The 144,179-nt window shown below is 38.4% G+C and overlaps 1 protein-coding gene across 2 annotated transcripts; it reads left to right on the forward strand.

The window, feature by feature from the left end:
* The first annotated feature begins 37,585 nt into the window (after positions 1-37,585).
* On the forward strand, positions 37,586-94,838 carry KITLG (KIT ligand). Of its 2 annotated transcripts, XM_074827097.1 has the most exons (10): positions 37,586-37,836; positions 63,544-63,657; positions 72,089-72,151; positions 76,773-76,952; positions 78,869-79,031; positions 79,926-80,021; positions 87,300-87,409; positions 87,910-87,986; positions 89,464-89,547; positions 90,771-94,838. In XM_074827097.1, exons 1-9 carry the CDS (start codon positions 37,822-37,824, stop codon positions 89,501-89,503), a joined length of 858 nt encoding a protein of 285 aa, XP_074683198.1. In that variant the 5' UTR covers positions 37,586-37,821; the 3' UTR covers positions 89,504-89,547; positions 90,771-94,838. The 2 variants fall into 2 exon arrangements, with proteins under 2 accessions (XP_074683198.1, XP_074683199.1); XM_074827098.1 differs by lacking the exon at positions 79,926-80,021.
* Positions 94,839-144,179: the final 49,341 nt, after the last annotated feature.

The raw sequence follows: 144,179 nt of genomic DNA on the forward strand, positions 1-144,179 counted from the left end.
CGATAGGAGAGCAGATTATTTGCTGGACTCAACCTTGTACCAAATTTGGGTTGGATTTAGCTTTAAAGCATCGGTCAGGACTTTTTATTTGAGAAATTCCTTGCTTAAGGACAATGCCCCTGCCCTTTATTCAGTAGTCATTATAAATAGAAACTCATTCAACACATTTTAAACTAAATATATGGGAATTATACTTTATGTATACTCATTCACAAATATAAAACCCCCTAATATTATAGGCCTGCTTGTGTTTTCTTTTTACAGCATATTATAATGGAGATATTTACATTGTTGACCTTTAAATACTTAACCCTGATACCTAATTTCAGAGGCTAATTTCCCTGGGCTACCTATCCAGCAAACCAAAAGAATTTGTGTGGAAACCTTACCTTAAAGATCCCTAACTTAATCCAGTCACAAAAGGGTCAAGTATTGCAGTCCCTGCTTTGGGGAAATTACTGTAGTCCAGACATACCGTGGAAGAGGAAGAGAATGGCACCCCAGGCCAACCTCATTGCTCTACAGTGCCCAGTGTGACATGAGAGCCACATGTATTGGAGTTTCAAGGTCCTTCTGTCCTGATGTCTCTCTTAGTGTTTGTATTTGGAGTGTTCTGATTTAGTCTGCTCTTAGCAGAAGAAGAACCATCTACTTTCCATCATGATAATATTCCTTGGTGGAATTGTAGACAACACATTAGTTTAGTGCATTAATATTTATATTTGAGGGTCTTATTTAGAGTACATCTTTTTGAACACTGTTCAGACTTGCATCCAGAAAATATTTTTAATTTAAATCCAGTTCTTTCTTAGAATATAAACACTTCTTGTTCTACAGTGTTCATAAGCTACATAAATACAAGACCTCTGACATTTCACCTCTGACATTTCTTGTTTTAACACATTTCTCACTGTTATTAAGAAAATTTAATATGGTTTACCATACGCTAGCTACTAGCTATAGACTGAGAAATGCTCTCATGTCCCACACAGACATATTTTTAAAAAATTATGTAAGGGAGAACCTTGTAGGCTGTAGACCTGAGGTTTACAGTGTTCATGACTGAACTTCCTAGATGAAAGGTAGCTCTGTCTTTACTCAATACTACGAATGAGGCCCTGATCTTGCTTTACATTACCTTTGTCCGATCTGCAAAACTATATTCCTGATTTTAATGATGGGCTTTTTCTCCTCAAATAAGCAAGAATTAGTTAAAAATGAATACAAGGTTGCTGCAGGTCAGGATAAAGAGTGTTGTATTAAACAAGGGAGATGAAGATTTTACTGTGCCTATTCATATACTTCTATGAAACTTATATTACAACTCTTCTACTTCTTCAGTTATTAAAGCCAAAGAAGTTGAAAAAATGTTTTTTCAAATAAAAATGTCTTTTAGTTTATGTGCTCCTTACTCCAGATACTACATACAGAGGCTAATAAATGCTGTGTTTTAATATTTTCTTCTTGGGTAAGTGTTAGATATATGATAACAGTAATAGTCTAGCATCAAAAGTATATGCTAAATAAACACGGAGTTAATTTTCAAACACATAAAAATACTTGCAATGTTTTGTCCCTCATTAGTTATTTCATCTTCTTCAGTTTAGCTAACTGTAGATGTCCAGAGGCTTATGCAGGCTTATTGACTTCTTTATCAAAGGTTCTGCAAGAACTTGTTTAAAAAGAGTGTTGGCAATATATACTTTAAAGCTTTTTCTCATTTAATAATCCTGGAAATGACAGCCAGCTTTGGTTATGCAAATAAAACTGAGAGCTTTGTTTCATAATATATTCCCATGGTTATTATTGATAGCAAATAGTAACTGCATCTCAAACAAATTTTCTACCCTTTATTTTACTATGCAGTTCACTACTAAATTATTATTATAATATTATAATAATTATGAGAATATTATAAATTATTTATACTAAACTATTACCTTTTGCCTCTTTTCATGTTTCTTCCACATACGGACTTGGTCTTCCTGGAGGGAATCATTGTTCTTAGCTGCTCCTTGTCAGCATTTTTTGGTGCTGTGTAAATGAAATAATGCTAAAATAGAGACCAAAACAATGTTTTTTCTTGCATACATTGTATTTAGAATAGGACAACAGATATCAAAGAAACAAGAGCAAGGAACCCAGAAGTATCACCTAAATCAGACCACTGTCCCAATGCCAAACCAAACATCCTTAAAATGATTCTTGATGTATATTCTTCCAACCTGTTTTGGGGAATTGTCAATTGCATAAATTTTACCTTTGCTAGTAAACGGTCCCATTGTTTAGGTATTTTTAACAATTAACACATCTTCCTGCTTCCTGACTTGCCGCTCTTTAATTCTTGTGCACTATCAACTGGTCTCTGGGATTAAGTAAGGACTATAATCTGTTTATAGTGGAAGTGCAGATGAAATAGGGAACATCACTGCTCTTTTAGAAAACCAAAGACATAAAATCCAGACAGCTGCTTCTGCAGCACCCCTTGCCAGCCCACAACAACACATGTATCCCTTTTAGTGACATTCTAAAATCCTAATTTGTCCTCTTCCATCCACTCTGCAGTAAAACCAGTGGACATGACATGAGAAAGGCTTGAGGACACCAAGGATGGGCCTTCCTCTCCACCTGCAGACTGGGGTGACCAGAGGCCTAGATGGGGCCCTGCTCTTACTCCGTTCTCCTCAAGAATGGGTTTAGGTTAAGTAGGACTGTGCAGGTATATGGGACTCTTGCAAAATGAGCTTTGGTAAGTGCATTGCAGTAGATACTCTTGTACTGGGGCAAAAACATATTAGAAGCTCAAAAAGCTGATGACATGTAAGCTTTGCTTCAGGGACACCCACTGAATGAGTCATTGAACAGGTCTGGCAACCAGGAGGTGAAAAGCAGCGGCATCCTGGCAGAGAGAGAACACATCTGGTACACCTCACTCCCTTCCGCCTCTCACCACCACTCCCTTCTTGCTGCTGGCTCTAAAGGGGAAATGCAGACCCAACCCAAGAGGGACTAGGCACTGTCTGTCTCTTCCTCCTGGTAACTAAACATGCCCCATCCTCAACTACTGCCTGTCAACCACAGGCCACACCATCCATACACAAGGTATGGCATCAAAGTGTACTTGGACAGTTGTTGACAACTCATCCTGTCAACAGCCACCCACATCCAGTGGCAGTTTCCAATAGCACTGATGTAACCACACTGTGTGTTCTCCAAAACAGCAACCTTGGCAGAATTGTTGTTTACTATGCTGCACCCTAGTTGTTCCCCTGCATGGTCCTTGTGTGTGTCTGTCTCTCCCTCTTCTCACAAAAACAAGTGGCTGACTGAAGCATGCAACCTTCTCCTCTACCTCCCTTTCCTCACTAGCAAATGTTTGCCCATAGTCCTGGCCACACACTGGGGGTTTTTCCCACTCCATAGCAGTCTGTTACAGGATTCAGAAAGGGGTGACTTGCACCACAAAATGGCTGCCACTCCAATAGGTATCAGAGCACTTCCAGCCACATTCTGGACCAAAACTGTGTCAAGGACCTTTCTGATTCCACAGAAGAAGTGAATGGGTCCCTGTGTCCTGGAGTGCTCCTGGGACTGTTTAGTTTCCGAATACTGGCATAGACTGATTTTCCAGGAAGTGCCTCTTCCACAGTAAACTTCTTCAAGTTATACATTAACACTGAGTCTTAGGTTTGCTACACACAGGCACACAAAGACCTTAATTTGTGGATGTGTAATAGAAGATATGAGCATAAGTATGCTTGTTTTTCTCTCAACTGATCAATATCTAGATATTTTCAACATTTTATTTCTCAATATATACCAGCTCTAGAAGTGGGCCCGTGTGAACTTCATGAGGTTCAACAGGGGCAAGTGCAAGGTCCTGCATCAGGTTTGGCACAACCCCTGGTATCAATACAGACTGGGAGATGAAGGGATTGAGAGCAGCCCTATGGAGAGAGACTTGGGGATGCTTGTGGATGAAAAGCTGGACATGAGAGGCAATGTGCACTCGCATCCCAGAAAGCCAACCGTAACTGGGGTTGCATCAAAAGGAGCGTGGCCAGAAGGTTGAGGGAGGTGATTCTCTCCCTCTACTCCCCTCTGGTGAGACCCCACCTGGAGTACTGCATCCACTTCTGGAGTCGTCAGCACAGGAAAGACATGGACCTGTTGGAGCAGATCCAGAGGAGGGCCACAGAAATTGTCACACGGATGGAACACCTCTCCTATGAGGAAAGACTGAGGGACTTGGGGTTGTTCAGCCTGGAGAAGAGAAGGCTCCAGGGAGACCTTATTGTGGGCTTTCAATATTTAATAGGGCTTACAAGAAAGATGGGGACAGACTTTTTAGTAGGGCCTGTTGCAATAGGACAGGGGTAATGGTTTTAAACCAAAAGAGAGTAGATTCAGTCTAGAAATAAGGAAGAAATTTTTTACAATGAGGGTGGTGAAACACTGGAACAGGTTTCCCAGAGAGGTTGTAGATACCCCATCCCTGGTGAGGTTATACAGGATGAGGTTATACAAGGTAAGGTTATACAGGGCTCTGAGCAACCTGATCTAGTTGAAGATGTTCCAGCTCATTGCAGCGGGGTTAAACTAGATGACATTTAAAAGTCTGTTCCAACCCAAACTGTTCTATGAATCTATGATTCTATATTCTACTCAGAGAAAATGGATCAATAGTGACATACCTCCCCTCTGTTTCCTTATAAAGAGTACTTAAACAATCTGTACTGATATTTATGTTATTGTAGTCATGTGATACATTCCAATTGTGTTTTTTTCTTAGTCAATTAAATAATAAAAATACTAATGTATCAGGATCATCAAACCCTCTTGTATAGTGCCTGTGCTGCTTGAACACTGAGGATATTTTAGATTCTCATACTGTTTTCCTACTTGTGTCTTTTATAACCTTATTATGAGTATCCACAGCTCCCTTAGTTCTTAGTCCTGTTTACCCATTTGCCTAGTTAATATTGATTGATGTTGTGTTATTGGAAACCACTAATCTTAAAGCCATCTTCACAAGTTTAGCTAATCTGTGTTCTTCCTCTTCTTCATGGCATGATCTGTCTCTGCTACTTTTCTTAGAATTTCACTCTTGATTGAGGAAACCAAAGCCTTTCCCAGTACCATAATCTAAGGAGTCATACATTCATGCTCTAGGTTGTGCTTGTCTGCTCCTGGGCCTTTTCATCTGTCACCAGGGATGGTGACTAGTAAAAGGTGACTAGTAACCAGTGCCTCCCTGTCAAGAAGCTGGGTCACCTTCTGAGATTGTGCAGCAATTGTCCTTCTAGCAATTTATCCTTGTGCTTTGCCATTGTTGTGGTTTGAGCTCAGAGAGCAAGAGAGATCCACACAGCTGCTCACTCCCCCCCTTCCTCACCAGCGCTGGAAAGGAGAAAATAAAGCAAAAGTCTCAGGAAGAGAGATAAGGACAGAGAAGGATGATTCACCCATTATGGGTCACAGGCAAAAGACAGACTCATTAAGGGAAGAAGAAAAAACATAAATTTAATTCAGACACTAACAACAACAATTAATAGACAGAATAGGACAGTGAGAGGCATTACCACATCTTAAAAACACCTTCCCCCCCACCTCTCCCTTCTTCCCAGGCCCAGCTTTGCTCCCAATTTCTCTACCTCCTTCCCCTTAGTGGCACAGGGGGCAGGGAATGAGGGGTGTGGTCATTCCTGCTGCTTCTTTACCCTCGGTGGGAGGGGTAACTCTCTGCATTCTTCTCCTGCTCCAGTGTGGTTTCCCTTTCACAGGATACGGCCTTCCACAACCTTTCTCTGCCACAAGTTCTTCCCATGGGCTACAGCTCTCCCTGAGACGCTCCAGCGTGGGTCACCCCATGTGTCGCAGTCCTCCCAGTGCCAAACTACAGCAGTGGGAGCTTCTTCCTCTCAGAGTCCCGGCCTTCTTCGCGCAGTCACCTGCAGTGGCGTAGCTCCCTCCACCAGCCACAGGTCAATAGCTGCTCCACCGTGAACCTCCACGGGTGACAGGAGCGGTGGCCCTGCCATCTCATCATGGGCTGCAGGGGGGGTGCACCGGTGCACCTTCCACCCACCTTCTCCTCCTTTCTTGCAATGACCTGGGTGTTCTCATAGATGTTCTTGCAACTCTTCCTCATAACTCCAACTCCTCCTCCCAGATTCCCCATCCCTTAAATACGTTATCACACAGGTGCTGCCACCATGGCTAATTGGCTCAGTCTTGTCACAGAAGCAGGTCTGACTTGGAGCTGGGGGAGCTTCAAGAAGCTTCTCACAGGGGGACACTGCTGTAGCCCCCTCCCTCACTACCAAAAGCCTCACCACACACATAAACCCAGCATAGCCATTATTTACACTTTGTTGATTATATCACATACTCTTGAATGCCTTCCAATCTAACTTATGCTATTGGTATTTTTACTCTTACATCCTGAGAGATTTGAGTAGGAGGCATGCTAGACAGTTTTCTATTCCCAGCTTTCATTGATAGAAACCTTTGGCTGTAGTGTCCAAAAGCAGACAGAAGACCAGGATTAGGAATGGGTGGCAAGAAAGGGGGAGCGAGCACTCAGGATCTTTGTGTGGATGCAGAATTCATGCTAAGAAAATCTTTGTCATCATTGGCTGTGATGATAAACATGTGGTTTGGCTTTTTCTCATCTCTGCAGACTTTTCTTTACACTCTTTCCCAAAGCTCCCTTGTTGTTCATAGTTTATCTCCCACTTCTGCTAATCTGTTAATTTTAAAGCTCTTTTTTGCTTACATCAAGTCCTGTGCTTTTGTTACATATCACCAGTAACCAAAATCAGTGATGACAGGACACCCAGTTACACCTTTTCATTCTCAGTCTCCCTGCGACACCCACTCAAGCAGCAGGTCTGACACTGCCAATCACCCACACTCTTCAATATCTTTTTGTCCTTCAATTACTTTTGTGGCACAAATTACAATTTCTTACACTATTCCAGGAAATTTTAGGAATGCTAATACTACTTTAGTTTTTCATTCCCTCAGTAAAGGATTTTTCTTCTATCTTGGCAAAATTCCAGAAATCCTTACCTCTAGCTGACAAGCAGCAGATGAAAAAAAAAAAAAGGCATGCTGTTCTACAAATGAATATTATGTCATAATGTGAAGTCAAAAGGGGAGAGAAGGGTGAATTAAGTGTCACAGGAACGTTTGCATCTATAATTTCATAACTTTTGAGCACGGACTTTGTCACCTTAGCTATTTTTAAAACAAAATTTTTAACAAAATTTATTAGTCAGGCTGAAACCACTGTTCTCTATTAAAAAAGTCTTGTTCTTTTACTGCACAGTGACTTCAATTACCTTAGAGAAGACAGTTTTTATTTCTTCTTGAATGCACTGAGCTTTGTTCAAATCTTCATCTCTGAAATTGTTTACTCAAACAAGCATGTTTTTCTTTTGAATTTTCTGACACCCATCTTACTCAATCTAAGTAAAAATTTTTTTTTTCTACCATTCTGACCTTCCTATGCCTACTCTGAATTCTCTACTGAATAAAATTCAAGCTGCTGCTTCTCAGCATCAAAGGTTTTACTCCTGTCTGCTAGTCTAGTGTCATGCCATACCTTAAGACACCTCCTGCTCTTCCAGAAATGCAACATTTGATTACAGATGTCTTTCTGTTTTCTATATTTCCACTTAAAAAAAAATGAATTCCTTTCAATTCATTTAACTCATTACAACACCCAAATATTCTTTAAAGAATCCATCAACATTTTCCTTAAGACTCCTCACGATATCTTCAAGAAAGTGGACAGCCCAGAAGTGGTTAAAGGGCAGTCATATTATTATTTTGTCATGTACACATAGAGACAACATATAAAAATATATAATCATACATCTATTAATTTATCTGTATTCTCTAGCTTTTGTATATTACATCCTTCTCAGTCTTTTGAGCTCTCTATAAATACCATTTACTGGAATATCAGCAATATATAAAAGCTAAAATAAAAGTCATAAGTTATACTTACTTAGGAATTCCAACACATTTGAGAATAATAGATTACTATAAAGATCTGTGTAAGGGTAGAAACATGGATAGAGTATATCAAGAAACAGATTGTTAGACTTTCCAACATTGAATATCATCTTATGTTACTATGTTACTGAAATAAAATGCTAATTGTTCCAACTTTATTAGAACTATCAGAATCTGATCCAAACGCATATAACTACAATAAATTTTGGAGAAGAAAATATAGAGACAAGATACTTGTTGAGATGTGCTGTATGTCTAAAAGACACCATGTTCAACAAATTAGATGTGAGAGATTTGGCAGCAAAAATGCTAGCACAATTTAGGTTTCACACAGAGGAGAATCAAGTCACACTACAGGGAAGTGACAGTTACTTTCTCCATTACTATGGTGACACTACATGTGGAATAAAATGTATGTCAGAAAAATAAAAACATGGACAAACTGGAAAGTGTTCAGAGAACCACAAATTTTTGAAGTGCTTAAAGGAGGAAGATTTATAAGAAGAAATTAATGGAGCTTTTTTTTTCTTTATTAAGATACGGTTAGAGAAAAGGACTATTATTCACAGTTATTATTTACGTCCAAATGCTTGGAAACAAAACCTCAGCTAGTATAAATCACTGCAGTTTATTTAAGAACAGAGTAGCTATACTGATTTATATTAGTGGAGGACAAGACATGAAGAACAGAAGCAAAATTTAGGTTGATATGAGGATGTAGTAAGAGAATTTTAGTAGAGTATAAAGAAAAAAACCTGTAAAGAACCATTACATTTTAGAGCAGACTCCCAAAAGAACTGGAACAGTGGGGACCACTATGACTAACGAAGTGAATAGTGTTATAAATTGTAATTCTTAATGGTGCAGATGAAGACCATCACCAGTGTGACTGGCTTTTTCTTTTCCTATTACAAACTTGTGGGATCAAATGAAAAGACTGAATTAGAAGATTTTAAGGCTGTGATGTGTTTTTCTTACTTTTATACACATTTTTAGATGGCAACAAACACCACAGATTTGTGGTCTCTGGAATTATTATTCTGACATTTATACAAACAATAACAGATGATCATGTTTTAGAAAATCACAATGAAAATATTTTAAAACTTCACTAGACACTATTGTCTAATACCTGTAAGAAGTGTTCTGCAGCAGCACTGTTGCTTGCCATAATCTGAATTCTGCCTGCAAAGGAGGGCACTCTCCCCTTGTGACAGTCATATCACTTAGTCATTTATATTGTGTTGCATATGTATTATGTTCTTTTTGGTATGCTGCCATTCCAGCTGGCAGACTCACAAGTTTGGAAGACATTCTCTCTTTCACTCACTCATTTCTTCCCTCTCTGCCCTTGTAAAATATAACTGTTTCCTACAAAATGGAACAGATGCAACAGGAGAGACTGAGAGAGTACCTCTACTCTGCCATGTTAGCACAGACTTCCAGCTCACATTTGAGTCCAAATTCTCTCATCGTGCACACTGTTTATGCATGGAATCAAACTGCGGGCTCAAGGCTAGCATTAACCAACTGGCTCAGCAGCAAGGAGAGCCTTACTCCTGTAGGGCTCCAGAGACTGGGCCATAGGAAGAGGTGTGAATTGAATCCAGGTGTCCCACATCCTGGACGAGAATTTGGACTACTCTGCCCTTGAGCAAGAAGATGGGGAGGTTCCATTGTGTGCAAGGCTAACTACAAGAGGTGTGGTCTGGGAATGCACAATGACCTGGACTCTACAGGGGTGAAGTGCAGAGGGACACTCTGATAGATTATCTCAGGTGAGCACAGCAACCAGCTACTCAGTCCTATCAACACTGTAGCAATTCTAAAGGACTGGTACCCAGGAACCTCACTCAGGAGACGAGAGAAATGTAAGCACACACAGTTTATAAATACCCAAATATTTAACTAGCAGGTAATGCTAGTTATGTGCCTACTAGGAGAGTACTTGGGCAAGTACTCACATTTTTGTGAACCTCTAGTTGAGTAAAAAAGGGAAAAGTGGAATCAGGATCTATGGACTTTTGGAAGTCTGGCACTGGGACAGATCTACAGCTGCAGTTGGGGGAGCGTGGTACAGAGAGATGGGAAGGTTTGGGGGGCTGGAAGTAAATGACAGACAACTCTCAAAGCAATGGGGACAAGGCAAGATGTGGTGGTGACTAGGAATATCATCTGATGACATGAAGAAGGGTTGATGAGGGGTAGTGTGAAGTCTAGAGAGAAAGACTATAAGCAGAAGACAATTGTAAGGAAGTTATATGTAGATGAGAAGAAAGACAGAAAGAAGGAAATAGAGTTGTCTGTGACAGAAAAGTGGGACTGGGAAGAGAAACCAAGGGTAGGAAAGAGATAGGAATGCTCCTGGCTTCAAGTTAGAGAACTTACGAAAAAAAGAAAAGAGAACATGTTTTGAATGAATGGGCAGAAACATATGCATTCATAAAAGACATCTTTCTGAAAGCCTGAAGTGGAGCTGGCACAGCCTGAGTCTCATACAACTTAATCCTGGTAATGTTTAGAATTAGAATCTTTAGGTTTAATATTGCAAGCTTCCCATAATCAGAATTTCTAAAAGTCACTAACAAAACAGATGTATAAATTCTGTTTATTAATAAATGACTGTATTGTGAAGTTCTTATTAAAAATCTATTTAATATGCCTATACAGAAACCATAAAACCAGAATGTTGCACAACTTGCTTTGCTATGCTCTTGGCCAGAGTTAAATAAAATCCCATAATGAAGTGGTTGAGTTCTAGCAACACAGCTCTGGTGGCCACACAATAAATACTAGTATGCATCTTAAAGGTTTCCACTATTTTTGCTACAAAATGCATGGCTCTATGTATGTGAACAGCGTGGTAACAGAGGTAGAACTAAACATTGTTTTAATCTCTCAGATGGCCAAAGGAGAGATCCACACAGTCATAAGTACTTTTACAGTTTTCTGTCTCTGAAGTCATTTCCAGGGAGGAAAAGCCAAGGATGATTATATTATTCTTCACACTACTAATAGGTGTAACTTCCTCCTCCTCTGATATCTGGAGGTTATATATAATATTTTTGTCATTCCTGTCTTAGGAGGAAGGAACTGAAGTAATCCCCTACACTGACAACATCAAGAATCTTAGTCTACCCTCTCCAAAAGAAAGTTATGAACTGAAGCTGTTAAAATTCACCTCAGACATCTGCACATACCTGAAAGACCTATTTTATTCCTGTCTAAATCTATTTATAAACGTGGATCTTCAGTCTTAAATGTATGATTCTGTTCTTAAAAAAATTGTGGAACTGGCATTATGCTTCTAATTTTTTGTGTTGTATCTGTTCAGTTTACAAATAATAAATGTTCTTGTAATTGTGCCAACCTTGCATACTCATTCTGAAATGTCGCACTGTGGGCTTTCTCATGTGTATGTCAAAGAACTGGCACAAACACGATCTGAAGTTAGTAGAAATATATCCACTGAAATATATTCAACAGGCTTAAGACTAGACCTAGAGATTCCAACAATAAAATTTACATCTAAAATCACAGTGTTTTCAGTGGACTATATAAATTTAAATAATCCCAGAATTTCACAGTGGAATATGAATTAATTTTTTTTGTCATGATGCACAAGATAAATATTAAATATGTGTGTGTGTATCCCCTTAGGACCCAGTTAGATCTCAATGAGCTGTCCAAGTGTCCAGAATAAACACAGAAAAATATCCTTACATACAACACAGATGGTGGTGTATTGATGTGATACATGAGCTAGCTGTAAACAAGAATCAGAACATATCTAGCCACAGTCTAGTGCACAGATCCAGTGCAAACCACTGTACTTTGTATGTCCAAGATTTAATCACCCTGAGTGCTGTGCCAGATTGCTGCTGGTATTCTTTAGAGCTGTCTTGGCTGTCCTCACACAGCATTGCAGCCTGGAGTGCAATACAACCCATAGCTCCTGTGCAAAAGTGCTTACAATCATAGGAAAACAATATGTGAAGGACAGAGGAAATGACATAATATTAATATATGATATGATTTTATCTTAAAAATTCCATCATTGAATTCACAAACCAGATACTCAATTTGCACAGCAACAGTTATAAAAACATGTAAAAAAATGGCTTTGACATTAAAGTAAACAGTTCCTCATATGCCGAGGTCAGATGCATGGGGTAAGTGTGCTGATTTTACAGTCTAATTTTAATTAAAAATCTCTCCAACACCAGTCTTCAAGACTCTGTATTTCCATGAGTTATACAAAATAATAAAATACATGTTTATCGATATCTTAAACATGGTTATGTAAAATAACATAACTAATGTCACTGTAATTCTACACTAACATTAGGAAATCCAAAACTGAAATTTAAGAACAAGCTTTTAAGCTTAATGAGAAAAAAACCCTACAATGATCAGCCTGCCACGCCTCATCTCAGTAGCTATGTTCACAGTGCCATTCATTGTTAATTAAGATTGCAGTTCTCTCTATCTCTCTCTTATGATGATAAACATCACAGCTAGAGATGGATCTCTAGCTGTGATGTCATCAAACTACAAACCAAGCCCAGCTCACCAGCAAGATACAACTAACTGGCTGTAAAAATGCTTCTCACAAGAACCAAGCTCTCCTCTTGCACCCATTTCACTCCCCGCAATATCAGGAGTCACACTTCTCATCTACCAGGCTCCTACCTCTCAGGTCTGTCTCAGACATTAGCACTGCAGCCCACTTCATTGCAAGCTGTTTCCTCAGGTGGGGTTGCTGTGGGACAGCCTTCTCCATACTGCAGGATGGTTGGCCAGGCCAAGGAATTGCAGGATGCTGAAAGAGTTCTTTCTTCTCAGAGGAATTAGACAAAGAAATTCCTCGTGAGGTTACCGCTATTAACACAACAACATGAGAGAAATGTGATCACTAATACCTCACATTAAAAATGTCCATCCAAAACAAAGGTCCTTTTTTCAACTGATTGATATTTAACAAAACTTAATGTTTGTTAGAATTTAGAATTCTTTTTTGTGTTTTGTAAAATATTGTTCCTCTTTCTGTCAGTTTTTTCCCCACTTCCAAAATTAAACTAAATCTAATGATGTTAAGAGATTTGAAGTTTTTGAATGCATCTCCCCATAAGTTTCCTTCATATAACACCTTCAGACTCGTTGCATTTCAGTCATCAAAGAAGTACCAGGAAGGTAGTTTAGCTGAAAACAGAAGCTTTTGTTTCTGGCACCACACCACAAACTAAAGTTGTAGAACATTACAATATATTTCGGGTAAGCAATCAAGCTAATCAAACTAAAATGTTTCAAATGTTTCTCATAGACATCTGGACAGCAAACTGGTCTCCTATGTGAATCTCAAATCCTAAAAACAAGGGGCTAAAGCAGACTGTTTCATTATACAGAAAAAGAGAAGGAAGGAAGATAACAGTTGGCCAAAGAACTATATTCTCTTTTCACTGCACACGAAGATCCAATCCAAAACATTTGGGAGTGGGAGCAGCCAAAATCAAAGATCAGTCATCCAGATGCTCACGGTACAAACCAGCAGTTAATGAGCTTTTACATAGTTTTATTATTTAATGGCTCCATACTTCAACCAGGGACACTGTACAGCCAACAGTGCTTTGAATGCAACCAGCTTATGTCCTTTTCTTCAGTCACTAGAGTGTTCTTTGGCTGAAGGCCCCACTCACCAAGAAAGACAAAGGAATCATCCACTAAGAGCAGGGGCAACATGCACTATTATTCCTTAAGTGTTGACTCTCATGAGGAAAAAGTGGGAAGAAGGAAATTTTGGTAAACTCTTCTCTCAAATGCTGCTCTGTTGCTGCTAAGTAGCTGCTGCTGCAGTAGGCTCTGATCCACTGTGGTCATAAAACACATAACATAAAAAAGTTAACTTTTTTTTTTTTTTTCTAAAAAAGAGAAGGTACAGATTCAATAGGCAATAAATTAAAGTAAAACTCAGAGAATTGTCACACACAATTACAAAGATAGTACATGATGGGAAATAAGAGAGACTTGATATTTACTTGCTGAGCTTCCCATCTTGACTAACAGCATTTGTAGACTACAATCCTGCTTCAGCTTCATTTTCTATGGAATAGTCTCTGTGGTATATAGGGACTTTGCCTACTGTGACACAAACAGATATGAGTTCCAGACTTGGCAGCTGATACATCACATCCTGGGCAAAAATGTGAAGATTTCATAATCATCTGAATTGCACAACTTCTGGTGGTTTTCTCATAGCTTGCTCTTTCATTGAAAGAAAATGTTTTTATTTTTTCTTTCCTAAAAATATAATACACAGTGTAAACCACTGTAGTGCCAATCCCTTCACCCTGATTTATTTAAAAATGTCTTCGGCCAACTGCAGATACAGCGAAAATAACTGTGGTGTGTCAGTGAATATATCAGTTCTAGCAAGGTTGTGAGAGAATGTGGAAACTGGGGAAAATTCCAGCTTTATTAAGCAGGTAGGAAAAACTGTAACTGAAGGCAAAGCACTTCTGAAAACTCTTGCTTAACCCTCTCCTCTTTTTGCAAAAAAAGCTTTCTTCACTCTTCAAAATACAATTTTCTACCACAGTCACTACAGCAAATATTTTTCCTGTTCATACCAGCTTTTTTTTGTTTCAGGTTCTCTACCTTTGTAGTGACTGCCACTAAGGATGGATAGATGGTGCTTTGGAAAATGGTAGTAAGAAATCTCAAAGGTTTTACTAGTGCCCATTGTTACAAAGATCTAGCTAACAGTGAAGTCAAAGTCTATATATGTTGTATATAGCTTCAGAAACTCCTACTTTTGCTGTTTCCTCCTCTGCCCTTACCACCAGTTCCCATTCTTTTCTAATTCCATAGTGATCTGAGAGCCAGCCCAGCAGACAATTAACTCCTTTTCTTTCTTTTTTTTTTTTTTTTTTTTAAAAAAAGGGAAATGTCCTTTTCTTAATGTAACTTTTTGAACTGACTCTTTGCAGTCAGATGACCACAAGTGTTGACGTGAGGGGTCTGCAATATGGAGCTGGAGAGGATGAATAGCGGGATCCTGGCAATGCCGGTACAGAGGATCTTAAAAGTTATGCTGCAGCCCTATGTTCCTGCTTAAAGTCCTCTGAATGAAATGTCTAAAACAGTTTAACTCAGACTAAACACTGTATCTTTTGTCCCTTTCTGGGGCTATACAGTGTTATCTAAGCAAGGGCTCCAGCTAGTCTGAAGAAGACTTGTTAAAAATGTGCAGTCATATTTTGATTAGCTGAAGAAGGAACTTTTTAGAGCAATAGTACTAGGAAAATATTAACATACCTTTGTGGATTTATTTTGCTGTATTATGAACTTGGAACATATTTGGGAAAAAGATGAAGCTGTGCAGTTTACCTTTTAAAGAAAAATAACGAAGGTTATTAATTCTGCAAGCAACATCAAGCAAAACAAGTTGATGTACTCTGCACCATATGTTCAGTCACCAGTGAATCACATCCCATATTAATAAAAATAGTCAGAGGTGGCCAACACTACTGAAACAACAGTTCTCTGCTTAATTAGAGACAAGAGTGAAAATAAGTTTTTTGGTGGATATCACAGTGCTTCCTAGAGTAACTTCAGCAGGTTATATCACCAAGTCAATTATGAGAGATAAGAGAAGATTTATAGAGAGGGTAAAGGTAGATAGAAGCAATCCATTCAAAAATTGTACACTCTGTTTTATGTATTTTGAACATATGTTATAATTATATTAAAATAAAATTAGTCAGATTGAATAAAGTGACACAAAAGGGCTATAACTGTGTTTTAAAGAGTCTCATGAAGATTCCTCCAGGTTAGGTGAGTCTCTAGGGTCCAAGCATCCTGTTTTATTCTACTCTTCTGACATTTACTAGCACACGACTGTGCCAAGACATAGGCAGGATGCTTCTGCAACAGAGTTTAACCAGATATACTAAGCATTTTTAAAATAATTGCCTGTATGCTTCACTCACACTCTTAAACAGATAGACACTGATGCAGTAGATTGCTGTACATAGAATCATTTAGTCTGTCTCCAGACTGGAGCTTAGAGGGAAGCTTGATTCTAAAATGAAGAATTCTAGGAAAGCTTTTAGGAGAAATGGTACTTAAGAAAAAATTTGTGTGTTTTTATCTTCTGGAGATATGTTCTATTTCAATTCAACTCAGCTGCCTTTATCATGATTTACTGACAAAGAACAACTCTGTGAAAGTGACCACAATATGCTCTAAAATATTGGCAACAGCAACAACAAAAAGTAATTATGACTGTGGTCAACTCCAAAAAGAATTACCTAAGAATAATGAAGCCTGTTAAAAATATGCTAAAAAGGGTAGCTAAAAGACGATAAAAAGTTGACTAAAATAGTTAAATCTGCCAGCAGCATGAGCACAATTTAGAGACTATACGGAAGGTAAAAAGGATGTGCATACTTCCTGTCAAGAAAGATTTGAGAAAAGCAAAAGGAAGCTAGCACGGCTAAACAACAGTGCAAGAAAGATTAATAAATGCAAGAAGGCAAGTTTGAAAACGTTGAAGTGGTGTCCAAATATGGAAACTAGAGAGGATGAAACTTTGGTAGCTTAAATATAAAAACACAGTAAGGCAAACAAGAAGACCACTTGAAGAAAGTTTGAAAAAACAACAATAAATATTTTTTCAAAGATATCAGGCACAGGAAGTCTGTCAGGGAGTCCAGAGAGCCAGCAGATATTCAGAGGGAAGGCAGGGCCATAAAAAAGAAAATTAATTCTCTATTTTTGTGTTCACTGTGGATGCACATGAAAAAACTCTCAGGCCAGAAACCCTCTTTTCTGGGAATTCATTACAGGAGTTGACTCAAATTTGTTAGTAGAAGAGGCTATGGAAGAAATAAATAAAATGAATGATAACAGCCAGGACCAGATGTTATCATTCATACCACCAAGAAACTCAAGGATAAAGTAGTTTAGCTAGTAAGTGTTATGTGCAACCTTTGAATTAGAGAGTGCTTGTGGACTGGAATGGGGCAGATGTGATGCCAGTTTTTAAAATGGGTTCCAGGACAGACCCAGTGAGCTAGGGACTAGTAAACTTATCGTCTGCACAAATTGGTGGTAATTACAGCAAAGAACAGAATCAACAGATACATGAACAAATACAGTATACTGCAGAAGAGCTCAAGGCGTTATTGGGCAGGGAGGCTTTGCCTTACAAGCCTCCTGGCATTCTTTGAGGGAGGCAACAGACTTACTCATAGGGGACATACAGTTTGTTCTGGTTTTGACTGAGGTAGAATTCATTTTCTTCATGGTAGCTAGCATGGGCCTGGTTTAGATTTGTGCTGGATAATTCAGGGATGTTTTGGTTATTGCTGAGCTGTGCTCACACAGTCAAGGTCTTTTCAAAGTCTTCTCACACTGCCCTGCCAGCAAGGAGCCTGGGGGTGCACAAGAAGCTGGGAAGGGACACAGCCAGGACAGCTGACCCCAGCTGACCCCAAGGGATATTCCATAACATATTAAACTAGGGGGAAGGTTGGCCGAGGGGCCACTGGCTGGGGACTGGCTGGGCATTGATTGGTTGGTGGTGAGCAATTGTTTTCATTTTCATCACTTGTCTTTCTTGGGTTTTATTTTTCTCTCTTTGTTAATCTCCTTTTCATTACAATATTATTATTATTACTATTAAACTGTTCTTATCTCAACCCATGAGTTTTCTCACTTTTACCCTTCCAATTCTCTTCCCCCTTAGCCTGCTGGAGGCAGTGAGCAAGTGGCTGTGTGGTGCTTACTTGTTGGTTGGGGTTAAACCACACAGCTGCTGCAGTCTACCTGGATTTCCAAAAAGTATCCAGTGAGGTGCTTCATCAATAGCCCTTGTGGGGACTTAGAATAAGAGAGAATGTTTACTCATGAATTACAGACAGGATAAAGACAGGAAACACCATATAGGATTAATCTGATCCCTGGAAGAAGGTCTACACGTATGCACGCTGGGACTGTGATGCTCAAAATTTTAGAAAATAGTAAGGTGACAGTGTTCTCTTGTGACTATTACATTATTCAAGGATAGTAAATATAAGCATCATCTATGAAGTGTAGAAGGAAAGCATGAGACATATTGACTGGATGTTAAAATGGATGATAAGATTCAGTGAAGATAAATGTAAAGTGCTGCACAAGAGAAAACAAAAATGCTAACAGACCAGTACCCCACAGAAATGAGTTCAAGGATTATAGTGGATGTTTCTATGCTCAGTGCTCAGTAACTATCAGAAGAGACTACTCATCATGAGACTACTATAGCTACTTTTATTGAAAGAAGTTTTTTTCCCCAGACTCTCCAGTAAGATATTGCAATACACTCAGGCTCACATTTTATCTTGGAGATAGAGGGAATTATTAGGGGGCTGCGGCTTAAGAGAAGACTAACAGATAGAGGAAGCCATTGAGAATATGAAAATGGACAATCATTTGTATGCAAGTGATCAGAGAATACTGCAGTACTACTCTAAAAAGAGCAAGGAAGGGAAGGAGTAAAAGCAACAAAATAATGACAGTGAAACAGATGTTATAAAATGTAACTCAGGAATTTGAATCTCCTGGGAAGGTACAGGAAGGGGAAAGTAAAGTAGGAAAGCAAGTACTTACTGAAAGAAACCTTATCAAACACACAATTAGCCTGAGACACAAAGAAGAGAGGAGGAACGGCTTTTGCTTCAGTAGGCGCAACTGAAGCAGAAGTGAATCATACAAGAGGTGGAACATGACAAAAGGCACATCAGAAAGACTCGACATAAAGGAACAGAAGAAGTGCATGGAGTAAATCAAGTGCTATTGTTAAGACAGAGAAGTAGCAAGTGAAGAGAACTGGATGAGAACAGAAAGGATTTAGCGGAGGTGATAAAAGACAAAGCAACGTGGTGCTAAATGAAGGCCAACATAGGACCATCAGACTATGAATCCCATAACTCCCAATCCTACAGAAAATTGGCTGTGCAGAATAAGAGTTGAGATGAGCAAATACTCAGGAGCTGTGTTGAAACTGCAGGCCTGGGCCATATTAAGGATATGACATTTTTCTGTCATTTCAGGATTTCTGCCATTTTGTGCAGAACGAGAATCCAGTCCGACTTGACACCCCTAAGGCACAGTAAACTAAATAATCTGTCTCGAGTTCTCTTGCACAGTTATCTGCTCAAAGTAGCCTGGGCTGGTGAGTGCCTAGAAGGATATGTTTGTCACAGAAATTATTGAACTGACCGATGAGCCTTTTGCTGGCTGAAGGCTGGAGCCCCCAGGAATGACAGCAGCATAGCTTGAGTACTCTGTGGTAGGGGCAATTATGTGATTTGGACTCGCATTTTGAAGAACACATGTAGTGTCACATCACAGCAGAAGGTAGACAATTCTGTACACATATATGGCTTCTACGGGAAGGCCACACAACAGAGTTACGCAGCAGTATCCAAAGTTACTCCAGCCCAATACAGGAATGACTCATCAAAATCCAGCAGTCTTTATTTTGTTTGTACCTGCAGTACTATTAATTATGGGACTTTTTTTGTAGACTGAGAGTCATATCCATGACTATGATTCAGTGATATGTGTCTCACTTTATGGGCACATACAAGTGTTTCGATCACATTTCTTTTAAGAAAGTTGAGTATTTTCTGAAATCTTTAATACCTCCTTCACATATATGAAACTAGCTATTAAAATTTTTCAAAGTGCAAAATCTTAACATATTCTGTAAAGTCATTGCCTTACAGGTCTCACTTAAATGTAAAATATGCAGTACTGTAAACAGCAGTATTGCATATACTTGTTTAGGAAAAGAAAGGCTTCTGGTCTTGTCAGCATCAGGCAAACAGCACTCTCACTCCTTGCCATTTCTAAGCTCTTTAATGACATTTAAAAATTCAGGAATCAGTGCCTTGTCAAAAACCTAGGTCAACATTTATGTCCCAAGTTTGTAGCTATTTGTCCTTTTTCTCTATGCTAATTATGAGTAATTATCTTGCTTAAATGCTTTTTTAAAAACACAAAGACTTTACAAAATCTATCAAATCTGAGTTAATGTAAAAAACAATTCTTTGTAAAAGAGCGTTGTTATTAAGCTATTCATTCTACTTAGAATTTAGAAGTAAAGCTATATAGTTCTTTTTCTATAATGCAATTTCTCTGCAGTCTTTTTATTAGTCTAGTGATAATTTAAAAATTTAAAGAGTCATCTTAGCTGTGAGCTAGAACTCTATTGAGAATGAAAATGTGCAACAGGTAAGGCTCCAGCAGTTTCACCTGTCTTCTTAATGTGGCCCTCATGACTGCGCATCCAGTTCTGGTTGATACTGGAACCACTCTTACTAATGTATGCATGTTACCAACATCAAAGAGTGTTTCCCTTCAAAAGAAAGGGAAAGCATTCACAAATTTAGGTCATTCACCATGACCTAAAAATGAAGCCTTATCCATAAGGAGTTTATATTGAGGTTCACACTTGCACTGAGTGGTCAAGTGATGGAGAATGTTACTGGTAAATTCATCAGCTTCTTCATAAACTCAAAAATTACATTACTTTGGATAAATCCACACAATTAAGGTTCAAACAGAGAAAGCAGTAATGCATTGGAATACATGTTTCTTGCTTCCAGTAAGTTATGTGTTCACAGACAGCATTCATGTTCTCTAGTTCATTTTATAAAAAACACAGGTTGCTAATTACAACGCTGTGAAGAACATGCAAGAGCAAGATCTCTTTTCCCAAAATGATTGACTGTTCTAGGGACAAGGTATGATTTTTCTATTGAAATAAATTACAAAAGGCTTGTGATTCTCTGATTTTCAAATCACTATTAAGTTGTTATCAAAAAGATCCATTCAGAGGAAACACAACTTGCTGGGCTATAGTCATGTCACCAGTTGAAATTTTATGCCATGTGATACATGCCATTACAGTATGTGGTTCTCTTCTCATCTGTGTGTAGACTGTAATGATGTAATGATGAAAATTATATAGAACATTATATGTTATACATTATATATTAAATATATATAACATATAGCATAAAACATATAATATATAATTTTTAACATGCAAATATGCAATACATATATGTGTTTATATAATCATATGTATTATATAAAACAGATCCAAAAGGAGAAAAACTTTCAAGCACAGCAAACATTGCCTAATTAAGTACTTAGCATAGTATGAGAAATAAGTGAGAAGACTGTGGAAACATCTGGAATTAATTCACTGGATACAACAGAAAATCAAAACAAACAAGGAAAAAAAAAGTTAAAAAGAGTAAGTTTATTCTTTCCCCATCTGTGTTTTCTTTTTTTTCCCCCTCTCTTATATGGGCTATGCAATCAGAATTTTATAAAATAATTACATTATAACAGAAATAATGTAAGTGAAAAATTCTATTTGTTTGTTCTGCATATGTTTAACACATTTGTATAACATTAAATATAACTACTTTCTAGATAAGGATAGAAAAATGGCATCATTTGTATAACTATCCAGGAGTGAAACACCAGAGCTATTCAGGACCTGTGCAGCAGAGCTTAATTATTCAGTGAATAAAAATATTGTCTTAGAACTTATTGTCTTTTATATTCTGTGACATGGTTTTCTTCACTTTCATCATGTTGAGCTCAACCAATAAACAAGATTCAAGAGTACATAAAGTATATGCTTTTTATACCCACTGGCAAGTTCAAGAACTGATCAAAGTTAGAGCTCCAATTGTGCAACGAAGGGTGTCTAAAAATGCATCTGTTTTGTGGAATGCTTTTTGCTTCCCAGGAAATGATGGCATGAAGCACGCATTCCCACCAAACAACTTTCTAAAATATAAGCCTCTAGGTGTTCCCATAGACATCATCTACCGCAGACTATTTAGACTTTCCTCCTTCTAGCTCTGGGCTAGTTCCATGGAAAGTCATCTACCACAGACTATTTAGACTTTCCTCCTTCTAGCTCTGGGCTAGTTCCATGGAAAGTCTTAAGAGCCCATAAATCTTCTTTCAGGCAGCTAAAGTTACATCTACATTAACATGTAATTCAGGAAACAAAAGCAGATTGGCAGACTGAAGCTGCTCATGCACCTATATTCACATTATACATGTTTCAGGACTTGTCCTTCAGACTAGATCTGGTCTGATGCCTTGAACTGAACATCTCCATCATGCACATGATTCATAGATGCTCCAAGGACTGGTCAGCGGTTTGAACACCCACTAGGGGTTAGAGCACGTCTGTAAGTTCCTGGAGAAAAGTGTCTGGTGTATTTTCACACAGATGGAAACCAGTACACATGCACAAAAGCTGCTCTAGAAATCAAGTCATCGTGCATTAAGTGGGGATGACTGAGAGTTAGTTTCAAAACTACACTACTGCACTGAATCAACACATTCAGGTGCATGAAGCCTACATCCATACAGGACAATCAAATGGTCTTTTCATCTGATTGTACATAAAGTAAAATTTCTGTTGGTAAAATACTAGCTCAAAACTTTAGCTGTGCAAGCAAAATCAAATTCTACCTTCATCTTCAGATCAGCAAAATTTCCTTCATATGAGAAATGGACATACTCCGTTGACAACGCCTTTCTGGCGGGTGGAGGCAAAACCCTGGTAAAAGGGCTGGTGCGGCTGCAATGCAGTCATCTGCAGGGGAGGAGGAGGGGAGAGGACTTATGGCCAGGAATCACCTGGCTTTCCAGGCCTCCCCTCCAGCACAGAAGGGACAGGGTAGAAGTGAGTGATCAGACAAGTGCAGGATCATCCCTGCAAGCAGCAGGGCTATGGCTGCCTGTTACTGGAACAAGAAAAGCCACTTGGTCCTGTCTAAGGAGGACAATGTCTGGAGAATCATGCCACTGTAGCAAGCCATGATACTTTTGCTCCTGTTAGTTCCAGGTTAGCCCTAAAACAACTAGAAGAGTGTTGCCTGTTCTCCTTAACTTACTATAATTCTGTGCTTCTCGGACCACAGAAGTCACCCTGAAGATAGCTGCCTGTGCTGTGGAAACAAGGTACAGGAAGAATTAATCTGGGGTACAACTGATCCTGGCCAAGCAGGATTGACTTGGAAACCAGGAGGACATTTCAATGCTGTACAAGGTAATGAAGTGAAAGCCCCCAATCTCTAAGTCAGGCAACTCAATTTGTGTTAACAGGCAATAAAAATTGTCAGACACGTATCACTTCAACTGTCAACAAAGTCAGGCGGGAGCTAAAGGCCAGCTGTATGATAAAATGATTGTAACTGGAAGACTTGATGGAATGAAAGCTAGGGGAGGGAAAAACAGGATGGTTGTAGAGCAGTTTTGTTTCTCAAGTTGAGTACAATGATTAGACAAATCTACAATTTATCTGTGAATCTTTTTCCAGGTCAACTGTCCTCATTTTTTTTTTTCACTCACAGCCTTATTTAGTCATTAGTAATAAGCCAAACACAATAATGTCTTTCTCAGTATATGACTCCTCTATTGCCCAGTGCAGTTAGCTTAGCGCTTACAGGTCTAACCTTGACTAAAATGAAATTGGAGAAGGTCTCAGAAAAAATGAAAAAAAAGTGAGAATGTTGTTACTACCATCAAAGTGCTTAACATTGGCCTAAACTATTTTTAAAGCACTTGTTTAAATTTTAAAGCAGTAAGGGATTAAGAACAAACAGAGGCATTTCTCATCTCCCTTGCATGTAAGTAATTTTAAAGGTCAAGCACAGCCTTTTCGGTCCCTGAAAAACCCTCTGCATTTTTGAAAATTAGAAAACATAGTTCAGATAATCAGCGAATGTAAACTAGCAGAGCTCTAACATAGTCAATACAGGAGGCCAGTTTACACTGACTGAGGTTCTGGCTGCTGTTTTGTAAAATTCCAGGAGAAAAAGATTACAATATTTTTAAAGAAAGATATCCTGAAAGAGGAGATGCAGATTTCCCTGTCTGAGTCTCTGCCAGAGGGAATGAACTCATAACTACCATAAATCAAGACAATGAAAGCAGGCAGTTAAAGAGCAGTTCTTGTGATGACAGGTATACTGTTTCTTTAGGTTTGCAATAGAAAGCCAGGCTGTGCATGCAGGAGCTCTCTACTGAGGCACAGAGAGAACACCATTGCTGGAGGATGCCATTCCATTAATTCCAGTAAGCGTCCTGACTTAACAGTCATTAGAAAAGAATCACACATGCCTCTGACACAGCAGTTGTCTCAGAAGATTTTAGCAGCCCTGTTGGTGTCCCCTGGACAGAAGCAGCAAGCCAGCACCATGGAGTTCCCAAGGACTAAATCAGGAGTTTCCTAAAGCTGACTTTAGAATATGACACTAATTACACTGTTTTCATCTTAAAGTGTACAAAGTGTTTCTTCTGGGATATCAGAGAGGAGGTTTGACAATTTTTTAAAAAAAGTTATAATTCACCTCTGAATTGCCTTTTGGCTCATCCTTGCCATGATGATGAAAAAAGAGCAGAGTGGTATTCCAGAGCTCTCCTTCCAGACCTGCAGCTAGTGCAGATCTGAAAGCTGCTTAAGACCTGATCCAATAGGTCAATCAAATCAACTATACCTGATCACTAGAGCAAACAAAATCAATATTATCAGCCTAATCCTGCTTCCATGGAAGTCAAGGAAATACATTTTCAGTGGGAACAGCATCAAATACTTAGGCTTCTTTGTAGTCCTTAACTGAATATCTTTTTAAGTAATTTCAGTAGGTACTATTTAATTTGAAATTCCTCATGAATAAAAGCATCTTGAAACATGTATGAACAAAATTAGTAACTCCTTATTATAAAACTTTGCTGCTAAAGTAATTTTATAATTTTTAATCATTTTACCACTTTGAATTATTTTCCCAGTGCTTCACAAGAAGACATTTGCAGATCTAGGAGAAGGATTTCTGAATCTGCCTTTTCTTCTTCACTCCCATGCTGTAATCACTGCAGAGTTTAAAAAGCATATTCATGTGAGAACACTTTATTTTCTAAATATGGACAACTGGTATGTTCGGGTGATTATTTTTCTGAGTGAATTTCTGAATAGGCATGATCCTGGCATTATAGGCTTAAGTCAAAAGAAACATGTTTTCTTTCACATTTTCTTTCCCATTTCAGTGCATGTAAATAATAGCTAGGTTGTAGTAAGTTTTTAACTTACTTCTATACCAGAACTGACTTATAATCACAATTCAAGGATCTAACAAAATAAACACTCATGTGATGACTCTTAACAGAAGCTGAATAGTAACAGAATAGTTACATAAGGATTACTCTCAACGAATAAAAGATAGAAAGAATAGGGACAAATACCCATACTCCATTCCTGTCTGTCTGAGAGGTTCCTAATTCCATATTTAACAGCAAGCAGGGCCAAACATTAAGCTGGTCTATACCCAACATATAATGAGTCTTTCCTAGTAGACAAGCACTCTGAGATAAGCATGAGGCTCCATACTGGAATTTAGGCCACCTGAATATAAGCCCTCAACAGAATTCTTTAAAATGTCAGTTTACATTATTGTGCATTTTAAAAATTCAAATAATTTCTACACCAGGATCAAAGTATAGGATTCAAAAACAAAGATATGAATATCAACATACAAACAAGACTCAAAATGCACTGATTTAGTGACCTTTTGCAAAAGACCACTCTTTCCATACTCAGAAGGCATTTCAAACTGTATTTGACAAACAAGGCAATTAATTCCTTTTGGTGCATTTATGTTATCATATTCTGCTCTTTGACACTCAATGTGGTAAAAATGCTGCTTGTTTCAAAATTTGTAAAATGATGGTGTTTAGCTTTGCTTCCTGGGGATTTCTGTTCTAAAGTGCTTATTTTCATTTTCTCCTCTGTTTTTACTCTGTTCAAAATCACTAATAAATCTGTGTGATAATTAACATACGCTAACTTTTTTGTTTGTAGTATGTGATACATACTAAGAGACTGGAATAAATATAAATACACACATGGGGAGGGAAACTATGTTCTGGGCAAAGCATCTTTATTTTCTCTGCTCTCTCAAGAAACACTAATAATATAAAGTGTCACTATATGAGGAACCTCCAGAATTACAAAGCTTGAGTTATCTTTTTAAACCACATGCAGAGATTGCAGCTGTTCTGGCATGCATTTTCCAGCCTATGAAATACTAAAACCAATGATACCTTGCTTTTATTAAAATATTTCTAGGATGCAAAATCGAGGACTAAGAATCTGAGGAAATGTCAAATTAATGTTTAGCTGTGCATTGGTTAGTCAGGACATTTTATCTCTTAATGCTTCTGTCCCACACATTAAATGAAAGGAGAAACAGTAGATGGACATATAATTAGACATTCAGTGCAATTAATTCATCAAAGACACATAAGTATGGTTTCAACAGACACAGTGTATGTGACATTAAATTCTGGAACATTCATCCAACACGGTCTAATGGTCACAGTTTCTGTATAGAATTTCCTACCTTTTTTTTAAAAGGGAGAGAGGGTGGAGAATTTTCTGATTCGTATATTAACTGACACGTCCAGGGAAAACCCCTAAACACATTTCTTCAGCATACAAGCAGACCTCACTTGAGCTGCCAGTCTCATTTGAATAGTTAGCAGCTCAGGCTGGCTTCTATTCCACAGCAGAAAATGAGGCACCACCGCCACCACCATTCCAGAAAGCCAAGTCCATCCTGTTTCCTTTTCTTTCCCATCATTAGAAGCTTATGCTTTGCCGAGTCTAGAAAACAAAGACAACATACCCATCTTTCTCCTTCACCTTCCACTTCTACTGTCATGGCTCCAAAAGCTTGAGGGAATTTGCAGTTCTGCATGTACCTGTACAGAGCGGAACAGATTCACTCTCAGGTTGTTTATGTTCAGGTAGTATTTTAGCAGATTGCTAAAGTTTTCCTGGGGAATACAAGGCTCAGAAAAAAAACTGCATTTCTTTCAGTTTCTAATTTGGACACTCAAAGAGATTTTCACAAGACAAAGGAAAACATGTTTTTGTAGGCTAAATTGTTGATTTGTAGCAGCCTTAGAGGAGTATTAGAGCATTTAACACAGATAAAAGAAAAATGTAAAATGAAAATGGAACATATTAGGTAACCAGGCTGTTTCCAGCTCCCTGTATAATTATGATAAACCTGTTTCCACTCAGCCTGTAGATGTTCTGTATGGCTGGAGACAGAGTGGAGCCTCCTTCCAGTATGCAAGTTCCCCTTGTATATAATTCCTTTCCTGCCAAGTAAGAAACCTAAAGACCTAAAGTGGTTACTGGATGCTTATGTGGGCCCAGAATTCCAGAAGTGAATGATGCCATTTGTCTCTTCCTAATTACCATGAATTCTTCCTTTGTGCATTCAATGGAGATTGGATTAACACAGCTATTCTGTTTAAAAATCAAACCTCAGCATCATCACTTGCAGTGCTCTAGTAGCTAAATTTATAGTATCTTATCGTGCTGAGGAATCTTTGCTGTGTTCCAGGACCATTTGTTAATGTCAGCATGGCCATTGAAATGGCACAAGTTCATTATATTGTTATTGTACATACAGCATAAGAAAAAACTAAACAGAAGGTCAAATTCTGATCATGTGACTATGTATATAAATCAAGACTATTTCCACTGAGTAAAATTAAATTGTTGGAATAGCTGGCCAAAAACCTAATTCATTATTGTGGCACCCACAGAAATAGCAATTAGAAATAAATACATGGACACACATACAGTGAATAGAATATATAATATATCTCTGTACATTTAAATTTCTCTTAAAAGCAAATGGGAAAAGATCAAGAATAGAAAGGCATTTTTCATTAGTTTACCATACAAGAAAATCCAATATGGAGCCTAAACTGCTTGAAATAAGAACTTCAGTTGGCTAAAGGAATTTTTCAATAGGATGAATATATTTTGCTTTAACCCACTTAGTTTTGCAGCCTTTTTGCACTACTCCACTTACCCCAGGAAAACTGGCAATTGTGAAAACAGATTTCTTAAAACTGAGTGCAGTCTTTTTTAATCCCATGCTTTGGCCAAAAGTTAGTGTAGATTTTATAAAATAAACAGAGGTGAGACCCTTTACTAAATCTGTCCCATAACATTTCACCCCTAGGTTAGAGATAGGATCAGTTTCCAAGACTGTTTTTAGTTCTTCTGTTTCTAGTACCCTTCCACGCAGTCAGGGCATTGAAATAGGCAGGCCTGCTTGAGGATATCTGAATGTGTGTGAAACATCCAAAGCCTGACACATGTCATATCTTCCCTAGACAAAAGAAAAGCACAGAGAGAAGGGTTTTAGACTGCTTACATCACAGCACCAACAAAGGATCAGTCTCTCTTATTATAAATGTATGGACACATTCATACATGTTTTGAAAGATCACTTCTTGCCAGCATTATTGTCTTGTGAAAAAACAAGTTTAAGATATTCCCAACTCCTTCCAACATAATATATTCCATTTGTAGCTTACTTTTACTACATAATGAGGTCTTTTTCCTGATTCAGCACATGGTAACATATGACTTACAAAGAACTTACAACGTCTACTGATCCTTACAGTAATAAAGACATGTGCTACTACCTTGTGTGGGCTAGGGAAAACTCTCTTGTGTCCTTTGTATCACCCTCTACATCCCACATAAAAATCATGTCAGTTGGTTCTATTGCTGAAAGAAGTAATAGGAGATCAAAAAGGACATCAGTGACAATGCTTGAAAGGAATATGTTCCTCATCATTGCAAAGAGGCATCACATACCTGTCTATAGGGACATGCCTGGATATTCATTTGTTGGGAAAACCGGAGGTTAAAGAATTTCATGCACTAACATTCACCAGACAGTTAGGATTATTATACTCCTACTGACAGGATAGCAAGAGACAGCCTTGGTCTCCAGCTCTTGCCACCTGCTATTCTCTCCCACAAGCACAACATCATCCCCTTCATACACTGACTAAACTCCATGTAGGTATGATTTCTTCCCCCTGCTCCTTTTGGAAGGCCAATCCAGAATATCAGTCCTGTGTGGTTTGCCTGTTTCCAGGTTAAACTGGCTATTGGCCAGTTTATATCTACACATCCTTGTGTGAATATTACTACCTTATTGTTCCTCCTTATTTCCTTGACTTCCAAAGAAAAGTATGTCCTAGCCTTTAGCTTACCAGACCAAGCAAACCAAGCACTTTTTATCCTCTTCCACAAAACAGACACTCCACTCTCCAAAATAAACCTTCTTTGCTTTTCTTAAGCCAGGGTAAAGAGAACTCTTTATCCATTATTAAAGGTGAGAACTTAGGATGGCCTTGTGCCTTGATACTTCTCTATTGCTGCAGAGTGGATGGTGGAGCAACTACCATATCTACTTTTCCACAGTTACAAGTGTCTCTGAAATATTAAAAACCACAGATGATCTTGTTTTATTTCATTTACAAAGCTTCTTTTTCATGAAAAAGTGTTATTTCAAACACTAAAGAAAACAACTGTTTTCCACATTTGTGATTTCTGCCATTTAGAACTGGATTTAATATTTCATTTTTACAAAGAAAATTAATGTGTTGTGAAAATAAATGTGCTAGAGAAGATGAAGCAGGCAGCTTGAAGCTGTCTATTTGTCACTAGCGGCAGTGTACAGCTATAGAGCTCCAGGATCATGTGCTGCCAAGGGAACAGCAACCAATTTCAGGGCCAGGGCCAGAAGGCAAGAAGTTGGCAAGGATACACTCCTTCTCCTGTACAGACAAATGAACATACAGGGAAGGGGGGGCGGCTAGGGCTCAGTCTAAGAGAGGAGGAAGAAGGGCCATTTGAGCACAGAGAGCCAAAGCTCCTGGGGAAAGGCAGCCATTAGGGGCAGCAGAATTTGTTGATGGCAATTTTTAGCAGCTGGCTCCTGTCAGATTTAACCACATTATTTCCAGTACAGCCTGAAGTGTGATGTCCACATCACTACATAAGCTTGGCTCCTGTCCGTCAGAATAAACACACGTTCTTTCAGCCTCTTTTTAACAGGATAAGCTATGATAAAAGACAGAGAAAGGAATTTATCTAAGTCATAGTATGATTTTCCTATAAAAAGGCACTAAAAAGGTTAAATTATTAGTCTAGAGAAAAGATAAGCAGTGTTAGACATGTAACAAATAATGAAACACCAAAAATATACTAAGTGCTCTTTTGTAAATTCTACAATAACTAAAGAACACAAGGTAACTAAATGATATTGAAAGGCAGTTGGTTTAAAATAGAAAAGTACTTATATTTTACAAGATGCATAGTTAGCTTATGAAATTGATAGCAATACAATAATTGAGCAATAACTTCAGAAAACTTAAATAAGACTAAAATTAAATGGATAACAAAATGGATATCTGCATTACTCTCCCATTCTCTCTCTCACTCGGTTTCCTAATGCTTTCTGAAATAATCATTCACTAAACCTAGGACTAAGGGAGAAAATATAGCAAATCATCCTTCTGAAATAGCTGAGGATGATGACTGTTAGACAGTAATGCACGATGCAGACAAAAAGAAAGGAAATTAAAGTTATTAAGTACAGTCCTCCAGAGCTGGAAACTCTGGGGAAGGAGTTGTCACATGAATCTGTCCTTCTCAAAACAGTACTTTGAAATTGTATTACCTCATAAATGAAAGCTGACTAAACTACATTTCCTTTTTATAACTACTCTTTAAAATTAGTGAATGACTTAATAGATTGAATATGTTAAATGAAAATTGCTACTGTTTACAAAATTTTAAGAATAAAGAACAGGAAAATACATCATCCTTTCACTATACATGTGGCGCTTTTTTCATGTCCAGTAGAAGAGCAATGTAGTGTTAACCCCTCATGAAACCCATCTGAGGAACGACTCAGACTTATGTACCCATCACAGCTCTCCAGTTTGGATTATTTCCAAAACTGGGTGGTGGGGGGAAATCTCATTTTCATATTTCTTGCTTATCTGTCCTGTCAGAGCTCAGGGCTTGTGTGTGGATTAGCACTTCCATCTTAATGAAAATGACAATCAAAGCAGAATAGTTTAGTTCTGTATTTTCTTATGCAAGTAAACACATAGTAAACTGAACAGTCAGTCTGGGGGATTTAAACTATTGCACAAAACTAATTTAAAACATTTCCTATCATACTAACTGGGCCTCCAGTTCTGAACAGGGTCTCTCTCTACAGCTGCACCAAAAACACCCTAGTCACACCGAGTCCTTTTACATGGAGAAAAATCATTAACATTCTGCCTTTCCTCTCTCTGTCTTTAAAGGGATATCTAAAGCATATCCATAGTCTCCTGCAAAAACTCTGGACTCTCTGCCTGGTCTCCCCATCCTCCCTTCTTCATCAGTTTAAAAGCTTTAACTGAGTGTTTCTCTTAAAACATAGGGATAACAAAAGCAGACAGTTTCTCAGTGCACCATGACCTCTTGTTGGTGCAGTGAGATCTCACTCCCTCAGTGAGCTCCAACAGCAGAGGACCTTCTAGACAATGAAAGAATACTTCAACATGAGGTCATTTCTGCATTCTCCCTTTTTTTTCATGTTAATTGAATGCTTTGATTGCATTTCAAAACCTCAAAAGGGAAGAAATTCCAGAATTAAGGTTGACTTTTACTGCACAGGTGCTGTGGTTGGGCATTTCCTGAACACCTGTTTTACCAAACTCCTTTTTTTTTTCCCAATTCAATTTGCAAATACTATTTTTAGTGTGTGCATTAAAAGAGGCAACTCCAGCCCCAGGGTAAGTGGTAGGGGATGATTTGCATCCACGCAACAAAATTTTTCCTTCCCCAGAACAGGGGGAAACTGCCTGCTGGAAATGGGTCCTGGCTTGTACTCTTCCTCTGGCTGAGCTCAGGCCTGGAGAACACCAGTTGGCTGGACCAAAACTGTGCCAAACCGAATGCTAAATATTAAGCTCCAGAGACCATTGCATGCCACTACTCGAGTTAATGCTTCAAGTGTATATATTGCCAGTAGGTTGGGCAGGAGGATCAAAAAGCAGTAGAGAAAGGAAAGAGCTATTTATGGTAAAGGATAACTTTGCCTCAAGAACAAACGTGTATAAATTAACAATGAATATATTAAGCTTCAAATTAAAAGTAGGTTTCTAACCATGAGGTGAGTCAAATTCTAAAACAACATTCCCATAGAAGAGCAAGGGCAAGAAACTCATTTTATGCTGGAAATGGATAAACCTTTAAAAGGACTGATTGATACAGCTTCTCTTGACGGCAGGGGGCTCAGCCTAGGAAGTCCTTTTATTCCTACCTACGTTTTAGTCCTTCCTACACTCCTTATGCAATCAGACTTCATCAAAGAGAGAAGTGACGACATAATATGGCTCTGAATTCACTGTACCTCTCCCTTTCTTCAGACTAAAGGCACTGTACCAAAAAAAAAAAAAAAAATCACAATTTTTCATTCAACAGGAATAATCTCAGTTCTCCCTGTAAACAGTGAATATTTATATCCAATCCCACTTACACAGTATTTTGTTTTCAAATGAACCCATTTTATCATGAAACTCCCTAGGGTTGTAATTACTGTGAATAGGATGAAATAGACTAATGGAAATTGAGAGATGTAGGTAACAAATCTGGGAGCAGAAATACTTATGTCTCATACATTTATCACCTCTAAATTACTGGAATCAAAATATGAATATAATAAGGAGCTACTTAAGTATGGTAAAAATTATAAACTATGTTATTTTCTTCAGAAATAAATTGTACAAGCAAAATAACATGGGGTTTTTTTGAGCTTGTATAACTATAATTAATGCATTAGGCTACACAATCTGATCTCATGACAGGTAAATAACTGAATTTTAGACATAATGAGCAGCGGTTGTCTCGTCCTGTAATAAACATCTAGTTGCACTGTCGATGTCCAAGATGATGGATCAGCTTGAGTCTGCCTACCTCCAACACTGCCTGGCTTCGTAATTGTAGTCTTCTTTTTTGCCCAAAGTGGAAAACAGGGAAAAATGTCAGGAAAGTTACACATCATATGAATGTTGGGGAAATAATTATTTAATACAGTAACTATAATTCCTTGTAATGCTGTAGGCGGTGTGTTTTACACTGTCTATGAATGTGCTCCTTGGAAGCATGAGCTCCAGCACTTTTGAGGAGTCATGCCAGTGCCTTCCTGTTTAAGAAGTAATGACAAATCTCCATGTTCCTTTGTGCATGGAAGCCTGTGGATACTGAAATATCTCCTAGTACAAATGTTGGGATAGAATTTCATCTCTAGAAATCATATCAACTACAGCATCTTGAAGAAATGAGTATCTGTAGGATAAATGACTGCTCTTTTTTCATCCAATATGTCAGGGGACACTCCACAGTAGATGGCTGGTGGGCTTCAGGAAAAGAGTATGCTTCAGAGTTAGGACTACTAACTTCATCTGCTGAACAGAGAATTGAGCACTGCTCTCCAGTCCTCCAAGCAAACCCAGTACAGAAACCTCTACAAATAAGAGTAAATTGTCCTTGTAGGCTGGGTATTCCACCATTTCAGAAACAGTACAAAGGTGTTGTTTGGACTCTGGTAAATTGAGCCATGATGAACACTGTTGAACTACCACTAGCAACTACCACAGCACAGTGTACTACGGATACAGCAAACTTGAGGCTTGGAAAACAGCCAATTTGTCCATCCCAATATATACTCTGGTCTCTTTCTGACTGAATGCCAAGACCAGAGTTGGATGGGCACCATTCATCCCTGCAACCTCCCTCACCATAGAAGGAAACAGAGGCCTGCCATCAGAGTAAACAGTGCACTCCAGCAGGTCTCCCTGATCTGGACAACTGAATAACTTTCAAGATCACATATGTAAGTAATTCCTCAAAAGGAGACGTAGTGTTTTTGAGTGCAATCCCAGATGAATCAGACCCCTCTTAGCACACATATGAAAAAAAGCCCATGAGTTAAGACCAAAAAAAAATCTTTGAATTGCTGTTGTCCTCTGATCTTCTTGGAACCTTAGTGGCTGCAAAATTTTACAAGACTTTCAAGGAGCCTCACATTTCTATTACATCTACTAACATCCAGAGGGTCATCAGAAGCCAAAGGGGGATTGCCAAGGATCACAGAAGTTTAGCAGCATCAGTTTTTCCCAAGTTATGTTCTCGATGTACCAGTTTTTTTCTAGCTGAGAATTCCCCATGCCAGTGAGATCTTCAGCTGCTCATTTTATACTGCTTTAAAACTGTATAGTATGTTGAAAGAATAGTAGAAAGAGGCTTTCATGCAAGTCAAGAAATGGACATTTACTTTTTAGCAGCTACAACTATATTTTTACAGGCTCTGATTGGGTTTTAACAACATCAGTGAAACTTCCTATTTGGAGCTTGTCTTCCTTAACAAAAAAATGTTCTTAGTGAAACAGAGTATCTTCTGCATGCTAACTATCCTGCTGTAAAATTTTAATGGAAATAAATCTGTCATTTAACAGCAAAGTAAACCTGCAAAGACACTAATAGACAGAAGCAGTTTTAGACTTTCAGTAAAAATCTGTCATTTCTTCTCTTCATCAGTATTTCAGACCAGGATGGTAGTCAGATGAACAAAGCCCACTTTCCTTCCAGTCAAAACAAAGACCACACTCTAGCTTTGCCGACCTGTTTGTCTCCATAGCTCCTTCTGTCTCACACACAACTGTGCAACTCTAGCCTCCTTTACTGGTATTTCTTGAACAGATTTCCAATAGTCTGAAGCCTGGCTCCACTCCTATACTACACTACTTGCTTATTCTTTATCCTGTATCTAGATGGCTTATGGAGTGCACAGTGTTTTTAAAGAAGCATCGTAATGAGGTACTGAGCTACTCATATTGTCATTTCAATAAACAATTAAATGTCATTTTTTTTTTAATTTATTTTTATTTGGAGATACCGCTATTTATCCAGAATATTGCATTTACCCCTAGCTGGTCTGCCAATCAGTCTGCCAAATGAACCGGTCAGTTAGTGATTTTACTGTGTAATAACATCACTATCCCTAAAATCCCAGTCTGTATGGAGAATCAAACAGTTACATGGAAACTGCTTTTTGCAAATTAATCTTCAGAACCAGATCATGTGAATGAAAAATATGCAGCTGAATCCTGTGCTCTTATGGTGCTCAGTGAAATAAAAGTGGCTCCATAGTGGTGTAGGTGTCCCCGTGGACCTATGTCTTGAGTCATTCACTTACTTGCTGATTAGTAATATTGAATAACTACAAAAGTTCTCCCTGTCATTTGTATAAAGCACAAAGGATGCATGGTGCTTAAAAGAAACCAACAGTCAGTTTGGTAACTGTTAAGCATAAGAAGGTTCAATTAGAAAGTCAAAAGTTGGTACTATGTTGGAAATGGGAAAGACTAATAAAAACATGCTTTCTTATGGGTTATGGACATAAGTTATGAATGAGTTTAAACTGTGAAACTCTGAATTTCATAGAAAAGACTTCCCAAACCGTACTGAGGTCAATGTCAGCAGCAATATGCTTGCAAATTGCCAGCATAAAAGGAGAGATGAAAAGGGCATTATTCCACTATAGCTGAGGTTGGTTAAACACAAGGGCAGGTTCAAGGACTCAGATCAGGGATGGAGAGAAAAGGTACATGCTGCCAGGATGGTAAAGAAATTTAATGAGGCCCAGAGAATCTTAGCCTCTCTGTACAACTATCAGTAAGGTAACTGGATGCAGGGCATCCACTAAAGCTTTCCTGTCATGACTAACGGTGGCCTGTGACAGAGCTCAAGGTGGAGAAAGACCAGAAGTGTTTTCCATAAGGTAGGTAACTGCTATGACAGACTGCTCTTTCACACTTTCCAGGGCTTCTCCCCAGGAGACTAAAGCTGTCATCTGTTCTAAGGAGGAAATATGCCATAACATTTTAATTTCCTGGCCCTATTTGCTAAACGCGTCGACTGTGGAAGCAGCTTTGGTTGATCACCACTAGGTGATATACAAACTATTCTTTCAGTGAGCGCGATCCTTGATTTTTTTGTTGTTACAGGCTTTGTCCCTTTCACTGCTTGTCTATTGCTTGAATCACAACCTTTTAGAGGAAGAGACTAACTGCATATAAAACAGTCTGACAAAGCTCAGAGGGTAACACAAGAACTCCAAGATAACTCGGCACAGTAATAATCGAGAAATGCAAAAAATTGTAATTAATTCATCAGCAGTGTCATGCTGTAAGAGAAAACTATCAACCCATTTTTCTGGATTGGATGCAGAGGCACAAAGAGATTAGATGTTTATCTGCCCTACACCAAAACCCGGATATATAGTGGAGCTGAGGATGGGTTCAAAATCTTTCTGTGCCTGAACAGCTCATCCTTACTTTAGCAGAAACCTAGTCTTTTGAAAACTTACCATTAATTCTAGGTTAAAACTAGACAAACTTTTCTAATGAAATATTTTACGGTGTACTCTGAGCATATCTGATCTCCCTTAGGAAATGACCATTGATTTAGGCAGATTATTCTTTCTTCATTCCATGTTAACGTGCTTTTTAATTTTCACCAAAGATTGCTGTCTCAGGAAATGCTAGTTCCATGAACTGCTCTTCTTTCCATTTAATGCATGCTCAAGATTTAGTCTGTGTTAGCCTGACAGCTCTCTTCTCCGAGGAGGACTCAAATTCTGTTGCTGCTGCTGGGATGGATTTGCCAGCAGGACTCCACGCAGTAAAAAAGTGACGTTTTTCCACGCTCAACACTAATACATGATTTACAGAGGATGCAAATTGTAACAGCATGTTAAACGACCTGCAGGATCACCTTTACGCAAGCATTAGGAGGCACTGCTGAACAACTTTTCTGTGGCTGGAGCAGGTAAAAGGAGTTTTCAAACTCTACTCGAAAGGCTGATTCCAGTGCCTAACTTGTACTCGCCGATTATGGAAAGGCACCACTGAAAGGAAATCGCGAATCCGGAGTTGCCTCCCGGCTGTGCGCGCCGCCGCCGCAGCTAGGTGCTGCGCTGGAAATACCGCGCACTTGCTGGGAGCTCTGTCAGTCCCCCGGGAGGGACCCCCCCCGTCCCCCTCCCCTTATCACCGGCGTGAGTGGGGGGACCCGACCCCAGGGCTTGGCTCGGCGCCGGCAGCCTCACGGATCTCGGGTGCTGGGGGCTTCCCGCCAGCTGCCGGAGCCCTCCGCGGAGGCGGCCGGAGACCCCCGTCCCGGTCGGCTGGGCCGGCCTCTCCCAGTCACCGCCCAGCCCCCGGGCACCGGGCGGAAGAAGCCCTCTGCCGCCCTCCCACCCCCGGGGGCCAGTTCCGAGCGCCCCTGGCCCGCGCCCCCCCCCCCGCCCCCCCGCCCGTCGCGCCGCGCAGGGGCAGGCTCGGCTCGCTCCTGCCTCCAACCTCCCCTCGGTTTACCCGGCTCTCCCCCTCCCCGCGGGGTCTGCCGGGGCTGCCGGTCCTCCGGGAGGGCGGGCGGCAGGGAGGGGAGGGGAAAGGCGTGTCTTGCCTGGGCTGCCGCTGCCGCCGCCGCCGCCGCTGCCGGAGGCAGATCGGAGATATAAAAGACCTGGCCGGGCGCCGGCCGTGGCTCCAGTCAGTGCGGGCGCTCACGCCGTGGGCAGCGGGGCGCAGCGGGGCGCGCAGAGCGGCGGCGGCGGCGGGGCAGGCGGAGGCATCGCAGGCATCGCGGGGCTCGCCGTGGGCAACCCCAATGCGTGGACTATCGGCTGCTGCATTATGCTGGAGCTACAGTTCCGCTGAAGGGAGTTTGCACACTGCCGGCTGGGCCGGACTGCAGCGCTGCCGTTCCTTATGAAGAAGGCACAAGTGAGTGCGGCCGGGAGGCGGGGGTGAGGGGCGGCCCGACCTACCTGCCGGGCAGGGCTGGACCGCGGCTCCTCGGCCGGCGGAGAAGCTCCGCTGCGGACCGCACCGGGGTTGGGGGGGGGGGGGGGGGGGGCTGGAGCGGAGCGGGATACGCGGGTCGGGGCAGCCGACGGGCGTGGAATGCGCACCCGCGTCCGTGGGGGTGTCCGCGGGGGCGGCGGCTCCCAGACGGCCCGAGAGGTGAGGGGCGCCGGGGATGGGACCTGCTGCCGTTGGATGAGCGGTCTGGGGGAGAGGGGTGGGGGGAGAAAAAAACCCCCAACCTACTGCCCGGTCTTACCCTCAGCGCCCGCAGCCCGTGGAAAAGTTGCAGCAAGCGGCCGGATCGGCGGCTGAGCCGTGGGAGATCTCCGACGGCGCTTGGAAAAATCGGCTTAATAAATCAGTTGCCTGTGTTGCACTAACGAGCTGAGTGCGGAAACGTGAACTACTCGGAGGCAGCGGTGCCGTGGCTGCTGTGCTCGGTGGCTCCATTCAAGCCTCTCCAGCGTGTTGCGGGTAGACCCCGGCGTTGCGCCCCTGCCCTCCCGCCCCCACTACAAGAGCCGCTCTGTACCGGGGTGGGCTCCCTGCCGTTATTTCTCCAAGTTCTGTAGAGATTACGGTGACTGTGCTAGGTATTTTCTTAAAAGGAAGGATGGGGACAGACAGGAGTGGAAAAATCTTCTTATAACAAGAAGCAGCTCAGGGAAACTCTAAAGAGAAAAAGTTTAAGGCTTGACTTTGCAAGGTGCTGCATCCTGGCTGACCTCAGTGAGAGCCGGCGCGACTCGGTGCCGAGGCTGAGCTCGGGGGGGAGAACAAAGCGTGGACTCGCACCCCGCTGGTCCTGCGCTGGGGGCTTTTGCCTTCCCCTCCGCCTCTTGGTTAGAAGCAAGAGACTTTCTGCCTTCGTCTATTTCTTGGCGGTTGCTGGGTCGCCCGCGCACCAGTAGCCTGAGGACACTTCAGCATATAGTCATTGGAAAAGACGTAAAATATATTTTTAAATAAAAGGGAAGGACCTTACTGAAGTCTTTTGGGCAGTTAAATAGTTTTTTCAAGAGATGACAGGAAGTAGGAATAGTGGCTTTTTGAAATATTTAAATCTCAGCTGGCCAAAGCACTGGAGAATGTACCCATGCTTAAGGAGTTACAACTTGGGAGACTTAATTTTTGTGATGCTGAAGTACAGTGAAGTATTATCTTAAATGATCAGTTCTGAATTCTAATAGCTTATATCCATTGCTGTTATTGCCTTTAGATGATTGAAGGTGCCTTGCACCTCAGAGATGTTGTTTTAGACCATGTATACAAATTTCCTCAAATATGCTGAAGATTATTGGTTGGGAAGGGTCTCTTAAAGTGTATGAGGTGTATTTATGTGTGCTTAGTTATATGCATTCATTTGATATCGGAGTGGATAGCAATAAAGTCACAAGATGTTATCCTAGCAGAGAAGCATACATGTAGGATTGTTTCTTCAGAGAAGAAAAAACTGTTCAGCAAACAAATGAGGATTTATGAGTGCAAGCAGTCAAGTGTTTTATTTCATACAAGCTCTAAACTTCTAAGATCAACAGAGTACTTTTGCAAATTCAGAGCAAAGCAGGAATAATCCCTCTCTCCTGATAAACTGGGAAAGACAGGCAGTCTTGGCATTCAGGACCATATGGCTTGACTCAGGGGCTCATGAGCTGTAGCCTGTGGAACAGCTTCTTGTCATGGTGGTGAAGCATCTGTCAGCCTTCAAGCAGTTATGCTTCCTGCTTTTTGGAGGCAGTGACAGACTCCTAGCTCTCGAAAGGATTGTTTCCTTCATTTTAAGGATTAGCAAACAAATATGATACCAAACCATTAATCATTCTGAGGGGATCAGAGCAGGAGATACTTTGAAAAAGACTTTCCACTAAAACCATGAAGACCCATGTGTAAAGAGAGAGAGCAAGTGAAGCGGATACAAGAAAGAGGACATAAGTACATTGGGGCACTCAGCACATTAAAGTAAATTACAGTCTTTATGCTCTCCTGTGGCTACTTTTGCCATTGTCTAGACTGGTAACTGGCATAGTGAAAAGAACAGGATTGGGAAGCCAGGAAAGAAGTTAACATTTCATGTAATAAAATAGTCTGTGACAGACATAGTACAGAAGGGGAGAACCACTACATCACTGAGCCTTAAAAACACTTAGTACCTGGATAGTGCTTCAGATAAATCAGGTATTTTGAAGTTTGAAGAAATGTTACACAGACATAATATATAACTAGTGCAGCTGAAGGAGTAGCTGAGTCATACGTCAGTGCAACAAAAGTGCTGAAAGAGGAGTGTGCTGAATGCTAGACTAGAAGTGAGCAGGTTGGTCAGTTTATTTAAATCAGTCCGGACCTGAGAAACCACAGGAACTGCAGAAGCATGTTCCCCAACAGTGTCAGTCCTGGAAGGATGGTTTCTGAAACTATACTGTTTGATAAATATATAACCTCCTGGTTTAAACATACCAACACCTCCTGGGTATTTTTTTTTTTAAGTAATAATGTCTTTCAAAATGTGATTAAACATTTAGGGTCCAGTCATACAAATCCTTTTTCAATGGGACTATTTCCATTAATTAATCTTATTGAAGGATTGCCTGTATGAGAGGATTTGCAGGCTTATATAATTATAAAAAAAAAAGGCTCAGTAATTAAAACTATTATCAGAAGTGAGTTTATGTCATTTTGCATGCTAATATTACAGCAAATAAAATATCACTGATGTCTGGACATCCTTTTACATTTTTAATAAAACAAGATGAGTGCTGCTAGTGTGATACAATCTTGCAAAAAGTAGCAGATTTCTGATTTGCTTGTTCTTTGTTTGATTTGAAGACAATCTAAATAGGATTAAGTTGCTAAGAAATATGCTACAAGAAGTTACTAAGAAATATGCTGCAAGGAGGGGTCACCCATGGGGCTAGCTCAGAAGGCTGCTGGTGTTAAGGTATCACACATGCTTGGCTCAGGCAGTGGGTTAGATGCACAACCTCTTAGAAATCTCAGTATTAGAAGTGTCTTAGATCTCAGCTGGGCTCTTTACCTCTGAATTTGTGCATTACTGCTGGTAGTTAAATGACCTTCTAAGGTTGTCCTATCCATAGTATGTTTGTGTCACTGAAGTGGGAGCCTCTGTAAAAATTATTATGGAATCGTACCTGGAAAAAGAATTAGTACACAAATTGCCCACTCCAGTCTGATATCGGCAGGCTAAATCAAAAACACAAAGCAGAAATCTGATACCTTGGTGCGAGCTTGCAGAGTCATTATTTTAGGGGAAATAGTGAGCTCTGATCTGCAATCTTTCTCATTCTGCAAAAAAATGACCTGGAAGACATTTGGAGCTCACGATAGGTATAGATCTGCTGCTTATCAGATAGAAAAAGAGAACTTGATGGAGCCAGAAAGATGTGCTGTTCACACTGAGCAGTGGACTAAGGTCTCTTTCTCTTTTCCCCTGGTTTTGACTCTTAGGGGAGGCCAGTTTGCAAGCACTGCAGCTGGAAAGAACATCCTGGAGTAAAGCGTCATATGGAGAATAAACAGCAGATGACCTGAAAGGCTCTAGGGTGGGGGAGCATTTCATAAGGCGTGTTTAGTGATCTTTTTTTTTTCCCTTCGCCTGCTTGTATTGTGCGCCTGTAAGTTTTTTATCTCCATGAACTATGCGGCACTTGGCTTGGCAGTTTAGACTGAGGCTGCTAACCCTGTCTGCTTCTGACCCAGTTCTGCCATCACACTGAAATCTAGTTTCTCCTTTTGTGCACCGCATGTCAGTCGTTCAGGTACAGTTCTGCAAGCTGACAGTACCATTCTCCAAGTTTTGTTATGTGACTTAATGGTATGCTGGCTCATGTAATCGCCATATTGTACGAAAGTTAAGAGTTGGCAAGATGCAGCCCTTGGCTTCGGGTGTGCAATGCTCAGTATGCAGTATGTAAACACAACACCCATTTATTTGAAGCAAGGCAGGAAAAATCTCCCTACGCAATTCCATTTGAGTGGTGTGGGAGCTGACAGATGAAAACGAAAGCGTTTGTTCTCTCCCTGGTCTTTGGTATGCCAAACCTGAGGTTGGTCAGCCTTTTAAACACCCTGCAAATCTGCTTGTTTTTTGTTTTGTTTTGTTTTTTTTCCCTGTGCACTTGTGGAAAAAGGACATGGACCAATGTAAGGTGAGTGAAGAGGGGTAGCGCTCTTTATTTCTGTGGATTGGCCCATGTTTGCATTGCGTACTGAGTCATATGTAAACCTGCAAAACCAACGTTCATAAATATTACCGATGCTGAAATAACTGACTGCCAGGAGCACGTAAAATGTAGATTTTGCTGGATGGTTTTAGTTATTGACAAATGTAAATAGTATCAGACATTTATTAGTATGAGAGCGAAAATTGAAAATAGAGTTACAAACGGAGAAAACAAATACAGTGTTAAGTATTTTATTTGATTAAAGCTGGTAGCATGCATAATATCTGATGTCAGTGAAAGTAGATACTCTAATGAAGAGATTATTTCTACTGTATGTCTAAATAAAAGCCAGTTTAGGAGTTCAGATAAATGAACACTTTGGATCACAATAACACAGGAAATAAATTATCCTCTAATTTCCTATTGTTATCTAATAACCACTGGGTGAATGATTGGTTGTTGTTTCTGTTTAAATAATGTTTAAATTACACAATGTAGATAGATGTGATAACCATTTTAAATCTGATTAAGACTTTTCTGCTTTATACATACTTTTGCGTTATCATTGCTGCATGGACCAGACTTAAGTTTAGGTGCAAGGCAACAATAGTATCAGGTCTAAGATGTCACTGCAGGTATTGCCTGAAGGAGGCCACTGCAGTACTTGCTGCTTTGCAGTCATGCTTTGGAGCACACAGTTCTGCAAAGTGGGTAAGTCCTGAGCTTCCAGCTATTCCATCACCACTTGAACAAATGCTAGAAGTGAGACCAGGTGCTGCAGGCTGGGGGGGGGCGGGGGGTGAGTGCTGGCTCCCCCCTGCAGGGCCAACTGTGCTCATTGGCAGTGGTCGGGGCTTCTGGAAGGCTCTCTCAAGCAGGTCTGCTATAGACCCACCTGCTAGCCCCAAACCTTCACTGCCGTTGAAGAGCACTTGTAAGCATGCAGGAACCAGAGCATTTGGTTATTTTTCTTTTTCAGCATTTTTGCTGCAAAACCTACTGGATGGAGAATTTCAGCTTCAGGAATGACCCTCAAGGTCATATTTAGCCTAAACCTCAAGAGCTATCTCTTCTCTCATCTGTGACTTGGCGCCTGTTTATAACTGCCATTCACATAGTATTTCTTAATGTTCCAGTAAACAGTTTCTAGAAGTCAGGCTGGGTATCTTGGTACTCCTCAACCTTCACTGGCTTCTCACTGGTTTTGGGCAGCAGAGTTGGGAGGTCAGAGAGGAGAGTGTGCTGGCAGCCTTGGCACCTGGACAGGGGTGGGTTGCACACTTCAGCTCAGATGGATGTTCTGCAAAGCCTGCAGGTTTGGGCTGGACTGTCACAAGAGGATGAGTATACAGTCTACAGAGATTACCTCTGAGTTTGCAAACAGCCTTGATTCAATCCAGACAGAAAAAGGCTAACCTAAAAGAATTTACCTGAGCATACTCACTGGAGTGAGAGAGACACATCTTTTCTTACGTAGGAACTTATGTCTCCAGGAAGGGTCTAACCATCCAGTCTGTCTTGTTGAAGCTGTTCTGCTTTGTATAAGAAATTTTGCATTATGCCAGAGGGAAGAAAAGAAAAAAAAAATCAAGTCCAGACTCTGAATCTGAAGTATAACTTCAGTGTTGCTCCAAATCTGAACTGGGTCCACGCAGATTAAGATTTTAAGTCCCCTGAGTGAAATCATACTTTAAAACCAGATTAACTGAGCCGGTATGTTTATTTGTTCAGTCTTGAGGGTGGCTGACACATGAACTAAGAATGTAGGGGATAATGTATTTCAGGCCACAGGTCCAAATCCACAGATTGTGAATTATGCCAAGCTCTGAACCTCCATTTAGAAAGATTTAGGCACCTGCAAATCAGAGTCTGAAAACATCAGTCTGCCAGTCCTGTCTATGTAGCTTGGTGCTTCCAAGCATGGCCATCCCATGTGACTGAACCTGGCTTCAACACAATCACATTAGCTGTGTCAGTGACAATAAACCCTCATCCAATGTCTTATTCAGATGGCTTTCGTGTGTTCTGCTGCCATCAGTTTGAGGGACATCAGTTCACTGACAGTTAAGGCCAAGGATAAGTGTAGTCCAGTTTACCATCTCTTCTTTAGAAGTACCTTAAGAAGTTTTTAGAAGCACCCTAAATAAACCTTTATGAATACATTAGGTATATGCAGTCTATTGCATGATAGGACCTACATTCTTCATTTGCTCTGACTGGAATCTCTCTACTTGATGTAGGCAGGATCACTTGTAGTGATAGTTTGCCAGTGTCTTTTCTCCTAAATGAACAACACGATTTATATTTTTTTTTCCTTGCAACTAATGAAAGTTAGGAGGGAATCCAAGTGTCTGACCACATTGGACCAGTGTCCACGTAACACAGAGGAACACACACCGTGCAAAAAAGCTGTACAGAATAAGAATAGCCAGTATTCTTTCTCTGGATGCCAGCCTCTCTTTGCACATAAACTTGTGTGCAGTGAAGATCCTAAGCGTGGTGTGCAAACCTTCTGCCCAAGAGATTTGAAAACCTGTATGTAATGTGGGCACAGCTGAGCCCTGGGGATGTCCAGTTTCAGCCTAGATGTGTGCAGAAATACATGCCAACAGAGTGTATTTCCTTTACAGTAGAGACATAATCTGTATGTGAATTCACACCATGCTTTATCATGAAAGAAGTAAGGCAGAGGATAGCACAACAGAACCTTGGAATAAAGGCTCATCTGAGTCCTGTACAGGATAATCTTAACCCGTTGTTGTCAAATGATTCTATAGCTTTTCCTTTGTGTATTTTTGTTCTTTACTGTGAAACTCAGAATTCAGGGACAGATAAATTCCTCATTTTTTGAGGAAGAACTTAATAATGCTTAATCATTTTTTCAAAAGGAATTCTGTGATGATATGTGATAGGTATATACATCTTATATGAATTTGGAAGTATGAGGAAGAAGTGTAAAATTTTCCATGCTACCTTGTGCTTGCTCGGTAGCAGCAGACCAATCCAATATATGTCTTCCATTTGTGTTTGCAGTATGATACATCATTACTGGATGGATTCTTCAGTCTGTTTAGTAACCCATGACCTCTAATTATGTTTGAAAAAAGTTATTCTGGCAGTATAAGTCAAACTGTAAAACTAAGTTGTGCATGTCCTGGCAATCTATTTCCGTTTAGAACAGAAAATTAACTCTGCAAATCATACAGCAGCTCTTTTTGTAAGAGCTGCTCCTGGACAAAAGGATGAACTTAGCGATGTCTACAGCACATACTGAAAACATGGAGTAATACACTGATGTACAAGGTTCATTATTTTAAAGTGTGATTTTTGAACCGTGCCTGTAAATGTGGAGGTTTTAAAGTGTGGAGGGAAGTTTCTTCCTCCATTTCATATTGACCCAAAATATTCCTCTCTGTTTATGGAGATTTCATAATTGAGTCTAAAATGGGAGTAGGATATCAAGGTGCTGACTTCTGTGGTCTAACTGAAGTAATGGACTGAGTAAGGCAGTGAGGAGTCAGACATGATACTTTGAAATTAATGTGCTGCATATATGCAAAATAATTCACTAAATGAAAAGAAATGCTTAGAAATTGAGGGAGGTTGAAATTTAAACATGCTAATGGTTTATTGTAAAGAAGTCCTAAGTTCCAGCCCTCTAATTTCCAGCCTCCATTTGCTCGTTATTAAGTGAACTCAGCAAAATTTGTCTTTTGCATTAAATGGCAAGCAGACAATATTATGCATTATGTTTTAAACTGATGTAGATCTGAATGTCAGTTCTTCTGGAGATTTGTTTTTCTTTTACTACTTTGAAGCATGCAGGAATAGGAACATTAGTCAGCCAAATGAATTTAGGAAGCTTGTATAACACTGCTTGGCACCCTCTTTCGTTTGGATTAAAAAATATGTTCCTGAATAAACAGAGCTTTTTTGTGGTTATTTTAAAAAGGAGGAAAAAAAATATATGTCCAATATTCATAATTGCTGTCTTTTTCAAATTAGTGTGGTTCTGCAACGTGTGGATTGCATTTCTATGCTAATAGCAAAAACTATCAGTGCTGTATTTGACAACAGTTTAAATGCTTCTGATGTGTATTGCATTCTTTATTTTCAAGGAAATATGAACCTTATTTATAAACCTTAAATTTAAATACTGTCACTGAAGCTGCTTTGATCTTCTGTATTATAGTCCCTGGCAAAGAATGTGCTCTAGATTTGCCATGCATTCTCTAAATCCATGTCCTTTAAAAATTCTGACCATAATCATAGTCTGTTCCAAACTGTTTTGATAAATTTTTTCAGTATTTGTTCCTTTAATAGTGTAAAGCTGGGCAGTGAAAGCCCTCTTTTCAGGCTGCTAAATCCAGTGAAAATCTTGCTATTTTTTAAAATTAGACTCCGTTCCCAAGCAGGGTGGTGTTCATAATCCCCCACCAATTTTCTTCTGCCACGGGTGCGGGAAGATATTGTTCCCCTCCATGTCTGTGACTAAAATTTCTGGATGTTTTTTCTCAAGCCCACATCTGAAAATGATTGTTTTTTCTTCAAGTTTCTTTCTCTTCTTCCCATTCAGACAGAAAACTAGCAGTGCTACCCCTCATTTCTTTCTGAACCTTTCCTGGTTTGGGTGCATTCGAGTCAGCATCCTCACCTCTGACAATAAAACTTCAGCATTTCTGGCAGCCAAAATACTGAAGGTGTCTGTCACCATCCTGTTTTCCCCCACATAGCCTAAGCTTCATCTCTGGTGAATGTTTTCTACGATTTTTGTAGTAGTCTGTCCAGTGGCCATTTTTATTTCCCACAATTTTTTTGAGGCCCACTTCAAATATTAATCTTCTCAATAACCTGTTTTTACTGTATTTCACCTTGTCTGTAAAAACTAAGCATCTCAGAATTAGAATGAATCCAATGTTCTGTGAAATATGTTGTTTGTTTAAATGATGACACTTGTAAGCTATTAATAGTTATTAAGAGCCCTCTGAAATATTGGTCTGCATTTCTAGAAGCAACAATACCTTTTCCTCTGACATCAGTAATTTTCTTAATATATTAAGAAAATCCTTGCTTGTTTTTTGTTTTGGTTTTTGTTTGTTTGTTTGGTTTGGTTTTTTTAAAGGGTCAAATACTTACTGAGACCAAAGGAAATCCTTTTACAAGTAATTGTTATTGCTTTCTCCTGTATCTCAGCTTTGTCACCTAACCATATTAGAAATATCTGATTTGGTGTTTTCATTTGACCCTAAAAAAATTCTGGCCTGAAACATTCTTTAAATCATCTGGAGTGAATTTCCTGTCTTTCTTCTCTTTCTCCTCAGCACATTTTAAAAATCTCTTCTCACACACAGATTTTAGTGATCAACTAGACATTTGCCAGTAATTGGTCAGATTGTCTACAGTACTTTTGGTCATTTCCCACTGTAACAGAATGTTGTTGACATTTACAAATGGTCTGAGATATATGTGAAGCTAATTTGATTTTAGCCTGCTGGCTTATTTCTACTAAAGTGAGTCCCTCTTGCTTTGTGTCCATTATTTCAGTTACTGTTGAATTTGTACCTGTTTAAAGTAAGTGCTAATTATCAAACTATGATGTGCTTTTTGGCTTTATTCATGATTATATATTCTTCTTAACATACACACTCCATTACTCATTGCAGACTAAATGGCACAATTCCTATGAAACTGGGAAGAATTTTTTTCCTGCACAAGTTGATAAGTATCACTTAAGTAAACTTGCTAAGAAACTGCATCACTTATGAAAATACCTAACTAGTCTTACTGGAATTTTAGAGTGTAGACATTGAAAAGTGTACACTTTGAGGAGATTTGCAAAAATCTTCTCAATGATGTGATATATTTTCTATGAGATTAATTACAGAAGCCAAAAAAATTTCATGATAAGCCAGGCAACTTAATGTGTCCTCTTTAAGAAGAGCAATCCTAGGAAACTTGTGAGAACTAGATGTATAAAACATCTAAGAAATCTTACTATATTGTGGGAAGGTTTGCATGAGTTTCTCTATCAGCTCATCTGTAACAAGGACTCTGCTGAACACATATCATAAGAATAGTTTCACTATGGACAACTGTGGTTCTTTCTTATTCATGTTAATACTTTTGACCAAATGTAAAGCTCTATAGGATGTAAACACACCACACACAATTTAAAACTGCATTTTTAATAAGTAACCCCTGTGAAAATCAGTAAAAATAAAGTAAAATAGCTGTTTTTTTCAAACAGTTGTGTTCTGTTGCATTGTTGCAAATGCTGTGAGGTTACCTAACATTTCTTATCAGTTATGTACTATATTACTGGTGTCTTTAGAATTATATTTTATAGGCATATAGATTTAATAGGCATTTATATTTCTTCAAAATTGTACAGATTTAGGGAGCTTTTTTCTCAGATTATTTTTCTTCTAGTTGTATCTATCTCCATAGTCATACCGAGCTGCAAACTGACTCAACTTCTTTGGGTGTGTTTACCCCAAGATTTCCGCAATTTTTAAGGAAAGCTGCAAGGAGCTTCAGGTTTACAATTAGATATTTACAGTTCTCTCTAGTTAGCATAACTCAATCAAAAAACCTTGAGGCAGCATTTGAATGACATTCATATTAATCCTGCGGTCACAATTCGGAGACAATGAAGTTAGTTGGGATATTTCCTGTGTCTCTTTTCTCTAAGCTGAGAGCACTGCTTGCTGATATAGACCATGGGAATGTGCCTATTCTTCCTGGAAACATAGGGAAATTGTGGGAGACACTGAAGTACTAGAAACACTTTGATGGAGTTTGTAGTCATTAGGCTATGCAAATCCCAGTCAAAACCAATCAAAAAACTATCAGGATATTAGAATTACAGTTTGTGTGGACAGGTCTAAAGTGCGGGGCAGGATATAAATTATAACTCAGGTTGATTTTACAGTAAAGGTATGGTGTTCATAACTTGGTAAAAATAGGTGATCATGGTATTCCCTCCATTTTCTGAAATATATAGTAACTCTTAATACATTAACTCTTAATTCTTGTCTTTAGAGTTAATGAGTACATCCAGAGTTTAAAAAATAATTTTTCATAGCAGCTTGCCTCTTACTGTTCTGTTCTGTTGTCAGCAGGTCTTGCTGTGTTAAAATCAGTCAGTAGAAGGAAGGTGGAACTCTATATTAATAGAGTTCAGTGAAAGGAATAGAAAAGCCTAGCTCCTGTAAAAGAAATGCTTTCAATATACTCAAATTCTTCGTGTTTCAAAATGTCTGAATAAATGGAAAGTATTGAAATGTCTTATAAAAAAAAATCCAAGAAAAAACCTAAGTACCCCCATATTGTATCTCCCTTATCATAACAGTTTGAGGAAAAAATGATTTAGGGACAGAAAGCAAAGTGTAGAAATAAGTCATTAATTTGTAACATGGCAAAAACCTAAGAGGTAATGTTCTCTAATTGTCAGCAACCTCATATAGTTCAATCTGGTAAGCAGGTTCACAGATTGATGACAACATGCGCAAGCTACATAAATTACTCAGGTCAATTGAAATTAAAAGAGATTCTGAGGAACTTTATAAAGGTTTAGAGAAGATAGGAGAACAGATGGCATGATGGCAACTGGAGTTTGTGGAGTTGAAGAGCAAGGGGGATGCATTTTGGAAGGAATGTTTTGAACTAATTGTAACCACATTACTACAGCAGTTTTCATTAGTTATAAAAACTACTTACAAGCTCTTTTTTAATGTTCTTGTAGCAATACTTGGTCAGGAAAAATGGATGAAAAAGCCATGTATTGTATTTGTGACAGAACAAATCAACCAACATATTGGGATGCAGTAGGAGCAGGAAGAGAAACATAAAAGCTGTAATGCTTTTACGATGGTGATAGTTGACCATCTTGAAAAATGTCCTGGTTGACTCTCAGAAGAAATAGTGGTCCTAAAATAGGCAAAAGCATTATGTGGAAATGATGAGCATATGAAGGGGGACTGAAAGCTGAGGGCAAGAAACTATTGAGTGGTATGCAAGAAGTAGTAGAGGGAATGATTACTGGACTTTACTGGTCCTTTCTTGGTACAAGAGCAGAGCAGTACTTAGCCCAACTGAAAGTCAGAAGATGCTAAAAAAGGCAATGCTACCTTTACACACAATTACCAGTCTGGAAGGCTTTTTGACACTAGATATAATATGGCTTGAAATGCCGCTTGATAAATGTTAGAGTGAACCCAAGAGGTCACTTCCACCGAAAGGGGTAGTCCTAGTCTTCTCACCCTTGCGTATCTCTTCTCCTCCTCCACTCATTCCTCAGGGATTAGTTTTCTGTCTCTGAGCTGAATTGGTTAGTCACTGTCTGAATTTACTGACTTGCAGAGGGGTCAGGTGAATGTCAGAACGAGGGAAGCTGCAGAGAGGGAGATGCTGAGAGCCCTCTCTCAGCAGCAGGGAGCTGTTAGATTGCTTCAGACCATCTCATTAACCTTGACTGAAGAAAAAAGGATTATAGACTTAAGTAGGTAGAAAGCCATGGTTACTTTAGTTTACACTCTGAGCATGAAAGGTTGCTTGTCTTCTAATTCATGCAATTAGGAAGAAATTTTCATACAGGCAATGTATTCTGTAAGTGTGAATGATCAGTTTTCATTTTTCCGTGGCTACCAGGCTGATCATGTACTGATCTGACACCTCTTATTTTCCAAATCTTCATTGCCTTAATTGCACAAGTCAGATTTGGCCTAATTATAAACTCAGTCTCATATACAACCATCTGCCAAAATTAACCATCTGTAAAAATTCAGCTTTTAGTTTTGAGAAAAGGAAAACCCTTTGAAATATATTGTAGCTGAACTCCAATTCCATGTGAAAAGTAATGACAGCTGAGACATTTATACTGAAAGATCTTTCTTTTAGCATGTGAGTATGAATGGTTAGAACTAATAAAATTTTATGCAATGCAGACATGTTGCGTAGCTCTAGCCATTGAAAGACAGTGGAGTATCCATGGACCATCCCTGAAAGGTACTCTTGTCTAGTACTTAAACATCGACAGGGAAAGGTACTTAAAAGGATGTCCTCCCCTTTTAGGGGTGCACAGGAATAAAAAAATATTCTTGAGTTTCTGATGCAGTAATACAGTCGCTGGCATTTTATGTTGTAGAAAGTATTTTGATCAGTCCCATCCCATTTTTGCTATCTTCAGCTTACATTGTCCTGAAACAACCTCATATGTTGCTTGAAATGACTAAAATGGCCGTTCTGGCAATTTGCTTTCCTTAAAAAAATAAATAATGTATATATCTCATGAAAATAATTTCAGAAAGAACTTGTAGAATTAACAATGGCACAACACATTTTAGTAAATCTTGAAAAACGAGTTTATGTTTATTTTCTGTGGTAAAAAGATGTACAGATGGAATAATAATAATCACTTAGATATTTTTGACAGATGAAAATGTTTTAAATTTAGATCAAAAACATAAAAAAATATTGTTGATTTGTTCCTACTAATATCGCAACTCAATTGCTTTAAAACGAGGCATAATATACTTGTAATTCCAACTTGCTGAGGTAAATGGCTTAATGCCTGCCCAGTGCTTACATTGTCTTACAACCGTACTTAAATGTTTTGAAGATTAGTTTCTAATTTGATGTGTCAGTTACCTGATTTATCTGCAGTCCCACAAGCATTAACTTCAAGGCATTTGAGATTAATCTCATCCATCAGTGTATCACTTTGCATAAATATTCTTTTCACAAAATAAATAGATTTATTCTTATTGTACTTATATTTTAATAACAGTGTAAATGTAAGATTGTGTTATTCTTTCACAGATCATTACCTTAAAGCTAAATTGTTCACTTTGGTTTTGAGTATGTATAGGAAAGCATCTGATTCAAATTATATAGGAAATTAAATGCTAAGAGATTAGAGCATTTTTTGGAAGTAAAATTATTTACTGGATAGCTTTCATGAATACATATGAGAGAACTGAGTTGAAATCAGGATCTGAAATTAATTTTTTTTTTCTCCCCAGTCAGAAAATTATTTAAATCTGGTTTTGTTTTACTCTGTGTTATTTGGAAACTGCTAGCATGATTCTCACAAACATTTCTTGGTTCAATACTAATGTATACAGCTCAGCTTCTCAGGTACAGTGATAAGAAGTACAAAATCAAGTTCTACTGAAATTTTAAAAATGAATAGTTTTAAATAGGTCTAGGGAGAATGTCAGCCTAGCAGTGTTATTTCTGATGTGCTCATTGAAACTTCATTTCATTACTGACAAATGTGTGGTCATATGCTCCAAGTTTTTGAATGTGAAGGTTTAACCTTACACATTTCCCAGGGAAATATCACAACAGACCTTCTGGTTAGCTAACTACTCTATCAAGAAACACTATGTAAATGAACAAAGAATAATAGGGTTTTTATTGTGACAAATAAGTTCAACATGCTCAAAGTCCTCAGGGTTTTTTCTGCATCTCCTGATAAAGGAAGATGAAAACCTGGCACCAAAGCCAGGAGATGCAGGTTTCATTTTTCGCTTTTGTTGTTTTTGTTGTATGCTACTTTTGAACAACTTGCCTTTAGGTGCTTTTAATCCTTTCCTCCAAAAAATTACCTTCCAGAAACCTCCTGCAGTTTTTGTAAAAGTTGACTATAGATTATTGTTAAAATGTCTGCAGCAGCTGTTTATGGGGCCAGAAGCCGACTTCATTGCCTAACAACATGTGTTTTGTTGAAAATAGAACATGGTGTGGAAAGGGTTATGTGTTTTAAAACTCAAACTGTTTCTAACAAACTAGGCACTGTTATGTTAAATTTTTCTCTGAATATTTACAGTGCATACTAGGTCTTCTTTTGACTTAGCGTAGGGTTTTGTATGCAAGATGCTTGTAAAACACTGTGTTAAATCTGTAAGCCCACATTTCTAAATCATGAATGGTATACAGGCACATCATTAATAGAGACTCTTTCATCCTACAGTAGAGCAGTGTGTGAAGACTACTTTTCATCCTTTTTACATGCTCCAAGGTAATCACATAGGTTTACAATAGTGCTTATAAAAGTATCTTTTGAATTCCAAAAGAGTGAGTGACAGCCTTTATTACTTATGTTAAAAATTTTAGGTGTCACTACGGATGATGGAAGGAAACCTGAAATAGCCCTTAAGTATTTCCCAAAAAGATTTAAAGCAGCTGAAAAGCAGAATGACCTTCTTCAATGTTGTCATTGGTGTTGAAAACTTTGACCAAAGGCTTGGCTGAATATTTGGTTGTTTTGGGACTTTTTAATCCCATCAAAATCACTTTCCTCCCCAACATTTTACAAGAGAAAATACATGTTAAATCATAATTTGAAAAGTTATCAACTGAGGTTTTGGAATATCAAAGTGAAAACTCAGTTCTGGTGCACTGAAATTTCCTGTTCCAAGCCTTTTAAAATTGATGCAGGTGCTACTATCTGGAATATATCCAGAGAAGCCAGGTTTTGTGTGAGTAAATTGGGAATACTTTTTATGTCAACTGTTATTTAGTTATTTATCAATGGGAGAAACTGCTCTGACTAATGAGGAGTGATCCCATTTAGAAGTTGCATGACTTAAAGTGTTGATTTTAAGTTGTTTGCTCCACTTCAGAAGCAACCACCTGGCTGGATACTGCATCCATTGTAATAGCTGCAACAATGCTCAGTAAGAGGTAGGGTAATCCTCTATTTACATTTCCTGGAGAGGGGAGCCTGTGAAACTAAGGTACTATAGAGAGTAAATAAATACGATTTGTAATCTGAAAAGAAGTAAGAGAAAGGCAGTGCTTTGTTTATTTTCCATTAGTGTTTTTTTATGTTGCTTCTGTGTCATGGAGCACTGGAACTCAGATGGGCTTTTTAGTTAGGCATAATGAAGACTTGGATAGTAGGATTGATCTCCATAAATATATCAAGAGAACAAACCGGAAAGACGGGAGTATAACTACATAAGCAAAGAAGCAGTGTTGCCATGAGAACACATTGATATAAACTGCTATCAGTACACTTAAACTGTACAGTACAAGAAGGCTTTTAACCATCAGAAAAGTAAAGATCTGGAACAGTTTCCCGAGATTCACCTCAAAAACTGTGTTCAGGCTCAGGGGAGACCTTATCGCTCTTGTAGCGAGGTGGGTGTTGGTCTCTTCTCCCAAGTAGCAAGTGATAGGACAAGAGGAAATGGCCTCAAGTTGTGCCAGGGGAGGTTTAGATTGGATGTTAGGAGAAATTTTTTCACTGAAAGGGTTGTCAAGCACTGGAACAGGCTGCCCAGGGAAGTGGTTGAGTCACCATCCCTGGGGGTATTTAAAAGATGTGTAGATGTGGCACTTAGAGCCAGGGTTTAGTGGTGAATTTAAGAGTCTTTTCCAACATAAGCAATTCTATGATTCTATGATTATTCCCTCCACTCCCACTTTACTTGTCCACTCTTTCTATTTGGTTTTATCTAGCCCTGTTACAAATGTAACCTACCTGCGGCATCAAAGGTGTGGGATATAACAGGACTGTTATCTGGAGCCTACCTGTGTCAGGTGTTACCTGAAGCCCACAGTGACTTTGAAAACTGGTACCTGCTGTGGAACAGGGCAAATAAAGTCCAGGAATACCAGTTTTTTGATTGCCTGTTGAGGAGGACTGTGTAGACCTTTCCCTGTATGTTGGAATTCAGGTTACTGATATCATTTGCCTTAGTAGCAGATGATGCCAGAGCTTTGCCAGAGCTTTTTTGGATGGACTGCAGAGTGCCACATTTGCCTGATGTTGGTCATGAAAACTTCACAATGGCAGAGGGACTGAGGATAACTACTGGAGCTCAATCCCAAGATCTTTATCATGATGCAAACCATATAATTTATGCAACCTCTGTTTCTCAGTTATCTTGAGTGCTTTTGTAGACCACCAATGTAGATAGCAGTTGTAAAACATCAGGAATGAATAGTCTCATGATATTATAATACAATACTGATGTAAAAAACTGTCATCCTTCAGCAGTGTCAAAGCTTATACTGGTATTGGCATATCGAAACAGTGGTGTTTAATCACATCTAAGCTCATAACTGTAAGGATGTAATACAATTAAGGTAGGTGAATGAAACACAATCTCAACTGCACTGGCATCCAGCTTTAGTCTGTGTTCAGCACTAATCCTTTTGTAATGAGGTCTTTCATATCGAGTAGCTCAGAAATTAGTGCTGAATTTATATCCCTATAAAGATACAGGGCCTATCAGGGATGTTAATAGAGAAATTCAGAGTTCAGAAACAGAACATTGTCTTTCTGAGGACATGTCTTCAGTTTAAGATCAAGTTGACCAGTCTGTGATTTATATTTCAAAAATCATCTTCTGCTTATACAAGAAAATATAAAAGGATTGAAAAGAAAAAAGGAAAATGAAAAAAAAAGCCACCTAAAACCTTTTAATTTTGTATAAGAATATTTTCTTTGGGATGTTCTCTTTCCACAGGCTCAAGCATGAACTGAAAACTCTTCATGTTTATAATACAGTTTATAGAAAAGTTTATGTGCATGAAAGAATAAGAATACACTTAACCTGTTTTACTTCATACTACAAATTAAATACTAGGCAGGATAGAGACATTTTGATCATGTACATGAGTTTCATCGTATGCCAAGTATTAAAACAGCTTATGTTTTTGCTGTTCTTGATATTTTTTTTTTTAATTTTGTCAGTGTAACAGTTCTCCCAACCCAAATTCCATGTACTTTGTAGCAGATGGTAAGAATTAAAGATCCAGTATAGAATTTCTGTAACAACTCTTATTCCATTTCCTTTACTGGTGCTTGAAGGTCTATGGTTTAAAAGGATGACTGTGTACATTTTCATTATAATTCAAAAGAATATTCAGGATAGTGCATTTTTTTTTGCACAAACTTGGCAAACAAGCAAGACATCTGAAATAAATCTTTAAAAACAATCTTTAATTAAGTATTTCACTTAAGAGAATGTCTTGTCATTCCCTGAGGAGGTTACATCATCCACCTCCATACAGTGTGAGAATCTTGTCCTCCCTGCCAAGATAATCTTGTATCTTACTTTGCCTTCCCCTTTCAATTACTTAAAAATGCTTTTGGATTTATGCTGGAAAACTCTTTCACAAGTTCCCAGGAGGGGGTGGGGGGAAAAAACCCAAAAAACTTCCTCTTCGGAGTTTGTGGGAGGTTTTGTTGAGTCAACTGAAGTCTGTTCTTCTGCTTATTTCTATTCTGATTGTGTAGGTATTTTGGATCTCAATGTCTCCGTTAACAGAACAAGTAAATATTGGTCTTTATCACTCTAAAGTGGTATAAAAAAATGTAAAATTTCAGTACCAATCCTGGATGACTGTAATGGAACTTTACAAGGAGGGGAAGAAATATCTCTTGCCAGTACATATGTCCTAAATAGACTGTGCTAAGTGCAGGACCTCTGAAGGTCCTCATAATCTTAGATTATGATTTAACAGGAAGATTTCTTTCAAAACATGTTTTTTTTAATTTTTAACCTTTCTTCCAATTGAAAAGTTTTTGTCCACAAAACTCCTGGTTCTTTGCAGAACTAGAATGCCACCTGATGGATGATTATCAGTAAATATTTATTTGGATGCCATTAAACAATCTCCAGAGGCAACATCCGTATATAATTACCTGTCTCTTAGTAACTTCAGTTCCCAGTGTTTGGGAACTAAACAAACTCGCTGTCATCCAGGACAGATTTAGGATGCATGGAAACTGCCTGAATCCTTGATTGTCAAGTGAGAATAAAAAGTAGACAAAATTTATTATGAAACAGATAACGTTTTTAAAGAGGCAAAGCCAACATTTTTAGAACAGCCAAATATTTTACATTGGTATCCTTACAGGAATGGAAAATAAACACATTCGTTTACATATTAAAAACACTGTTTTGTAGTTTACTGAATGTAATTACAAAATACCTGGATTACATTGATTTGCAAGGCAAACTCTATATCAGTTTACACTTCTTGCTTATCATGTTTGTCTTGGTTCCAGCTGAAACACACAAACCAAATGCAGCAGGAGTTGGGTTGCACCTTACTAAGTGCAACGGTAGCACATTGGCTGGAGCAGCCTGCTGCTTCTGCATCTGTCAGGGAGAACTGGAAGGGGTACAGGATGATAGCAATTGCCTGAGTTTGCATGAAATGAAGTTGGCATATAGTCTATGTAGCTTCCTAGTTTTCCCAAGATCTGGATGGTGGGAAAGAATAGTGTGAGTCATTTTCTCAGCACAGTAAGACCACGTATCTTAAATTTGTCTGTCTCAGGAAAAAGATGTGCATAACTTAGCAGAACTAGAGAATGGTTTTTCCTTCCAGCTGAAGAAAAAGTAGTGAAGAAAAAGTAGATCTGCATTTTAGCATTTAACAGGTTAGGTACTATTTTTATCCATTGACCTGGATACAGTTATTTCTGATTCATTAACAGCATACCTTAGAAGGGAACAAGGTCTGTAAGCATCTGGATACAGCAATTGGCTTTTCCTTTGCACATGTGGCTGGTGGAGTCCAGCAAGAGCCACTTTAGTATTCTGCTACCAAATGGACAATTAGCTGAAAAATCCTGTTCTTGTCAGTTGTCTGGCATTCCAGAAGTCTGAGAAAGCAAGTGAGTGTGCAAAGGTTAGGGGGAAGAGGATTTATGGCTGGAAACCTCATGGAAAGGCAAATACAGAACTGTAAAAAAAAGATCAAACAGCTGGGAAAGTGGGTTGCCCATTGAACTCATTTGAATGTAGGGGGCAATGGCACCTTTCCCTGCTTATGTTTGTAGCAATAACTCATTAATTTCCTCCCCCTTTATGCCATGAAGTACCCTTGTATTACATATTTTAGCTATTATATGAAGAACTGGGTAGAAGAGTATTCTGCATTTTGTAAATAACTGAATATGTGTTCAAACATTCTGTGTCTAAAGCACTCCAAAACTTACTCTGAAGAAGTGACCAGCACTTCTGTAGTCTGTATTTAAATCAGAATCCAAATAAATCACTCTGATACTCCCTGATGAATTTTGTTTACTTTTATAATCATTCTCCCTACTACGCATCATTGTTAAAAAAAATGAAGAATGGTATCAGTCACTAGAAAAGTATGCATCTGTTTTTTGTAATCATAACAAAGCATTTAGGGTGTGATCCAGAAACTTTTAGGTGTCTCACCCCGGCAGGGTGACGCACTGAGCTGTAGTTAGCCTCCATTTTGTTCAATAGACTGCCAAAAGGTTGTTCAAGAAAACTCGCATGTTGACTGGGGAGCTTCCCAGAAGTTAGGGTGCCCAGATGGAGGAGCATGTGTGAGACGAGGATACACATAAACGTTCTGATGCCTGTGCAGCGAACATGTCTTTTTTTTTCTATATAATGGCTTGCCAGTGTAAAATGCATAAACGTTCTGAAAAATAAAGGTCAGGAATGCCAGTGTACCCCCATTTTGCCCCTACTGACTAGGAAGACATCATAGGTGGGAAAGTGCCTCTGGTGGTAATTATGAGGTAGATAAGAGGAATACAGATATTTGTAAGTTGGAATTACCTTGTTTAGAGGAAATTTAACCCAGGTCTGTCACTCATTAGTGAGCACCCTAGTTGATAGGCTATTATATTTGGTTAGACTAGTGCCAGTCTTTTGAAGGACAATGATGGGTGTACACTGGACTTAATGCTTCAATTATGTGTTGTTCAGGAATAACGCAGTGTTTCTTCCAACTACACTGAAGTAATCTCAATGGTACCTGAGAGCTGTAGGGACCTTTCCAGTTCCAAATGTGCTTGCCAAAATACTCCATTGCTTACAGAACTAGGTGGTCATGGGCGATGGGTGGGTGACTTTTTTTTTCCACACCAAACTCACTCTTCTGGGGCTTGAGCAATATTTAGCATTTAAGCAGTATTTAGACACAGCCATTTAGAGTACTAAAGTTAGTGCTGCCATTTGCACAGGTGAAGGTAAAATGGATTACATTCCGTATAAATGCTCTTCTTTCACTTTAAGATTTTTTCCATGCTGACAGTAAATTTCTTAATTGGTTAAAGACAATTCTTCTGTGACTTTAATTATCTCTATCACAGCTAAATAACTAAATAGATTAGTAGATGTATGAAATAATTGTTATGCTTTTATGCTTCTGGATGCTTTGTGGTTAAAAAAAATAAAGGCAAGAGAGATCTTTTCTTTCTATTTTAATTTTCTCTGAATCTTCTTACAAAAGGCTTTTTAAGACGTAAGTATGAACATTAAGTTAGCTATCTATGACTGACCAACCAATGTTGTCTATGGCAGAAGTTCACAAGCTGTGCCTCTGCAAAGCAGCATGCAAACACTGCCTGAGGAGCCAATATTGAAAAATGCTTCTACCCCAGCATTAACAGAAGTGAAAAATAAATTTGGGAAGCCTGTCCCAGGGTGAATATTTCTCCATATTGTCAGCTAACCCTACTGTAGCCATGGTTTGGTTGTGGTTAACTGGATGATTTGTTCAAGAAACTGGGCTGAAAAAATCCGTGGCTAACATGATTTGAATGGAAGAAATTTTGTAATGAAGAACCCATTCATCTGTGTAGTTACTACCTCTCCCTGTGGAGATTTTTTGCATTTTATTATTTCCCTTTTTTTTAAATTTTTTGGATGATTTCTCCTTAATTATGATTCAAATTGTTTTCAGTACAAACTAGATATTTGGAAATGTCCAGACTTTCCAATGTTTGGCTTATTTAGCAATGTGGTATTCCCCTTGCTGCTTTCCACTTAAGCAATTAGCTGAACATTAACCAGCATGATTGAGTATCTTAGATAACATTCTGTGAAAAAGATGCTAAAGCACTCATTCAGCAGCCTTTGTCAACACTCTAGATCATAAATGAAGAACATAAATGAAATATTTGTTGATTTACAACTGAAAGGATGGCTTTCAACCCATTGGATGGCTAGCTAAGTCTCTGAAATGCTATTAACTGAAATTACAGATTGTGACTTACAAGCAATAATAAAAATCATTTGCAGAATGATCAAAAGTGCATACTTGAAAACTTTAATTTGAATTATCCTTTCTAGTATAATAATTTTTTTCCCTTTCACAAAAGCAACTTAAATATTCAGTATTTAAGAGATTTCAGAATATTTAAACAATCGAATAATTCTTGAGCCAAAAATAGGAAGAGGCACTTTGGTATACTGGTCTGCCTCCTGTCTACCATATATCTTCAATTTAATGCTGGTAGATGATGTGTGACTAAATCCTGTGGCCAGCTTTGAAAATCCCATTTTTGCTTAGAAGTAATTATATATGGAAATCTGTTAAGAGTACTGTAGAGGTAACTTTCATTTATGCTTAGTAAAGTGTAAAACTGGAATCTATTTATAAAGCTGTTGTTTAAGCTTCCCTTTTGTTCTGTGCTTGATTTAATTCAGTCTATTCAAGTTTTGCTCAAACAGCAGGTTTGGTCATTAGTAAATAACACAAAAATAGCTTAGCTCTTTGATCTATACAGTCCTTACATACAATGTGCCTGTAGGCATGTGTAATATAAATATTTGTAAGTGCAAATAATTAAAAGATTTTGGATAGTAGGCATGTTGAAACTAGCAGTATTTTGCAGATTTTCAGTTCCTGTTGGATGACACAGGGAACAAACAAGCAAGAAAAACCTCAAATCATCTCAAAATTTACAAAACATTTGTTTTTAATAGCAGTTATAAAAATTATTATGCTTTTAGATCACATTATTTACATAGGAAAAATGTGTAGTCTTATTTGCATAATTATAAAATGCATAGTTATTTTAAGGGTCATGTATGGGTTGTCTCTAGATCCAGAAGTGTAAAAATTGACAAGATACATCAGAGTTCTGGTTTTATCTGGAGTGTGCTGCTGCTTTTATTAATATTACTCAGTCACTCTGGCAAAAAAGTATTTCCAATTAAAGAGTTTTGTTACTTTTTTGATTATTAGACTGTTAGGTTAAACATTGTCCTATGACAGTGACACAAGTTAGTGAACAAATCTCATTTTCCTTTTACATACTACTCAGTATTGAGAAACCCAATAAAGAAATGGACGATTTCTGGCATGAACTTCATCTCCAAAGCACACATAAGGGAAACGCTCCTGAACTCCAGTGAGTGTAACTGCTAGTCTACTGTTTAAAGGTAGAAATACTTTTTCTTAATTCTTAAAAGCAGTATAGTTAGTCCATTTTGGAGCTGGTTGTCATTAATATCTTGTCTTTTTTATAACAGTTCCAAAAATCATAGCGGGGAAGTTAACCTGAAGTTTGTTAATTTGAGGTCCACTTCGGTTTCCTCTGTGATTTTGGAGCTTATGTGAGGAGAGAGAGATGTTTCTCTGACCACTTAAAGCTAGCTCTTAAACAACTTTGAGCTCTTACACATTGCAAGGAGCTCTCAAAGGTCCTTTCAGAGACTAGCAGCATCTTTGTTGCATCTTTCCAGAGATTCAGTTGTTCATATATGTATAACTACAAAGCTTTGCATAGCATAATATACAGAGGTTTTGTAAGAAAGAGTGTTAAGTACCTAACTTCAAATTAGGTACTTATTCTCAATTCTTCACATAGGTAATTATTCTCAATAATTATTTGTACAAATATTAAATTAAAAGTATTTCTAAATGCTAGTTATGTTGAAGCAAGAGGCATTTTCAAAAGACATGCTGCATATTGAATATGTACTTTGTGTAGAATATTGTTGATTTCTTTGTGTGTAGGTCTACCCATCATCGGGATCCTGTGGTGTCTGAAGATATGGTTTAGGGAAAGCCAAATGCAGGCTTCACCAAAAGGTCAATCCTGGCTTGTCCCATCTTTAACAGAGCATTTCTGCTGTCTCAGTTCCCTGGATCAAAAAGCTGATCTGCCTGAAAAATAGCACAGGAAAACAAAAATGGAAGTTGTCTGCCTGGTGCAGCTGGCTAAACCATCTCACCAGTGCCAGTGCAAGACGTAGGGGGAGGAGGCTGGATTGTCTTTTCCAGCAGCAGCCCACACTGGCTTTACCTAAATGAGTCAGGAAGCCATATTCTAAGAAAGCAAATGACCAGTTTTACTTGAGAGGTGAGATGAATACAAGATTTAAGATATAGAAGAGAGACATTTACTTGTGATTTAACAGCTTTAGGTAAAGTGCCCGGCAATGCTCCATCATGTTTATGTAGCTCCCAAGCAACCTTTATCATCATGCTTTCTTAGCCCCTCTAGGTTACTATAATGACACTTACTCTTTTAAATCTTTGATTTTGTCTCTTTGCTCTCCTAGAGAGTTTCATCTATGTTGTTTGATATGCTTTGGTCATAAATTGAAAGGTTGAATAGTGTTTGAAGGCAAGGCTGGAGACAAGAGCTCTCTACCTGTCACAGGGAACAGACAGGGATGAGATGTATCTTGGTTTGTGCAAAAGCAAATTCTGGTTTCAGTCCTGCCCTCGTGGAGGCTCAGGAGCCTGCACAGGCAAATTCCATACTTAACAGTAAATGTACACCATCATCGGCTCTTGCTGACAGCTTTAGTCAGCTGGCACAAGAAGCTTCACAACCCGAGGCAACTTTCGATTATCCATAACTTAAATGCTTTAACATTCTGGAGATAAAGATCTGCAGCTTAAACTTGGCACAGGGCTCTGTGGGAAACCAGCAAAGCACAAGGAACAACAGAAGGCGAGGAAGTTCAGGCAGTGTAGCCAAGGAGACACCCAGGTGCATCGCAGCTAGTTATCTGGTGGTTTTCTGGCTGAGTCTCACAAGCCTGTGTGAGTACATTGCATTGCTGTTCCCTATAGGATTTAGGAGGAAAATGTAGTACCAAAGCCAAGCTGCTGCTCCTGAGAGGCCAGGGCACGTCACTTAGAGAAAATACATTTGGGCAGAGTCCAGTTGTGGTTTAGCTTGCAGTTTAAGTACCCAAATGTAATGGCTGTGATCATGAACTTTCTCCTTTTATCTTGCTGTGGTCAGGTATCATTTTGTTCCTTATCAACCATTATCGCATTAGAGGCACAAGGTTATCAAATACCTTATCAGGTAAATGACAAGTATTTAGTTAGCTTTATGTTGATGATGAAGAATATTGCAAAGTTTGTCTCTTTCTCTTCTTCGGTATCTGTAAACTTTGCAGAAACCCACCTAAGCAGAATCCTGTGCAAGTAACCTGATGGCTCAATACCAGGTTTTCCACTATTAGTCTAAAGGTACTTGCTTCCAGAAAAGATCAATTAAGTGCATTTCTGTGGTTCCCTGCCGTGAAGATTATACTATAGTGGTACGAATATGTCCTCATGAAAGATGAAGAGTATTGTTGCATTTAGACTTCAATGAAAAACATTACTACAATCTCTTGTTACTTCATCTTTGGAGATTGCTTACTTGGGATTTCTTGTTTCTTTTCTTTTTACTAAATAGACTTGGATTATCACTTGCTTTTGTCTTCAACTACTCCTACTTAATCCTCTTGTCAAAGCCCAAAGCTCCTGCGGGAATCCAGTGACAGATGATGTGAATGACATTGCAAAATTGGTAAGTAGCTTTTCTTTTATATTATTCTTTATGTTAAAATTAATCAGTGGCTAATGACACATTTTTAAGCAAAGTTAGCAAATCTATATTAGAACCAGGGTAATATTTTTAAAAAAATTAAAATTCCATCAACATCTGTCACTTGATCAAAACCAAAACCTTTGTTGCAGAGACTGGAGAATAGTTTCAGAGTTCATTGAAGAAATGACCTTCTTGACCAAGCTGGAGTGTATGTACATATGTGTTTTCCTCCCTCCAAACTTCTATAAAAATTGTCAAAAGTCTTGATTTCCTCAAACATTGTCTGGAATTAGATTGCCTCTCGTGCAGATGAAAGATTATTGTCTTTGTGTTACTGATCTGCGTGGAGCAGACTGGCGGCAAACACAACTGAACCAGAAGACTTTACCTTAGGTACATGGCAAACTTGTGCCATATATAACAATAGTATCGTATTAGACATCATTGTAACAATCAAGGCAATAATGATTGAACAGCTCTTACAGTCTTTAGATGTGAGTGGGCTACACTCATTACGTGTTTCTCTACTTGCTGTACCTAGAAGTTCAGGTCTGAAGGACTCATGGCTTCATATAAGAACTGAATCCATTTAAGTACATTTTAACTGTTACTTAATTGAACACTGCATTAACCTGAAAAACTGCATCTCCTTGTGTGAAGTCAGTTGGTATTTAACTCCAGTGAAGTCAGTGATTATGCTAACTTACAGTAGTGTAGGATCTAACACCAAAGTTTTTAAGAAATAACAACCATACCTTCATCTACATACTGACTTTAGCTGAAAATTATGGCTTCATTATGGAAAAAACAGTTGCAATACCAGCATTAATATTATCAAACACTTAATTTGGAGTCCCTTACATTTGCTGCCAGTGCAGTGTTCTTAACTTGTTTTCTTTGGGCATTGTTATATACATTGGCACATAGTGTAAATCTCTGGGGGTGCTCTGTAGTCCTGCTCAGATGCTTACTGTTTCACATTAGTCCCTCTAGGCAGAATTCTGAAGTATTGGCATGTTTATTCAAGATAATATTTCAACTCTTGAAAGAGTATTAAGCTTTGATTTAAACCTGTTGAAAGCATGACAGAATAACAGAACTCCTGTGAGAGCTGGTGAAATTGTCTAGTACAGGAATAGCAATAACATTTTGTCAATTATGTATATTCAGAACAAATGCTTTAACTTGCCCTTTAGTGCAATTTAAACTTCAAGAATGTATAAATACAGGTTACAAAAATTTGCATGCAGCTTGAGCAATCACACTTTGCTTTTGAGATATACTATGAAAGAAACCTAATATAAAAATTAGGTTAGTTTTTAATTTGACTGTGACTTTATTGTGTTCCTACATCTTCCTCCAGCCTAGTCCAGCAACTGCAGTTCTTGCACATATCCCTGCAAGCACTTTGTTTCCATACCCCCACCCTCCTTCTCATCCCTTCTTAGTTCTCCACATGCAGCATGGTTGCTTGCTCCCTCCCATGCCCCCTAGGCATGATGTCTACCTGAGCAATGTTTCAAGCACTTGCCAGATTTATATCCCCTTTTGCTTGGGCTGCTGGCTGAGCAGGAAGGACTTTGTGTGGCAACTGTTCTGGTGTATGTGCTGCTTGTCCTGGAAGAAAACCTCTGCCAACTGTTCAGGTTGCACTGTGCTTCTGCTGCTCCCAAGCCTGAGCAGAGTCGGGTAGGGCTGAGCTGCTATGGCCTCAGTAAGGATGCTGTACGGTCCTTTTCCTGACTTACACCCATACCTTTCAGATTCTCTACCAAATGCAAAATTTGGGTGAAGTTAACTAGCAAGCTCAAAGATATTTTGGGTTGGAGAGATAACAGAGAGATGCGAAAATACAAAGCCCAGACACCTGTATTCTCTCTGTTTTGAGTTGTGCCTCTAAGAATGTTTTGAGGAAAGTCTGTATCCCTGTTTTGTCTGTCTGTGTTAATATTTGCATAGAATTTTCATGTGGAAATAATTTCCATAAAGCCACTTGAGAATTGAAAGGATAACATGGGAAGAAGTTTAGTATCTTAAATTTAGTATAAGAACTCTTGGCTTCCATTAAACTGACTATATTGCAAGTTGGTCATTCTCTTTTGAAATGCCACACCATGACAACTACACAAAAAGGTTAAAGTACTTTTAAAACAAAATAACATTAGCTGACAGCGTAAATACAAGAAGGGAGAAATTCACAGAGATTGCTAAAAAGTACAATTTTTAATGCTATATGAAATATATCCTTAGTGCATATAATATGGACTCCGACATGATGTTGCTTAAAAATAAGTGCAGGAGACCCTACAACTCTTGTAAATTACTATAAATGTTTTTGTACCACTTCTGCTTTTTGAAACAAAATATCCTTATTGAATTAAGGAATGATATTCTGATGACTTATGTCTTCAGAGTTAGACATAGAATCCATAGGTGGTTCGTTGGGTTCTTTATTGATCCTATTGGCCTTTAAAAGTCTTATTTCTCCACTGATCCAAAGACTTTGTTCCAGTAGGACATATGTCTTTAATAAATGTCCTTGCCTTTCACACTGAGAACAAATGGTAACACCGAGGATTTCACAGAAGTTAATGTTATTGCCCATAGTTATTGTGATGTTATCCACAAGCTCTATCACACCTGCTGAGAGTGGTACGATGGTTGTTTCTAAAGGCTTTAATCTTGGCCATGCTGTCGTGTTCTTTAAACCCTTTTGTCCAAAGTCATATCTGTGTGCAATAAACTAGCTCTTCAGCAGTAGTACACAAGTCCCAGTTTAGGATATTGGCCTCTCTTCTTCCTGTCTCATCAAAAATGCTCGGACATCAGCTTAGATTCAGTATGGCCTGAATCCTCCACTGAGGCAGATTATGATCTCTTCATCTCCCCAAAATGTTTGTCTTCCTTGGGCCTTTTCTCCTCACTGTAAAGGTATATCACCATGTCTCACCAGCCATTCAGGTCTATAATGAAGGTGTTCATTTTGGCTCTTGACACTTCACAGACCCTTTTAAGCTGACTTTTAAAACCTCCATTGTTTTTTCTGTCATAACAGAAAAAATTGTTTTTGTAGCTCTCTGTCTGTACAAATTCGCTTTTCTTCCAGATTCTTGGTGGATAAAAATCCAGTCTACTGAAAAGTCTTCTTCTGGCTTCTATTTCTATAATTTTGCCCTTCTGTCTATTAATTTGCTGCTCTGACCCTGTATCTTCTACTTATTTCCTTCAAGCTGTTCCTCCTTTTTTTCATTACCAATGGCAAGCTTCTTGGTTTTGCCTTCAAAGGCACTAACTATTAACACTGCCTGTGATGTCTTAACATGCACTGAGTTTGCCTTCTTGTCCTAGCTTCTCCTCGTTATTTCCATGGTATCTGTTATGCTCTTCGTGGCTGCCAGAAGAATGCTGCTTGATGAACTCCTGGCAGATTCTCATACTCTTCCTATCGCATGCTAAAATTCTTTGCAGCATGAATCCATGTCCCCCTTCTTTCTTTTTCCTACTCTGTTCTTCCTGACTTCTACTGCAGTTCACCTACTGCTTGCAAAACAGTGCCACAATTGCCTACCAAACTCTTTTGCTTGTAGCTTGATACAACCTAGTCTTCATTTATTTGGTTCTGGGCTTCTTGTTCCAAGTTCTGTAAACCCCCTATATTACTGGTAGAAAACCCCTGAGCATGGCTGCAACTGGGTTCTGTTCGACTGCATTGTATTCTAGGAATATCAGAAGAACATGCCTCAGTCATACTTTCTGTGAATATAGACTAGGGATGTCTACTAAGCCTAAGCTATTGGAAAATAAATAAGGCACAGTGAGTGGTGCCTGAAAATGTGGGTCATTTGCCTGATCAGTTTTGTGTTGAGTGATAAATTGAGGACAGATGTATGGTATAACTTGTTTTGAGTGGTGTTAATCTGGATTTTCACTAGCATCATACTAGACTCATACCACAAACTGGAATAGGAAAGAAAGAACAGACTCAATAACAATAAGGCTTCTGAGCATTAATCAACCCAAAACCAAACCAAACGCGTATCTCTTCATACCAAAATGACTTGTATTTTCTGTAAGATTAAATTTATTCAACTCTTTATAATATAATTTTCTCATATGAAGAATGTGTCCTAAGTAAAATGGTTTTAAGAAGCAAAGCACAATTGAACAATCATTTTTTGTTTGTCTTTTAATAGTGAGAACTTTAAAAGAGCATAATTTCATACCTGTAGAGAACAAAAGTATTTACAGAGTACCCATTCTGCATTACTAATCACTTGAACTTCTGCTTCTTTTTAAATGAAGATATCTGGAGGGAAACACGTTACTTCATGAACAAATGTTCTGTTTTATGAAACTCTAATTGCAACACCTGTCAATAAAGCCTGTCCCAATAAAGTCAGCAGAAATCTGCATTGCTGTAATTGTGACTCTGATTTTGCATTAGAATAGGAATCTGTTGTATGTTTGTTAAATATGAACATCAAACCTACGTATAGGTAAAATTTTCACTGGGCTGTGCAGTTTTTATAGAATGTACTTTATATACTCTATATATTTTGGTTTCATCCATTAACAAAATCTGATATTCACCTCCTCCTCCATGATCCACTTGTTTAATGCAATTTCTTTCTTTTCAATGTTGGAAGCCCAAACAATAGCCAGCATTTACTGACCACGTTGCTTGTTCAAGACATGCTGTTTCATACACTTTGCCTCCACATTGCATCTTTTCTGTAAATGTGTACTTTACAGTCTCTGCAACATTTGATATTTATTTTTAAATGGCTCTAACTCTCCTGAGTGAAGGGGTTATAAAAATGATCCAGTGTTGTTAACCTGCAAATAATCTGCCACTGTGACTATAAGAAGTGTGAATGGAAATCGTTAGCATGTTGTCTTAAGCCAAATGATGAGGATTTTATTAACTGCTTCATTAGCAGATGAGATAGAGTAGATTGCAGAGATGATGGACAGAAAGTGGAAGCTCCTGCAGGAAAATAAAAGCCTAAGATGCAAAGGGAGATACAGAGTTATTAATGAGTAGGAAAAGGGGAATGATGACAAGAGAAAAGGAAGGTAGAAATGGTAGCCAAAAGGAAAGTATGGTTTTCCCATCATATGCCCCAGAGTAAAAAAGAAATCACTAACAATTGTAAATGATAATTTTTACTTTATTAACTTACTTTATCTTTGATCTGTGTATAAAAAAAAAAATATCTACACTTGTCTCCTTAAAATTTTTAAAACAGTCACAATAAAGAGAATTTCCAGGAGCAGTAGCCCTTATTTCAAAACACTTGACTGCAGTTAGGCCATCTCTCATGTTCTGCTGTTGCAATGAAAGAGTAGCTTATGGAACCCAAATCACTTTTACAACATCCCTTTTTCATCTCCCTGTATATGTGACCATGATCATATTTTAAAAGTATATTTGGGTTATGCAATACAACAGTGCTGTATTAAATATTCAGATGTCTCTATGTTAAAAGGAATCTTACACTTCCCAGTTTGAGATTTTGTTACAAATGGCAATATAGCACTTAATATTGGTTTTATATGGATTTAAATATGTAAGTCAAGATGCCCTGTTTTTCATCTCTTCTCAGACCCTGATAGGGTTTCTACAACCCCACACATCCATGAAATCAGAGAAACTTTTTGTGGCATTTTAATTGCAATGCAGGGTTCTTTTAGTTCTATACGCTACTTTCCAAGGTTATCAGGTGATGTTCTCTATAATCATCAAAACTGTTACTTTTGTCTAAATCAAGGTAAGTCATGGAGGCAGGTGTTTTGTTGCCCCCAAATTTATTATTGTACTTAAGGAGTTGAGTACAGGAACCAAAAAAGCCACTTCAGGACGCAGGGAGTTTCAAGGGATAGTCCCTTTCAGTCCCTCTTTGCTCAGGTAGCTCAAAGCGCTCTTGTTGTCTGCCCCTTGCTGGGAGCCACAGCAGTCAGGCACCCTGCACAGAGTGGGTATGCAGAGTCCTTTCATTCCTTTCTGGATCATTTCAACAGTTGAAAATCAAGCGGTTGGTTTTGGATCGTAGTCTTGGTGGTTAGTCTTCAATGAAATTTCAAGATTCATTTCAGGAAAGCAAGAGAGTACCAAATGCACAGATTTAGTATAATCATATTCTTCACTCTTACATCAGGGGCTCTACCCTATTTTCTGCATGTGAGTTGAGAGGTCCAACTGGGACACAAATACAACTCCCTCACTTGGACTGAGCTCCATCATTTACCATCAGCAGAGCATCTGGCATGTGGAGTTTAATCAATAAAACTTTAACAAGTTGTTTCATCTTGAGGCAGGGCATATATTTTGTGTTTGACACTCTCCCCCCCAATGATCTTCATTTTTAGTAGTAAATTCAAAAATATCTTTTCCGATTCACAGTCTGTCAAGGAGAAAAATACCTGAGGCTGAGCTGTATTCTCTGGCTTTGTCTGAGAAGCTGTAAGAGCTCTTGGGCAGTTACATTTTTTTAACTGTGCATGCAAAGTGCTTGACAGGCTCTGATGACAGTAGATTGTATACATAATGCATATCAATTCTTGTAGTGTTCATTGATATGGAACAAATTTAATCTTCCAGTGACCTTTCTTAAAGAACGGTGCTTTTGCTGACATTGCTAAGTATTGAATCCCTCTAGAGTGAGTATGGGAAACTTTGCACATACAGTAGCATCTTCACTATCTTTGCTGATTGAAGTGCTACTAATCCTACCTTTCTAGGCACACAAAGGAAGCTGGAAAAGAAACTGGATTACCTATTAATGTGTCATGATGTCAGAATGTTTTCAGAGGAAGAAAAAATATACAAAAAATTGTGGATGAGGATTTAGAATAAATTGGATGCTCTAAATAAAAAACAAATGTATTGCATATTTTTCAGTATTTATAGTATCTTGAATCAACTTCCCAAAATGCCAGGTAAGTAGAAATTGATACAGGGAATTCTAGTGAGACTTCTGCAACTGCTACTTTGGGAATGTGTAGGTATAAAAATAAAAAAAAAAAAGATCTGTGGAAAGGAATTTACCAGGATCATTTGTATAAAACTTGTTTTTTAAAGCTGTAGGAGAAAGCTAGGTGTCATTGAACTGAAAGATTGTGGCTCAGCCCACGTTGTAAATAAAAAATTGTTTGGAATTCACTAGTGACTGACTGTGCGTAAGTATTGTCCTTGATCATTTCTAGAACCACAATATTTTGAAATTGTTGTTTTAATTTTTAATTGGAACTAAATTTTAATTAACAAATAAAACATTCTGTTGTGCCAAACAAAACACTACCTAAAAACTGCACAGGAAAAAAAAATAATCCCTGTGCTGGTTGCTATAGCAGCAGAATCAAAAGCAGCCATAACAGAATGATCTTTCACCTGAAGAAGAAGAAATGCTTTGGTGAACAAAGTACAGATTCTGGTTCACCAAAGAAATTATGTATGTGCTTATTGTGTTTTGACTGAATGGATTTCAAACAAAGATGAGAAATATCAGTTGAATCTTTCACTGATACAAAAGAAAATAGGTTTGCTGTATCACTAAGTATCATAGTATTGGTAAACCTTTTGAAAAAAGTACTTCAAGAGATTGTGGATCCTGTCAGTGTCACCCTCTTCATCTCCCCACTCAGCACATTCCCCAGATGATCAGCCACGTCTCACAGTAGTGTTGGATTCCATCTGTGGCAGATTGCATTGTATATTCAGTGAGAACCCTTCTTCCACTCTTGTCCTTGCTTCAACACAGCCCATACTCACCCACATCTGCAAAGCCACATTCACCTTACATGTGCAGAAGCTCTTCTTTGCCCCAGGACATTGCTGTGATATAATTATATTGCTTATTGTTAGTAAGAGGCACAGCTTCAAAATTAAAGATGTGCTCAAGTGTTTTTCTGACCTGGTACATAACTAAGGGCAAGGCAGGGAAGATTCAGATGCTTGCTGAAGTTGGAAATTATTTGAAGGAATGAGCCTTAGAGACTACTAAGTCCTCTACTGTTTGCAGTGGTTGGGGTTAGATAGAAATCGTTACATAAACACTTCAAGACATGCCACTAAAAGATGAAAATGCAGTGGAGTTTCTGCAGTAATGAATAACCTCATATCACGTCTCTTTACCACATTACTGATTTTAATTCTGCTGGGAAGTGGTAGCATTAAACATGATCAGATCGGATCTGGGAATGTTACAGAGGTGTGGAAGGATGCTTCATTTGTGAGCAAACAAGAGTCAGTAGCAGTTCCACTGGAAACCGAAGTATGTAAGCTTTTGCACCTGGTAGGTTGCTGAAAATTTGTGTTGAATATTTGATAGATTTTGTTGAGTACGGCCATGGAAATTAAGCCTTACTTTGTTTAGTCAGCAATAACTTTTTTATTATCTGTTTATTGTAGGTTGGAAATCTCCCAAATGATTATATGATAACACTTAAATATGTCCCGAAGATGGATAGTCTGGTATGTACAACCACTTCAAGTTAATCCCAATAAAATAGCCCACTGGAACCAGTAATGGCAGTAGCATTTTGTACCTAGTCCTATAGCTTAGTAAGTTACAGTTAAATAATGGTTATTTCACTTTTCATATACTTTGCAAGTATTCATTTAAAAGAAATGTAGAGATTCCTGGAGTCACTTAAACCCTTTTTAATTACAGGAATCTTAGAAAAATGATTCTTCATATTAAATTTTTTAACATTTTCTCTGGAAAAAGTCAGACTACGGTATTATTTCATCGTGTCAATTGAAAATTGTTGCTGGCTTAAAGAAATAGTTTCTCTATAATTGTACTTTGGAATATACTGTAGAATGTCCTCCTCGTTTCAGCCACTGGAAATGCCATTAAAGCACAACAAATACTGAGTAGCCAATAAAGAGAACCCTAAATTCAGCAAGTGGTAGTGTCACTAACTAAACAAACTGGTAGAAAGTGAGGACATTATTTCATTCAAACATGCTTTGTATTATTCTTTCTATATAATCCCATAGTTAATACATAGTGATACTTTCAAATAACCATCATCTACCTTCTTTAAAATTCTGTAACATTTTGTATTAAAAGCTTTTTTGTACTATCTTATTGCTTATTTTACTAAATATTTTTGATGTTTTTCCTTAATTAAAAAAAATATTATTAGAATGATGCATGGTTGTTGCATACACTGCAAGAAAAAGGAGAGAAGGAAACAAGGTGAAAGTAGAAATTATGCTGAACGCTATACTGTACTCTATTGTTTTAAGGAAAGACAAAAAGTAAGAAAAGGACTAGTTTATCATTTAAACTGAACACTATTGTGCCTGTCTTAAGAACTGTACACATGCATCAGCAGTTGGAAATCATCTGGTAGGTGTAAGTTTGTGTCTGTACAAAGTTTTTATTATGAAAATCCAATTTGTGTGATACACATGTAAAAATGCATTCTATCCTACAACATCGTTACAAATCTAGCAATATTGCCTATTGATAAAATGATTCCCTATTGAGAACGATGCCAGAAGCAACATTCTCTCAGTCCTGAATAATAAGATGGCTGGAGGAAAAGGAGGCTGTGGGACAGAGAAGGGCCCTGAGCTGTGAGGTTACGAGGTATTATGGCAGATCTGGCAGTGTTCTTACGAGTTTTGTTGGGAGCTCAAGATGTTTACTAAAACTTAGAGTACTTCAGAAAACCTGGTTTAAACTTGATTCCTTAGACAGAAAATCTCTGCAGAACAAATGCTATGGGAGTCAGGTACTAGATACTATATAATATAATTAAACTAATGGAAAAATTTCCATTTCGGAAAATAGCCAATATCCAGAGAAAAAGGAAGTAAGACTGGCTTCCACCATCCCCTGGCTGCAGTGCTTTTTGAAATTCTATTATTTTGGTGCTTGATGTGATGAGATTCTTGTCTGTGGAGGACAGCCATAGTCTAAGCGCTGCTCCCAGCTTTCTGGATGAGGGTGGTAGCTGATGGGTGAGAACTGGGCTGGGTCGGGGTTGTCCCCTTCGCCGTGCTCCTGGGGAGGTTGGCACGGCGGATGAAGAAGGCCAGGGAGCCTGCTTGAGTCATGACTCCTGGTTGTTCTCACCGCTTAACTCTTACCTCGCTCCACAGTTCAGTTTTGGCTGCCAGTACATGGTTTCTTTTCTATAATTTAAATGCCATGTCATCTTGCTGCATCATATCCAGAAACTTAGATCCAGTTTACATTTATGACAAGCAGCCAAGAAATAAATGGGAAGAAGAGAAGTTCAGAGCTGGGATTTCCATATTCTGTTTGCTCGTACACAACTTTCAGTCATGGTGATGGTTCAGCTCTTGGCCACATGTCTTTGCAAGAGGATGTATTCAGCGGTATTCACATCCCACTTTGACAAATTCCTCTCTGGGGGTTTCAGGTTGTGTTACGCATACCACAGCAAAGGCTGGCTGAATAAGTAGGTTTTGCTCTGGGTTCTGCAAGGTCCCTGAAAGCTGGGAAACCCACGGCTTTGTGTAAGTTGAATGCCCTTTGTTCAGCACTGAAAGGATTGAAACAGTGCTCTTCGATTTTTTTCAATAGATTTCAATCTTCAGTGCGTGCATAAAGTGGGAAATGTACCCAAGGTAGCAAGTCTCAAATGCAGATGACTAAAGGTAAGAAGGCAGGGTGAATGCAAAGCAGATGGGAAGCCAGTGTAGTGCATGTAACAGGAACAGACTGACCCAATCCATTAAACAGAAGGGTTGTTGCATTATGCACTAAGTCAAGGCATCTGAGTGGCTTTAAAAGTAGTCTCACATAGAGTGAACTGAGTAGTCTAACCTGGAGGTTAAAAGGCAAAAATGACAGCAACAGGGGCTGAACTCAGACGAGGAGATAAACTTCAAACTTTTAGATAGGTGTAGAAAGAAAAAGCTAATTGAGGACTAACTGGAAGTACAAGGGAAGTCAGGTTTGCAATTGCCCTAAAATATACATCTTGGTCAAAAGCAGAGTTAAACCTCCATTTCTCCTTGCAAACAATGTCACATTTCTCAACTTCAGCGGTTTCATCCCTGTGTTTGATAGGTATTGAGATAGCAAGTGATAGCACAGCTTGCTATTACTGAAAAGAAAACTTGAAGCTCTTCTGAAATACAGCTTTGTAGGTCAGAACGGTTCAATCAGAGGACACTCCCACACACATGCTAAACCGTGGGAGCAACAAAATAGATTCCCTGCTGGAATCGCCAAATGCTCACTAGGAGAAGCAGCAAGCTTTTGCTAGTCCCTGCCAAAGGAGAATGCACAACCGCAAAACCTCAGAGGAAAACAGTTTCCAGTTTTGCAGTTCAGGGAAGCACAGAAGTTCTGTGTCCATGTTCCTGCACCAAAGCAGAGGAAATTGCATTGTCTGTCTCATGAGAGCAATGGGACATGGCACAACACATGCTTCTTGAACGGAATACATTTCACTAAGCTTTCTCTGATTTATTTGCTTTTGCCTCTCCCCTCCCATTATTGTGCTTGAAGGAAAAAAGAGAAGCAGAATCAAGCCAAACACCATCCATTTCACATTTTGTTTAATTCTTTTTTAAGTCATTGCTGAGATAATTACAGAAGGTGATAATACTGATTTGCACTTGTTGTCAGTGTGTGAGAGCGCTGTACACAAAAGTAAAAAGTCAGGTGGAGCTGAACAATGTATTTATATTTGGTTCTCTAAGCTTGGAAGCCTAATAGTCTGGTTAGTCTTTGAAAGCATTCTGGTTTTCTTCATCAAAAATATTTACACATCAAGGCAGAACACCTGTGTCACCAAGAAAGTAATTTGTTGCCAAGTGATGATATTGATAGTAGTGGATAAATCTCTTTTGAATAAAAGAATCTGTATGCAGGTTTATTGCAGAAATTGAGTAAAAGGAGATTAAGTCTGGAAGCATATACATCACCAAACATTTATTGTGCATTACAGAAGGTGGAGTGGATGGACTCGGTGGATGCTGCCCATTCACTGGGCATCAATTGGAAACTGGTTTAGTGACACTGAGAGTACTTAGGGATTGCTGGACCAAGATCTTCATATATAGCAGACTTTAATGATCCTGAGACATTTTCAACCATTGAAAAAATAGCTTCACATATGGAATAAATTCCCATGACATTTGCCATTAAAAATTCAGCATTTATTGGGAAGGGATTTCCAGGTACACACTGCAGTGTGACTAATGTATTTTTACTGACCATATTGAGTTAGGGTTTTTTCTGGGCTGGGTGGCTATTTTATTTGCTTCACTACTGTTATGTAAATCTAAGTAAAAGAAGTTAATGACTCCCTGTAAGGCAGTGAGATGAATGGTCAGGTTTCAGTCACATGAACAGCTGTACAAACTTACCTGCAAACTAAATGCATAGGTGTCAGTGAAAGGATTTGAACTGTATTCCAGTGGCACAGATGTAGCAGATACCATGACAGGCTGTACACCCTTTTGTCAGTGAAAACTCAGGAAAAGAAAGACTTTTAGATCTAGAAACTGTTCTGAGGAATGGCATTTAGTGAAAAAGCTGAAGGGAAGGAGTTAACTAAGCTAACTAGTTCAAAGGTGAATAAAAGCACACATGGATTTAATGCAAAACATTTATGGAAAACTTCCTCAGAAGAGATTTTAAATCAAGGATTTTGGGGGTTAACTGGGTCACGTAGGGTAACAATAATAAAATGAAAACTGAGATTTGTTTTAAGAAAGTCTGGAGAAAATTGTTAAAGCAGTAGTTATTAAAAAAAAAAAATAAATAGGTTAATGAAAGCATAGACTAGGGTTCATAGTAGGCCCAAGGCTCAAATTCTCAACAGACTGATGCTTAGCATTCATTAAGAATTTAATGAAGGGATGGCATTTAACAGACAACCATAAATATGTCAGTATCAGTGAGAATAGAAATTTTACCAAAAGGACTGAAGAGAAAGTTGGCCACACTAAAGAAGACAAATTTTAATTTAGACTTTCAAGATAATTTAAATTGAAGAAACCAGTCTAATCTACTTTTGCACATTGAACTGCTTAACCAGTTTTTGCAAAAGTCTGATACTTAATCTAGCTCTCTGTTTCTCTTTTTATCCCCTGACAGCCTAATCACTGTTGGTTGCATTTGATGGTGCCTGAATTTTCAAGGAGTCTACATAATCTTCTCCAGAAATTTTCAGATATTTCAGATATGTCTGATGTTCTAAGCAACTATTCAATCATCAATAATCTCACAAGGATAATTAATGATCTTATGGCATGTCTAGCTTTTGATAAAAATAAGGTAATCTTATACAGAGTTTCTACTTTTATGCTAGATATTTTTATTTGAACTTTCTGTTGCACAGTATTCAGTAATAGTTTAAAAATGTCCAAAGCTTCATTAGATTTGTTCTCATTTCTATTTCTGTACATCTGAAATCCTACTTTGTTTAGAAATGCACTGAGTACACTGTGCTAATGTTGGCTAGTTGTTATCTCCTGTTTCAAAAGAAAATGGCTTACAAGGAATTACAGTATATACAATAACTTGTATACAGTTATTTAAGTAGCCAAAAATGTAACCATCATTTTAAAGATAATTAATTCTGGTCTGTTTGAAACTGGCAGAAATCTGCCTTGTGCATCCAGCTTAAATTATTCATTTTGCTAGTGATCATAATGTAAATTTAAAGATGATGTGGTTGAAACTATTATTATACTCTTAGTATGTATCACAGTATGTGACGCTTTGAAAGCTTCACCATGGTTTAATGAACTTTTATATACAAAGACACAGCAAAGACTAGAGTATATCGGCCCATTTCCATGTGTTTCTGAATTCCAACAGCAGCTGGAAGGATTTCAAGAGTCTCACAGAAGAGATGCCTGATTCTCTTGTGCAAGAATGATGGGGGGAAAAAATTTAACTTTGTAATCCCTTACACAGCTCTAACCAGTCTATCAGTAATTAAAAAGAAATTCTATAATCAAAGATTTTGTCCCACTGAACAAAATGGGCAAAATCCATCATATTCTTTAGGGCAAGGATGTCATCTTCCAAATACGTTTATTTTTGTCAAGTACGTCCGTAGCTGTTCTAATTACACCTTTTTAACATCCAGAATGAATCAAATGGACTAAAACACTCAGTCTCATTTAGAGTGGCATACCCTTGTCATATACCAGCATTATACTGCTGACACTATTTAGACATTCCCTACCTTTCCCTTTCAAACTGAATTCTGTCCAATCTTCAATGTATTTTTTTTTTCTATTCCTGTCCTGATGATTCAAAGCACTCATCTGGGATGTGGTTAGGGAAGAGGAATTTTGTTTTGTAGAAGGAAGAAGTAAATATCCTGTAACTCAGAGAAACAACTTGCTATCGATTTCCTCAGAGAAGAGTGATCTTAAATCTAGTCCTTTTAGCATTAAACATAAAATCATTTTGGAGTCAAAGGTAGGAAGTTTTCCTTAGTACATATTTAACCTATGTTCTCACCACTGTCCTCCTTCCTGGGAGTACGGAGTAACACCATGCCAAATTTGACCTGCTGGCATAAGAAACAGTTGTTATGAAAGCCATAGTCAGGTAAAAAGGAAGGAAAAAAAAAAAAAAAAAAAAAGGTAACTGTCAATGATCTTAACATGGACCTCAATCTTGTTGTTTAGTCTGGCATAACACACTTGTCTGTTAGACCTCAGACTGATTTGGCTTCCTTGTTTATAGTCCTGCTCTTATTTTTAGGTCCATTATCAGGGATCTCAGCCTGCTTCTGTGCAGTATTGTATCCCAGCTATTGTATTCTCTTCCCTGTACTCTTATGATAATAGCTATGATTGTGTTGTGTTCCTGTATTCAGATTAAAAGGATCATGTGGAACATTGCAAAGTAATGTGAAATCAAGGTAATTTTTTTAATGAGGAAAATAAAAAATAGTCTTCGTTTTCAGTGTAGGATGGGAGACTGCCTTTCATTGCTTGGCAATTTTACAACACTGGATGAATAATTTATTTCTATTTGCAAAGCTAATTTGAAATCCTCAGATCAGAGGGCTTGTATGTTTTATGAAGATTGTATACAGCAAATTTGGTCCTCTGCAGGTTAAAAATTTAAACTATTTTGTGTCATCTTTGAATATTTTATTATCTGTTGAGGTGCTGAAGTGAGCATCTCTCTTGACCTTCTTTCAAGCTGAATTCTATATTTTACCCTAGGATTTTATAAAAGAAAATGATCACCTTTATGAAGAAGGTCGCTTCATTCCTGAGGATTTTTTTAGGCACTTTAATAGTACCATTGAGGTCTACAAGGAGTTTGCAGATACATTGGACAAGAATGACTGCATTCTGCCTTCAACAGTAGAAACACCAGAGAATGGTAAGATTGCTGTCATTTGAGGGAACAGAATCTAAGTAGATATAAATGGGTGATTTTCCTTTGATTTCAGAGATGCTAAGGATCTGACGCTGTACCTCCATGTCTCCTTTTTACTGCCAGTTAAAATTACTACCAACACCGAAGCTTGTATTTCTATTTGAAGTCGAGTTCTATCTGGCAGTAAAACTAGTGCCATCGTTCTTAGTGACGTCATTCCTTAATATAATCCAAATAACCTCACAATACTCTGCTCTGTTTCTTTTCATCCCAAATATATCCTGGATTGTCTTTTTACATTGTCCTTCTTATCTTCTATTAATGCTCTATTTAAGTTTTATAAGGTAGTAAAGGAGCCTAACATTGCACTACTGAGAGGATAGGAAGCTAGGACAAGTTGTAAATTGCAGCAGCCTCAAGTCACTTCCATATTCATCCCACCCCTCCTGAAAAGGGCCATGTTTACTTCATCTAAAAATTTTAACAAGCTCAAGTCAGGCTCCTGCAGTTCATTCTCATCTTTCCAGTAAATGGAGGTTTTGTATTCTCTTTTCTTTTACCCTCTCCAGTGACAGCTATTAGCTTTTTAATTAGGGCAACATATCCAGTTGTACAGTTATACCAGTGGTACCTAGAAGTAGATCAGTGCCATAACCTAAGAACTTGTTTAAAGCAATTGCTTTTCCAGAACATCTATTCAGCAGCAGCTCAGTGTGTAGACACATCTGCCTCTTAATAAGACTGCCTTTTTTGGCTTAATCCACTTTATAAACATCTCTAGCCAGATTTTTAGAACAGCCCTATAGCCACATCAGAGTAGCCCTATAGCCCATCATCTTATATAGAGGGAACTGTATTTTAAGTTACATAATGCTGACACACTCATTTTCTATTTAGATTCCAGAGTCGCTGTCACAAAAACATTTTTGTTTCCTCCTGTTGCTGCCAGCTCCCTTAGGAATGACAGCATTGGCAGTAACACTAGCAGTAACAGTAAGTACAAGTGATTGAATTAATATATGTGTCTCAGTTTTGTTCTGGTAGCTGGTTGTTACGAGAGCTCAGAGGAAAACAATGTCATTAATTGTGCAAATTAATGGGAAGTTACTTGTGCCTGATGGTGTACCATGTGTTTCTCAGCTGTCATACTGAAATGCAATGAACTTATCTAATCAAAATTTAGAAATGCTATCAAGTTACAATGATGTGACAGCTCTCTACAACTTGGAGAGGGCAGGTCTCTTCGTTTTGGCTGTCGTGAGGTCTCGCTAGTCATATGGCCTCAGAAAACTTGGCTGTCCCAGACACCTCATTTTAACTCTCAGAAGAGAAAGTTGCTCCCAATGAACAGAATAGCTGTCCTAAATCAGGCCCAGGGTGCTCATGTGGACAAAGGTTGCCTGTACATTGCATTTTGAGAGCACTGTCAATCCCAAGCTTGACACCAAACCTGAAGGCAGTTCTCATGTTTCCTTGCTGTAGTAGCAGTAGGACCAGCTCCCACAGGCAGCGTGCTTTCGGTTGAGGTCAAGGACAAGGTCACTACACTTTTGGCAGGCTCTAGTCTTCTCTCTGACATGGCCATCTCCGTGTTTCTCATCTGTCTTGGTTAGTGTATTACATGACTGGTCACTGACAGATAAGAGATCCCAGAACTGATGCTGTAAGAGCCTCCACATTACCCATCATGAGGTCAGAAAGGGTATAGGAATCTGAGGTGAAGAGAAACAGTGAAGTTTCAGGGGCTTTTATGTGACATGTACAATAAGGTGAATACTCCCTGGAGCTTTCCATGGGAACAAAAGAAGGGGATTTTCCTTAGAGGTTCCTGAGACGGTGATTAAAGCTTAACCATGTTATTGTTTCCCTTGTTCTTGTTTCCCGAACACAACAGGATGATAATGTGTATCTCTTTTATAATTTCCCCCTTTCACTTCACAAGCATCCATGCTATCTAAATGTGTAATTATGAAGTGTGTGGCTGGTACTCCTGCTGCTTAAGAAAACATGGGCAGGGGGGCAGCATGGTGTAGCCTGGTGGGCATGGTGGTAGTTCCTGATGGTGGGACAGATACTACTAAGACTGAGTTTCTTCTCATGCTTCTTCTCTTGGGAATGTGTAGTCTAGTTATTCTCGGGGGTTTTGTCACCGTGCATGCCACCCCTTAGCTGGCTCACAGCTGCTGTCATATTTGAAGCCCTTCCTGATTGCTTTCTAATTAAGAGAAGGTCTTAAGTCATCATTCCCCAAAACCCTCTGAGTATAAGGTTGAAACAAAAAACACCTTTGACTCCTGACTGCCAGCCTTCTTCCCTGTAACAGAGAAGTCTCACTGCTGTAAATTCCTCTCCAAGAGGTCACAGAGCTGGCTGCAAATAACCTGATGAGCCCAGGGCCAATTATGAGGCACCAGGAGGGGGCTAAAAAGCACATACCTGTGTCTCTCAGGTCTGAACATGTGATAATTTTTGCTCGTGCTGCTAGAGGAAAAATATTCAGCTGTAGCCTGAAGTAATGGGAATGGATCAAGGAGCCAAAAGACAGATTACAGGAGCAGTTCAGATGAAAGGAGTTTGACCCAGTACAGTAACAGGAGGGATGCCAGGCAGCGCAGCAGAGTGTGGCACCTGTGTCTGTACTGTGGAGGGGAGTACAGAAGCAGGTTTATCAATCTTTTGTTATAACTGGAACTGATAATCAAGTAGGAAAAAAGCCTAATTAAAATAATGCCGTAAGAAAATTGTTTGGCTGGCCATATGCTGTACAGGTGTGTTTTAACTGATTATCATTCTCTTAAGCAATTTATTGGAAAATTGGATATCAGTTAACAGTCTGATGTAGAAATGACATGAGGTCTGCATGTCTGGAGCTGGGGACAGTTTGAACTCGTAATCAGATTAAATTACATTAACTTGGACATTGGATGCTGCCTGGTTACACTTTAGTTATTTGTTTGGAGTTTTTTGCAGGGAGAGATCTGTGGCATCTTTATTGGCATCTCTGTCTGACTCCCTGAAAATGGTCTTAAGTACTGATTTTAGTTTTGTCTTGGCTTTATTGCTGAGTAAGCTTTCTTTTTTACTTAACCCCTACGTTCTTGGAAGGAACAACAATGAATAAACCTTATTGCTTCCCATGTGAAGACTCCCCAGCACAGGGGACCCTGTCTGCTGGCTTCAGTACTGTCCTCAGAACAGTACCACTAGATTTAAACTTCAGAAAGCAAAACATTTGGAGAAGAGAGGAAACCTGAAAAAAGCATCTCCAGACACAAACTACTGTAATGTGGGTTTTGGGTTTTTTTTTAAATGACCCTCTAATTTTAAACAGTTTTAAATTGAGCTATTTAAAATTCATGGTTTATAGTTCATTTAGAAGCATTCACTGTTTGCAAAAGAACCCCTCCAGATTAATAATAAATTTTGAATTTATTAGTAAAGTCTGTGTAGTTAGATGACTTGAACTGCTCTTAAGTCCAAATTCTAATTAGATAAACCTGAAGTGCATAATCTAATAAAATCGTTTGTGAAATAATTATCATAGAAATTGTATATAATATAAATTAGCTAAATTACATTTTTTAATGTTGTTGCTACATTTGTTGAGTCATATTTCCTGACTTCATTGTTATTACACAGCAATAAAAATAAACTACTATAATAGAGTAGAATCTTGACTAAATCTACATCAAAAGTCTTACCCCAACTAAGTGTAAAATGGAACAGTTATCCCATTTTCATCCTTGTAATACTGAATGTAGATCTGTGCCATGTTCCCACTCCATCTTTTCCCCCATAAAAATCTCAGACACCACCACCACCGCCAATTTATTTAGGTTGGTTTGTTTTCTTCTCTTTGTGCTACATGACTATAGTCCAATTTAAATTCCAATAACTGTTTAAGTCCCAATCTCATTGATATTTCTCTTGATTGTTATACCACGCATACGCTAGAGAATTCAGATGAGCTGGTTCCTATGTAAAGAACTAGTGTCAGAATAAGAAGTCTTGAGTCCTGATCTTTTCTTTCAGTGGTTGAACCAAACAATAAATAGTGATGTTTTTTTCCCATCAGATGAATCTCATGTTGCTCTGATTAAAGCTTGAACTTACTAGCTGTTACTAACCCTTCTCACTCAATTTAGTGCCATGGTATTATTTATATTTTTACGGAAAGTTATGTTGCTTTCTTCCATTTTTGCCTATAATTTCCTAACAGTAATTTAGCTATATTATTCAGTACTGAACAGCTCAAAGAACATGTAAACACAGAGATCTCTGTAACTGTTTTTAGGAAGGTGTCCTTTTATAATTAAGCAAAGAATACTGTAGTTTAATTCAGTAATTGCACAACAATTTGAAAATGTGCACTCATGACTTAATGCAATTGGTGTTGCCTCTGTGCCTTTGTTCTCTTGTTCCAACTTTATAGTTAATGGAAAACCCTAATGAACAGGTGAGAGCTGCTCTGCATTTTTACAGATAAGATCTAGTGGTAATTGTGTTGGAGCTGAGCAGAAGTAAACTGAAAATTCCTTTGAGACATATACGGCAAAAAAATCAAGCCAGTGTTTTAACTGGTTGCTAAACCTACACACATGGCTCAAGGTGGAGAGCAGCTCAATAACTTCATTGTGTAGCTGAGTGGCTTTTCATGTTAATATATTTTGTTCACAGCTTAACATCCCAAAGTCAATGAAGACTATGTATAAATCAACATCAGATGAGCTCACTCCCTTAGGGAATAGTCCACAAGGTGCAGAGTGAGAGCTCTGAGAGATGCTGGCCTGCTTCCTTTTGCACCTTGCTTGATAGAGTCTGTTTTAAGTGAATAAATATACTAACTGCAAAGCTAGCAATTCCTCTGGCATTGCCCAAGGAGTTCACACAGTTACTGATACACCTGGTTCCTCCTCTTCCTTCTCCTACTCTGCTTTTACAACTGCTTTTTAACTTTCTGTGTAGAACTCTTAAAGTTTCTAACATAGGAAAAGGTCCCTCTGGAAGGAATAAAAACCTATTGGCAGCCAGCTTGTTTTCCTTATTTCCCTTTTCTTCATTAGAACACAGGTCCCCAGGAGATTCTCCAGACTGAAAATTCTACAACCTGTTCTGTTTTAGATGTTAGTATAAATAAAAGGCACACGAAGAAACCTGCCATGATGCATTTCATTCTCTCCAGATCTTTCAAGGGACTTTTTCTGGACTTGAAAGTGAAATTAAATAATCTGTTGTTTGCTTTTTAAGGTAGTTATGGGTTACTTAACTTTCAAATTAATTCATACACTATCAAGTTATGAAAAAAAATCTGTTGTCATTTTTAAGAGGTAGGCTGAGGAGTCTGTCACAATTGACTGTATTTAGGCTCTGTCCCTGGGTTTCAGGTCCCCACATGGAATGCTAATTATGAATTCTTTTCAGTTTTTGATGCTGAAAAAAGCATCAGCATTGGAGATATCTTCTCAAAAATCAGATTTTTCCACTTTTAGATACCTCATTGTAAAGGAAGCTCTTCAGTTGTCTAAGACTCTCTAAAGTTTGTGAAAAATAATGGTAAAAATGAGGGTGCTAGACTATCACTGATTGCCCTGCATACAAAGCATTTCTCTAGAAGATCATGTAAAAATCAGCATGCTTGCCATGACATGCTGCCCAGCATTGAAGAGTAGGCAGAGGATTTTTGAGGTTATACACTCTACCATAACATGTTATCAAATAAATTATGCTCTGTATGACCTGAAGAGTTTCTCCTTTGATTTTTATTTCACTTTTCCATTTTTCCTGAAGTTTGCAGGGCAGAATTGAGAAAACATGGCTGTACCCATGGGTTTTGCATAATTCAGTTGTATAACTCAGTGGTCTCTCACTGGGATGAATGGCTAATGGTATTAGGCAAATCAGTGTTGCATTTTTCTTGACTCGAGCACAGAAGCAATAGGAATTTTCTTCTGAGAATGTGCTGAGACTACAATTCAGATAAAGTAATGACAGGAATTTTTTTTGAGACTGTGGTGGTTTGACCTTGGCTAAATGCCAGGTACCCCCCAAGTAGCTCTATCACTTCCCCCCCCCCCCTTTTTTTTTTCTCAACAGGGCAAAAAGGAGAAAATAAAATAAGATAGGAAAAAAACCCAACCCTTGTGGGTAAAACAAAAGCAGTTTTAATGTAAGCAAAGCAAAAGCAAAGCAAGGTCCACATGCGGAAGCAAAAAAGAAAACAGATTTATTCTCTACTTCCTGTTAATGGCGATGTCGGGCCTTCTCAGGAAGCAGGGCTCCCATACGCGTAGTGGTTGCCTCGGAGGACCAAGGGTGACCCCCCTCCCTTCCTCCTTTTTCCCAGCTTTATACTGAGCAGACGTCATATGGTATGGAATATCCCTTTGGTCAGTTCGGGTCAGCTGTCCTGGTTGTGTCCCCTCCCAAGATCTTGCCCACCCCGTCCCACTGCGGGGGGAAATGTCGGAAAGAGCCTTGGTGCTGTGTAAGCACCACTCAGCAGTAGCCACAACACCAGGGTGCTATCAACACCCTGCCAGCTCCCAACATAAAACACAGCACCATGAGGGCTGCTGTAGGGGAAAATCAATTCTGGCTCAGCCAGACCCAGTACAGAGATCTTCATGCTGGCTCTACCCCACTTGAGTATGTCCAGATTTCTTGAAGGTCAGTTCTGCAAGCAAACCTCCTCTATGCCTAACCTGGGATGAACAGTTTGAGAAGAGATACGCCCCTCCAGTTAATTTCTGCTCTTAGTTTTAATGTCTGAGCAGACAGCGGCAGACTAATTGATGACCTCTATTTTCCAGCTGATGTTCACCTCTGTAGAACTTTGTCTGCTATCATTCCTTTCTCCTCTGTAGACAGATTTCTTTCACAGTAAGCAAGCATCAGTTCTGCTTGACCAGTGTTTCCTTTTACTGTGCCAAATCTTCTGGATGTAAGTAAAATTCAAGCCCCTATAGTCAGAACCTACAGTTTGTAAACAGTGTGAGATAGAAAGATATATGTAGAATATGAGTATATAAGATACGGACTTTCTGTTTTCTTAGTTTTTAGTTCTGTCTACCATGAGTCTAGAAAACACAGCTAAATTTCAGAGATAAAAAGAACATTTGTGTAAAAACTAGCAAAATGTCAACCAGAAAATCTCAGTTGAAAATGAGTTGCTAGTTAATTATGAGAATGCTCCTTTCCAAACTAAAGTGTTTACTCAGAGGCTGTTTAATAATGTACTAAATGCACATTGCTTGACCCAGTATATCATATGGTACATACTTATACATTTACTATTTGCATGAGTCACAAATTTCTAGTGCTACCAGTCCATTTTCATTTCTGTATCTAATCACCTACACTTTTCCAGTGCTTGTAATTTGGTTCTTTTCCTGTAATCTGACGATACACCCACCATTTGAGCTGCAGACACCAAATCTTGAAAGGAAGTAAAACTGGGTGAATGGTGTCTAAACTAGCAGTCTCCTGTGGCTCACTTTGCATTTCAGGAGGTGGACCCCAGGGTGACTCTGTAGGAATTTTCACATCCTGCTCCTGATTAAATAACTGGAAGGCCACATTTTAGTCTCAGCATGCATACAGTTCCCTGTGAGGGGAATGGAATTGCTTGTGTACATAAAAGACGAGGGTTGGGGCTTTTCCATATAAAGTGTAAAAAGCTATCAAGAAATGGTTACAACAAAATATCACACAGCTAGACTTCAAGGTACAAACGTTTGATCTTACTGAAGTCAGCAGGACCTTTCCAGACAGACATTAGAAGTGAAGTCAGGCTTATTTTGTTAAATTAACCTCCCTCGAGAGGCCTCATGTTGGTCGTTCATTAGTGACAAGGCAAAGTGTCTATCTGCAGTCAGTGGGATGTGTCTTATGGAACTTAAACAAATGCACAAAGTGACAGATGTATTCTCTTCCAAAGAATTCCTTCATCTTACAAAATAAGACCTTTAAAAATTGATAAACCCTAAACTTTGAAGTGTAGGAAAGAGAAAATTCTCTACAAATGACAAAAAGAGAATTAGTGTTGAACTATTCAAAATAGCTGTTTCAGAAATGGGAGGAGCATCCTTGTGGCCAAAAATTTCCTGCGAGATTTTGTATGAGGTGTACCTCATGTACATGAAATATCTGTTCTACTATTTAAGAAGCTGTTATGTAGGTGGTGCATAAAAGTGCTCTTGCTAGTAATGTTGCCCCGAAGATAGTTTTCTGCTATAAATCTGTCTTCACTAATGAGAACATCTGTAATTACAGAAGAGGCACTTGGCTTCATTAGCAGCTCCAGCCTGCAAGGGATCAGCATAGCACTGACATCACTGCTGTCTCTTCTTATTGGCTTTATTTTGGGAGCCATATACTGGAAGGTAAGAAATATTGCATTTAATTGTTTACATAGTGATACTACATTTCATAGCTATGGGGAGGTAGGAAGAACAGAACTGTTCTGCATTTGAAAACAAGAGACATCTGTCCTGATCTTTACTGAACTGTGTGACATTCAAATGTAAATCTATGTTGTCAAATTCCTGAATTCCACCACCAAAGTGCAAATCCTGTTTTATCAGCATGATAGGTGTCTCATTGGATATTTAGAACATGGGATTCCCCCAATTTTCCAGTTCTATTATATCTAGAGAAGAGGATTCTTTTGCTTTTGCCCCTTGTGGCCCTGCCCACAATACAAAGGCTTTGATAGTAAAATTATACCAGTAGCAGATGTGTGTTAGAGGACAAGATTTGGCCTACATTTTGCAAAATTACTTTGATATTGAAAATCTGAAGCAAACTGAAACATACAACCATTGTTTAAGGAGTTGTTAAAGAAAGCTTTAGAATATTTATATTTAATGCATTTTTTTCCTAGAAAACACATCCTAAATCCAGACCAGAAAGTGATGAAACTACACAGTGTCATGACTGTCAAGAGGAAAATGAGATAAGGTATATTGTTTCACTTTATATATGTATATATAACAAATGTAAGTTTATCTTTGAGAGCTACTTCCTGAAGGTTTCTCTCTAGCTCTAAGTTAAACACAAAAAAACCCCAAACACAAGGTCTTGCTGTAGCAGAAAAACATGTGCTTAGGGTGTGTCCTTTAAAGGAGCTTCTAGTTTAAATATAAAAACTGATATGGAGGAGAGTTCTGCATACAAAATTTTATTAAGGGGACATTACTTTTACTTTATCTGTCCTTATCCTTACACTGTGAGAAAGGATTGCAGAGACCTATAGGGGAAGGAACAAAAAAGAGGTGAATTTTGGTATTTGCTGTGTTCTGAAAAGTTAGTTTGATTTTATGTAAATATATCAAAAACAATGTCTTCCTGACTGTGCTCCTAAATCCCTCTAAATATTTTTTACATTAACATTTTTATGTTCTTTCACTTCTTTACATTCCCCAGGCTATGTGTATATAAACATCTATGTTTTCCGGGTTTTTTTTGATGTTCATAGAAAATTAATGAGAACTCATTCAAATCCTAATAACTTCCTAAGGTCAGCCTGAAATGATTCACAGCCCTATTCATATGTAAACACTGCTTTATCTGATTTTTAAGCAGAAAAAATTCTGTGTAGCTCAGTCAATCAAATATACCTTGGAAATAACAGTTGAAGACATTCAAAGTTGCTTGGACATGACTTGGGCAAAGAAGTCTGTGAAATTCAGAAAAGGACATAGGGAAGTTTTAAGTTATAATAGTTCATGCTAAAGCATTTTGAGAGTATTATTTAACCTCATATTTCAGGGTGTTGGGTCAAATTTTAACTGCGAGGGATTAAGAGAAACATCTGATGCAGATAGCAGAAGGTCACATTTTATCCTCTAGGATTCTCACACTGTGTGAAATGCCTGGTGCTGCCCGCTGTTGAAGGCAGTAACAGGTGAGGTTCTGATCTAGCAGTTTGGTCACAGAGATGAAATTTTCAATGTTTAAACTTTCTAGAATAATACATTCTTAAAACAAATGTTCTTCATGTACAGTACATAGAATGGAAGATTGTATATTCACCAAGTATATTAGTTGCTACAAATCATCCTGCACTTCATCCTCACAGGTATTAAAACTTGTGAAATGGAACATGCATCTTCCTTTTAACTCTACAGGAAATACAAAACATTGCTTTATAGCAGGAAAAGAGAAAGAGGAAATAGTTAAATGCAGGAGATGGCCTTAACAGGAAATTTAAGCAAGTTACATTCTCCATCAGACATCTTCTTAAATATATGGCATATGGTTTTTAATTCCTCCTCCCTGAGAAATTTGTAATATTCAACTATAACTAGGAAGACCTAATAGCAAACATAAATTCTAATACTTTGGGTTCCCTTTTATTTTAACTAACTGATAAACTCTTCCATTCTATTTCCTTGAAACACCAGCATTGTAGTAATAAAGTACCTTTTTTTTTCAGTATGTTGCAGCAAAAAGAAAAAGAACATCTACAAGTGTAGCTGTTGCTTTTTCTTCCTCAACACTGTTACTGTTTCGTGTACTGGTAAGTTGTTATGGTTGAGAGTCTTACCATAGGCTTAATAACTTGGCTGCTGAAATATAAACTGATTCAGAGTCCAATTTGGGAAAAAAATAAAATAAAACTTGTTATCAGTAGGCTTCATTTGCACCTGAGATCTTTAGCAGCTGATGTAATTAATCCTGTACCATTAATTTAGGCATTTGACTTTTAACCTGAATGTTACAAAATGAAAGATATCAGAATTCCAAAATGAAGGACAGCTACTACTTCTCCTTTTTGGCGTGAGAGCCAATACAGTGGAGTTTTCAGCTGTTGTCCTACAGCTATTTCAAAGCAGCGTGACCTAAAAAACACAATCCTTAAACTAGCAGGTGAGTGTAGGAGAACAGGCCAAGTAGAGCTGAACTTCTATTAATTGTTGCTTGCTCAGCACAGTTTGCAGTATCTGTAGCGTTATCAGAAACATCATTCTTGCTTTAGTATGTAAGAGTGAGCAGCAAAGGTGAGTGAGCTTTCTCGGTCTCCGCTGTCCTCTGCAGAACAGAGCATGTCTCTGGCAAGGGGCTTCTTACAGCAGGAGTTCTGCTGTACTTAACCCACAGCATCTCTGACAAGGGTCTGGAAGAGTCAGGCAGCGCTGAATGGTTCATTTTATATCATGAGTGGAAAGAGCAGCATAAAGAGTATAACAGGCAATCCAGGTTTTGCAGTTCATCTTGTAGCGGTCACTCTCAGGTGTGTTCCAAAGTGTTTGTTGTGATCAAGTTATCTACAACTTGAGAGCTTTCCAGTCTCCTCAACTGCTTTGTTCTAACATCTGCTCACTGAGAAGGGAAATCATCACTGCATTGGACAAGTAATTTGATTTTTCCAAAGATGTAAACTCAGTTTGATATTGGCTTGTCTGATGACTTCAAAGGGAATTTTGCTGCCAGAGATTGCCAGGTAGAAAAATGCACAAACATAACAGTTCTGTAAGACCATGAGAGTTGTTTCATCACCTTAGATGACATCAGTGAGCTTTTGCAGGCAAGTGTGTTCTTAGACCAGGAAAGTACATATAATAACAATAATTTTTCTTTCAGAATAAAGGAATGTCTATGCAAGTGTCATGAATATATCTGTTTCCAAAATTATAAGAAAAAATGTCTATGTTAGATGTTTGGAAAAGCTCTACTCCTTAATTACTAATTACAGAGAGGAAAACTAATCAGCAAAATTATAATTTCTGTTTTTCTCTTCAGGCAGGTAACAGTTCCATGTTCGCTTCATAAATGAAGCAGTTTTAAGCACATTCGTATTCCTTCTGGAGTGACAGACTGAGTCTGCATCTGTTGTTGCTGCCCATGACTCCATAGACATGATACAGAAATGAGGACAATTTGTGTTTGTTACTGTGAAACCAACACTGAATTGAACAACGACAAGAAGAGTGTGCACTTAGCAGGACTGTATCTTATGTGAATATCTACCTTGTGTGGCATTTGGGGATTTTTAATTGCATTATTACTTGCAACTGACTCTGGCAAACAAAGTACATGTCCTCAAAAAAAGCATCTTTCAAATGCCTCCAACCATGTATAATCATTGAAAGTCATAAACACCTTTGCATCCTTAATTTAAGTTCTGTGTCCTCTACTTTGGTGTCTTCAGATGGAGTTCTCTGAACTGACAGAAAACGCAGAAATGGATACAGATAATATACTCTTCAATATTGTATATAAAACTTGAAAGCAAAGTCATGCTATGGACCTGTGTTCTAGCCTTTTACTTATAAGGAGCTGTGTTTATGCCTGGCAAAGGTCATGTGTACAGCAACATGTGGTCTCTGTCAGGTGGCTGGTTGCCCACCCCAGAAAGCCTCAAGAATTCATCAGCATTGGTGGTCTCTGTTCAGGAGAAGCAAATACTGGATGGAGACAAAGTAAACAGGAGGTGACTGTACCTCATGGAATTTCAAAGCGTTAAGAGTAACTGCTGGGTATGTGAATATGGTGAAATTTCCAGCCATGCCAAGGAAAGGGAAAGTAAAGAGTCTGAATTGCGTTCAAACATCAGAATAAAGACAAACCCATGAAATGCATTTTAAATGCTGAAGATGGATGCATGCCATTGAGACCTTGTCTTTAAATGTATAGCGTGGAAAATCTGAAAAACACTGAGTGTATTTAGCTTTTTCTTACATCAGCTGTAATTAATGTTTGCATTGTGTTTTAAGTGATTAGTAAGCTTTAATATCCTGGAATTCTCCACTCTTAAAGTTAATTCTCTTGAAACAAAAGAGAAAGGCTTTGTTTCCCACTTGTCATCTGCATCTATTGCTGTTGTAGCATCTATGGAATCTGTACAGGACTGATGTACAGACATGCATTTTCAAGTAAATCCTAAAAATACCATGATAAAAGTTACAAGTGTAGTTGTGCATCTTTTCATCTTGGCTCTTTCCAGATAATGGGTATGAATTATTTATCTATATTAGGGGTTTGTACTTCAGATGGTAAAGGTGGCTCACTTCAGATGACACACTGTCATCTGTCATTAAACTGACCAGGTCAGCAGGAGTTCTAGTTTAAGTAACTTGAAAACTTAAAAAAACCCAACACCACCCTTTTAATGTTTTGCATAAAGTTGCAGTTCTCTTTAAAATAGAGACTTAAATAGTCTTTTAATTTTTACTTAATTTTTTAAGAATTGTTGTGGAAATTTTAATAATCTGATTAATCCTCTAAGAAGCATGCATAAAAAAATTATAACATACATATATATGTGTGTGTGTGTGTGTGTGTGCGTGCATGTGTGTATGTGTGTGTGTGTTATTGGTAAAACTGATTTGTCCTTCATGCTTACCAAAAAGAAAAAACCTAAAAACCTTACTGTATTTGATGACAGAGATTATGTGTGCCACTCTGTGTGGAATTTTGACGCTCCTGAGACCAACATCAGAACTTCTTGTGAATTGATTTGATCATGTGGAACTATTTTTTTATTTATACTGAGACCTTTTTGCACTTCCTGGATGTCAGAAAAGGGTCCTCAAGCCCTACTCAGCTAGTATAGTTAGCATAGTTTCATTAATGTTAACAGAGATTTGGGGTTTGCATCATCTGAGGAATTTAAACTAGATCAAAAGAAGCTTACTGTGAGAATTAGGCCTTCATTTTTATTCAGAAGATGCTGGAGCACTCACCACTTTATAAGAAATAATCAACTTTGCTCATCACTTCTAAAAAGGAAGCGCTTTCCAAATTTTAGCTCTGCAAAAATCAAACAACAAAATTCCCTATCTGCAGCTCAGTCTCATCTGACATGGTGTAGTTCTTTACTTGCAAGGCCCTCAGACTTTGTGTTTCAAACTTATTTAAGTTACCCTGAAAGAAATGTCAGCATGACTTAGTTGATGGGAAATTTTCACCTTATGGGTAATGCAGAGAATAACTGCGTATTGGTTTTGACAGAACAGAAAAATATCCACAGTAAATGGAAGCAATTATCCTTACACATTTTACAGAAACCTTAAATACTTCATGTGGCTATACAATACGTCCTCAAAGCAAGCTTATGCTTGAAGTTCTACTGCATTTTTCTTAGAATCATTTAAAGAAAAATCCTGTATTTATTAATGTTCTTTGTTCATAAGAATGTTAGTTTTCCTAAATGCATTTTTTTCCAGAAAATCAAATATACAATGATGTTGCACACTGGTGTGCCCCGAATTACATGTTGATATTCAAAATGCATGATGCTTTAGGCTCCTTAGTCTACTGTTCAATACTATAGAAAATATCAGTTGTAAATTTAAACCCAGATAGACTGCTACAAAATGTTCACCTTCCAAGAAACATCTTAAAATAGTAGCTAAGTCACTTTCAAATGATGTCAGATACTTTGATCTCTTCCATACAGCAAGGCAAATTTAAGGCTACATGAGAACAGAAAGAAAATTCATGTATAAGCCTTCCAACTTCATGTCACAAACATAGTTCTTTGCATATGCACCAAAGTCATATGACACATGGAGTAGCAGACCTGTTGTTGGAGCTCATGGTTTTCCTGTTCTCTGCACCCCCTTTTGAGAGATCTGAACAAAACATTGGGTGTTCATGATCATTTTGCAAAGCAGGACACTTCTAGACATTTGTGGATACAGTGGATGGTGTGGCACTTGGAAATGTGATCATGAAATTATTTGAAAGTTTCTGTGCCCAGTTTGTCTACCCACTGAGGAGGCCCTTACTTTGGTGAAATTTTGAAAGACTACTGACTTGGAAGATGTTTTTGAAATCAATAGAAATAGAATAAGTTACTGTTCAGTGGAAGTAGGGATGGCAGAAATAGTCTCTTTAGTTGCTTCTTTATCCGGTTGTAAGCTGTTCAACTTCTGAAGAGTGATCACTTTTTCAGTCTTCTCTTTGGGTAGACAGATGCTGTCCATTAACACAGTTAGAAAATGAACACCCTTTCTCTTAAAATGAAATTGGGGAAAAATGAGTGTTGTATATTTTATGCAAAAGTCAACAAAATTTTCCAGGTATCTGTGGCTTTGTGAGAAACTAACATTTTTAGCTTTCCTTTGGAGTAGTTGAACTTTGCATGCAATTATAGTGGCCTTGTGACAGTAAAAAGCAGATCGTGATATACTGAGTAACTCAATGTGTTACTTTAGGTGTGTGTTTACTTGAATATATTAATGGTACTTATTTCCTCACAAGGTCATTTTATAAGTAAGCTCATAAAATGTGCTATACTATGGAGTATGTGTACAACCTGCACATTTTTTAGATTCTGATTTCACCAGCTCTGTTTTCTCTGTTGCTCTCTCTTTGTAATCCGCTAAAACTGTTCAGTACACACAATACAACTATTCAATTGAAAAGCTAACTGTATATGTAAAATACAGATATTTTGAGTTAGATTTACATTTAAGAATTATCCAATGTTCTTCAATTCAGGAATCTAATTCAACTGTCTATTAAATGCAGATTTACAGTAATGATGGCATGTTGCTATTATGTTATCAAATTGATGGAACGCAGAAACTTCAGACTCTTTAGTGATAGAGACGCAGATGTTTGCTGGTTGTATCATGGGCAAATTCTTTTATTTCAATGTAAATATCAGCACAGTCTTGCATAGTTACATTCCGACTGAAGGTAATCAACAAAGTTTATAAAATGTGATGTGTATGTATATATGTGTCCTCTTAAAGATAGATGTTTTCCCAGATCCTTTTTTATACTAGTTCAAATTTGGAATTTACATTATATACATATACTTTATTGTTCTAAATAAAGATATTATGCACTGCCAAATAATTAGTATATTGCGTTGTGTCAGACCCATTTAAGACCCTTTTTTAAGTCGTGTCATCTCCTGGAAGAATTTTCTGCCGGGATGTATGCTACTAGATGCAGACTCCTTCATAATACATTTCATTTCTTATTCATGCATTTTGAAGCCTTGTGCCACCAAAGTATATGTACTCATTATCAGCCTTCAGTGCTGATCCGTAGTGTATCTGTGATTATGAAAATTATTCCAGCTTCAGAATTAAAAGTTTCTTGTAGCTCCCTAATGAGCTTAAATTTGTTTGTGCCCTACTTTAGGCAGTTTTTCGCGTTACATTCTTGCTATTAGCTATGTATTGGGATTTTAATTTACCATTAAAAAGTCTGAATGTTGTTGATGCACTTCTTTTGCAGTAAGTGGCATTTACCAACTCAAAAATTTATTACAAATAGCAGGGTTTTTCAGCTGAGACCAGAGCTTATCCCATAAGGATGGCATCCTTCCTTTCAAGTTTCAACAGTTTATTGTGGCTTTTCAGTAAGAAGCCCAGGACAAGGCATGAGGTTGGGAGGAAAAACAGCTGCTCAGGAAGCTCTGGCACCTCTCTGCTCCTGAGAGAGAATGAAAGGATGCCAGCCTAAGAGGAAGAGATAAACCTGCTGAGGCTTTCAACCTACCTCAGAGAGAGGTAAGTAGTCTTGGAAGAAAGGCGAGGCTTCAGTAATCAGATATAGGGGGGTTACAGATAGGAGTGAGGCACATACAGGGTCGATGAGAAAGAGCAGAGAGCAGGGTTATGGGCTGGAAGACAGGGGAACAGGATTTGGGGCTGACAGAATTTAGGACATGGACAGGAATGAAAGCTGTGGCTCTTGGTCTGGACACAGCAAGAAATGCAGAGCTGATGGGCTTGAAGAAGGCCATGGAGCAGTGGAACTCTGCACTGATGGTGCAGTAGAAGTCATACCCTGAGGAGCAGCCTTGGTGGCTCAGGTGGGTTGGAGGTACGATGGTCACTCGGTTCAGCTAGGGCTAGGTGAGCACCACGTAGCTGCAGAGGTTGGAAATTAACATACTTCCTATGGAAAGCAGCATTAATGTAACAAAAAGGAAGCAGGCTTGCCATGAAAGTTCAAGAAGGCAGCATTAACAGCAGGGTACCTGGAAATGATATGTAAGAGCTCTTAGATAACAAAACAACTGTTGCTGAAGTCAGGAGCTGGTAATTGGTAATCTGGTTCAATGTCCAGATGGAGATCGGTAACGAGTGGTGTCCCTCAGGGGTCTGTATTGGGACCAGTACTGTTTAATATCTTCATCAGTGACAGTGGGATCAAGTACACCTTCAGCAAGTTTGAGACAACACTATGCTGAGTGGTGCGGTTGACACACCTGAGGGACAAGATGCTGTTCAGAGGGACCTGGGCAAGCTCAAGAAGTGGGCCATGTGAACCTCAGCAAGGTCCTGTACATGGGTTGAGGCAATTCCAAGCACAAACACAGGCTGGGCGAAGAGTGGATTAAGAGCAGCCCTGTGGAGAAGGACTTGGGAGTGTTGATTGATGAGAAGTTCAACATGACCTGGCAATGTGTGCTCACAGCCCATAAAGCCAACGGTATCCTGGGCTGCATCAAAAGGAGCATGACCAGCAGGTCAAGGAAGGTGATTCTCCCCCTCTACTCCACTCTGATGACATCCCACCTGGAGTACTGCATCCAGCTCTGGAGTCGTCAGCACAGGAAAGACATGGACCTGTTGGAGCAGATCCAGAGGAGGGCCACAAAAATGATCAGAGGGATGAAACACTTCTCCCATGAGGAAAGACTGAGAGAGTTGGGGTTGTTCAGCCTGGAGAAGAGAAGGCTCCAGGGAGACCTTACTGTGGACTTTCAATACTTAAATGGGGCTTACAAGAAAGATGGGGACAGACTTTTTAGTAGGGTTTGTTGCGATAAGACAAGAGGTAATGGTTTTAAAATAAAAGAGGGTAGATTCAGACTAGATATAAGGAAGAAATTTTTTTACAATGAGGGTGGTGAAACACTGGAACAGGTTGCCCAGAGAGGTGGTAGATACCCCATCCCTGGAAACATTCAAGGTGAGGTTGGATGGGGCTCTGAGCAACCTGATCTCGTTGAAGATGTCCCTACTCCTTGCAGGGGAGTTGGACTAGATGACCTTTAAAATTTCCTTTCATCCCAAACTATTTTATGATTCTATGATTCTGTGAATTGTAATATACTTAGATGGAGTAAAGGGTAAGAGTGAAAGTCTGGGAAAACAGATGTAACTCTTCAGCTGAAGAGACACCACCATAATGTTTCCAGTAGTCTGACTTACAATTTTTGGTGTAATTTTATTCCATGTTAACAAACATGTTACTAAACATATTTTTGCCCAAAGTTTCTGAATGGCAATACATAAGATGCTTTTATTTAATGAGATGGGTTGTTTTGGGATGTCATGCTACATTAACAACTTATAGAGCCACTTCCTTACTACTCTTCATGTAGCTGTTGATGATAAATTTTCTTCCAAAGTTCCAACATTTCTAAAATTAAGTTTCCCAATAACTACACTGAAGACTGTGCTAACACATGGAAGTTTCATGTTGTTATATGCTTAAAGCAAATCATTATGTGCTGATGCATAGTAGAAAATAAGGCTAAATTAAAGCAGACTGGCAAAATTGGGAAGAGTGAGGGAATGGAAGTTTAGCCCTCTTTTTCCTCTACCATATCCTGAGGAAAGTTATTTAAACATATAACAGGGAAAATACCAAATGCGATTATAGTTCCTCTGACTTGTGGCCCTTTCTGCAAGATCCCACGATAAGCAAGCAGGAACTAAAAATACATATTATACTTTTTCCAGACAGACGTGAGCCTTGGGCTTCTGGCCAGTCACAAAATACAGTGAAAATTTTCATTCTTTTTTGGCAAAGAAGATATTTTCTTGAGCTCATGGAAAAATATTCAAGTGAGATCACAAAAGCCTCTTTGTTTGTCACCAGTTCTGCTGTGCAGGATAATAGCATGATAGTAAAATTGGCCCAATTAGAGTAAAGAAGCTGCAGAGCAGAATGTATAGCTTTTGTCAGTTTAAGTGACTACTCCAAGTGATAAAATGTCATTTTAGAAATTTCACCTTGTCATCTCCTACATTGTGATTGATGATTACTAGGACCCCACAGGTTATTTAATCTGTCATGTTCTTAAAGTTAAATATTTTAGACCTTGCTTTTTCTTGGCAATGCTGTCATCATTAACAAAACAGAGAACAGCCTTCACCTTTAGAAATGACAAAAGGGGGATGTGTCTCAAAGCCAGTTAATAGCATCAGTGAATGCAGAGACATAGCATCTAAATCTTTTGAATCACATCCCCAAGAATAATGCAATGAGTTCTTTGGGGTGATTATTCCTTTGCCAGAAGTGGAGAAGAAGTGTCCCATCAACATGGTGGTACTGCTCAGCAGTTTGTTGTTAAGCCTTGTTTCGTACTGTTCCAGAGGAATCCAATTGCCTCAGTCAGTAAGCACTGCATTTTCTTGATTTTAAATGCTTTAACCTTTGGATCAAAGAGTTATGCAAATGAACGATGCTGTTACATGCTGTAATTGGTTACTCACTGCATTTCAAATAGAATCACTGATACACAGCAAAGTTTTAAGCAGGCATACTAATGTACCTATAATGTAGTGTGTGCATGTGTGTGGGATGGAGGAGGGGGAGTGGAGGAGGAGGAGGCAGTGTTTGGATGTAGCAAACTTTACAGGTAACAACTATGAACTTCAATTATACACCCTGAAGGAATGATTGCACGTTACAGAATCTCTTCACAAATCCAGCCCTTGGCAAGAGTGAGCCTCAGGTTTGCCAAGTGCCATGCACTGATCAAAAGGCTCTCTGGGCACCCCACCCTGAGCTGCACTCCCCAGACATAGACAGCTCAGCACCATCACCCTTCCTGCTCCATGGCTGCACATGCCAGAACCATACACACCTACCATGTCCCTGGGGGCACCTATAATGAATCCATCTATATTTCCATATAGGCCACCAAGGTTATTTCACTGAGAGTCAAAATCTGGCTCTGGGTTGCATGACTCAAACAGGTCTTCTGCATTTCAACCTGGACCATAACTAGAAACTCCCCAAATCCCCAGCTTTTCTCTCTTGTACACATAAACTTTGTGTCCTGTCGCTATCCAGTCCCTCCTCCAGCTACCACCCTAACTCCCGATGCTCTCCTGTTGAGTCATACTTTGCAATTAAAGCCTCATATATCCCAGTTGTCCTTAGCAGCCCCACCATTAGCAGTTTTTACATAATTTAGGAAGAAAACACTTCAAATTGTTTAGCAAAAGATTGGACTTCTGAAATTGTCCCTGTTGGCTTAATCCCAAAAGTTGCTGTATTTGTAACTCGAATGAAGGGTGAGGTCACCATGACACCAGATGTGGACATGGTACAGCTATAACTGGGGTACTGCTAATGTGATGTACTGCACAACTGTACGCATGCAGGCTGCAAACATTGAAATTCCCTGCAAGATTTTCCTCAGAGAAAAAAAAAAAGGTTATGCTGCATAGGTATGTTAACACTGTTTTCCTCTAAAAATATCTGCCCATCAGATTTAAGAGCAACAGCTGGTCAAATTAATCAGCTGCTTGTTTGTGTGATCAGTTCTCATAGAGTTCCTGTTGATAAAACTGCCTGAACAGACTGACTGAATTATAACCTCTCCTTCTGATGAACCTCTTGTTGGTCTTGCTCAGAACGATTATAGCCTGAGCTCATTTTGCTGTGTTTCTTCTTGCTGCATCCCCACCACCTCCAGCGACCCTCATCTCTCCAACCATGAATTGACTCAACCCTGGTGCTCTTCCCACCACTTCATATCCATTACCAAACCTTCCTGTGTTGACCAAGGTTGAGGAGCAGTATGTCTTTCCTGACCCGAGACATGAAGCACACCCACCCAACACCACCTGAACCTTCTTATAGCCATCCAGTAGCCAGGCCTGCATGCTCTGACCAGTCAGACACCAAGAGGGAAGCAGCATCCTTAGAGGACAAACAGTGTCCACTGCCTCTTCACCCTGCACCAGCAGTGATGCTCCACAGGCTGCAGGAAGCCATGCCATGCCTGTCTTTATCTTCCATTTCAGAAGGCTTGCACTATATTTTTGCACAGCAACCCTGATTCGAAGGGAGAGGAGAGAAGAAAGGAGCGCAGCCTTGCTCTCTGGCAAGCAGGAGGTTGAGAAGCCTTTTGATTTAATTTTTCCTCCTTCCTGGGCAAACACTTTAATGATTAAGCTATTGAGTAACAGGAAGGATAACTGTTGTTCTTGTGTGCAGTGACAGTGGGTGCCTGATATCCAATATTAAAAAAAAAAAAGAAAAAGAAAAGGGCATTCAAAAAACTTACAAAAAAAAGGGCAACATTTCTAAAGAAAATGTAAAGATAAGAAACAATGCAGGAAGCCAGTCCAACTGAATGAAGCCTGAGGTTGTTGTCAAATTTCCTGATGGTTTTGTAAATGCAGTGTCTAAATATCATGACAGTGACTTAAAAATAAACTGCAAAATTTTACTTTTCTACATTTTTAAGATTAGAAAAATTTAATAACTGAGAAACTGTACAGTAGCAAAAAAGTTATATACCCTTCACAAAAATGTTAATGTTTTAAATTCTACTAAATCTGCCTAGCTCTGTATATACTGACAGCATGCAACATCAAAGAAAAAAGTCATGCTGTACAGCAGCTCTGCACTCAAGAGATCAGGTTTTGCAGGTTTGCAGGTCATTTATTTTTTAGAGTCATGCAGTCTTGTGAATTATATAATTAAGAAATACTTACTTATAGGTCCTGGAATTCTGTAGCTTCTTTAGAAGGAAAGAATACACATAAAAGAAGAGGAGAAAGTAGCAAATTATTAATTCGTATTAATCGGTTAATTATATTACACTCTTGCATATAAACCACAGAATTTCACACAGAGATTCCTGAATTTAATCTGCCAATTTACAATGGAACTTGTACATTAGAAATATCCATTTAATCTGAACTGAAAGAGATATGAAAGCAAATTTACAATGCAGAAAACTATTAACTGTCATTATGTAAAATATTAATTTCATTTCCAGTTCAAACTATTCTGTGTGGTTCTATAAAGTGATAACAGTACTCTAATAAGGGAAGAGTTCAACTGCAGGAGACAGAGGCAGCTATCATAGAATTTTGGCAATAAAATAAAGCATCTGAAATATCAAAACCTGCCGTCTACTTGATAAGATATTACTCTTATTGAAAATGTAAAAATCTGTTCAAGGGGGAATCAGCAAAACAAGAAAACACAAGTTTTTTTCTTTGAAGAGTGTGAAATATCCTTTCTGTTCACAACTATTTTTCTGACCTTAAATACTTCTCTGCTGTGTCAGTAAGGTATTTATCTTGCTTTCAAACCCACCAAATACATTTCTGAACTGAGCTTAATTCGTGACTGATTCTTCATTAATTGTTTCCAGTCTCATTACAAGTTTTTTTTCTGTTTCAACACATGTTTTGAAGCTTAGCATTTCTGGAAATCAACCAAGGCTAAAGCTCTAGTAAAAAATTATCTGCAGAGAAATCTCTAGAGGCTGTGTGTGTTACAGTTTCCCACCATTTATCACAGCTCCTCTGCCTGAGGTTGCTGCTTTCAGAGCAAAGCTGGCAGAACAGCTCAGGTAAGCATTTCTCACCCGTTTTGATACAAAGTCAGCCAGGTCAACTTGAAATGCTTTAAAACCCACTGGCATTTGATAAATGAAGCTGAGGTAGGTGATACAGCACTCTAAGAGTTGAGGACCTCTCTCATCATAGATTCTGACAGCTCTGGAGGGAGAGACAACATCCAGAAAAGGACTGCTAATGGACACCTGAATATGTGAAAAATCACATCATAGCCTGTGGCAATCATGTGACTGCAGTCTGCTACTAAGAATAAACAAACAAACATGCCAACAGAGCCAGCTGGCAAATCACCCGTCCAAAGAATAAGCATGTAGACTGAGCATAGCAACACAAAAGCTGATATTTGGTCATAGCATATGATCCTCAGAAACATCAAAGCACAACCTCCAGTTTTTAAGTTATTCCCTAGAAACTAGATTTACGATAATCAAGAAGATGAAACCCCTCCCTAATTTCCAGTTATATGAGGCACACTTTGTTCATTCCAAGCAGTGTTTCTCAATGACAGTCAGGACCTCAGAACACCAGTGGGGCAAAAATAACCAAATCCACTGGCCGTTGCAGCTGGAAACAGATACAGAAGAGAAAAGAGCTTTAAAATGCTTTTTCTAAAACATTACCCCTCTGGGTTCAAAAAAAACTTTTGAGTCAGTCAGTTTGTTTGCTGAAAGTAGTGATGTGCAGAATCACTTCCCACTGTAAACTTGAGGACAAAGGTTCAAGTTTTTTCCCTAGAAAAATAACACCAGTTACATATTATCCATCTGTTGGGAATATATACTTTACTGTGTACAAAATCGATTAGTGTCTACAAAAATTTTCCATTTAAAGTTCAGCCAAGCATAGTATCTGCACTATTTATTCCAAGGACTATTGTATTTTTCCTTTTTCCTTTTTCTTCACAATCTTTTGCAATTGTTTTTCTTAAACTTAAGCCACTTCTGGTTGTTTCTCTCTTCAACTCTTGTTTGACCTTTTCTGCTTACATCCAGGAATAGCAAATTAGACCATTTTGTCAAACAGAGCTTTACAAAAATACTAAAGTGTTTTCAGCAAAAAACCTTGTTAATCAATTTTCTGAAAAACCTAGTATTTAATCTTATGTGGATCTAACTCAGGTTTAGCATGTTAAGGTGGGTCTAGATAAACCTCATTATATTAAGTAGGTAGCATAACAAAGATTAAAAAGATGAATAAGCCTCATAGTTATAAAAGACAGGCATTTCAGCTTGTGAGATATCACCTGTTTTCTTCCCCCTTCTTACAACTATCTATAAATTCTCCTCTCCCAGATGTCTAGAAATACATTCTGAAATGTTTTATCAGGAGTTCCTACTAGGTTGTAAAGCTTTAAAATTGGTCAGTTTCTTACTTTGGTATTTTAGGAAACCAGGCTAAAATATAGCCCATCCTCCTATCCAGTAGAGTCAGTGGTATCTTTGTCAGACCTGAAGCAAGTAATTTTTACCTTCCAGTGATAAAGAGCCCATGGTCTTCCTGGGTCTACTCAACTGAACATCAATCTTTACTCTTATAATAATGTCCTTTAGTGTCTCACTTATAGCTCCCTTGTTGCAGTATGTTACTTACTTCCCTAAAGAATGTAGAACAGATTATCCTGTTTCTCTCTTCAGAAGTCTTCTTTGAAGTCTATTAACTTGCATCTTTTTGGCCTTTTCCAGATTAAACAACCCCATTTACTTCAGTCCTTCGTCACAGGCCATGTTTCTAGCAGTCTCCACTTGCTGCTGTCCTCTGGACTCTCCAACATATTCAAATATATCCAGAAGGTGTTGTCTATAGATTAGCAGTACATTCTTGAAATGGCTGCTATTTGAAATAGTATGAAAGTATTTACTTACTTCTCTGGCCTTGATCAGTGCATGCCAAAACACTAGAATAGAATCTCTCAAAATTTTACTTTTCTCTGATACAATATATATACTATAACAGTTATCTCCTGTTGCTTATGTATTTTCTGGGTCAAAGTACTTTGTGAACTCTGTTACCTTTTGAAGAACACAGCACTATGTGTGATGGTTTATTTTTATTCTTTAAATTACTGTTCTCCAAAGAATTGAAATACTTTTGTTTTACAACTAGCAGTGGTCCAGAACAAGACAAGTTGGGATCTTTGCAAATGAGAAAATACTAAAACTAAATCAACAGTCAACAACTGAGTTCAGCCATATAGTGGCTCCGATCAACAAAATTATATTGCATATTGAGAGGCTCTCTTTTTTGAATGTGTTATGATTAAATTAGACATAACCGTTTCAGATTTGCTTTTCAGCTAGAAAGTCACTGTGAACCTCAGCAGCCATACTGTATCTTCACCAAACATTGAATAGTTGATGTGCTACTGAAGTTTTCTGTTAAGAACCCATCAGACATATTGAACAGAAATGTTCATGAGATGTTTTCCTTAGACTTTCTGAAAAATTGTAATTGTATGTGACTTTAAAAAATAAGCATTTTTCAGATAGTACAGCATTTCCCTAAAGAAGGAAAGTTTTATATTTTAGGAAAAAAAGTCGAAACAATAAAGAGCTCTCTGAGTCATATTGGAACGAGATCAGTAAGCACTGGCATTTCAGCAGCAGATGACTGTAGTGAAAGCTATGTTTTCAGACATAAGCTTTACACTAGGTTTCTCTCTTGCTGAGATGAAGAGTCACTCACTATCAAATGATAGCATTAGAGCCTAGCACCCTTTGGAGCACTAGCCTAATCAAAGTATATTAGAACTGTCTGTAAAAACATGGCTTGTGTTACCAATGGATATGCATACGGTAAGTTTTGCTTTTCAGACAAAATCTCTCTAAACAATTCTGTGTCACAAGCCAAAAGCACAAAAGCAGCTCCTTTTGAGCAGTGTAAAGCACACCTAAGTATCATTACATATGTGAATGGTTTTCTTTTCTCTGGGAAGCCATTTAAGTTCAAGGAGAGCATGAAATGTTTCAGGCTGACTATTTTGTATTTGCTTATATTCCACCAGGCACCTGAAGCAGATTCAAGACAGGGGTGGGAGCAGTGTGGCAACAGCAGACTTGGCAGACAGGCAGGTGACTTCTCTAGCTGTATGAAGATCTTCACTGCCAGTCGCATGGGCTGGACACCACACTTTTCCCTTAGAGGGTATGGAAAAGTGCTGCCCAGCCCAGAGACTGAGCAGGTCTGCAATTTCCTCTTTCCTATGACTTCTCCTCAAGAAGGAAATCTCTGGATTTCCTTTTCTTTTTCTCCATAGACCCATGTTTGCCAGGAAACATTGGGAAACAAGTAAGCACATCAAATGATGAGACCTAGTGAAGCACAGACTACCTTAGCACAGATCAGCACCTTCACTGTAGATACCTACCTGTGTAAGGGCATCCCCAGTGGTGATGTATTTGCCCTTGTGCATGGTGGAGACATTATGGGAGGAATACTTCATCCTTCCCACCATCGTGTTAAAACCAGCTTTCTCTGAATTTGTTTGCAACCTGCTCTGTTTCTTTTTCATCTCACCTAGCAAGGAACTGCTATCCGTAGCAGTGACATGAGAACAATACTTTATGTAAATGACTTCCAAGTGGAGGTAGTCATTAATGCAGACAGTTCTGAAGGCAAGTGAAACAACTTTTGGCAGCAAGCACTGTTAATGAGACTGTCCCTTAGGATTGTAGTCTGATTCAGAACACGCCTTTCTGACTTCCTTATTTTTCACACTTTTTTCCAGGAATACAATTCCCCAAACCATAGGGCTTTCTCTTATAAGTTATCTATGCCAGCAATTATGACAATGTTAGCAGACCATGCAGCTCATTAGTTGCTGGATTTTAACCAGAAACTGGATATTGCAGCAAAGATTATTTGGGAAGCTGTTGTTAGCTCCACTGCAGAGAGGAGATAGGGAGCAAGTAAGTGCAGGGTTGAATGACAACACAGGAAGGAGGGAGGTGTTCAGTATCCATCATTAATCTGTAGTCTATAGGTTGCCAGCCTGTGCAAAGTCAAACTCAAGCTTAAAGTTCTATCCACAACCACATGGACATACCTCCCAGCGTTCAAAATTCAGATGGTATTAGGTAAGTGCCAGCTTGCCCTTTGTGAGTGGCCTGCTCCTCTCCTTCTGCCCTGGCACACAGTTACCCAGACACACAAGAACAGCAGAGCACACTGGAGCGTATTTCATCTGAACATGCACAGCCTGATAAAACATTCTTGTGCAGATGCCAGCTTGCAATGGCTGGACACAGCAGACTGGTCTCAGCTGAAGGCGAGAAAAAGCAGAAGTGTCTCATGTAAAGGGTTTTAGGGAAGGATGAAAGAACAAGCTCTCCATTGTTGGCAGAGACACTGCAAAATGCTTGCGGGATGTGGATTATTTTGCTTTTGATTTTTTTCCTACAGCCCATTAAGAAAGCTGAATGATTAACAGGAGAAGAAATGAACATCTATTTTCTCAGGCATGTGTTACCACACATAAACCCAGTGCAGTAGCTGAACCATAAAAGGTGCAATTCAGTCCCCAAAGTGGGACTACTGGGAGGTACATGCTCCCTTGACTGTGTTTAAACCATAGAACCAAATCAAAACCATAGGATAAGAATGCAGGTTGGAAGGGATGCCAGTCCAACCCCCGCTGACATTTAGCAGCTCTATTACCAAAGTGATAGAAGGTATCCTAACCTTTCAGAGAAGGTTAGAGTGCTTTTTGGTGTGGGATGTGGGAGATTTAAGTGTAGTGAAGATGTGATTTAAGTGATGTGAAGAACAACAAATAAAAAACACAGTGGAGAAAGATAATTGTAAATAGAATGAGATGTAGGAAAAAATACAGAACAATATTCACACTTTCTAAAGGGTACTATACCCACACTATGTCTTTTCTTCAGGACCTGTTTCTCTCTGTTTCATACTTTGTGGCCCTGTACCCTTCATTAAATGTGGGGTAATGTAATACACTCTGTAATTACATTCCTCCAGTTTAATGAGAGATTTGTTGGATATGATACACTAAATAAATACCTTTGCTTCACCCTTCAGAAGAATGACTGGAAAGCTCAGATCCAATGCACAGTCTGTTTTACCCTGAAGACAGTTTTCTGTGGGGTTCGGGTTTTTGCTTTTGCATAGGCACTGAGACATAAAATAATTTTCTGCAATTTGCTGGGGAGACTGAGAAAAGAAAGGGCTTTAAATCTTTTAAGAGTGAATTAACGTGGCATTGTGGCAAAGCATTATGCAGTGTGTGTGACCAGTGAGTGGACACACAATGAATCAGAAACCTGGGCTTGAATAGCCTGTATTTTTTTTCCAGATATTGCCTTAATTTTCCCAAGGAGCAAATGTTCCTTTCTGACCCATCACAGTGTAGAAAATATAGAAAAGTTTAACTCTGTATCCTTACAACAAAAATATATGTTCAGCCTTACTCCAAAACTACTCATATACTGTGCTTTCAGTGTTTGAGTTTAATCTGTGGAACTTGGTTTCTATTCCTTATTCACTGGGCAGTGAAAAAAATCCACAAAAACACATGAAAATTGAAAACAAATACTATGATAGGTGATGTGGAAGGAAAAGGGGGAACTTAGTGAAATTCTTTACTGGTTTCCAGTAGCACAAAAGACTAAAATTGCTTGGGCTCAGTGATCCCTAATGTAGAAAAAAATAAGGAAAATTTATAGTTTATGTGTTATCATTTATATACCACAAATTCTATATATTCCATATAAAAATGAATGTCCTCCCTCCTTTGTGGAAACTATTGGAGTTCCCAGTATTTGAAGAGAATCTCTATATAGAATGCCGCTTTAGGACAGCCAACATGGAAGAGCTCATACCAAAGTTTATATTCTGAATAATTTTCCTGTGTTACATAAGATTCAGAGTAGTATTTCTAAGTCTATGTTTATTTACAACAACTTGTTTTGTAGAAGGCAGCAAACAGCTGCAATATGACATGAGCCTTGAACCAAAAGGAACAACTCATACAGCCAGTGAGTTTCCCAGCTACACATCATCAAGCTCAACAAAAGACCGACTAAGCTCTTTGGGATATTAAAACATCAACTAATTTGGAAGGAAATACCAGAGTACTGAGATGTTAGACACTAACATTCAGATGAGGATTTTCGTAAGTCTTCATTTTGTTTGGTATTCCATCATGACTGCACAACAAGCCCAGAATAAAATAAGCCACAGATAAAAAGGGCTACTGTTCAAGCATCTAATCATGAGCTTTCTCCAAATCCAATCTAGAAGTCAGTGTACGGGTGACGTTATCAGCACTGGCTGTGGGTTTCTGAGAGGACAAAGTGGCAGATGGAGTTAAAACATGATGCTAAGAAGAAGGAAAGACTCCAAAGGTTTTTCAGCAAGAAGCTTATTCAGGTGGCATGCCTGAGTATTCCTGATCTAGAAAAAATGCTCGCTAGTATTTTATTTCTCTGATCAGGCAAGCAAGACACTGTGTTTATATTGTGAATAAAGATTTTACTGAAAATATAGCTGTTTCATGTAATAAACTTTTAATATTAAATGAAAAAAAAGTATCAAGGCCCTATTTTGGACTTTAATCATGTAAATATATTTTAAAAACATTAACTTGTTATTAGTACCAAAATTTCAGCAAGTTTTTCAGGAGCAATGTCATTTCACAAAAGATTTAATTAACCTATTTAATTAAATTTAAGTATCCTTAAGATGCTTAAAACTTCACTTAATTATCAAGCATTAAAAACACCCAATGAAGACCATAACATTTTGCTCCATAACTTCTGAAAAGCAGACCCTGTCACCAAGCAGAGATTAAGAGATTTTGAGCTGTATACTTTAACTCCCTCTATTCACATTTCAATGTATTTGTAAACATGTAAGTCAACTGTCATTTAAAGTTTGAAACTTTTCAGGCAAGAAGTGTATTTTGGTTTAAATTAAAAATATATACAGATCACCTACTGCTAGAAGCCACAACAAGCACTGAAGTAGGGCAAACTCTGAAATGGCAGCACATTTATAGGTGAAATAGGTTGTAGACCTGGGAATCTACAAATGGGAATCTACTTGGTGAGGTAACACCCAAGTACCAAGAGAAAATCAAGGCCTCTCTGTAATTCTGCCATATCTCTTGCCTTCACTAAGTTTACGGGATCAAAAGTAAATTTCAGGGTAGCTTAACTGTTAGCAGACTTCAAACAGAAAGAGAGAAATATCCATTCAGCTGACGTTCAGGCTCTCGTTGATCTCAATGAAAGCTAGAAGAAAATGAAACCTTTCCATGGCAATCAGGTCATAGGAGTGGGTAGAAAAGAACCAGCATAGCTCTGAGCTGGTGGGGACACCAGGGTCCCAGCACTGCTGCTTCCACAAGCAATACTGAAAAAGTCTCCACAAGCAATACCGAGTCTCAGAAAGTTTCTGGAAGGCTTTCAGTGACCATTCTCTTCCCCATTCTCAATGGTGGTATGCCCAGGCCTCGTTCTTGTGGTTTGAGCTCAGAGTGCAACTGAGCACCATGCAGCCACTTGCTCACTCCTTCCCCCTCAGCAACGGGAAGGAGAAAATAAAACAAAAGGCTTGGCGACTGAGGTAAGGATAGAGAAGTATGGCTCAGAAATTATGGTCATAGGCAAAAGACAGACTTGTTAGGGGAAGAAAAAGAACATCAATTTCATTCAAACACCACCACCACCAGCACTTAATTTAACAATCACACAGAATGAAACAGTGAGAAGTATGACCATATCTTATAAACATCTTCAATACACCCCTCTGTTCTTCCTGGGCTCAGCTTTGCTTCCAATTTCTCTAGTCCCTGTCCTGCAGCAGTGCAGGAGATGGGGATTGCAGTCAGTTCGTCACCTGTTGTTTCTGCTGCTCTTTCCTCAAGGGAAGGACTCCTCACACTCCTCCCCTGCTCCAGCTTGGGGTCCCTCCCACAGGGGACAGTCCTCCACAAAATTTTTCCGATATGAGTCCTTCCCATGGGTGGCAGCTCTTCATAAACTGCTCCAGCGTGGGTCCCTCCTGCATGTTGCAATCCTCTCAACAACAGACTGCTCCAGATTGGTCTTCCCTCAGAGTCTTGCACTTCTTTGGGTGCAGCCACCTGCTCTGGTGTGGGGTCCTCCATGGGCCGCAGGTGGGCATCTGCTCCACCATGGACCTCCATGGACTGCAGGGGAGGGTCTCTCCTCCCATGCACCTCCACACACACACCCCTCCCGCCCCTGTGTTTGCATATGTATCTCCCTCACTACTCCTCCTCCTCCCAGGTTCCCCTTCTTAAATATGTTATTACAGAGACTGGGTCATCATTGCTAATTGGCCCGGCCTTGGCCAGAGGTGGGTCCAACTTGGTGTTCGAGGATCTTTGAGAAGCTTCTCACAGGGGGCCACCACTGTAACCCCCTCCCCCACTACCAAAACCCCCACCACACACACACAAACCCAACACAACCCCTCACCCAAATCTCCTACTGCCCTGAACCACACGGTCCTGCATGTCTCCATTCTTCCCCTTGCCCCTCCTCTCCTTTGCTCATCCTCACCAAGTTCAATGTTCAATGCCTCCATTATGTCCTTCCACTTAACTCTCTCTAGCCCCTAGAAAGTTTCTCCTCTCCACAGTGGAGGAGCAGACATGTCAGTAAGCAGAAGAGTGCTAGGAGGACCCAGTAAGCCCCAGAGGCAGCAACACAAAGGCCTTTCCCAGGCAGACCTGGGTGCAAGGAGCTGGGAGGAGGGCTGGGTGAGGCAGGAGCTGACTTCCACCTGCTCTGGCAGGCTGCTAGGTCCACTTAGCTGCTTGCAGATGTACAGCTCAGCCTAATGGGATGAAGGGATATGGTTTGAGTGTAGGTTTTTACAGGGCTTCCTACAGACTGCAAGAGGTGTGTGACATCAACAGGTCAAGCAGGGAAAAAAATACAGAAAAAGAGCCATGACAGGCTAGGTGGAAGAGGAATACACAGGTTCATTAACTGAGACTATGACACACAGCCTTCTGTTCAAAATCATAACCAAACTTTTTTGGAATGTAATTGAAATTGGATTAAGATATGGTATTAATACAAATAATGACAATTATTTGTAGCAGACCATTCATATATGTAATTATTCAGTTATCTATAAACTCTGTATGTAAATGCTAACTCTCTATCCTCCCAGTGGAGAAATACTACAAAATAAATTAAAAAAAATAAATGATGAAGGCAAATAAAAAAACACAATCGCATTTATTCTTCAAAAATCTTAGTGACAAAGACTGATTTAACATATTTTATTATTATGACTGACAACCTTTTCTCATATCTGAGGCTGATAATATTACTGTCATCTCTACTTCCTTGCTACTGTCCCTCCCTAAGAAACTTACTCTTTTTCTCTTGGCAAACTTTAGTTCTCAGACCTGAGGGACCAAATGCTTCTAATTATGACAGAAGATTCTCCTTCTATTTTTGTCTTCTTATATTTTGGTTCCCTCTTGAAAAAACGTATCAGATCTGCTTCCTTCCATATGGAACATTTCTGGAATACTGTAAGGAACAGCCAACAGTAGCCACTTCAGACATAGTTAGGTTGTTAACTCTTTTTTCCCTTGCTCAGCTCAAGGATTAGGTATGTCAAGATAATAAAAGTATTTTTATTTATAAAACTGCAGTTTTGCCAGTTTTCATAATCAGATCCTTTTAAAATGAACAAAATTGTTATATGAATCCATAATGTGTTAAACTGACAACTACAGATAGAGTGTATAAATATTGTACTTAGTAGGAAAGGAAGTCTGCAAATGAGTAAGGAATTACTACTACACTGTTCCCACCCTCCTGTTGCTATCCCCCCCTGAAAAATCTTTAGGAACTTCTCTTGAGTGAATGAAGCTGTATAAACTCAGACTAGAGTACAGGCAGACTAAAAATAACTAGATCTCAGATACAAGTAACTTCTTATTCAAGCATTACTTGCTAACAAACTAGATCAGATCATTTTCATCAGGAGTATAAGGATTGTGTTGAAACTCTTAACATTCACAGGGCCTTATCTGATTAAAAAAACCACTCCACATCATACTAATGAAAAATGACACCCTCTTCCACTAAGTGAAATTTAGCATTGAACCATACAGAAGTACCATCTGATATGAACTCAGCCTATGAAGTTAGCAGTGTTTTGCTCATTGCTTGAGTAATTCTGCATTTGAAATGCAAAATATACTTCCTGTAAAGTATATTGGCTATTATTTTAAGGATGCCAGATGGAAATAATTCCCTCATAATCTTAGGAAAACTCAGAAAGAACTCCTATCAGGCATTCGCATATACATTGAGTTAAATCTAAGATATAGACACCCATAGACATTTTATAAGATTAAATTTCACATCAGTAGTACTGAAAATGAGAGAGAAAGGGAAAAAGAACAGGCTGGCCCAAATCCATTTCATTAATTCCTGGGGAAGGGAGGATTAAATGCAGTTATTCACCTTAGCCTATGGGATATGTTTCACTGAACAAAATTGTCTCTCATGACTTTATTTAGTTCAATCAGAATTAACTTTTCCTCTTCTTTCTGTCTATCTCTCTTTCCTTTGTATGAGAGCAAGGGTTTAATAAATTTTGTAGAAAAACATGGGCTTTTTTGGAGAATTTTCTGCTTTGCCTCAATTAATCCAGCCACACTTAATACAGGGTTTGTGCTTACTAGAGGTTACATGGTCTAGGTTCAGACTTAAAAGATCTATGTTTGTTTGAGGCATAGGGGTTGTTCTCCATTGCAGCAACTAGCTTCTGAAACCTGTGACTTTGACATTATGATCTGTACTGTAGTGTGCACATAGCCCCAACACCTACCAACTGGAACTCTGAAGCTGCCCATGAAACAGCGCCCAACTTCTTTAAGGATTGATTTTCACTGAGATCACACACTACTCTACTAGATTATAGCTATGTCTACTCTGCCAGTAACATTGTCCCCCGGGAGCATTCCCTGAAGTCCAGGCCAAGTTGCGCAGCATGGGTCACGTTCTCACTGCAGATGGCGATGCACAAAAGCTGTGTGCACACTGAGTAAGACTTGGCCCAAAACTCTCCTCTGAATGTCCTCTGAATCTCATGTGGTACCCATCTGAACCATGAAAGATGTATGATTTTGTTGTGATTTTTCTATTGAAAGTACCTAAAATAACACAGAGAATGTTGCAGAGCCCAGTGGGGTGGTAGGATGTTGGTGGTAAACATTGCATATGTTGAGGTGTGGAGTAAAGGTGAGGAGAGTTAGCTGAGGACTCCAAACCTGCTGGGGTAGTGTTAAAGGCAAAGCAGAGCAGGGAGACTCAGATCTTGTCCAGAGGGACTCTGAGAAATCATTACTGGGGCAAAGCACTTCCTGAGCTACTCACAGAAAGACAACTGGCTAGTTTGTTCCAAACAAGACTTTAGGTGACAACTAACATATTTATTATGTGCTAAAGAAGATGGGACCTAAGGAGAAACCAGATAGTGAAGTTACTCTCAACTTGTCTTCCCTGATGGCTGGCTGCTTGTTCTCAGCTGGAGGTAACATGTCCAAATTCCAAAGAGGATTTGTGAACCGGGTCTCTCACCTTGCCAAAACACTGGCATTGTGTAACACAGTCTGTATCATCTGTCACAATTCCTGTTTATGTTTCCACTTTTAACATTATATTTATATATAAAAAACAAACTTTGAAGAAAGGATTCTATTGTTTTGCTTTGCCTGAGGGAACCTTTCGTAAAGAGTAGTCTAAGACTGCCCAAAGAGAATATGAAAAACAGTTTTCCCCTTAAATAAGTAAACTGTTTTTAATGGGCAGACTTGGGTAATGAAAAAGGTGGTTTTTCCAGCTCAGTTTAGTCTTATTTAGCTATGATTTTTACTCCCTAGTAAAGGCGTAAAAACTATCCAAGAGGATTTAGGTGAAAAGGGAATGAAAACAGCCACCATCATCCATACCACAGCTTGGCTTGGTACCTTCAGAAGGCTTCTGTGGGTGATCCAAAGGCTGCCAAGCCAGCTGGCTTTCATAAGAGCACTGGCATTGTTTATGGATTGGGTCCCTAAATCATGTTCCTGAACTAGATTTCTTATCTCAATTCTTGCATAAAGCAGGGTTGATGCTGTGCCCAGGCCCTGAAATCCTCTAAATATCCTTTAATCTCAGTTTAGTCCTTCTTGTAAATGCTTTGATTGTCAGCATTTGAGGCTGGGCAGAATCTTTCCTATTTGCAAAAGTCCTTAGATATGTGGTAAAAAGCACACAACAGCTCCTGCTCAGTCTCCAGAGCTCTTGGATGGGTAAATCATGTCCCTCTGACCCATACCCCACCACTGCTGAGGCCTGTGCCTGCTCCACAGGAATGAACTGGCATTTGTGCCTAGGGGATCAGCCTTACCTCTCTTTGAGACATGTTTTCTGTTATTGTTTTCCCCAGCATAGACTGTGGGTTTGATGACTTTTTAATAAGCTGGCATTTCTCCTAGTTCAGACAATCCTTCTCAAGAAGCAGCTTTAAGTCTTTCTAGGTTTCACAGCTGCATGGGCTTTCGTGGTTTTTTTTATGCATTTATTTAAAAAAGTGAATAAAGAAAAAGATATAAAGAATGTGGTCTCTGAAAAGAATGACATTTTTTCTTGTCTTTCTTCTTCTGCATGGTTTTCTAGTAAATGAGACAATCTGCATTTTGAAATACCTTGTGTATGTATCCTGAAATAATCTAAAACCTTTAGAAAATAAATTTCTTCTCACCAGTCCTAATAATCACAACCAGAAGTTAGGGAAAGACATGAGGTGGAGGATCTCTTTCAAAGTTCCTTTTTCTTCCATTCACATCTATTTAATATACAATCTCTCAGTCTGCTTTAGCAAGTATTTATAAGCTGATTCAAAATCCTGATGTGAAAAATTCTACTGCAATGCAAAATGTCATTAGTTTTGAACAACGTGTTATTAAGTGGACATTTTGAAATACAACTGTTTTATTGATGAAGTCTGATACTAAAAGAAGTACTAGAAGGCCACTCAAAAAGATTTTTAAAGGGACCGAGGTTGTTGGCCTTTTCACAATGAATTGGGACAGTGTTGTATCATTTCTCTTTGGAGAAAGCAATCTCATTTTTGGCCATGCTGCAACTACCTGTGATAAGATTTGGATTTTTTTTTTTATTCATATACATTACTCATAATACATAGTGATTAAACAACAGAATTACAGTGATACATATTTCTTTAAAAGAAAGGAAGAGACTTATTTATTTGCTTTTTTTGGTCTGCTGGACAATACAATGGTGGGAGCCAGTTTATTACAACTTTTCCCACAGGCCTGCCCTTGGGAATAGCTCTATAAAACCCCATTCTTGTGGCTCTACAGAAATAGAACGTAGTGCCTTTTTTAACTTGAAAATTATTACACCAGACACCCTACTGCAAATGAGCTAGAACAAAGCTATGTCCTGTAGCGTAGTAGTAATTTCTCCAAATAAGTCCATATGCTTTCATAACGGAATATTTAGGGAAAGTGGCACAGCCACAAAATGTACAAAGAAAGAATAACTAGATGTGGCATTCTCAGCATTTTTTAGTGTCCTAAAAGCAAGTGAATTTTAAAATATAAGCAATTGTTTTAACTTTTCCTTTCTGATAAGGTCTGTCACAATCACCTTAGCTGAGACATGGAATACCTGTTCTCCACCTGCAATATTTAATATAATGCAAAAACTAAGAAAACATTTATATAACATCACAAAACATCCATCAACACACTGGCATGAAGTGTATACAATCCCTAGAGCAGTCTGCAAGGAACACAAAACCTAGCCAAACCCCGGAGATACTAATGCAGATTCCTTGGGATTCTGTAGATCATCTCCTGAAGCTGCAGAAATGCTAGTAGCTTTAGATAATATAAAGAGCTTGCCAGAATTTAGCAGGGGGATGGGAGAGAAAAATATCTTTTCACATAGGAAGGATAGATTCCAAGTGACTTTTATCAGGGTAAGGTTTTTACAGCCTCCTAAGACATTCTGAGTAATCCCCAGAGATCACAGATTTTCTCAGCATTTAACTAAGAGAAATAATTGAATTGCAGCTCTCTCTCTCCAATGTCATTCTGTTTGCACTTGCATATGCAAATTGCTTTCTGCCTGAAGCTCCGCAGAATCTGCTAGGACCTTGTAAGGAAGGAAAAAGACACAAAATAGAAGAAAACCAGATGGAAAAGTAGATGCAAGTTTTGCATAGGTTGCCACTTCTCATTCCTATGCAACACATTTATGCATAAGCTGCTAAACCCAGGGTTGTAGCCAAGCATTCAGGCACACTGTGATGGATGTGGAGATCAATTGTTTGTGAAGGCAGAAAGGGTTCTAACCCAAGCTGGTATTTTTCAGTTAAACAAATTATGTCACCTTTTTTGTATAACCAAAATGTTTACAAATATTACCTGCTCATATGTTGTGGTCCTTTCTTTTTCAGAGAGGCATAGTCTCAGCTAGGCTGATGTTGTTTGCTTTTTTATTTGCTATGAAAATCCAGGGCTGTAATCCGCATACTTTATTGACACCTCTTTCAAAAATTCACTGAGAATGTTACAGAAAGTGTCTTCCATAGCCTGCAAGGACAATTGAGCCATAGCTTTAAAAAGTTCCATATAGATAACCAGAATTGAGGAACAAGGCACAATTTATTTCTCAGCAGAAACTCACTTTATTAACATAATTTGTTACCATGTACAGTTTATTCTGGTATTACACCATTGCTCAAAAAAATGCATTTGAAATCCACAGCCATCCAAAGTGATCCATTAATGTCATGTCTGTTTAAACTGTCTTTCAATCAAAAGTCATAAAAAAAGCTGTGGTATTAGTACAATGTATATGTCAGTATAACATGTGGTTGTCCAGTTATGTTTCTAGAAAATATCAGGGTCAATGTGAAGAGATACCATTCATTGATTTATGAAGTAGGAAATGTTTTTCCCCTACAGTGAATGACTTAACTACTTGTTCAGCTCACCTTGAAAATAATCTGTCATTTGCTGTATGGAAAAATAAGGTTAGCCCTGGATCATACCCAAGAGACATTAACTTTTCCAGGTTAGATAAAGCAGACACTTTTCTGGTGGCAGAAAAGTTGAACCTTTGCCCAAAATCCTGAGTCTTGCAGAGTCAACTTTCATTCTGTTAAACCTCAGCAGGAGAATTATGATATTTGTGAAGCAGGAACAGCAAATCCAGGATCTACTTCCATGAAAGCAGTCAGACAAAGCCAGGTTGCTTACAAAACAGGCTTCAGGCGGGAAGGCTGTGAAGCATCTGTCAACTTTCTAGCTGACCTCTGCAGGGTGGAATGGACCTTGAAAGCTAAAATGCTGGGTAGATATATGTTACTTCTTTTTATTTCTGAATGTTTGCAAACAGTGTCACATATTTATATCTGGTAAATAAATACTTCTTTTGTTTATTCTTATGTAGCTCAGTTTGAGATAAAAGCTGATTTAAGTGTGTTGCCTCACCTCACAGCATTCCATGCTCACTGACACAAACAGCAGGTCCCGGTCCAGGCTGACAACGTTCAGTTCCCCAGTGTATTCAGTAAAGTATCCAAGAGTAGTAAGAGCATGCTTCCATTTAAGCTGAACAGGCTGATTTTAAAGAAGCTAACGTAGATGTCTGAGAAAAAAAAGAGATTCTTCTGATGAGGTGTTAATATAGTTTGATTTCTACAGAAAGATAATTTCTTTCATGAATTACACCTCTGCTTTATTGTGATGAACACAAGTATTGAGTGCAATGTTAGTCTATTAATGCAAGTTAGTCTGTCAATTCAATATAATAAAAGTGCCATCAGCGGTACTTGCATTATATTTAATTTCAGTTTCCCTTTATCACTTGCATATCCCATATTTTTATTGCTATAAATAGAATTAATAAAAAACCCTATACATTTTACTTCCATTATAAATGGATGAAGAAAGCCAGAATTTGTATTACTGGAATTGTCATAATCAGAAACAACCTATTACTTCTCATTTTGCAGATATATACAAGTTTAGGAAGTTGCTTTCTGAATTTATATACTTTAGTGTGAAACCACTCTGGGAGTGCTCTTCAGTGATAATGATGCTATGAAAGGAACTCTAGTTATCATCCTTGCTGCCCAACAAACAGTGTACCTTGATACAGAGAAAAAACAGTGCTTTAGAAATTTGTTTAAAGAGCTTGTATGAATAGGACACACATGCCACCTGCATATATGTTTTTTAAAAAACAAAATAATTTTGGTTTTGATCAAACAGGAAAGACAAGCAAAGACTGACACAGAACACCTGTCCAGCAATGAAATAATCACCCCCCAAAGACCTTCATCCCTAATCTGAAGAAGTTTGTCCCAAATATGACTTTTTAAAAAGACTTACAAAATATTGTGGCTGAAAAAATAGATGCTGCAAGTGTCACAAAAATGAACTCTTTTTAAGAGCCAATGCAATAAATAAATTTAAATAAATATGTGCAAAAATAATATCTTCAAATTTCAAACTCAGTTAAAAAAGTTTAACGCAAATTTTTTATATCACCTTTGCTAAAAAGTCTAGACATTGTAAAAAGATCCTAGATTCAGATAACTAGATAGCTTTGAAGAAATTATACACCCTCCTTCACACTTCCAATGCTAACAGAAAACAGTGTTTGTAATCATGAAATAACATAGCTTTCATGTGACACATCTAGTTACATTCTCAAGTGAGCAACCAAAAGTATACCAGAAAAACAAATTTAAAATAAGGTTTTGTATACTTTACCCAGTGTGCAGAATTATATATGTCCATCCCCCAGCATGCCCAGAGCTCAGCTGCTCTGTTTGACCACCACCATGTTCCGCTGTTCCCTGCCTGCAGTCCAGCAGACCTGCAAGCTCCCTCCAGCCTGCTATGGCCTTGCTCACCCCATGTTCTCCTTGGGTAAGTACTGTACTCTTCTATGAGTGCAGTAGCATCCAACATCATTCCAGACCCTCCCATGTGCGTGTGCACCATGCACACCCTGTAATCCTCCACAACACTACCAAACAACTCTGCTTTCTCATTCTGACAGTTTTTCCTTTCCCTTCTCTGTTTCCTTTGCCTACAGAGGCTTTCCCTCTGTTGTTATCACTTTTTTAAGCTGCTCAGCCCACGCAGGTCTTCCCTGTTCTCTTTTGTCAAGAAACATCTCTTGTCTGTAAGTAAGTGACTAAAATGTAGCATCCCACCGACTTTCTTCTGCATTTTTTACTATTTGGTTGCCATGGTACTGAAGGCTTGTGGGAGCTGGTTAGCCTTCTGTCCCTTGGTGCTCACTGCCCAGACTAACATATCTCTGCACTGTCCTTGTTCTCCTAAGTACATAACTTGAGGGTCATATGAAATGCTCCCCAGCTGGAGCTCTGATCCTCCTTGCTCAGGTCAGTGGCTCCTGTACTCCACCAAGACTGGGGACAAGGGCTGGAAGGTAGCAAGCTAAAAGCTCTCTGAATTCAACAGAACAGACACAATGTTTTAAAGTGCAGAAATATTTTCTTATTGTCAAATATGAAAATATTTTTCTTTTGGCAAGTACAAACTGTGTTGGCCCTGAAAACCACTTAACAGAACTTCAAGGACTGACTGCCTTCTTGGAAAACTAACTGAAAACAACAGAGAGAATATTTACATCTAGGCCAGGATTTCTTTCTGGCCAGGACACATTAGTCAAAGCGCAATGAGAATACATCAAGAAAAACCATCCTTTCCTACTGAAGCCATCTGGACTCTCTCAAAGCCTTTGAGATTTATGTGCCCAGAGGCTCTCTTCAGGCTATGGTCTGGGCAGAATGCTCAGAGGAAGTCACATAGACACAATGCTCCTGTTTGGCCTTTCAGGGCAGCTAAGGAATAAAGTTTCACCTACAACAGTAATCTGTGGCCAAAGAGCAGTTAACAAAATTAAGTATTGTTACTCCTCTGCCTTCATAATAATGAATTATAATGATTACTTTTAATAAGTGGGAAGTGGTATTTCTATGAAAGCCATCAAGAAAAATTGTCCATTGGGAGTGGACAGAAAAACCTGATGGACCTTTACTGTCCTATAGACCCATCCTGCCAGGAACCATTCCCAAACACTTCCTTGTCTCTTCCTGCCTGTTACAACAGCCGTTTCTTTCGGTCAGGAAGCCTCTGCCAACATCACTGGCATTCTGACTGCAGGCCAAGGCCCACACAGGCATGGGCATCTATGGAGTTACCCATTTAATGGAACTGTGAGAATGACTCCTTTATGTTAGGAGCAGGGAGAAGAACTGATCAGGTCTGGCTGGATTGCCAAATATTTGGAACCTATGGAGTTCTGAAGACCTCTAAATCCCAGCCCTAGTGCCCTTTGACAATGCGAGATTGTTGTTCTTTCACTAAGTCCTGTGGCATGATTTTGTCATGCCCTGGTTATAGGAAATGTGGCTGAGATGATGTCAAGTTATATGCCTTTGGAAAGAGGCATCTTGCTGTTATCAGATGATGGTTCTACTCAGGCTAGTAGACATTCCGGTTGGCTTGGTGTCACAAAAATATGAGGCTTATGCATATTGTCCTTTTCCACATCACTCAGAAGTGTTCCCTTCTTGCTTCACCCTTTCTTCTTTTCAATGGGATGGACTTTCTTTTATCTTCCCAAACTTCTGAGGAATAAATGCATTGCCACAAACCTCCCTTCCATGGACATTTTACCCTGAGGAGTCCTTCTATAGGTGTACTTGACCTTGTCTTTTTTGAGACTGAAGAGTTTCTTTGTTCTTCCTCTGTGTCTGCTCTCTCTCATTTCCAAGCAGTTGTTCCCATCTTTGATCTTGCTGCAAAAGTGCTTTCACCTTCATCCACTGCTTATCTCCTACCTTCATATAACACAGCTCACCATCTGATCAAAGATGTAAATAGCTGTAAAGAGCCTTTCAGCTATTTATAACTTTCCTCTTCCATGGAAAGCAACATATGTGCCTCCTTGAAGATTCAGAACATGCAACATATCCATTTGAGACAAGTGCTATTAGATCTATGTGGGGTCATTCAAAACTGTATATCCATTGTCCAAACTGTTTCTAAAATTACTGTGGAGGGCACGATAGCTAAGTGGTCCTAATATTTTACCCTTAGTGATATTTTAACCCTTAACAAATCATGAAAGGCTTTCCAAGAGCCTGGAAGTGGGAATGGTCAGGAAGTTTAGCCTTCAGGATGACCATGCTGCCGTTGTATAAAACAGAGTAGCACAGGTCACTTGTGTATGGATGATTTTGTAAAATGTAGTATGTAAATATGATACTACTGTCAAGGGTTTAGAAGTCTGCAGCCTTCCCATTTGTGCTGCTTATTAATCTGACAGCATTCATGCTGTGACACCATTCCCTGTCTGGTAGCATATATCTTTCTCTCACACACATTCACAGCTTCTCTGTCACTTCCATGAGCTAGACAGTTCGATCTGCAGGTCTATGATACACAGGAAAAATCAAGGCCTTGCAACTTCAGTGGAGGAGCATATCACATAGTGAATTTCTGAGCTTATAACAAGATGCTAGAAAAGATATGAGCAAAGCTCAATGCCAGATCCTTCCTTCATTACATAAACTGATCCAGCACATACTCCTGATCACAGAGAGAAGTGGCAGTTCCCTATTTATGTTGCAATGGCAGCTGGTACTGCAATATATACTGTAGCTAACGACAGACTTCTTGAATAATACATTACAAAAAGCTGCATATAGATTCTGTATGCAATCCAGTGCTTTATGTCTAACCATTGAAATCAAGGGAGATAAATAAGATGATCGTGTTGTTTTAATTTGAAGATTAAAGACATTATTTATAGATAAGGTCAATCCATACACTTTTAACAGGGTAAGACATTGTGAAAAGAAGTTGAAAGACCTACATGTCTTTCAGTGTATCAATATGTCTAAACAGGAGCACTGTTTATACTGAAGGGCTATGTCTATGCCATCTATCAGATGCATATAAGCCAGGATTTTAAAGACTGACTTAGTAATAAGCTTAGCTCCAAATGAATATAGCTAATCTTCTAAAACACCGTTAAAGTATGTTCCTTTCCCAAATACATTAGAGAAAGAATGCTTCTGTATAGGGCAGCTGAGTCATTAAAATATCCTATGCAATTTATTCCCCAATAGACTGGATATGCAAATAATCTTATGGATATCTGACAGCTTGAGTGTGTTAGGTCATATCCAGAACAACACACAATACAACTATAAGATGTCCTGTTGAGAAAGACTGGTTATAATCAGAAGTAGCAGTTATGTAGCTAATATTTACAAAAGCTATCCAAAATAATAAAATACTTATTTACAGTATACGGTAAAATGTCATCTAAATGTATTTGAGACTTTCCAGTACCTGATTAGCTGGGCTAGAAGACAAAAGATTTGATTACATTTCCAATGTTAGGTACCAACCAAAGAGTTGACAATGGCAGTTATAGAGAGTATATCAGCCTACATGTGAAATTCACAGTAGTTAGACTGATCAGAAGAGTTAGAAAGAATTTCCAGTGACTTAAATTGAAATTGAAGATAAAAGTGGGGGAAATTTGGGGTCAAAGGTGGTTAACCATGAGTAATAATGATGGTAACTCATTTTTTTAATGGGCTTCTTAGCGTAAAGAAGATAACAGTAGGACTTTTAATCTGATTAGAGTAAGTATCTTGTTAATAATCTTGTCTGATTACTCTGTAGTTAGTTAGAAATGTAAGAGTTGAAATTTTGAGTAGAAATGCTGATAAGATTATCTCCTTGTAGTGCATGATTCACCTAGAAAGAACTCTTTGTGGAAAATCAGAAATATTCACCTAAATTTCCTGGCAAACATGCTGTCTTTTTAAGGACAGACCTGTGACTACATCTAACGATGAACTTATGCTCGGAGGGTGGAGGAAGATGCTTCTGGAAACTGAGAGAAGTGACCTCCCTCAAGTGGAAGAGAAAAGTAAACCTTGACTTCTCACTTCCTGTGCAAGTATTTTAACCACATCAGAAACAAACATTTTCCTACCATTGTATTTCTAGAGGGGAAAAAAAAAGTAAAAAGATTAAATAAATTCATTCTGAGATGAATCTACGATCAGCAAAGCACATTAGTCACACACACCTATTACATTGACCCATCACTATATTTCTTCTAACCAGTTTTTGGGAACCCATTCCAGGAGGCATCTGCTCAGTTGCCTTGATAAAGACAATACGGCATGTTCACAACACAATTCTGTGAAATATGCCTAGGAAATTGTCAGGTCCAAATGGAGGAGAAAGCACCTGTTTAGCCACTTTCATGGTTGGGTTGTTGTTGAGTATTTCAGATGATAATTTGGGATTTGGGCAGCTATGGCCTTTAGTTGATCTGCCTCATGATTTTGTTATTTCCTGAAATGTTACAGTCCTGAAATGGTGTGTCAATACACTGAGTAATTTTAAAATATATTGGTAAAGGTAACATTTTACAACATAGGAAATAAACTTGATGGGACAGGGATGAATGTCCCATCCATTTGAGAAGAAGCAGGAGGGAGGAACACACCTTTAGCTGTGAGAGAAAAGACAAATGGCCTTTATGTTTGGGTATTCCTTTGTCACACTCTCTTAACTGGACTGTGAATCAGAATAATACCAGACAAACTAAATTATTATATTTCTGCCAAATGCAGAGAGGAATTCTCAGAATCCTAAGGTGCCTTGTTTTTAACAAATGAGTTTTGTAAATGTATTTACAAAGTGAAGGGCCTGATTCTTTGTTGCTGTAACTTAACACAGTTCCACTGATTTCAAAACTTTATAGCTGATTTACACCAGATGAGAGTGTGGCCTAATTAACAATGCCACAAATATGAGACCATCTTAAAGAGAACAGGTTTGAGTCCACAACTAGGAAAGCCATTATCCCCATTATTTCTTTGAAATGTGTGCACTTAGGGCTTCCATAATATTTTGAAAGACTTCAACATGCCTGAAGACTTCCTGCTTTTTTGAGTCCTGAGAAGTATAGTTCCCAGGAGCTCACAAAGAAGATGACTACTGAAGCCAAGACTCTTGAAATTAAGAGAGCCTGTATTTTAGGCTGAGCCTAGCACTGGAGGCTAGTGCAGATGAGTGGAAGCTGTGTCAATGGTCTAATTGATGTAACAGGTCAACCAGTCTCAAGTCACAGCATCCTACTTATGGCTGAGACTACCTAGATATTTTATTTGTAGAAGGGATGTGTTGCTGGGCTTCAAACTTAAGCAACTGGTTGAGATTTGTCTACTGGGTTGTATTCTGTAGGAATACAACCTTGTCTTCACAGACACTGCTACCTAGGCATGCCAGGCTCCCAAATGAGTATTCTTCCTAAGTTAAGAGGAGGAGATAATAGCAGTGCACCAATGATAACCCCATTCATCCCAGTAATGTGACAAAGAATAAATGCTATGTTATGTTATGCTACCAGGGCTTCTGTATTTCCATTATCACTTCTTTGATAAGTCTAAGTTAGCTTTTGCTGGCTAAATAGGTAAAAATATTAAACTAAGAAACCCATCCCTTCACTTCAGCAGCCATGAGCCAACCCCAGAAGGAAGTATTGCCAGACATTTACTTGCCAGCTTCCCACATCAGCCCACTAGCTTCTGGTCACTTGGCCCTACGGAGCTCTAACAGAAAGACTGCAAAACTGTACATGTTTCCAACGTGGGATCCTATAGTAGGCTGAGACTACACTTGCAATTTTGGCAATCCGTAAGCAACTCTGATTATATTTTGGAAGGGCAATATTGTTTGAAAGAGAGCCTGAATATTTCTGTAGAATACATTTTTTCCTGATATTTCTGGCCTAGAAAGTGAATATAAAGTAAATCCCATCCTATTCCTATAAAAACTTGTATCATTTTGAATGTGTGATGGATTCCAGAGGTCAGAAAGACTGTACGCGAATGTATGCATTACTGCACTGCACAGCAGTGCTGAGTGACTCTATGAAGAGGTTAGTTTCAAACAAGTCCCACTACATTCTTTCTCTAGTTGATGGAAAGATATGAGCTAGTCCAGGGGGCAATTCAGAACATCTTAGTTTCTGAATTGTCATCTGAAATAACCTTTCTGTTGCTCTCTCTAAGAACCTCCTATTTTCTGTAGGGAGAATACACAAAAAAGATCATTAGTCTTTGGGCCTGTTGCCTTTCTCCCTTGGAAAAAAAAAATGTTCACAGTGAATGTAGATTCTTCCCTAGTCACCCTTCCTAGGGAATTAAATTTCAGCTTTACCTACCAATTCATACTTCTAGAATTGATGCTAGTGATACAAAATTTTGCATCATATTTCTCTTTCTCTTTCTTCTTATGTCCTTCCTTCCTTCCTTCCTTCCTTCCTTCCTTCCTTCCTTCCTTCCTTCCTTCCTTCCTTCCTCCCTTCCTCCCTTCCTTCCTTCCTTCCTTCCTCCCTTCCTCCCTTCCTTCCTTCCTTCCTTCCTCCCTTCCTCCCTTCCTCCCTTCCTTCCTTCCTCCCTTCCTCCCTTCCTCCCTTCCTCCCTTCCTCCCTTCCTCCCTTCCTCCCTTCCTCCCTTCCTCCCTTCCTCCCTTCCCTTCCCTTCCCTTCCCTTCCCTTCCCTTCCCTTCCCTTCCCTTCCCTTCCCTTCCCTTCCCTTCCCTTCCCTTCCCTTCCCTTCCCTTCCCTTCCCTTCCCTTCCCTTCCCTTCCCTTCCCTTCCCTTCCCTTCCCTTCCCTTCCCTTCCCTTCCCTTCCCTTCCCTTCCCTTCCCTTCCCTTCCCTTCCCTTCCCTTCCCTTCCCTTTCGTTTCCTTCGTTTCCTTCATATTTCTTCCCTCCCTCCTTCCTTTCTTCCCTTCCTTCCTTGTCTTGGGCTCTCATGTAACTTTGCCCAGACTTGCACAAACATCCTGTAGCTTATTATCCTACAGATAATGAAAGGCAGAATTTGAAACTCTACCAAACATACTGACTTATTTCACTTAGTCAACCAAATAAGTACCACATCTTAGCAGACTTAATCTGTCATAATTAAAATTCATACAGGAATTTTACTGTGATATAACTTTTGTTGAAAGATGTTGATTGACTCAAGCCAAATTTTTTAGGAAGTTACTCAGTTCTGGGATGAGATAGCTGATGACTAGTCCAACTAGAATGGATCAGACCTATAGCAGCCCTATAGGGACTATAGTAGCTCAACATATAGCTTTGAAACTGTATGGACTCTAAGCAGCTCCTACATTTAGTCATTTGTTCTATCTGCATTTTCTACAGTTTAAAACTGATAATTGGATCTGCTCCACTTTCCTGACTGTTTCATATATGCAAAATAAAAAGTTTCATTAGTTAGTGACAAGGCTCCTTCAATCTGTGGGAAATCCAGCTTCATGTTCTACCTCTAAATTAGACAGAGATGGGAATTAAACTTGGCCATATGAATGGTTTGGATACTCAATGGTTTCCCTTCTTGCGGAGGTGTGAGAAATTTCGGAAACATCAGTTTCAGCTATACAGAGAACAACCAAATTCCCTTAAGCCACATTTAAACATGACACAGCCTGACTTTCACCAAGCAACTTAAAATTGTAGGCTCTGATGCTCCAAAACCTCTACTGCATTTTCTTTTATGCAAAACAAGGATCAGATGTGCTTCCAGTCGTTACTGGCCCTTTTCCCAAAGTAGGTGATGAGAGGCAGGCCTAGAAGGAAAGAGAGATTTGGCCAAATTATTCACATTATTCCTATTTTTAATTTGTTATAAGTCAAAATTATTGTCAATTGGACCTCGAGTTAATAAGAAACTTTCGTATCTTTATACTATTTCCCTTGTACTTTCACTTTATAACAGAAGTGTTTGGGAGAAAAAAAAGTTTCTTTATGGAGTAATGGTGTCTGTGTTATCAAAGCTATCAAAATATTATGGTTGTTAATGATATTCAGTATGATCAGCACATGTCAGAACACAACTGTGTCAAAGCAAGTGATGTGTCTTTTTTCGGTATAACAATAATATTTTTGAAAGATTTTCAAGTTTCTGAATTTTCTACCCTATAAATAATTATATAACAAGCCAGATATGTTTCTTATTTTCATTGTACTTTTGCCTTACAAATGTTTTAATTAAATGCCATTTATCAAAAACTCTCATGAGCATGGTGTTTCAAAGCAGTTCACATTTGGTGCTCCTCTTGAAACTGTATTATAGGTATACAGACAGAGCTGTTGGTTCTCATGAGCTGGAGCAAAGGAAACACACCTACAACGTAGCCCCAGGATTATATCCACAAAAGACACAAATGGAAAAAGTTGGAAGCAAACACCTAGGTCAAAACCCTCTAAACCACTTTTCAGTTATTGCCCAATTCTCAAGGTACTAAAATACAGAAGACACTTAGTTTTTGCAGATAAGAAACCTGAAGTTCAGTCTCTGGATATGATCACAAGTGATGTATCTCACCTTCTGCTAGATGTTTGTCTCATGTCTAAGCCTAGTCAGAATTCAGAGACTGGACATTTGTGTTCTCCCTTGTGCATCCTATAGGTAGTCTCACTACAGCCCAATAGATCCAATGGGAGAAAGTACACCCAGTAGCTTCAGTATTCTTCAGATGCAAGAGGTTAAAGGTCTGCTCCTTTCTCTGTTACATGTCAATCACTATCTCCCAGAGAGATCACCAAACAAACAATTCCCAAGACTTTTCTAGCCAAGAATTATGAGAAAACTGGTGTTGTTCTATGTTTCCTCTACTATCATCCCCAAGTGGTTATCTCTGCTTTCTTACTTTCCTGTACCCTGCCAAGGGCTGCTTCCTACTCCTTTCCTACACTGCTCTGTAGATTTAACTATTAAAATTTACATTTTCATCTTCTGCACTTTCAGAACACCCATTTCTGAGAGAACTCATTTATTTGGATTGTGTCTACCATCTTGGGTGAAAATCATGTTTATCATATGTTCAGGAATTAGGTTTCTCATTATCACCCACTTAAACTCTTCCATTTTACATAGCAGAATTAAATATTCACAAGACAAGAGAATGTAAGAAAGAGTGAGATCCTGAGGGCATTCACCTGGGAAGAAGAAAAGTTGGACTCCAATGTCTGCTCCAATTAATATTTTAATTTTTCTTAATTTTTCTCTGGTTCAATGAATATTTCCCTGCAAAGGTGAACAGCTCCCTCAGATGTGTTTGAGAAAATCACAGCCAAGAGTACTTCCTAGCAAAGATGAGAAACCATTCAGCCATGTCACCTCTTATGTAGGAAATGGACAGTTGTTTCTGTTGGCGCACCCCTCTTCCCTCCTGTGACCATGAGTGCACATGCCACAAGGCCAAAACCCACATAACAGTAAAAGAGACTATACAGAGCTCCAGGTGCTAAGGGAATGGACAGTCGATCAGAAGAATTTGTCTCTCACCTTTGGCTTCCAAGGTATCCTAATTGCAGGATAACCTGGATTTTGATGATACTGTCAAGTAAAATCCCCAACTATTTTTATTTTAAAGAAACAGAATGTAGGGATTGATCAAAAATACTAGTATGAAAAACACAATGAAGAGATAGAACAGAACAGAAAAGTAAGGTATGAGATGTCATAAAGCTGTTTGTGTTAGTGATTTTGACTCTCTCAGTGAAGCAGGTCAGGAAGCCTTTGCTTCTCAATCTGTGACTGTAGTGTCATGCCAAAGGCACACATACTCTTCCTAACTTCTGCTGCAAACTGAATTATTCCAATATTGTATCAGACGTGGGAACATAACTAAGGTGTAAGACTCATCTCCACAAAGAATAATTTGCTGTCCGATGGAAACAAAAGGGTAATTGTCTCTACTGGGAATCCACTATGATGAATGCCTAGTAATACATTATTATTTAACAATTCCCACATGTGCTTTTAAGTAGGAGAATGGTACATATCTTGCTTTGTAAGCAGTGTTCTTTTATTGCTTCCCCAATGTTACAAGAAGTTGTTCTATAAAATATATGTTAAATATCACTTTTTCAGTTCTTATCACACCCCAGAAAGTTAAAGTTTAATCATTAATGCACGAGGGAATTTTTAGAATGAAACTGAATCTTGTTTTTAGGGAAAGATGAGTTCAAAAGATATTCACTAAAGACATGTACGATATAATTAACAATAAAAGTGCCGCTTATGCCATATTGGTGTAATGAATTATATTATCCATTAATTTTATTTACAAACATAAATTTTAATAGCAAATTAATAGGCTGTGAAGGGCTTCAGTGTGATTATAAAATGGAAAACTTGCTGGAGTATGATTCATATTCATATTCAGTTCAACAGAAAACATTTTTTATTACAAAGGCATTTATTAGAACGGCCAAAACTGATAAATGGAAGACAGCAGAACGAGGCCTGAATGTATGACCAATAACAATACACCCCTGCTTCCCCCTGTTATACTAAAAGCCTTGCTTTCTAATATCCAGTCTTTTTCATATATGTTCATTATTTTCCCCCTATAAAAATGTTATATCCTTTTTATTGCTATATATTTTTTTGTTCAGCTTTAGCTGGTTTACAGCACATGAGATTTTGAATGCAATCAGAAATGGTAACTTCCTATTTTGGTTCACTAGTTCCAGATGACCTAACTGTTTGGAAATCTACTTATCAAGTTAATTTAATTAACTGCACCTAATTTATTTTAAAGACAACTGGGGTTATAAAGCCAAACCCCAAAAAACTATCTTGGAGTTAAAATTATTATAAAATTGACTGCTTTTTCAGCATTACTGTTTGCTAGAGTGGTTAGCTGGAGCCCAATGACTTCAGAAAGTCTCCTTTGAGACTGACTTCCCATTTATTCCATGTTTATCTAGAAACATTTAAGTAGTCAAATCAGAGCTCTGAGATCAAGTATCAATTATCACGTTACAGTCTATTGTGTATATAAATCCTTCCAGATAGTATGTGTTACTCTATACTTAGAGAACTGCTTCCCCTTTCAATCTTCAAATTCAGTGTTTGCAGAGTATTTCAAAATAAACTCTCAGGGGGGAAAAGAAGACCTGCAATATTATTGCACAAATGGATTCAATTAGTGAGAAGTCACGATATTTACAAATATTTTTTCCAACCCAAATTTTTATTGATGCAGTGGGTGGGAAAAGAAAGCAGTGTAGTTTTCTAATTATTCATCACCTTCATGTAAGTCTTCTTCCCCAGTCAAAGATAAAATCAACTATGTCAAACAGCTGTTCAACCTTTCTTTAGTATCTTCCAGCAATGGAAAATTAACAACCTGAGGTGAACTTTCCCACATCCCACTCTTTTCTTTTTTTACTGGAGACTTTTTCTTGGTTTCTACTCTTACTGTAATTTATATTAAAAAATAATAATATTCTTTACTACTTCCTTCTACATATTTTTCTCTGGATTAAATATACCAGTTTCTCTGAATTAAACACTCCATTTTCTTTCAAAAATTCACTGAAGATCATTTTTCAAAACTTTAGTCCAGATAGCACAGACCTACTTCATGCATTCATGCATTTCACAGAAAATACTTTGATTTATTTATTAATGTATGACTTTTTGTCTTTTTTATAATATGAGAGATTTACCTCATTTTCAGCATGTAATTTACTATAACTATACATGCCGCTCAAGTATTTGTGCATCCTCCCTCAAGCTATATTTGTACAGCCAAATATTTCTATAGATAGATTTTTGCATTTATCCTACTGAATTGCAGTATGTTTGTATCAGACCATTTCTTTTATTTGTCAAGATCTTGAATTCTAAATTTGCCTCAAAAACGCATGCAACCATTCATCCAAGTCACTAACAGAAGTGTTGAACACTCATAGGTGAAGGAGAGATCCCCACAGAAACCTACTTTATTTAGCTGCTAGTCTGACAGTGAAACATGAATGATTGTTCCTCCAGATATGTTTCCAATTGTGCAACTGCTTCATCCAGCTGTCATTTCCTTAGCTTCCTCATGAGAGTGCCTTTTAACTAGTACCAGCCAAGACAGATATCTGTCAATTCTCCCCTTCCAAAAAAGTCTGCTAACTAGTCAAAGTAGAGGAGTAATTTTTTAAAAAAATGTAGCATATTTGGAGAAGTCCATCTTGATTGTTACTTATCTTCTTGTTAAGTTTTATTTCCTTGATAAATATTTGCAGTTTTTCGTTTCAGCAGCTTGGTTGGTTTCTTTTGGAACTGAAATTAAATGGACTGGCCTAGAGATTGCTAGTTCCTTGCTTTTATTGGATACATTTGGATGACTCTATTAGGCCTTCAAATTATTTGCTACTCATCCAGCTATTCTATAATCTATTCTTCCCTTACTGAAGCAGTCAGTATAAACACTTTTCTCTGCTGCACCTGTACCAGTTGGCTGACTACAGCTGACTTTTTAAATGAAAAAAAAGAGAACATGAAGCACATGATCAAATCAAGATAATAGCTCCCTGTCCTGCCTCAGGAATAAAGTTTCTTCTCTGAGTCAATATTAACCCTTACATCTCTTGTTCATGTTGCACCTTGGACTTTTTGATTGTGTCCCTCTATGTCAGTGCTACCATTTTATATTAATCTTTAGCAATATCAGTTAGAATCTACTTTCTGTGCTCTCCCTTCTTGTTTTCAGGGTGACTGAAACATGATACAACAATGATGATTTTTCAGCCTGTATGTCAGAACTGATGCAACCCTGTACCATATAAATGCAAATTGTGTGTTTTGTAACAAGGCTGTGGGCAACAGAGACGCTCCCTGATCTGGTGGCTGTGTTTTTGGTGACACCTTTTCTAGAAAGGAAGAGGGAAGAGGAGTTTACTTCTTCCCCTGAGACAGGCTGAGCATATCCAAGTGCAGAGAAGCCCTTGGAGGGCAGCACAGGGCAAGCCACAAAGGATGGAAAATAGAATGGAAGCATGAAGCATTGAGATAAACAGGAGTTTTTCTCCTTTCAGAGCAAGGGGCCTTTCTGAAGCAAGAAGTAGGTCCAAAGTTAAGACTTGGAAGCAAAAGAAAGCAGGAGACCCAGAAGGAACTCTGTGGAGTTTGTGGAAACCCAGGAAGATACTGAAGGTTGCTGGAATGGACAGCAAGGCTGAAGACAAGGGTGTGTCCTTGAAAGAGCACAACTGGCAGAGTACTGGTTTGTTTCAAACTTTTAATTTCAGTCTCCTTTGTCCAGGAGATTTGAGGTTTTCCTTTGTAAATAACTACCTTGTGGAGGTTTCATATTTTGTGTTATAGTAGAACCAAACTTGAGACACTGGTTATATTTTTTTCTGTTCTGTGTAAGAAAAGGGTTAGACAAATCTACCTCAAAGTTTTGGCAAATTTAGGATTTTCTCATGCCATATGTGGGAACCAAGTCCAAAAAAAAAAAAAAAAAAAAGCATAAGGTTTCATCATCTGAAGTCTTGCAGACTCCTAGAGCTGATTAAAGCCACAAGACAGTAAGTTCTTGTAAACAACCGGTAAAGAGGGAAGGAAAGGAAAGAATCATCAAAGACTTGAGACATGGTTTGTTGCTCTGTTTGCACTAAAAGGAAACTAGAAAACCTCCAGGTACAACTTAGCAGTCAGACAGCCACAAAATAACATTGGAGTTGAAGTGTTGCTGAGTCAGTCCCTTAGTTCCCACAGATGAACTACAATCATAAGTGTCTCTAAACCAATGAACTGCCAAGTAAATAATCTCTCTAGCAATGGAACAAAAAACTGCAGGGAGAAGAACTGGCTATCAAGTTCCTCCATTTATTGTCTGTGACTGCATTAGGCAGTGTTTCTCTGGAACAAAGAGGGGAAGGCTAGATTAGACATCATTATGAAATCCTTTGGCTTGTCTCCATTAATGATGACATACATTAGAATAAATACTATATGAAATTATCCAAGTATGAAGATCAACTTGAAAGAAAAAATCAACATCATTTTTCTGGACTTCCCCCTACTTTCTTCACCAGACAAAACATAAAAAAGCAGAAAGCACTAGAGATGAGCCAGGAGTTTCGTCACTGGTGAGAAAGAAGTTTCCTGTTAGGTGGAACACTCAGCCATATTTCTATGGGACAAGTTGGAATGCTACATAAACAGCTTTGCATTTCATAGGTTCTGAGGAGCAATGTTTGGGGATGGTGTGGTGTGTGAGTTCTTGCCAGTTGATGCACCTGTGCCAGCTTTACTTAGAAGAAGTTACGTATTACTGTAATCTTTTCTGTTGCTTGGAAAAACTAATTGAAATAACTAGTGGACCTTTTTCAAAAAAATATCAGCCACAGTATCACAGTTACTTTTCCAACTATAAGTTTAAGATTAATCAGAGCTGTTCTAAGTGACCCACCCATCTGCTAGTCTCAGTTGTATCTGTTCCCTCTCTTGGAAACAGAGCTTCCTGAAAACTTGTGAATCTAATTTTCAAGTTTTTTCGTTTTCATTAGTGGTGTCAGGTCTGTTGGTGGTCAAGAAAATCTCCTTCTTTTCAGAGTCCCCATTCCCCAGCCAATTGTATGCAGACATCAAAGCCTCAGGGTTCTACAGCATTCCTTGTGAGCTTTAGCCCTGTAAGGACTCTGCTGTTACACCGCCTGTCTCAGTCCCAACAGTTATCTTTTCCGGTGCTCACTTCTTTCTCCAATTGTCATTTTTCATACTGTACATCATTTAGGTTACTTACACTGGACTTCTAGGTTTATTATGATTGAATTTCAGAAAACAGGTGGAGTCTATGTAACAGAAGTGATTATTCTGCCAAATCTTTCTGTGTGACAATCTTTGACTGATTCTTGCTGCTCATCTCTGAAAGACATTATTACATCCTTCACACTGTTATGAACTCCTTGTGATGGTTAATGACTAATTCTTGAACTGCTAAAGTGTTTTTTTATTTTAATGAAGAAGACATAACTAAATCCAGTGTTTAAAAGCTCAAATCAGAAATACAAACAAGAAACAAGACACATGTTTTCAGCAGTTTCAAAAATTTGTCCAAAAGGTGTCCTCAAATCAACATTGCATGACTTTCTGAAAAATCAGTTTTACTGTATACTGGTATGGCTTAGTGAAATACAAATTACTGCATCAAAATGGGAATGACTAAATAAAATGCATATGACATTCAAGTTAGATTATGAATCTTTTCCTTTTAGCTTTTAATTCAGTAAACTGTAAAGAAGTTTTTTGCTGAAGTTTATCTAGTTGAGTATCTTCTCTATAATCTGCATGTTCTTACAGAAATCTATGAAAACAGATGATAATAGAACGAAAGACCCGTCGGATAATCTCTACTCAAAGGTGGATCAACTCTGGTAGCAGGTGGGACTTCAGCTACTGTTTAGCCATCAAGGTAAGTGTCTTACAAACCAATGATTCATGCTGTCACATTTTAGCACCATAAATAAACTTAATTAAAAATGTCTCAAATGGTTTTGCATCTTTTCTGTTGTGACAGCCTAGACTCTCCTGTTCCGTGGTATTCTACCAAGTGAGAAATTTAAAACGGTATTAGTAGACTAAAGTTATTGGTAGAGCAGATATGCTATTGCTCCTTTTAATTAGCTGACATTTTAATGTATGTTATGAATAGGACGTTTTTGCTCTCCAGTAGAAACCTACTTTGACTATTTGGCAGTGGTATTACTGTAGGTTTGTTGTCATTGATTACAAGATTATTTCTTTTTTTTTCTTTGTATGCACCAAACAGCAAAAATCACTAATCATGTTATTTGTTTTTATAGTTATAGAATTCCAGCAGTAATGAGTTATCAACTTGTTGGTATCATGCAGGTATTTGTAGATAAACTAGCCTTTTAAGTACTGCTATAATCAAATTTCCCCTGTATCTTATTTTCTTTTTTTTTCTTATCGTCTGAAGAGAGTCATATTTCAACTTTCTCACTGCTTCTTTTAAATGAAAAGATGAACTGCTCCTCATCAGTGGCCTGGATGCAACTTCCTGTTGTGCTGCAAAATGTAACCCTAGTATTTATAAATATTTATAGGCATTAAAATACACATGATATTCAGTTTTTCTTTTTTTGCTATGAAGCACTCCATGCACATACAGATAGATATATACACAAATATTAATAGATTTCATTTTTCAACTTCTATAAATACACCATACATCCAGAGAACATGCTGTTACATGGTTTGAATAAATGTTTTCCATATCCAAAATCTTTTCTGCATAGACTGAACAAATCCTTTCTGCAAAACAAGAAATCATAAGCAACTTTAGATAAAGATATATCTATATCTTTAGTGTTTAAAACCTATTCATGTTGTCCTAATAGATGTATTTTAACCACTTTTTCCAATTTTCCTATGGGCACACCAAGGTCAAAGGAAATCTTAGTAAACTTTGGCAATCTAAATACATCGAATTGCAATTTTTTTGGTGTCCCAAGATAGAAATTATAAAGAAAGGGAGAAAATAAACAAAATACTAGCTAGTATAAACAAACAAATGAAGGCTACTCTCAGAACATTTTTCCTGTTTTAAACTTCCTCCCACACCAGTCATAAAGACAGAAGACATTTTTCAAAGAATTTTAAACACTGTTGAAAATAACTCAAATATTAAGATGGTTTTAACATATAGAATCAGAGAATCGCAGAATCACAGAATGATTGAGGTTGGAAAGGACCTCTGGAGATCATCAAGTCTAACTCCCCTGCTCAAGCAGGGTCAGCTGGAGCAGGCTGCCCAGGACCAAGTCCAGTCCAATTTTAAGTATCTCCAGGGATGGAGACTCCATAACCTCTCTGGGACACCTGGTCCAGCATTTGACCACCTGCACAGTAAATAAGTGTTTTCCTGTCTTCAAATGGAATTTCCTGTGTTTTAATCTGTGCCCATTGCCTCTCGTCCTGTCAGTGGGCACCACCGAGAGAAGTCAGCAGCTCCGTCTTCTTGATTTCCTTCTAATTTTTGCACACATGGATAAGATCCCCCTTAGCCTTCTCTTTCCCAGGCTGACCACTCCCAGCAATCTCAGCCTCTCCTCATAAGTCAGATGCTCCAATCTTTTAGTTATCTTCATGTCCCTACACCAGGCTCACTCCAGTAAGTCCGTATCTTTCTTGTACTGAGGAACCCATCACTGGACCCAGCTCTCCAGATATGGCCTTACCAGTGCTGAGAGAGGGGAAGGATCACCTCCCTTTACCTGATGGTAACACTCATTCTAATGCAGCCCAGCAGACTTTTGGCTTTCTTTCCTTCAAGGGTGCATTGCTGGCTCATGATTTGCATGTTGTCCACAAGGACACCAAATTCCTTCTCCATAGAGCTGCCTTCTAGTTTATTGCCCCCAGTTTGTACTGGTGCCTGAGGTTTTTCCTCCTAAGGTGCAGGACTTTGCACTTGTCCTTGTTGAACAGCATGGGGTTCCTGTTGGCCCATTTCTCCAGCCTGTCCAGATCTCTCTGGATGGCAGCACAACCTGCTGGTGTATTAGACACTGCTCCCAGTTTTGTGTCATCTGCAAATCTGCTGAGGGTGCACTCTATTCCATCATCCAAGTCATGAATGAAGGTGTTAAACACCATTTGTCCCAGTATTGATCCCTGGGATACACCATTAGTGACTGTCTTCCAACTGGACTTTGTGCTGCTGATAAAAAACCTATGATCCCAGTATCTGAGTCAGTTTTCAGACCCCCTCATTTACCATTTGCGTAACCTGTATTTTATCAGTTTTTCTATAAGGATGTTAATGGAGATAGTGTCAAAAGACTTGCTATCTTTGAGATAAACAACAACTACTGGCTTCCCCTCACCCACCAAGTCAGCCATCTCATCACAGAAGTCTATCAGATTGGTCAGGTATGATATCCCCTTCATAATTTTATGATGGCTAGTCCCCATTACCTTCAAGTTTGGAAATGGTTTCCAGGAGGATTTATCTCCATTACCTTCCTAGGTAGGTAGGGAGGTGACACTGGCCAGCCTGTGGTTCCCTGAATGCTCCTCCTTGCCCTTTCTAAAGATAGAAGTGATCTAAAATGATCAAGAACATCTCAGTGACATTGGCCAGCTCCCTCAGCACTTATGGGTACATCCCATCAAGTGCCGCAGACTGGTGTATGCCCAGTTTGTTATATGTTCCCTAATCTGAACCTTCTCTAAGGTGTCTTCCTTGCTCCAGATTTTCCTGTGAGTCTCAGGGACCTGAGATTACTGAAGACAAGTCTAACCAGTGAAGACTGAGGTGAATAAGACATAGTGTACATCAGCTTTTTCCATGTCTTTTGCCACCAGGTCCTCTTCCCCCATGTAGCAATGGGTACGCATTCTCCCTACTTTTAATTCTTTTTGTCTTCTGTTTAGCTTAAGTACATGTAACTCCTATCCTCTTAATGTAGACACTGAAGCTATTATTTGTTTAGAACTTAGAACAATGAAACTTGACTCATTATACCAAGATCTAGTATCCAACCAGTCTTAAAGACTTAAAATTTGGTTAAATTGGACTGGTTTTATCCTGAATTCTACAAAATCACACTTCCATTCTTTTCAATTTAGCCAAAGTTGAAATGACAGAGTCTAGATGAAACAAACAAATATTGACTAACTGCTGATTAAGCGATTTTTAAAGCAATATAGCTATTTTTTTCAGCTGAAAACCTACATTAGGGAATATTCAAGTATCTGGGAAAATGTGTTTAAATTTGGCCACTGTGGCAGTTTAACAGTGCTAAATGAAGCTCAGAGTTAAACTACTCTCTTCTGGGAGTTTCCCTTTTTTGTTTTAAGGGTGTGCAGAAAAATGTACAAGAAAGTTTTCGGTTTCATAACAGTATACAAGAAAAGACGTGATAACTGAAATTTGCACATGTATTTCAAACAAATTATTATTCTTACCAAATTTAGTAGTTACCAGTAATTCTGTTTCATATACAGTCTTCATAGTACTTTGTAGGGTTAAATTTCTGTCAGCATTCAAGCTCTCATAAAATGGGGGTTATATAACAAAGAAATAAATTTTTTTTAATTAATCTGTCAAATAAGTCTCATTAACACAGAGTTTCATCATAGTAATTGCTTAAGAACCAGGCTTTAGAAGATCTAACATCTTTAAAAGAGTTCACTGTATTCAAGGTGGTGTTGTGCAAGTGTCTTTGAATATAATTTTTATCTTCATATTCATTTCTGACAAGGTAGAAATAGCAGAAGTAGAATAAAAGATCAACAAGAAAATAGTGGAAACACAAAATTAAGAAATGGGATGTCTAGCATTTATTTATCTTTCTCTGCAGCAGGTTCTAATACCAAATGTAATCACCTGATTGTTAGATTCTGTATTTTTGAAATGCCTTAAAGAATTGTAATTATGTGGACCAGACTGATGGATATCTCTTGTAATATCCCTGTGGTGACACCTGATTATATAATGCCTTTGATCATGTACTTGTCATATACGTACACTTGTTGCAGTAAGTCCACATAAGTTGTGTCAAGAACACTCCTCTTTCAAAAAATTAAAGAAGCAAATAGACAAAGAATGGAAAATATACTAAAGCTATTGTACAACCTGCAACTCCCATTGATGCCAGGAGAGGCTACAAGTGTTTCGAAGGACGTAAACCAAGTCTGAGGGAAATCCAGACACCTGTTAATCAGATTAAAGGATGAAAGAGTGGACTTTCTAGCATAAAGAAAATGTCATGTAAATTCCCTTGTGAACAAAACTAGTTAGTTCTAATACAGAAAACAGAACTGATTTGGCTAAATGTGAGATTTATTACTTAAAGCAATCATCATACTGGTTCCTGTCATCAAGAGGTAGTATATGTCAATACAAACCACTCTTCAGATGGGCTGATGTATATGATAAAGTTCTTTTAATAGCAATGCCTACTATGGCTGTGTTTATGTCATTAGCCACTCTTATCCTGCAGTAAAAATTATGGGGTTATGCTGAGTTTTCTCTTAGTCCTTTTCCAAAGTAAAGCTGAATCTTACAGGATGCACCTCAATCCATTGAGCTAGGTATGGAAAGGTTCCTTCTTCTTCAATGACTGTGGGAAGGTGGCTTTTCAGAAGCACCAATCAAATGGAAACTGAAGTTTCTTTTTCCCAGCCTCAGCATTTGAAATACCTGCCTATTGTTTGTGTAAATTCAATGGATTACTTCAAGTCGTACACAGCACATCTCTAGAGGAAAGGCAAAATATTACTTGAGCTTGTAAGATTCTGCTGCTGGTTGGGAAATTACCCGGTGAGATACAGGCTATTGTGAATTTTGATACTTTTAGTGGGTAGATGATTGACTTTTACTATATCTGGGACATGCAAAGGTCTTAACATTCATACTGAAAAAATATGGTTCAGAAAATGGTTTGCAGAAGGTGCCCCACATGACATCTTATTTTCTTAGGAAGTCTTCCCCACAGAAAAAAATAAAACTCCAAAAACTGACTTCTCCCAACAACAAGATGAGGACTTGTTAGGAAGACAGGAAGGCTAACTGACTGAGTTATGGAAAAAGTGAAATTAGTGAGTAATCTGAGGAGATGCCTCTGTAATATTTGATAACAATATTATTGATAAAATATTTGATATACAAAATAAAATATTTGCTGTACAAAACATCCTGTATATCTCAAAGGGATTTGGAAACTAAGAATACTGCTACAAAGATCCTGTTGTTAAAGCCACTGGAATGCAAGATTGTAAGTAGAAATTGGAAGTTTCTACTTAAGAAGTTTCTTATTTTGTATGAAATACTGTTTTGAGGATAGCCTGACTAAAGCCTGTTCAGTATTTAGAAAACTATGTAAAAGTATGAAAGTGCTTTTTATCTTCCCTATATTTTTATATCTACTAAGACAGAGAGAGAAAAAATCTTGTAAAGTAAGAAGTTATATTCAGAATCTTTTAAAACTCTATAAATTTCCTTTTACATTCATATGTCTTTATAGGATTAAAGCTGTAATCAGATGGTTCACATCAGAGGAGGTCTCCAAGTGTGATTAAGCTAACACTGTCCTAGAGAGACACTCCTTTTTTGAGACGGAGTATCAGGCAGAATATTTCCAGAGATGTTAGTAGGAACTTAGCAAATGACCTCAAGGAATTCAGGGACATACCCCCAGAGAATACACTGGGTTGAAGAACGCTATTTTTAATCATCTCAATCTCCTGTTCTTTGTCCATGACAAACACAGTCTTGTGTTACTCAGAAGAAGCAAAATGCTAACTCAAAGATAATTTCCTTAGTCTCTTTCTCTATTCTTTTCACACTTCTGTGTGTATCCTTCTATCTTCTCCCTCTCTTTTTTCTCATGAAAGGTAGCTATTTACATAACAACATAAAAGTCTATGTCAAGATCATGATTGCCTATAACTTTACTCTTATCTTGTCTCCTTTAACCCTAAAAGATCCATTCTTACCTTCATTCAGCACAATAAGGCCAGCCTGGGATCTCTGTAAATATACACAATACTACTTTATTGTTCCCCTTTAAATTCCTCTTTAAAACTCTCCTTTGCATTGATGCCTACATCACCACTCATTTGTCAGTGTTGATCTCACATCTCTACTCCTGTGTTTATATGCATTGCCTTCAGAAGTTGCCAATATTTTTTTCTGTATTTATACAGTATTTAAACAGTCAGCACTGATCTGTCACTAGTGTTCCTCAGCCGTATGCTATGAAAGTAATCAGTAATAACTTTGTTAGTCTAGTTCCAGAAATCTGGAGAAGGAACAGCATTTGACAGGATTTGAGGATTTGAGCAGGCTGATGGTGCGTGGCTGAGAGAAGACCACCTAAACCTGATGTGTTAAAATATCCAGTGGAGGGAACAGCAAATACGGCCGAAGAGGTTGGTGACAATCAGAAATTGCTACAAGAGAGCTATTTCCTTCTAGCCTATTATTTCTGTTATTCCTGAGTGCTATTATCTAAGACAGTAAGGGGGAGAGCCTGCCAAGATTTATACACCAAAGTAGAGCGGCATACAAGCAGTCCCAGCGACATAAAATATCTTATAGTTAAAATATACCAAAAAAAGAAAACAATTATATTCACACCATCAGAATGTCCCTTTCATATGCACTTAGAATGGTTTTATTTCTCAATTATTAGAAAACAAAAGTAAACAGAAAGAAATGACAGCAACTGATTTATGATCTAATGGTCGCAGGGAATATTCTCATGTCATGTTTTGTCTTAAGTGAGAGCTCAGAAGCTAAACACAGAAAAGTACTTTTAACACAAAGAATATTTATCTGTGGCTGTGTATCCGACCCACAACATTTGCCATCCCAAGCAGTGACATTTTATGGATCAGATTCTCATAAAGCTCTTTATACCTTGTTCGCTTGTGATGACAATCAATTTATTCTTTCAAAGTCTTGATATACTAATGAACAACATGTGACTTTAATAAAATACTGATTTTTCCTGATCATAGATAATTAGGTTGGGCAGAACCTTGTACTGATATGTCCAAGCAGTTTTGAACTGCATCCCACATCCCACTTGACCATGGCAGGTTGCTGGAAGTGCAATCAAGCTAACTGTGGAACCAGGAACCAGTGTCAGACCCTCTAAGATGCTGTAAGCAGCTGGTTTTTTTCTAATTACTAAGAAATGTCAAATACATATGCTAGAAATAACCCAAGCTTACATCTTTTGAGGCAGTTCATATTTATTTGAAAAACTGAAAACAAACTCAGATTAATAACACCTTGACTTGGCTTCTCCCATGGCTCAGTGCTATGAATATTTCTGAAGCGTTATTTGCCCATGATTGGGTTAACCCAGTACTGAAACATTTTTTTCCTAATTAATTCCCTTCCTATGGAAAAAAATCCTTCCTCTAGGCTTGGTATCACTAGCACAGGTGATTATCCACCAGTTACCAAGATATATTGTTGTCCACTTCTGTCCCAGACACATCATGATCATATCCTAACAGATAAAAAATTTTAGGCTGGGGAGGGAGAAGTTCTTCCTAGGATTAAGAGATATTTAATTAGCATATTGCCTATTATCATTTAACTTTATACCATTACTTCTGAAAATGACGATAGAATGATTCTTTTTCATTAATCAAATAATTTAGTTATAATTAAGTTCAACAATTCAAATTAATCTATCTGTGCTTTTGTACACAAATTTTCTACATGACCAGAAAGTGAACTGAGCATGTTCAAAACTAGGAACAATTATTCAAACCAGGTCTACCAGTACAAAAATTATTTTGGTTATATTATAAAAAATTTCTGGCCAGAATAACCTAGCTGACAACTAACCGTAACTAATCAGTTACGGACATCTGCTAAAGAAGAGAAAATAATCCAGTTTTGTTTATATTGTTATAAACTAAAAATGTGAGAATTTGCTTACCACAAGAAGTGAAGGAGTGATAATCAGAAGACATCTTAAATACCATAAAGTATTTGAATCCATTTAACAGAATTTGTTATATACCCTTGTGTTGGTTTTAGATGGGATAGAGTTAACTTTCTTCAGGGTAGCTAGTATGGGGCTATGTTTTGGATTTGTGCTGAAAACAGTGTTGACAATACAGGGATGTTTTCATTACTGCTAGGCAGTGCTCACACAGAGTCAAGGCCTTTTCTGCTCCTCACACCACCCACCAGCAAGTAGGCTGGGGGTGCACAAGAAGTCAGGAGGCGACACAGCCGGTACAGCTGACCTGAACTGACCAAAGGCATAGTCCATACCATATGATGTCATGTTCAGCATATAAAGCTGGGGAAGAAGAAGGAATGGAGGGACGCTCAGAGTGATGGCATTTGTCTTCCCGAGTAACTGTTACACATGATGGAGCCCTGCTTTCCTGCAGTTGGCTGAACACCTGCCTGCCGATGGGAAGCAGTGAATGAATTCCTTGTTTTGCTTTGCTTGCATGCATCTTTTGCTTTACCTATTAAACTGTCTTTATCTCAATGTACAAGTTTTCACACTTTGATTCTCTCCCCCAGTCCACCAGGGGAGAGTGAGCGAGCAGCTGTGTGGGGCTTAGTTTCTGGCTGGAGTTAAACCATGACAGTCCTTTAAAAAGGACAGCAGAGAAAGAGTGGGTTTTTAAGGATGTGCTCTGACCGTTCATCTTGGTGCTGCAACACGCAGTCATGATTGTATGCCATATGACCTGCTTGCATTTCACCATCACTTCTTGTAGTGAGATCTGAGAGGTCTCTGTGATGATTCAGTAGCCTAAGGGTGTGAAATCCATGCCACTGGAAGCATTGAATTAACTTGATTCAACATGAAAGAGTTTATAAAACAGGCAAAGCTTTTCTCCCTTTCAGATCCAGATCCTGTATCCTCTGGTCCCAGACAGGATGTTAGATACTGGTTTTAATATAATATCCTCCAAAAATTATTCTTAAATCAGTGTGACCTTCTATGCTCCTGAAATTTGTTACATAAAGAGTTTTGCAATAAGTTCTCTTTCTTTCAGTAGAGTAGGGGTCCTGATAATTCTATTTCATATCAAATTCTTAAGAATAAAATCTTGGCAATATAAACCATAAGTTCCCTTTTAATGTATTCTCAGTAGTTTCATCTTTTTCAATGTTGCATTTGCATATAAATATAGGTCCACTTTACTAAATAGGTCCATTTAGTAGAAACCTACATTGATATGTTCTTTCTTTTTACAATAAAATATTTTGGATTACCTTTTTCCGTTTATAAATTTTGAGTACTCTTTCCAAAGGAAAATGTGAACTTTTAGAGGGAGAATCTACTGAATAGCTCACTATGGTAATTTGCAGTTGATAGATGTCTGATATTTTACAAAAAAAAAAAAAAAAAAGCAATATTATTCCTTACCTTATGAGGAATACAGTCCTGCTTTGGGCAGACCGCTATTTTCATGTCATAAAGATCTAGGCCTTTACTGGGAGCATGGGATTTGTTATTCAGATTTTTTTTGTGACCACTCTGGTTAATCTCATTCTCTAAACACAACAGCTTCCCTATATAAACACTGAAATGTGCATTTGATTTATGACTACTTGCAGACTTGGAATTTATTGCATTTACAGAAGAGAAGAATAAAGCCTGTTGTCATATGTGTGGATCAAAGCATTTCTTTGTTAGTAGGATGTGCACAAAGAGCACTACTAGTGACAAAATTGTATCTTCAGATACAATTAACTAAATAAATCTTTGTAAAGATTTAAATCTGGAGTAACATTCAGAGGTGAGGAAAAAGGACACAGCAGAAATAAAAAACAATAAGGTGGTTTAAGTTTTTAAGTATAGACTACAACGAAGTAGAAGAGATTCTGTTTTGTTTTGTAGCATTTTCATACTGACAGCTGTACTTGTTTTCTTGTTTCCTGGATATACAGCCCATGTTGCCAAGATCTCCATCATATCCAAAATAAATTAAAGGTGAGATAATTCTGTATTAACTTTTGCTCAAGACACACATATGAGTCCAATAAAATAATACATACAGCAGGTATTGAGGTTTCATTTATTTCAATGGGATTGGTACCTGGACCTCAGCAAAATCAGTTCTTTAATATCTGTTTCTCCTTTTTTTCATATGCAGTGCAATTCACTGCAACATAGCTAGTGG

This window comes from Strix aluco, chromosome 5 (genome assembly GCF_031877795.1).
Source record: "Strix aluco isolate bStrAlu1 chromosome 5, bStrAlu1.hap1, whole genome shotgun sequence".
NCBI lineage: Eukaryota > Metazoa > Chordata > Aves > Strigiformes > Strigidae > Strix > Strix aluco.

Bases quoted from the DNA above. Each gene is read 5' to 3' on its own strand.
- KITLG (XM_074827097.1), top strand. The intron at 76,953-78,868 runs GTAATCTTATAC...ATTTTACCCTAG, and splicing joins TAGCTTTTGATAAAAATAAG to GATTTTATAAAAGAAAATGA. The intron at 80,022-87,299 runs GTAAGTACAAGT...CTGTAATTACAG, and splicing joins CAGTAACACTAGCAGTAACA to AAGAGGCACTTGGCTTCATT.